At 44.8% G+C, this 109,782-nt stretch overlaps 4 protein-coding genes and 3 long non-coding RNA genes across 22 annotated transcripts; 5 read left to right on the top strand and 2 right to left on the bottom strand.

The window, feature by feature from the left end:
- Positions 1 to 5,713: 5,713 nt before the first annotated feature.
- Positions 5,714 to 27,271, bottom strand: LOC124092094 (arylsulfatase D). 2 transcript variants are annotated; one of them, XM_046443408.2, is made up of 10 exons: positions 26,938 to 27,271; positions 23,818 to 23,967; positions 20,556 to 20,677; positions 19,162 to 19,281; positions 18,143 to 18,566; positions 16,707 to 16,843; positions 15,700 to 15,834; positions 11,954 to 12,116; positions 10,240 to 10,361; positions 5,714 to 8,556 (listed from the first exon to the last, which is right to left on the bottom strand). In XM_046443408.2, the coding sequence occupies exons 1-10, from the start codon at positions 27,042 to 27,044 to the stop codon at positions 8,177 to 8,179; spliced, it is 1,860 nt and encodes a 619-aa protein (XP_046299364.1). In that variant the 5' UTR covers positions 27,045 to 27,271; the 3' UTR covers positions 5,714 to 8,176. The 2 variants fall into 2 exon arrangements, with proteins under 2 accessions (XP_046299364.1, XP_046299365.1); XM_046443409.2 differs by lacking the exon at positions 5,714 to 8,556 and adding an exon at positions 8,563 to 9,219 and having other exon boundaries at positions 26,938 to 27,268.
- A 9,264-nt stretch (positions 27,272 to 36,535) lies between these two features.
- LOC124092093 (uncharacterized) lies at positions 36,536 to 41,809 on the top strand. The gene is made up of 2 exons (XR_009226706.1): positions 36,536 to 36,925; positions 40,607 to 41,809. It is a non-coding gene; the product is annotated as an uncharacterized LOC124092093 (long non-coding RNA).
- Positions 41,810 to 44,810: 3,001 nt separating this feature from the next.
- On the top strand, positions 44,811 to 64,693 carry LOC124092090 (zinc finger protein 14-like). Of its 12 annotated transcripts, none has more exons than XM_046443401.2 (6): positions 44,949 to 45,247; positions 47,701 to 47,816; positions 54,416 to 54,858; positions 60,665 to 60,791; positions 60,973 to 61,033; positions 61,602 to 64,693. In XM_046443401.2, the coding sequence occupies exons 1-6, from the start codon at positions 44,961 to 44,963 to the stop codon at positions 63,181 to 63,183; spliced, it is 2,616 nt and encodes an 871-aa protein (XP_046299357.2). In that variant the 5' UTR covers positions 44,949 to 44,960; the 3' UTR covers positions 63,184 to 64,693. The 12 variants fall into 12 exon arrangements, with proteins under 12 accessions (XP_058435044.1, XP_046299357.2, XP_046299356.2 ...); XM_058579057.1 differs by having other exon boundaries at positions 45,124 to 45,247; positions 45,584 to 47,816; XM_058579058.1 differs by having other exon boundaries at positions 45,136 to 45,247; positions 45,669 to 47,816.
- On the bottom strand, positions 62,001 to 72,078 carry LOC131424151 (uncharacterized). The gene is made up of 2 exons (XR_009226705.1): positions 71,950 to 72,078; positions 62,001 to 70,356 (listed from the first exon to the last, which is right to left on the bottom strand). It is a non-coding gene; the product is annotated as an uncharacterized LOC131424151 (long non-coding RNA).
- LOC131424150 (igE-binding protein-like) lies at positions 71,093 to 84,055 on the top strand. Of its 3 annotated transcripts, none has more exons than XM_058579064.1 (3): positions 71,093 to 72,245; positions 74,835 to 74,916; positions 76,949 to 84,055. In XM_058579064.1, the coding sequence occupies exons 1-2, from the start codon at positions 71,371 to 71,373 to the stop codon at positions 74,863 to 74,865; spliced, it is 906 nt and encodes a 301-aa protein (XP_058435047.1). In that variant the 5' UTR covers positions 71,093 to 71,370; the 3' UTR covers positions 74,866 to 74,916; positions 76,949 to 84,055. The 3 variants fall into 3 exon arrangements, with proteins under 3 accessions (XP_058435047.1, XP_058435045.1, XP_058435046.1); XM_058579063.1 differs by having other exon boundaries at positions 72,132 to 72,245; XM_058579062.1 differs by lacking the exon at positions 74,835 to 74,916.
- A 48-nt stretch (positions 84,056 to 84,103) lies between these two features.
- On the top strand, positions 84,104 to 95,791 carry LOC124092089 (uncharacterized). 2 transcript variants are annotated; one of them, XR_006851517.2, is made up of 3 exons: positions 84,107 to 87,939; positions 88,554 to 88,675; positions 91,524 to 95,791. It is a non-coding gene; the product is annotated as an uncharacterized LOC124092089 (long non-coding RNA). The 2 variants fall into 2 exon arrangements; XR_009226707.1 differs by having other exon boundaries at positions 84,104 to 88,675.
- A 1,663-nt stretch (positions 95,792 to 97,454) lies between these two features.
- Positions 97,455 to 108,038, top strand: LOC124092088 (zinc finger protein 14-like). Its single transcript, XM_046443397.2, has 4 exons — positions 97,455 to 97,614; positions 105,062 to 105,188; positions 105,367 to 105,427; positions 105,993 to 108,038. The coding sequence occupies exons 1-4, from the start codon at positions 97,612 to 97,614 to the stop codon at positions 107,905 to 107,907; spliced, it is 2,106 nt and encodes a 701-aa protein (XP_046299353.1). The 5' UTR covers positions 97,455 to 97,611; the 3' UTR covers positions 107,908 to 108,038.
- The last annotated feature ends 1,744 nt before the right edge of the window (positions 108,039 to 109,782 follow it).

The raw sequence follows: 109,782 nt of genomic DNA, 5'->3' as shown, positions 1-109,782 counted from the left end.
TTTGAAAACACTTGAAAGAATCCCAAAACATCTGCATAAGGAACACAAAATAGGGCTGGGGTGTAGCTCAGTGGTACATGAGCTTTGGGACCTGAGTTCCTAGGTTTGCTCCCCGGCACCCCAAAAAGAAAAAAATATAAAAGGTATAAAATAATGTTATTGCCTGAAAACAAATGTCACCATTTGAGATGGTGGAGAGGGGTAAAGTTTGAAAACTATGGCCCCGTGCACAGTGATGCACTGCCGCAGTCTGGCTGGGCACAATTCAGGAGCCACTTGTCAAAAGAAATGAACTTTATTTTTAGAACACACACTGCACCACACAGCTCTTCAGGAAGTCCTCAGAGCCCAACTGCCACCACCGGCTTCCCACAAGCCTCTCAACCTCCCCCACTCCTCCTGCTCTTGAGGCCAATTGGCTGGGTCACGTGGGCAGAGCCAAAAAAGTCCCCCAATGAGCAGCTCCATAATCTGAAAGGGCGGGGAAACAGCCCAATGAGCATCACAGCAGAGGAGCCAATCAGCTGGCAGCTGGAAGTTTGCTGGGACCCCTTCAGCTGTGACTCTCAACAATGCACACCTGTCATACCAGTGGCTCTGGAGGCTGAGGCAGGAGGATCTCAAGTTGGAGGCCAGCCCCAGCAACTTAATGAGGCCCTGAGCAACTTAGCAAGACCTTGTCTCTAAATTAAAAAATAAATAAATAAAAAGGGCTGGGAATGTGGCTCTGTGATTAAGCGCCCCCTGGATTTAATTCTCAGCACCACAAAGTTGGGGAAACGGAGGCAGCTTGATCTTAAAACTGAATCCCTCAAGCTAGAAGTTGAAAGGACTGACATTTGCCCTGGGGCATCGTGGGTACAAATCACAAAGCATCCCTCCCAAATCTCCCGAGTCACTCTCCCCAAAGGGAACCAATCTCCTGCACTCTAACATCATTGACTGATCTTGCCCTACTCTGGAATTTCATGAAAATGGAGGAATTCCATGCCTAGCTTTATATGGCAAAAAATTTTTTTTATTATGGTGCCATATTCTAATGTACGAATCTCCCACATTTTATTAATCCTTTCTGGTTTGTTTTTCTGGAGTATTTTCCTATGTTGCACCTGTTAACTATACATCTTAATGGGATTCAGCAAGATGTTTTCATACATGCATATGCACGGCACGTGCTAACCCAAAACATGCAGTACTTCTCTTTCTGTGCCTGGCTTATTTCACAGAATATGATGTCCTCCACTTTCACCATGTGGCTGCAAATGATGGGGTCTCCCTCTTTTTTATAGCTGCATAATATTCCATGGTATATATGTACCCCATCTTCTTTGACCGTTCACCCATTGATTGGCATCTAACTACATGTGCTTTCTCTCATTGATGAGTACTTGTTTAGGACACTTATAAATGATGCTACCATGAAATCCTTGTCTGTTGTCAGAGTGGCTTCTGATTCCTTCAGAATGCCCACCGCATCCCAAATGGTAGATCTTTAAAATAATAGTAATCTCCTTCAATAGCTACTGCTAAAGTGGTCAAAGCAATTTGCACTCCACCAGCAACATTGTGACATTGAGGGCATTCCACGTCCCCTCTAGGTACTGGACCTCATCCATTCTTGCAGCGTAAGCTATTCTAGAGGATAGGTAGTTGTGCCTCATTCAGATTTAAATTTGCATTTGTCTCTGTTGAATGCTCCCCTTATTTCTCTGTGGCTGGTCTGGTTTCTAATCCCTTTATAGCCTTTCTTTATGTACAGTATATACTAGTCCTTTGTTGGTTATGTGCAGAGGGAATACCTCTTCCCAATCTGGGGCTTGTCTTTCTCTCTCTCTCTCTCTCTCTCTCGATGGTGTCTTTGATGAATTTGAAATATTGGCCCTTCATCTTGCGGACTCTGCATCACTAGATTCAACCGATGGATGGAAGATATTTAATTAGAAAATTATATCTATATTGAAAATATGCAGATTTTTGTCATTATTGTTAAACGATGCAAAATAGTAACTATTTAGAGAGATTTTCCTCTGTATTAGGTATTATAAGTCATCTAGAGACATATACTGTGTGAAGTTTAATGTGTGGAGCTTCTATGCAAATGTAATAACCTTTTATATAAAAGATTGAGCACCTGCAGATTTTATCTTTGGGTTCTTGGAATGGATCCTCCATGAATAGTGTTATGGTATAGTCATGAGATGTCCCTCAAAGCTCATAAATGAGACACTGCAAGAATGTTCAGAGGTGAAATGATGGGATAGTGAGAGCTATAATCCAATCAGTGGATTAATCCACTTGAATGGACTGACTGGATGGTACTGTAGCAGGTGGGGTGTGGCTGGAGGAGGGGGTCCCTGGGCTGTGCCTTTGGGGTTTCTATCCTGTCCCTGGTGAGCAGAGCTCTCTCTGCTCCCTGGTGCCCTGTCCTGAGCTGCTCTCCTCCTCCAGGCCCTTCCGCCATTTTGTTCTGCCTCCCCTTGGGCCAGAGCCATGGAGTCGGCCAACCACGGACTGAACCTCAGAAACCATGAGCCACAAATCAACTTCTCCTCTAAATTTGTTCTTGTCAGGTCTTTTGATCACATCAGAAAAATTTTAAAAACTACATAATAAGGTCTAATTTTATAGACCTTTGAGATGATAATTGATATGCTCATTCATTTCTACTTTGATTTATTTCTATTTTTATGGAAGAAATTAAACAAAATACAGAAAAGTTTAAAGAAGGAAAAAAGAATACCATTCTGCACTGCCCTTAAACTCAACAATGGCTAGCATTTTATGTTAGCTTGACACGTTTCTTTGTTATATATTTTTTTTGTTGAGCCATTTCAAAATAACTTGTGATTCTTCAGCTCTGAAGATTTTCAACCTGCAACTCCTAGGAATTAGGAGATCCTTCTGCATAACTGCTTCACTGTTACCTCACCTAAAAAATTAAATATAATTATTCCTCTCTCCTATTCCATATTTAAGCTCTCCAGATGTCTGCTAAGCCTTGCTCTTCAATGCACATCACCAACGCAGACAGTGACTCAAGTCTGCCGGGAAGTCCAAGGTGACAGTGTCACCTGGCTCAGTGTCTGGTGAGGGCTGTTGTCTACGTTCAACAAGGGAATTTGTTGTTGCATCTACCAGAGGGGAGGAACAGAAGGGCCAAGAGAAACCAAACTCCCTCCCAGAAAAATCTTTTCAAATTGCATTCACCCACTCATAATGGGGGAGCCTCAGGACCTCAACACTGCCCCAAAGTCCACACTCTGAACACTTTTATTGTGGATTCTATTACCAGCACCTGACATTGGGGGACACATTCAGACCCTAGGAGTCTACAGGGGACTGATGTTGAATGTCACACTTGGCAGGTAAGAGCTAATGGCCTCAATGGGTTGAAGCTGAGATGTGGCTCAATATCCTATACTGCCCAGGAAGGACCCCACCACTGAATGATCCAGTCAAATGGTGACATATTGTCATTGTTGAAAAAAATGGCTGTAGGATTCAGTTAAATTTTTTATTTTCTGTTTCCTTGCTCTGTGCTCCTGAATGCATGCCACTACCATGCTGTTTTGATTACTGCCGCTTTGTTGTGTATTTTTTTTTAATATTTTTTTCTTGTTGTTGGACCCAAGACTTTTATTTCATTTTTTTTTTAATTTTTATGTGGTGCTGAGGACCAAACCTAGTGTCTCCATGTGCTGAGCCCCAACCCCAGCCCCAATGTTGTGTATTTTTTTTTTAGAATTAGTAATAATTCTTTATTTTTTTAAATTTTTTATTTATTGTTTTTTTAGTTTTCGGCGGACACAACATCTTTGTTTGTATGTGGTGCTGAGGATCGAACCCGGGCTGCACGCATGCCAGGCGAGCGCGCTACCACTTGAGCCACATCCCCAGCCCCAATGTTGTGTATTTTTAAGTCGGTACATAGAACGCCTCCTACTTCATTCTTTTTGCTCAAAACACCTTTGCCTCTTTTGGGATTTTTTTTTTTTTTGACTCCTAGGAATTTTAGGATTGTTTTCTCTAGTTCATCAGTTCTTTGATAAAAATTGCATTGCATTTGTACCTGGCTTGGGGTAGTATGGGCATTTTAACAATATTGAGTCTTCCTATCCATGAACATGGGATGCCTTTTTCTGTGTATGACTCTGTCTCCAGTTTCTTTCCTCAATGTTTTATAATTTTTCATTACAGAGATCTTTCACTGCTTTAAGAAATCTTTGTTCCTGTGTTTAAGGAAGTTATTTTGCTTTTCTTTTGTTTTGGTATTTTGATGGAGAAAGGTTGATCAGTGAGTATCAACTTATTGTTAATTAGTAGTAACTTTGTGATGTACTATTGCACCTGAGCATGACTGTTAATAACAATAATGTCTGGCACATTTGGAAAAGTGAGAAGGAATTTGCATGTTTTTATCATAAAGAAATGATAGACATATAGAAATATAGTTGTTTACCCAGATTTAAACATTATGCAACGTACTCATGTAGTGAAACATCTCCTGGTACCCCATAAATATGTATAATTTTTATGTTTGTACATATTAGCTAAAATACATTTAAATTGTGATTTTTTTCATGAGATTGAGTTTTGAAAATTCCTGAATAATTTTTTGTAAAATGCCCCTGATTTGGGATTCATTTCATTGCTGATCCCAGAACTGAGGAAGAGGAGGGATCGTGCTCCCCTTCATGATGGGCTCCCTTGGAAAGTAGCTGATTTTATAATGTGTACCAGATTATAACCTATAAAAAAGTCCAGAGATATAGATCAATAGCTGCCCAATGGAGTCAAAATGACTCAAGGCTTTCCCTTCAGGTGTGGACTCAACAACTGCCTGGCATCCTGCAGTTACCCTTCTACCTTCCTCCTGCTGGAATGTGTATGAGATGTGTCATACTGTGGCAGTCATCTTGAGACCATGAAGCCAACTTTACCTGTTAAAAATGGTAGAGCCCATATTATCTAGGAAAGAACATACTCTTCTCTCATTTAAGACATTCTTGTTCCCAGTCTCCTCTAGTCCTCTCTAATCATTTAAGCAGTGAGTTCGTGACTGCCATCTAGGATTTCCAAGAGGAGAATTTGTTAATTCATTTTCTCTCCATGAATAAATGGCAAAAATCTGGTAAGTTACTCAAAGTCAGGGGGTGTACGTAGGAGAAGAATTTTGAACGTGGACTACAGGAACAAATGAAACCACCCAGGGAGAATCTATCAGAATTTCAGAGTCCTGAGAAATGGCCTTGTATCCTCTGTACCCATTGTTTCTGCCTCCTCTTGGGCCAGAGCCATGGAGTTGGCCAACCATGGACTGAACCTTGGACACCATGATCCCCAAATACACTTTTCCTCCTCTAAGTTATTCTTGTTGAGACTTGTGGTCACCATGTGGTAAGATCTGACTACAACAGCATCAATTTGAATGTTTTCCAGTTTGATGGAGTGGTTTTATCCAAAACCAACCTAAATCAGGTAAAAGATGAGGGAGCTCTTGCAGCCCATGCTCCATGACAGTTGCTATTTTGTCACTTTAATTTGTGTTGGGACTTCCCTGTTACTCTAGATGTTCTCCCGGATGGATTCTGAAGCCTGAACTCTATGCACCGCCTCCCTTGGCTCACATTCCCTGTGGCTGCAGGTTAAATCCAGCCAGCAAAGAACTTGGCTTAACTTTCCATCACTGTGACAAAAAAACTGGCGAGACCAATTGAGAGGAAGAAAGGTTTATTTTGGCTCCTGGTGTCCGAGTTTTGGTCCATGGTTGGCCGACTCCATGGCTCTGGCCCAAGGGGAACAGAACAAAATGGCAGAATGGCCTGGAAGAGGAGAGCAGCTCAGGACAGGGCAGCCAGGAAGCCAGGGGTTGGAGAGAGAAGGGGTCAGGCACAAGAATAATGTGTTCTTCAGTTCTTTGTTGCTGTGACAAAATACCTGAGCCAAGCAACTTAGATTTATTTTGGTTCACAGTTTCACAGATCTCTGTCCATAGTTGGCTGGCTCAGGGCTCTGGGTCTGAAGTAAGGCAGACCATTATGGTGGAAGGGTGTGGAGGAGGAACTCAGCTTAGGACAGGGCAGGAGGAAGGAGAGATGGGGGAAGAAAAGCCAGGGACAGGATATAGTCCCCAAGGCCACACCCCCAAGGAAGCATTTCCTCCAAGTAGGCTCCATGTCCTACCATCTCCCAGTCACCCGTTCAGCCCTCAATGGACTAACCCACTGATGAGCTCAGAGCTCTCGAGATCCAATCACCTCCCCAAAGCCTACCTCTGCACTCTTGCCCTGGGGACCACACTTTCAACACAAGAGACTTTGAAGGACATTCTGGATCTAAACCACAACAAAACCCTCTACCTATAATTCATTTCCCTCCAAGGACTTTAAGAGCCAGGGCAGGTAGGGTCAGCTGCCTGGTTAGCAGAACCCTCCGCCCTTGTCTGGGACCCTCGCCCAGGGAGACACTCTGCCCCCCTGATCTCTGGATGACAGAAGCTTCCATGGCTGGGTATCACAGTGGCTCCTTGGTTGGGTCCAATTTCAAGTTGGTGGCTAGAGACAGAACAGGAATGCATGTCCTGTGCTTGAGATGAGTGGCAGGAAGACCCTCGCCAAAGAAGTTCTTTGTTCAAGACCAGCAATGGGACAGCTGGGAACAGGTGCAGGGAGATCTGACCATAGCTGCCCGCCCAGAAGTAACTGGCCTCAGCAAGACCCACATTTACATGCTAAGAGATATGTTAGAGGGGGCCCTTATAGGATGTTAGGCCATGTGCAAATTGGAATAGGCTCACTGAGAGAGGGCTATTCAGCCAGTGTCAGTTTCTAGTCCCCAAACCTATATGTGCTGATTGCCCCTTGATTTCCTTGCTATGTGGATCAATGCAAGAAATAATGCTTACTCTGTGTTAGCTGGGTTGCATTTCTGTGCTGCAGGACCTCACAAACCTCCCTGCCTCCCTGTTCCCTCGAATACTGCTCTCACTTGGTCCCTGGTACGAAAGCTCTGGATTTTTAATTTATTTTTTAAACTCAGGGGTGCTTAACCACTGAGCCACACCCCCAGCCCCCTTTTTAAAAAAATTTGAGACAGGAGTCTTGCTAAGTTGCCGAGGCTGGCCTCCAACTGGTGATCCTCCTGCCTCAGCCTCCAGAGCCAGTGGGATTACAGGTGTGTGCCACCGCGACCTTAAATAATTGAAGCATGCAAGGTGCCTTTCTTTGATCTATCTGAAGGCTCTAGGGCTTTGTCCAAGGTGGAAACCATACATCCAGAGGCCTTCTGCTCTTTTGATGATCATTTGCTAATAACAGGTACTGGTATTTGCGTGTGCTTCCCAGCAGGATGAGATAAAGGGTGTTTCTTCTGGCAGTTTTAGTGATACATCAAAAACCTCGGCCCACTCAAGGAAGCTGTTCTCATTTATATGCCGCAGAGACTTACTCTTGCTTCACGAGAGCCAGGTATTTCTCAATTTCCGGTTCTCTCTACAGAGAGCTGAAAGCCAAAAGTTGTGGGTTCTGTGATAATTATCCTTCACAGGGACAGACTCAGAGGAGAGGAGGCCTCTTAGTTCTGGCTCTATCCTATTGCCTGGATTGGGTATGGGAGGGCCAGGGCTGCAGCAACCCTCCTGACACCAGGGGGCCCACTCTCCCATAGTTAGGGCAGTACAGCAGGAAGTTGGGATGAACTTGTGTCCCTCTGGGCCTCCCATTTCCTGGGAGACATTATCCTGCAATCTTGTTGAAAGTTTTCTTATTCTCTGGGACTTTTGTGGATAGCCTGGAGGCAATTTCTAAGTCACACAGCAAGGGTACCAAGACAGTGACCCCAAGAGGTGGCCATGAGGGTCAATCCTCGGCGATCACTGATTCCCAAGCACAGAACAGGATCTTTACTCGGCCAACCTAAGTGGACTGGGTGCAGACCCGTTTGCTTGGCCTGTGGTCAGGCTAGGTGTTCCCAATGCAGCTCTGTGGTGATTGGCAGCTGAGGGGACAGGAAGTCAGCCCCTGTGAGACCCCAGGGTCAGGAGAGGGGTGGTCCCTGGAATCCTCTCAGAGCAAGATGGCTCAGTGACCCACTCCCGGCTGCCGCAGGGTCCTCAAGGGGGGAACGGGGGAGGGGTCTCCTTGGAGACGCTGTCCCCTGGTGGCCCTGGGACACCTTCTCATGGCGCTGGCTCTTGGGAGGAGCTGTCCCCGTCGTCGCTGCTGCAGGAGCAGAAGGGGAAGGTGCCGCAGCAGGGCTGCAGCCACGGCTTCCACAGGACGTTGCCCAGGGTCAGCTGCTGCGGGACAGGACGCAGGGTCCCCCGGTGCCGCGCCACGGCCTCGCCCACGCGCTGGACCACGGCGTGGAACAGCGGCTCCGAGTCGGGGGACAGTGGCCGGGCCTCGGAAGGGTCGCTGGAGAGGTCGAAGAGCAGGGGCGGGCTGTGCTGGGTGACGCCGTCCCCGGAGCAGGGGCACAGATGCTGGTTCCCGCAGGCGCCCGAGCCCGCGGGCTGGAACCTCGGTGTCGTGTAGTGGACCTTCCAGAGCCTCCCACCTGTGGGCATAGCGGCGACAGCGGCGCGGCTCAGGGTGGCCCTGCGCCCCACGTCCCTGTCCAGGTCGCCGGTGTCTATGGGCGTGCGCCCCGGCAGACAGGGTAGGCGGCAGAGGGACTCGGGGATGGACAGATGGTCGGACACAGGGTTGGGATCCGCGCAGGACAGGTGATATATGTATAGACATGGTGGGGGGGGGGGGTTGACAGACAGATATATATATATATAAAATCTCTGTGCATTTATCAGTCATCTAGGTCCGGCTGTCTGTCCACCAATAATCTATCATCTATTTTTTCTATTCTGTCTATTTACCTTCCTAACTTCTGTTAATTATCTATCTATCTATCTATCTGTCTATCTATCTATCCATCCATCCATCCATCCATCCATATCCATCATCTACCTACCTATCTGTCCAGCTATTCATTATCTGTGAGTCTGTGTACCTGTCAATCATCTCTGCCAGCACCCGACCATTCTATCTATCTATATGTCTGACTCTCTGCACCCATCTGTCAATCATCACCACCCGTCTGCGCATCTGTGTATCTCTGTTTGATGGTCAATCATCTCTCCTTGTCCATCACCTAGCAATCTTTCCACGGAGCATCTGTGTATCTGTGCTTCTATCAATCATCCTGATGGGAGTCTGGATGTCCCTGTGAACGCAGGTTTTCAGATGAGATTAGCATGTACATCAAAATAACTAGACAAAAGCAGGGGACCCCCCTAGATCAGCTGTGCATATACCTATTCTTTAGATCCATCTCTATGTCTATCCATCCACATAGCATCTGTCTATCTACCTATCCATCTACCCATCCACTCATCTATTCATCATCTATCTATCTATGTATCTATCTATGTATCTATCTATCTATTCTCCTGCTCATCTATCCATCCAACCATCCATCTATCCACCCACCCATCCAACATCCATTTATCCATCCATCCATTATTATCTATCTATCTATCCATCCATTCACCATCTATCTATCCACCCTTCCATCTATCCATCCATTCATCTATCCATCCATCCACCCATCATCTATCTATTCACCCTCCTGCCCATCCATCCATCCACCAATCCACCATCCATCTATCCATCCACCCTCCCATCCATCCATCCATCCACAATACATCTATCCACCCACTCACCATCATCTATCTACCCGTCCATCCATCCATCTATCCATCCAACCATCCATCATCTAGCTAGCTAGTGATCCACCCATCTATCCACCAATCCATCATCCATCTATCCATCCATCCATCATCCATCCATCCATCCATCCACCCACTCATCCATCCATCTATCCTTCCACCCACTCATCCATCCATCTATCCTTCCACCCACTAATCCATCCATCTATTCATCCATTCCCCCATCCATCCATGTATCCATGTATCCATCCATCCATCCATCCATCTACCATCCATCATCCATCCATCCATGTACCCATCTACCCATCCACTCATCATCTATCTATGTATTCCAGCTATCTATCTATCTATTATCTATCTATCTATCTATCTATCTATCTATCTATCTATCTATCTTCCTGCCCACATATCCACCCATCCATCCATCCATCCATCCATCTATCCATCTTCCTCCCTCCTCCGGCTGCATCTCCCAGCGCCCCCTGGCGCCCGGCAGCAGGACCTGCGGTACTCACTCTCCCTGTGGTGCCAGCGGGCCGCGTGCAGGAACTGTCCACAGTAGTGGAAGAGGAACTCGTGCTCAGAGTGCTCCACATCTCCTCGCAGCAGCGGTACCAGGCTGCGGCCGTCAATCACCCTGATTGATGCAGAGAGCAAGGGCGGGGTCAGACCAAGGATGCTCAGGAGCAGTGACGGCCAGTGGGGGGATGCGAGCCCGGGGCTAGAAGGGCCCCAGATGAGTGCGTCACGGAGACTCCTCAACCGAGTGGCGCTGGGTATTCTAACAAGAGGCCTGTGGTATTCTAAGACACAACGCCATCTCGTAGGCAGCACCCCCTAACCATTATGCACACCCGCCCGCACCCTGCCATGACCCTGGATATGCATGTAGAGTCTCCTGAGTCCAGCCAGACAGCCAGGAAGTCCTGCTTTGTGATTTTAAAAAAATCTGAATATTGAATGTAGAAATGCAAGTGTTTTCCTCAAAAAAATATTTTAAGCCTATTAATTTATTTTTGCAGTGCTGGGGGTGGAACCCAGGTGCTCACCCCTGAGCTCAAGGTCCCCAGCCCTGTTTTTTTATTTTTAGTTGGAGTTGTCCCTCAGGGTCCCAGGGAGGCTCGGTGCCAGGACCCCTGTGGATACCCAAACCCAAGGGTGCCTACATCTGTTCCATGAGGAGACAGGATGTCCTCCTAGGACCCACGGATCTCCTCCTGCATGGAATTGCTGTAGTTTAGGGAATGAGACCAGAAAAATATCTGTCTGTGTTCAGTATGACTCAGTTCTTAAAATACTTCCCATGTGGACTTGGTGGAATTGTCAACACAGAACCCCAAGACACAGAGCACTGGGTGTATAATCATGTGGCTGGGAAGGTATTTGGTGGATGAGAGCAACCACCAACATCATTTGAGTTTAGGTTGAGCTGCTAACCCACAATAACATTGGTGGGCATTGTCTAAGTAGTTGAAGGCCTTCAAGGCAAAGAACAGGTCTACTGGAGAAGATGGGATTTTTTTGGTCTCAAGACTGGCATAGAAATAATGTCCAGGGGTGCAGTCTGCTCCCTGAGGGCAAGGCTTTTGGATTTACTACTGGCTATCACACGCCCGTGAGCCAGCTCTTTAAAATAAATGTCTTCAGTAGACAGATTGACAGAGGATAGATAGATAGGTGACAGATGTAGACAATGAATCGATAACAAATGTTAGATACAGAGATGGAAGATGGAGGGATGTTGATAGACAGCAGATAAAAACATGATGGATAGGTAGTTAGATGATGGATAGATAAATGATAGGTTGATGATAGATAGATAGATGGCAGATAGATAATCTCCACGGAGACATATTTTTATACACACACATACCCTAGTGACCAATCTGTCTTCAGAGACCTCATGATCCCCTGATATATAATACGAAAATTCTTCCACGGAGTGAGAAGTTGGGGGGACCCTAGACCTTCCATTAAATAGGAGAACTAGTCACTGTAAATGTAGTTGAGAGCAAATCAGCACCAGCATACTGATTTTCCCCTCCCTCCCTTCCTCCCTAGTGCTGAGCATGGAGCCCAGGGTCTCTCAGTGCCAGGGAACTTTGCCGGTGCTCACCACTGAGCTGCACCCCAGTTGTCATAGAGCATTCCTTAGTGGCATTTCCAGCCCTGAACTGAGAGCGAGGGGGGCTCATAGGAGGGAGGGAAGACGACCTTGTGAACACGGACCTGTCCTGGGGCACCTGGCCGCCCCCCAGCTGGACCACGGTGGGGAACACGTCCATCAGGCTGGTGGGCTCCTGGATCACACGGCCAGCGGGCAGCACACCAGGCCACCGGAAGATCCCAGGGACTCGGATGCCCCCTTCCCAGCCACCCATGCCTTTGCCACCTGCCAGGAGATGACATCAATCATGGTTGGGCCTCTGCAGGGACCGTCCTACCCTAAAGAGGTGTGTGGCTGAGGACGTTAGGGGTGGGGACCCAGCAGGCAGGCATAAGGCAGGGCGCCATCTTCCTCCTTTTCCATCTCTACATCCACCTCCTTCTTCTCCATCTCTTCCTTTACTATCCCCTCCTCTTCCTCCTCCTCCTCCCTCTCCTTCTCCTCTTCCTCCATCTCCTCCTCCTCCTCCCTCTCCTCCTGCTCTTCCTACGCCTCCATGTCCTCCTAGTCCTCCATCTCCACGTCCTCCTCCACCATCTCCTAGTCCTTCTCTTCCCTCTCCTCCTCCTCCTCCTTACCTCTTCTCCTCCTCCTCCTCTTCATCATCATTACTTATCCTCCTCCTCCTCTCTCCTCCTCCTCCTCATCAACATCATCATCTCTCTTCTGTCTCCTCCTCCTCCTCCTCCTCCTCCACCATCTCCTCCTCCTTGTCCTCCCTATCCTCCTCCTACTAGTCATCATCTGTCCTTCTCCTCCTCATCTCTCCTCCTCCTCCTATTCCTCATCATCAGCTCTTCTCCTCCCCCTCATGTTTCCTCCTCTTCCTCTTCCTCATCATCATCATCTCTCCTCCTCCACTTCCTCCTCCTCCATCTCCTCCTACTCCTCCACCTTTTTGTCCTCATTTTCCATCTCATCCTCCGTCTCCTCCCTTTCATTCTCCATCTCATCTCTCCTCCTCCTCGTCATCTCTCCTTCTCCTCCTTCTCCACGTCCTCCTCCTTTATCTTCTTCTGCTCCTCCTCCCTCTCCTTTTCCTCCTCCTCCTCCTCATCAACATCATTATCTCTCCTCCATCTCTTCCTCCTCCTCCTTCATCTCCTCCTGTTCCCCCTACTCCTTCCTCTCTTCTTCCTCCTAATCCCTCTACTCCTCCTACTTCTCCTCCTCCATCTCCTCCTACTTCTCCTCCTCCATCTCCTCCTTTTCCTCCTCCATTTCCTCCTCCTCCTCCTTCTCATCCTCCTCCATCTCCTCTTCGTCCATCCCCTCCTCCTTCTTCTTCTCCCTCTCCTTCTCTTCCTCCTCCTCATCTCTCCTCTTCATTTTTTACTTATCATCATCTGTCCTACATCTCCTTCTCTTCCTCTTTCTCCTCCTCCTTCTTCTCATCCTCTTCCTCCTCCTCCCCCTTCTTTCTTCTCTCCTTCTCCTCCTCCTCCATCTACTCCTTCTCCATTCCTTCCTCCTTCTCCTCCCTCTCCTTTTCCTCATCTCTCCTCCTCCTCCCCCTCATCATCATCATCATCATCATCTCTCTTCCTCCTCCTCCTTCTCCTTTTATTCCTCCTTCCCCTCCTCTTCATCCATTTCCTCCTCATCCATCTCCTCCTTCTCCTCTATCTCTTTCTATTCCTCCTCCATCTCCTCCTCCTCCACCTTGTGTCCCTCTCCTCCATCTCCTCCTCCTACCTTTCCTCCTAGTTCTCATCTCTCCTCCTCTTCATCTCTCCTCCTCCTCCTCCTCATCATCATCATCATTCTCCTCTTCCCCCTACTTCTTTACCTCCTCCTCCCCCTCCCTCTTTTCCTCCTCCACCTCATTTTCCTCCATCTCCTCCTCCTCTTCTTCGCTCTCCTCCTCCTCCTCCTCATCATCATCATTATCTCTCCTTCATCTCTTCCTCCTCCTCCTCTTCCCCCTTCTCCCTTATCTCCTCCTCCTTCTCCTGCTCCTTCTCATCCTCCTTTTCCTAATCTCACTCCTCCTCCTCCATCACTTCATTCTCTTTCTCCTCCTCTTCCTCCTCCTCCTTCTTGTCCTCCCTCTCCTCATCATTCTTTTCCTCCTCCTCCTCCTTCTGCATCTCCTCCTCCTTCTTCTTCTCCTCCTACTGCTCCTTCTCTTCCTCCTTCTCATTTCTCTCCTCCTCTTCCTTCTCCTCCTCCATCTCCTCTTCCTTTTTCTCTTCCATCTTCTATTTCTCCTCCTCCTCCTCCTCCTCCTTATCCTCTTCCTCCTTCTCCTCCTCCTTTCTCATTTCCCTCCTTCTCCTCCTCTTCCTCCTCCATCTCCTCCTTCTTCTCCTCTGTCTCCTCTTCCTTTTCCTCCCCTCCTCCTACTCCTCCTCCATCTTCTCTTCCTCCTCCTCCGCCTCTTTCTTCTTCTCCTCCTTCTCCTCTTACTCCTCCTGCTCCCCGTTGTCCTCCTCCTCCTCCTTCTGTCCATTGTCCTCCTGCTCCTCCTCCTTCTCCTTCATCTCCTTCTTCTCCCCCATCTCCTTGTTCTTCTTCTCCCTCTCCTCTTCCTCCTTCTCATCTCTCCTTCTCCTCCTCTTCATCATCATTATCTCTCCTTTTCCTCCTCCTCCGCCTTCTCCTCCTTCTCCTTCTCCTCCTTTTCCTCCATCTCCTCCTCCTCTATCTCCTCCCCCTCCTCCTCCCCTCCTCCTCCTCCTCTCTCCTCTTCCTCCTCATCAACATCATATCTCTTTTCCATCTCCTCCTCTTCCTTCTTGTCTTCCTCTTCCTCCTCCTCTTCCTTCTTTCTCTCCTCCTCCTCCTCTTTCATATCCTCCTCCTCCTCCATCTCCTCATTTTTCTCTCTGTCTTCTTCTTCTCCTCCTCCTCCTCCATCTCATCCTCCTCCTTTTCCTCCAACTCATCCTCTTCCTCCATCTCCTCCTGCTTTTTCTACTCCTGCTTATATCGTCCTCCTCCTCATCTCTCTCTCCTCCTCCTCCATATCCTCCTCCTCCAGCTCCTCTTTCTCCTCTATTTTCTTTTTTTTCTCCTCCCTTTCCTCCTCCATCTCTTCCTCCTGCTCTATCTCCTCCTTCTCCTCCTCCATCCCCTCCTCCTTTTCTCCCTCTCCTCTTCCTCCTCCTCTTCATCATCATCATCTCTCCTCATCCTCCTCCTTCTTCTCCTTTTCCTCCTCTCCCTCCTTCTCCTCCTCCTTCATCTCTTCCTCCTCCATCTCCTCCTCCTTCTTCTCCCTCTCCTCCTCCTCCTCCTCATCCCTCCTCCTCCTCCTCATCATCATCATCTCTCCTCCACCTCCTCCTCCTCCTCCTCTTCCATCTCCTCATCCTCCTCCTGCTCGTTCTTCTTCTCCCACTGCTCATCTCCTCCTCCTCCTCCTCCTCCTCCTCCTCCTCCTCCTCCTCCTTCTCCTCCTCCTGCTCATCTCTATCCTCCTCCTCCTCCATCTCCTCCTTTTCCTCCTCCTCCTCCTCCTCCTCCTCTTGCTCCTTCTTCATGTCCTCCTCCTTTTTTTATATCCTCCTCCTCCTTCTCCTCCTTCTTCTCCTCCTTTTCCTCCTTCTCCTTCTTTTCCTCTTCCTCATCTCTCCTCCTCCTCCTTCTCCTCCTTCTTTTCCTCCTTGTACTTCTCCTCCTCCTCCTTTTTCTCCTCCTCCCACTCTCCTCCATCTCCTCCTTCTCCTCCTCCATCTCCTCCTCCTCCTCCTCTTCTTCATCATCATCCTTCCTCCCCCCACTTTGTAGTCTCCTTGCTCTGGCATCTCAGATGCGGGCTCCTTTGGCTCCCTGTCCCCGTCCCTTCCTGTGGCCAGCCCCTCACCTTTATAGATCCCGTTGTACCCCCCCAGCTGCTGGTGTTCTTCTGTGGCCTCCAGTAACCCTCCATGATCAGAGGCAAAATAGGTGAGCGTGGAGTTCTTCAGACCGTTCTCGTCAAGGGCGTGGAGGACTTTACCTGTGGAGAAGGTGGAAGGTGTCAGAGGGAGCGTCCACACTGGGTCTCAGCTGGTGGCATGCACTTCCCATTCTGTGGGCAAGCCACCTCATTCTGGACAGTCACAGAAAGAGCCCCCTGCCCAGAGCTCACAGGGGCATGTGTGATCACGGTGCTGAGACTGTTTTGCCCAGGTCTGCTTAGCACCGTGTCACCTCGAAAACCAGGAGAGACTTGCAAAGAAATATCCAGGATGTCGCCCGGAGGCGTGGTTTCGACGTGCGGTGCCTGTGGGGGTCAAGTGCCCTAATAAAAGTGTGAGAGGGTGGCTCGGGGCAGGGAAAAGCAATGACAGATTCCGGCCCACGTGGAAGGAACCACAACCAATAGCAGTCAAATATATGATGGCCATGATCAGCAGAGCAGGGGACACCTGCAAACCCAGCAGTAGCTCCCTGCACCATGGAGACCAGCGGTCCTTCCTACCACTGAAGGCACAGAGGCCAATTCACGAGGGATGTGAGCTGCTGTCCTCCTTGGGGACATCTGCCTCTCACGTAGCTCAGATGTCAGAATGTTTGTGCGAGGACGTGTCACCTGACCTGCGGGGGCTTCCACGTCTCCAAGAAATCCTCACAGATGGAAGGGTCTGCAAGTTCTTGCTTCTCTCTAGCCCTGAAAGCAGAGCCCCTTTTCTCCACGATGCTGAAAGCTAACGTTGTCTCTCTGCTTCCTGTAACCACTAAGGGTGACGCTGAATGACAGCTTCTCACAAAACTGATTGCCAACAAAATGATTGGTTTCGTGCAAAATTAGACTATCACTGGGAATAAGTGAACAAACAAGGGACAGGATTTGGGGTGTACTCTCCCCCATTCTTGATCTTGACTTACCTACAAACCAGTCCATCTCCTCCACGTTGTCTCCATATAAACCATGGCGGCTTCTCCCAAGGAAGGCTTTCGAGGTCACCAGAGGAGTGTGGACGTGCATCAGGGACACAAAGAGGAGAAAGGGCCTGTCCTTGTTTCTGAAAGAAGAAAACCACTTGAATTATGGATGGGAGATGATGGCCTCCACAGTGGACCTTGAATCTGATGCGTCCATGACCTGGGGTCACCTGCTGGGATTTCACTGTGAGGGGTCCCCCAAAAATTCAGGGGTGAGACCATGCAAGAAAGTTCACAGGTAAAAAGATTAGATTATAAGAGGTGTAACCTAATCAGTGGATTAATCCACTTGCATGGACTAACTAGGTGGTGACTGCAGCAGGTGGGGTGTGGCTGGAGGAGGGGGTCCCTGGGCTGTGCCTTTGGGGTCTCTGTCCTGTCCCTGGTGAGCAGAGCTCTCTCTGCTCCCTGGTGCCCTGTCCTGAGCTGCTCTCCTCCTCCAGGCCCTGCCGCCATTTTGTTCTGCCTCCCTTTGGGCCAGAGCCATGGAGTCGGCCAACTACGGACTGAACCTCGGACACCATGAGCCCCAAATAAACTCTTTCTTGTCTATTGTTCTTGTTGGGTGTTTTGGTCACAGTGGCAATTTTGTCTGAGTAAAACAGCATCCATGGTCAGTATAGTACAGGAAGAAGTTTTGAGAGGGAGGGATGGGACACCTCTCCACCCACCTCGTATTAGAGAACATTGCCACATTTACTCCATTATATTATTAGGTGCTGCTAATTCTGACTTTCCCTGATTTATAAATTAAATATCTTCACAGGTATGTATGCATATGGAAATAGCTATATATTATAATATATGTATGAATATTGATTTATAACATATATATGAATGGTTGGGTACTCTCCGGGGTTTCAGGCATTCCCTAGGCCTTGGAAGGAGTCCGCGGTGCATGACCACTACTCTGATACTTTCCAATGCAACCCCAGTAACTCAATACAGAGACGTGAGTGTGGAAACCAATTCATAGGAAGAGGTCAGACCTTTCCTTTTTCTTCTTTTTTTTAGCACCAGAGATGGAACCCAGGGGTGCTTCAACACTGAGTCCCATCCCCAGTCCTTTTGATATTTTATTTACAGAGTCTCACTGAGTCTCTTAGGGCCCCACCAAGTTGCTGGGGCTACCCTCCAACTTGCCATCCTCCTGCCTCAGCCTCCCAAGCTGCTAGGATGACAGACGTGGGCAAAGTGACTCCATAAAGAAATCCTGCAGCATATACACTGTGGAATACTATGTATCCATGAAGAAGGATAGCTTCCTTTCATTTGTGAATGAAGTGTGAGGTTGGACCTTTCCAATACACCTGTTGCTATTGGACCCCAGAGTAGCTCATGGCTCAGAACCTGCCCCCCCCCATCGTGAGGGTCCCCACCTTTGGATGTAGGCCGTGGCTTCCTGCAGCATCCGTCGGGTGGTGCTCCCCACATCCATGGGCTGCTCGGTGACCTGGTGGTTCCGCATGAGCACGCAGTTCCAGCGACGCACGAACCCACAGCTGGAGAACCACGTGATGAAGAAGAGGAAGACGAGGCTGGCCGCGCCCCCAACTACCGTCCAGGGAACCGAGAGGAGGCCGCTGAGCTTGGCGGCGGCAAGCGTCAGGACGCCCAGAGCCAGGACGCGGGTGTAGCGGCTGAACCGGGCAGCCACGCTGACCCACAGGTCGGGGGGCCTGTCGGGGTCGCAGTCGTTGATCAGGGTGAAGGGCAGGCCGTAGAAGTAGTCAAAGCCGTGGTTCAGCGGGTGGTGGCAGTGGTCCCCGCGGGATGCGCAGCTCACTCCCTGGTGCCACTTTCCTGCAGGTGGGGGTGGGTGGTCAGCCGCACCAAGGGCGCATGCGTTGCCTGGTACAAAAATCCCCGGGGCCATTTCGATGCGGTCAAGGGAAAGAAAACCTCCAAAAGAGCAGATCCTGAATCAGCGGAGGCCATGAGTGACCTCAGCCAGGATTTGCTTTTGGTTTTGGTACCAGGGATTGAACTGAGAGCCCCATCCCCAGCCCTTTTTGTGTTTTCTTTAGAGACAGGGTCTCGCTGAGTTGCTCAGGCCCTCGCTAAATGGCTGAGGTGGGCCTCCAACTTGCGGTCCTCCTGCCTCAGCCTCCCAAGCTACTGGAATTACAGGCGGCGGAGCCAGGCTCTGAAGAACTTTCTGATTCCTTGAGGCTGAAGAAGATAGACAGGTCCAGAGAAGGAAAGAGGACAAAGAATATATCAAAGAACCTTGACCGTCTGCAATGAGGAGAACTTCTGAACTGGAAACCATCCGAGAGCGCCAGAGCCGGGCCAGGTACCGACTCGAGAGGCGGAGCAGGATGAAAGTGTTTTTTTTCCTCTGGAGGAAATTGGTCCCTCCGCAATTGGATGGGAGGGGAATCAGGCGTCCGCATACCTACGAGGCCGGTGGCATAGCCTTGCTGCTTTAGGATTTTTGCAAAAGTGGTTTCGTTGGCAGGAAGCCCGCCAGAGGCCGCGTTCCAGTAGAGGACCCGGTACTTATCGTTGTCCATTCCTGTGGAACCGACAGCAGAGCAAGGTTCACGTTCCCTTTGCCAGGAACAGGTCTTAGCAAAGGGATTCTGGGCACCAGGGGACAGTGGGCAAGGATCTGGCTGTCAGCACTCGGGGAAGGTCGGAGGTGGTGCTCTGGGTATGAGTGGGTGCAGATCAGAGAGGTTGTTAAATGTGCTATGGTGCACAGCATGACCCCACCACAGAGCACCATCCGCCCCAATGTCAGCTGCATAAGTTGGACACACCTTGCCTATCATGAGAACCGACCCAGTATCTATCTATCTATCTATCTATCTATCTATCTATCTATCTATCATTACCTATCATCCAGGTATCATTATGTCGCATCTATCCCCTTTCTATCCACACATCATTTATCTGTCACCTGTATGTGCATTATGTGTCTGTCACCTCTATATACCTCTATCACCCATCATTAGCTATCACCTGTTCCTCTATTATCTATTGACAGGATTGCTATCAATTGAGCATCATTGATACGTATTCCTTCATTGATGGTATCACCATCATCATCTATGGAGCATTGTCTATCACCTGTCAATCACCATATATCTGCTTCTCATCCACCAATGATGGTGGTCAACCCATCCCAGAAGGCTCCCTCCGTACAGCCTACCAAGGGCACCTACCTGGCAATTTGATGAGACAACAGCCGGTACATGGAAAATATCGGAAGGAAAAGAACCTTTCTCCTGCACCAGACATGCAGACATTTGTGTTGGGTGTTTTTTCCCTGAGTAATTTTTTTTTCTCTGAGTATCAGCACGATTCCCATAGAACCTGCATCGTGCTGCATGTCCCAGGTCAGCTAGGGACAATTTAGACCTCAGGAAGAGGTGTGTGACTCCCATTTGATTAACCCAGGGGTACCTAACCACTGAGCCCTGTCTGCAGCCCTATTTTGCATTTTATTTAGAGACAGGGTCTCACTGAGTTGCTTAGGGCCTCCTTTTGGCTGAGGCTGGCTTTGAACTCGTGATCCTCCTACCTCAGCCTCCCAACCGCTGGGATGACAGGCGTGTGCTACTGTGCCTGGCTTTGTGCATGGGTTTTAACAGCCACTGGGGGCTGAGGGTCCTGAGGGGGTGAGGGCATAGGATACCCTGTTCTGAGCACACACTGCAGGAAGGTGACAGGAGGGCACATTAGCCTTCACGTTACCAGTCTCTCGGAGATCGCTACCCAGATAGAGCAGCGATGGGGTCCAGGCTGCAGCCTGGAGCTGCTGTCCATGGTCCCTGGGACACCCACCTGATCGGAGGGCATATCTCCCGGTGAGAAAGGCAGCTCTGCTCGGGGTGCAGAGCGGGGCGGCCGCCAGGTGCTGGGTGAGTCTCACACCCTCCTCCGCCAGCCGGTCGATATTGGGGGTCCTGAGCAAATCAGATGAATGTCATTTGGGAAAGGGACGGGAACACACTGTGCTCCAGAAGAGGCCAGCATGGAACTTCCCGGGGAGGCATGGCACCTGTCTTAGTGCGCCCACTTCTCTGAGTTTGCAAAGGACAGATGAGGCTCACCCTGGGCGGTTCCTCCTACAGCCCTCCCCCACCTCAGCTGTTGCCAAAGCAACAAAGGGCCCCCAGATTTTGAATTTTGACTTTGGCCTGGGGGGGGGCTGGCACACAGACACCTTGCTGATTTCACTTTCGGGGGGTGATGAATGACAGATGTTGAACAGTGATTATAAACACAGGCTGCGTGAGAAGCTTTTGTCCAGCCAGGAATGAGGTGGGTTCTGAGTCCGCTGGAGGCAGTTTGGGCTCAGCCAGGACCTTGGGTGGGTTCGGGGTATGAAATGCACATCTGCGTGGTGACATTCTCCTCTTAGGGTGGGTTATGGGAGACCTCTGGTCACAATAACTCTGTGGTTACATCACAGGGCTTCTTAGAGGAAGATGGACTCCAACAAAATTACGTTTGAAGGAAGAGATGACCGATGTCACACACAAGGGCAAAGTTTTTGGCTTTTTCTTTTTTTTTGGGGGGGGTATGCAACCCAGGGGCTTGTGTGCTTTGAATATCCCATCAGCATTCCCGAAGGGTTCTCCCTGAGTTTCCTACCAGCTTTCTCAGGTGCAAAATTCAAAGAGAAGATGAAACACTTCACCTAAGAGCTTTTGCAGTCAGATGTGCAAAAATTGATTGAGAATCTCACTATAGATACGAATCCCAAAGGCAGTGACCCAGCCCCTAGAGCTCACTGAATTCCCCCGTGTACTGGCAGATGACAGGTGCTTGTCTCTCCCCTTCTACCTTGGAGGAGGCTGCATCTGGTGGGAGCGAAGCTATAGAAGCTCAGACCTTGTTCTTCATGCACCCAAAGCTGACCACCTAGTGGCCCCCCATAAGGACAGTTTTGTTCCCCTGAGGACAACTGGCAAAGTGCAGAGACACTGGGGGTGTCCCACTTTGGGATGTGGTGCTATTGGTGAGCAGCAGGTGGAGACCAGAAATGTTGTTCAACATCCTACAATGAACAGGATGGGCCCATCACAGAGAGTGATCTGGGCCAGTGTACCAGTAGGACCAAGGTAAAGAACCTTGTCAGTCCTTCCATCCATCCAGCCATCCAGCCACCCATGCACCCAAACAGCCAACCATCCATCCACCCATCCATCCATCCATCCTTCCACCCATCCACCCACCCATTCATCCACCATTCAACCATCCACCCATCTACCCATTTGCCCATCCAACCACCCATCTGCCCACCCATCCAACCACCCATCCATCCATCCATCCACCCACCCAGCCACCCATTCATCCATCCATCCATCCATCCATCCATCCATCCAGGCAACCATCTATCCATCCACCCATCCAGCCATCCATCCATCCATACATACATATATACATACATACATACATACATACATCCATACATACATACATACATACATACATACAGGCAACCATCTATCCATCCATCCATCCAGGCAACCATCCATCCATCCATCCATCCATACATCCAGGCAACCATCTATCCATCCATCCATCTATCCACCCATCCATCCATCCATCTATGCATCCATCCATCTATCCACCCATCCATCCATCCATCTATCCATCCATCCATCCATCTATCCACCCACCCACCCATCCATCCACCCATCCATCTATCCATCTATCCACCCACCCACCCATCCATCCACCCATCCATCTATCCACCCATCCATCCATCCATCTATCCACCCACCCACCCACCCATCCACCCATCCACCCATCTATCCATCCATCCATCCATCCAGGCAACCATCCACCCACCCATCTATCCATCCACCCACTCACCCACCCATCCACCCACCCACCCACCCATCCACCCATCCACCCACCCATCCACCCATCCATCCATCTATCCATGCACCATGGGTGGACAGGCAGATATACAAATGGATGATGCCTGGATGAAAACATGGACAGATGGGTGGGTGGAGGGATGGCTCGTTCATGGATGGATACATAAGATGCATGCTGATGGATTTGGGGTAAAATTCTAGTGATTTGCTAACCCTGAGAATAAAGGGCTCAGAACGGATTACAATTTTACAAGCCTGTGTGTAATCCTCTATACAGTTTAGCCAAAATAAGAAAATAACCCACACTCTCTACGATCCTCTGGCCTCCAAAGACCCCCATTCAGACCTTCTCCTTGACCCCCCATTTTTGCCCTAGTCTCCAGTCATACTGGGGATCAGGGTTTCTGTGAACACAGAATATGTGAGTATGTTTTGGACTCACTGCTTTCAAATCCTTTGGGTCTGAACCCAGCGGTGGCATTGCTGGGTCATAGTGTGATTCAGTCTTAAGCTTTTGAGGGGTCACCATATTGTTCTGCCAAGGGCCACCTGGAGCCCAGGAGCTGGAGAGGCAGGAGGAGGCTCCCTGGAGCCTGTGGAGGGAGCTGGACACTATTTTAAGAGGCAGGTCCTGTCCACACCTTGACCCCAGAACCTGTGAGTGGGACCTTGTATGGAAACAGGGTCTCTGCAGAGATCATTAGTGCAGGGTCCTGAGATGGGCTCCTCCTGGGTCAGGTGGCCCTCATGCCATGGCCATGTCCTCACGAGAGACAGAGGAGGGGACACACACCCAGAGGAGGAGCCACATGGAGAGACTGCAGTGAGGGGCCACCAGCCCAGGGCCACCTGGAGCCCAGGAGCTGGACAGGCAGGAGGAGCCCCCTGGAGGCTGTGGAGGGAGCTCAGGCTGGGACCCTGGTCCAGCTTCTGCCCTCCAGGGCTGGGGTGGGGGGGTGGTTCCTGGATTACTTTTAAGTCTCTTTGTCTTTGGTTATTTAATACAGCAGCCCCAGGAAAACCCTCACAAACTCAGCCCGGCCTCAAGTTGTTTGAGAGGGCTAAGACCCTGTTTTTACTCTTGGAAAAGAATCATGTGTGGTGCTGAGTTCTGGAGCACTAAGAAATTTCATTTGCCCTGGTCGATTTTAAGTGGATTATTCCCCTAAACTGCACACACACAGCACCACCCCACCACCCAAACCGCACTCTACCTCAGTGTACGGTTCCCATAGCAACCAACATCCCCGATGCCCAGATCATCTGCCAAGATCAGCAGGATGTTTGGCTTGGAGGCGTTCGGTGATTTCGGCTCACAGGTCTGCAGAAGCCAACATACAAGGAGGAGAAGCAGCGTGGAGTCCCTGCAGAGGAAAACAAAAGGCAGAAAATAAATGTACAGGATTTGGCATGCAAAGTATACACCATGCACATGTTGATGTCAGGGGTCTGGGGAGGGCTTGAACCGCACACTTATGATGCCAACTGAGCCCCAAGAGAATTATCCAGCTGTGGGAAGCCTCTGGTTTTGCATGGGGTCCAACAGCCCAAAGCGAACCAGGGTGGAGTCACTACTGCTAATGGCCACACAATCAAGATGACACTGAGAGGCCCATTTCCTCCCTGCACCCAAACTGGAGATTCTCAGCAAGCAATCAGAACCTGAGCCCTCATAATAAGAAGGTTCCCTCCACTTCAACCCCATGAAAACAGAGCAGAGGTCCCCTCTTTATCCTCCGGGGACACATTCCAGAACTCTCAGAGGAGGTAGAAAGTTCAGCTAGTACCTAACCCTATATAGACTATACTTTTCCAGTATATATAGATGCCTGTCATAACGTATGATTTATAATCTAGGCACAGCAAAGGATTAACAGGGCAAATCATAACCAAATAAAACAGTTTTAACAATGTGCTGTGACAAATGCCTGATTTACAAGTTTTGCACTTTCCGTTTTTTCCCACTTATTTTTGGACATCCGAGAACTGAATCCTGGGAGATTTCTGACCACTAAATTAAGGAACAGTTACTGAGTGCATTTGTGGTGACCTTTTGTCGCTACCAACACACCGGGGTGACCCTGGAAACACCCTTTCTTATTGTGCAAGTCATGGTCTCTTTGAGTTTGTTTTGTCACTAAATGGGTCCTCTGTGTTAAGGTCATTTGAGCTCAACTCTCAGTAAAGCGCGGACGAACTTGTCGAGAGTTGGGGTTCAGAGCCCAGGGCCTGCCGTTTGGGGTCCTCGGAGTGTCAGGAGGCGGCTGATGCTTGGCAGGCTCCTTAGCCCACAGTGCGCGGAGCCAAGGCTGCGCTAAGCGGCAGGCAGGGCACTGGGAGGACCGGACCAGCAGGGACACTAGGATTTTAAACCACAGATGGGGGATTCACAGCAACCCCAGAGACCAGGGCAGCAGGCAGAGAGTCCCTGAGCGTCTGAACAGGGGGCCAGGAGCCCCACCGCCCCAGCGGCTACTAGGAGCGTCACTGGCGGGTCCTGGGCTCCACCCGCCCCAGGACCCAGAAGGACTGGGTTGTCCCTGACGCGCTGGGGGTGGGGCAACCGGGGAGGGCAGGAGGGCAGAGTCAATGTGACGTCACAGTGTGTGTGTGGGGGGAGGGTAGCCTGAGGAAAGGGGCGGGGTCTGCGTAGATCTTGTGCGCCATCGGAGTGGGGGATCGCAGGCCAGTCTAACTGCTGGAGGGATGGGTATGCGAGGGCGCAGTGGGCGGACTGAAGGATCCAGAGCAGGACCCGCGAGTCCTAGTGGTGGGAGGGGGACCCAGCTGTGGCGGGGGCGGGGATGGAGGAGTCAAGGGTCCGCACCCTGCGGTTTTTAGTGGACGGTGGGAGGGGAGGTCATAAGTCCGTGCACGGCTGCGCTGGGGCGGGATGGGGAACTTGGGAGCCAGGAGCAGGACGGGGTGTGTCCTAGAGTGGGGGGGTGGTGAGTGGGCGTGCTGGGGGTGGGACAGGGACGAGCCTGAGTGTTGAGCACCGCGGAGCTGGGGCTGCGAGGGGGACGCGCCCTGGAGCTGGACTGCGCCTTCCTAGAGGGACCCAGGGTGGAGGGCGGTGCAAGGGCGTGCTCTAACATGCGCAGTGGACTGCAGGGGGCGGCGCAGGGGGCGTGTCCCAGAGGGGGCGTGCTGGGGGTGGGGCAAGGGGCGAGCCTCAGTGTGGGCGGGCAACGCAGAGCTGAGGCTGGGAGGGTTCGCGCCCAGGAGCCCACCAGGGCCTGTCTAGGGGGACACTAGGCCTTAAGGTGGGATGGCGCAAGGGGCGTGCCCTAGGATGGGGGGGAGGGCTGGACGTGCTGGGGGCGGGACCCGGGCGGGCCTTCGTATTGGGCACCGCCAAGCTGTCCCAGGGTGGACACAGGGGCCCAGGAGCGAATTGGGGAGTGACTTAGGAGGGAAAGGGGCGGCGCAGGGGTCCAGTGGCGGCCCTGGAGTTGGAGGGACCGTCGGTGCTGGGGGAGGGGAGAGAGGCCCGGCAGCGGGACAGCAGTGGCTTAGACTGTTCCTGGGGACTCCCCAGCAGCATCAGGGAGGGGGCGCGGGGCGTCCGGGGGGACTCAAGACAGGCCCCGAGTCGGGACCGTGTGGTTTTCTGGGAGTGACGGGGCGAGACGGCCTTATGGGGAGGGGACCGGACAGGAGTCTCAGCCTGGGTCAAGACCGTGTTGGGGGAGGAGCAGGATTGTGTCTTAGAGTGTGTGAAAGGCCATGGCTGGGGGTGGGGACCAGGGCGGGACACGGAGGGCTTCGAATTTATTGGGAAGACAGGGGCATCGGGCTGCGTGTCTTAAAAAATGTGTGTGGGGTGTGTCACAGCCGTGTCAGCGTGGGGCAGGGGAAGTGCCTTATAGAGACTGTGGGACCGTGGCCACCATGGGGAGGGGTCCCGGCTCCGAATGGGAGGGGCAGAGCGGGTCTTAGTGGGGGGACACTCCAGCGCATCTGTGTCGACCTGGTGTGGGGGGACAGAGGCCGTGAGGGGGCAGGGACCGGGTCTTGGAGGGGTTCGGAGGCCCGAGGGTCTCAGCGTGGGGAGGCGAGTCTCCGAGGCCCTGGGGTGGGGCGTCGCAGGCGCAGTTTCCGCAGCTCCACCCGGGGCCCCCCTCCTGCTCGGCCTGGACCCCCTCCTCCTGCTCGGCCCCCCACTCCCTCTGCGCCCCACCCCAGCGCTGCTCTCCGGGCTGCGCAGAGAATGCGCCCGGGGCTGGGTTTCGGTGACCCGCCATTTCCGGGCACCTCCGCTTCGTTCCCAGGGTCTCGCGCTTGTCCCCTCCCCAGGCCTGAGTGGCTCTGCATCAAGGAGTCCCGCGCACCTGGCGGTGGCCGAGGCGCGTCCCCTGGGCCTGCGAGCACTCTTCTGCGTGGATCCCATGGCTGAGTGCTGGCGCCGGGGCAGGACCTTGACCCCAGACCTGGGCATGATCCCGCCCACGCTGGCGTCTCCGCCCACCGGGCTGCTGGGCGCGCTCCTGGACCCCCACGGCTCACTTCATCCGATTAACCTCCCGACTCGGCCTGGGGAGTGGCGCCTGAAAACTGGTTCTCCGGGTCCGCACCGCCAGGTGAAGCTGGGGCTTCTGGAGCTGCTTAATCTGGATGGAGCCCGAGCAGGGTGACCGCCCCATGCAGGCAGGGCAGTTTAGGGAACCCTCCTCTTTTTTTATTCCTTCCAAGGGTCTTGGGACAGCCCCACCCCCCTCATAGAATTGGTGCGAATTCAGCTCCACCAGGCTCCGGTTTGGAATCTCCAGGGTGCTGGACTCTTGCTCCTTTGTGCACGCAGGCAGGGCCTGGGGTGAAGCCAGAATTAAACCGGCAGTCAGTATAGACAGGAAATGGAGTGAGGCCAATTTTGATGAGTCTGGCAAGTTGGAGACTGTTCCTTGAGGGATTGAAATGTTAGTTCCTTCAGAGCCCTTCCTCCACCCTTATGGAGCACCTGCCCTTGAGCCAATCTGCTGCTAAGATAGCTTGTCCCAGGAATTGCCCCTCCCTACAGGGAGCTCCAAGGTTTTTGATTAATTGTCCTTGGCTGCTCCACCCTGCCCTTCCCCCTTCAGCTCATCTGGTTCCCACCTTTTGACCAGCTCAGGAGCATCCCTGGGCCTAGTCAGGTTCCTAGGAAGGAGGAAGATGAGGGGAAGAGGGCCCCAGAACCAAGGAAGCCTAGGACACATAAAAAGGGCAGAACACCTTGCTTCCTGGGATACCAGGACACCAGCTATGGCCCCTTCTCCCTCCCAGGAGAAGTCTGTGTTCCCCCTTTTTAAATAAACCCTGCTTCATATGCTTGCTTCGGCGTGCTCCTCTAATGTTCAAACGTCAACATGTGGGAAGGCAGAACTCCTCACCAGTAACCATGGTATCATTTGGAGGTCCTACGAGCTCTTAATGCTTAAGTGCAGTTAGTGCAGCTGCTGTTAGGTTGGTGGTGGCGGCTTAGTGGCGACTTAGAACAAAGCAGCCCTCAAGAACATCAATCAGATGCTGGCGGAAATGCCTGTCAATCAGCAGGACCCCCTGGCCAATCCTGGAGTTCAGCCAACTCCCCTGACCAACTCCAAAGGGGCAAGGGACCCTAAAAACACCTTTTCCTGTCCCAAGCCCTTCTCTTCCTGCTGTAAGCCCCATAAAAGTCCAGTCCAGTCGAGCTTCCACGCGGTTTCTCCTCAGACCCTTCCCCTGTCCCCTCCGTGGGTTTAATTGAGTTCTGCCCGGGAGTGATACCTCAATAAAGTCTGTTCAGTGGCCCTTTTAAATCTGCATCCTTTGGTCGCTGCCTGCCTACCCTGATCTGACAGCTGCCACTCTTCAAGACTGGGGTGGAGGGCTTCCCCGCCTAGGCAGCTCCCAATCACCTGTTCAGTACAGAGCAGGCATGTTGGGTTCTGCTGAAGCTACTTCCCAGTTCTTTTTTTTTTTTAATTAAATTTCTCTCTCTCTTTTTTTTTTCTGGGGTTTTTCACAATCTGGAGTTGGTGAAGGGGTTCCCGTAATCCACTGTCTGACAGGATCACAGTGTGGGGGATGCTGTGGCAGGGTCACACCATCTAGAAACCAGAACCAAGGGGAATGTTAAGTGTTTTGTTTATGATCCTCATGATATGGAGAACAGGGTACCCCTCCATCAATAATAAAAGTACATGTTGCCTGAGAATGCAGGAAAATCCCCAGAATGAGGCCAAGGACACAATTGAGACAGGCCCCAAGGTGTGTTTCAGTATCTCTCAGGATACAAACCATAGTGTTTATTCCTTAAGAAATTCACAGAGAAAAAAATCACAAATCAGGGTTCCTGAGAAAAGCCTAACTGACTAGAAATGTTTATCCCATGGTTAACAATGTACACTGGTCTCCCCCCTGCCCTTTCTAAAGGCACAACTCATGCAACAGCCTAGTTACAGAAAAACAATTCCTGCGCCAAGTGTACAAGGACCACCATGTATAGCTTGCTTAATTAAAGGAAGATTATAGTATTCCCCTCCAGAACAAGAGGCTAATCAAAATACATCCCCCCCCCCAGTAACACACCCTCCTTTGCCTCACACAGGAATTCATGATGAAATTGAGAAACACATAGTTAGTGTTAATGGCAATTGGGTTGAGGAGCAGAGCCTGCCCTTTAGTTAAAAGATTAGAAAAACACAAGACTCGGTGTGCTTTGACCAAGGATCAAGAAAATTCTTTAAGAAAGCAATTAAATAGGTCATATGAAAAAAGGAAATTACTTTGGAAATTAAAAATAGAATAATGAAAAATTAATATAGATATATTTTAGAGTCACTTCGGAATAATAGGCTTTCACTATTTTAAGTGTGTTTTACTATAGGGGCTGGGGACGTGGCTCAAGCGGTAGGTAGTGCGTTCACCTGGCATGCCTGTGGCCCGGTTCGATCCTCAGCACCACATACAAACAAAGATGTTATGTCCGCCGAAAACTAAAAAAAAAAAAATTAAATATTAAAATTCTCTCTCTCTCCCCCCCTCTCTTAAAAAAAACTGTTTTACTGAAACTTTAGATTAAAAGTAAGAAAGTTACTAATAATTATAGATGTGCTTTAAAGTTAAAGGTTAATGAAATAATTATAGGTATGATTTAAAGTTAAAAGTTAACAATAGACCAGGAGACGTGTAGTCGAGCTGTGAACTATAGTGTTAAGGGCCAGGCTATATGAGCAATGACCAAAAGACTCCGTTTTACCCTGAGACTCCATATCATGGAAGAAAGGCTTCTCCCGTGGGAAAGCCCCGCCTCTCTACCCATTAATGGTTTCCTACAGAGCACACTTGGCAACACAAAACAGCAATTCTTACACAATGTAAAATTGTTCTCTTTGCTTTCCATTTTTCTTGGGCAATTTCCCTTGTCAGAGATTGATTGCCTAGACCTTAGTAACCATTCTATAACTTTTGACCCACTTCCCTTCTGCTGGCTTGCTGCTCTGCCAACCTGGAAAGTCCTGCGGGAAATACCAATGTACCCACTGCATTGTCTCCTAAATTAAATGCCCTGTGCAGCTTCTGGACCTGCTTGCTTACAGCTATATCCACCCAGATTGTTGTTGTTGTTGTTGTTGTTGTTATTGTTTGTATTTACATATCCTAAAATGCTCAGGCTTGGGCCTGTTCCTTGCAGAGACAGTTATGGGTCTGTAAGGGTAAAAGAAATTGAAGTTAAAGCGTAAAAGTTAAAGGGTCAAAGACCGGGTGTTGTAAACTTTCTAAGCTGCAAGGTCTGAGTTAAAATGTAAAGGATTAGGTATTGTTAGGTTTCTATGCTACCTGCAAAACCTGAAATTTCTGTAGCTGTTAAGACAATGCTTGGAACTGCCCAGTAAATATTTCCCCTGACTATTTGGTTGTTTAATAAGGGCTCCGTGTGGTCGCACATAGGCATTGCAGGGCCTGGAACAATCAGTTTAAATGTAACCCCCTCCTTAGGAATGACCTATCACTCCAGCCTGACCTGTTCCCACCAATGAATGAACCAATCATGTTTAGGAGTTGTTGTTCAATTTTCCCGCGCCTCATGATGATTTGTTCTGATGTATACAAAGCCCTCCGCCCTCCCCAAAAAGTGTACTTAAGCAGTGCTCAGCCCCTGCTCAGGGCTCTGGGCTGTTTTCCCTTCTTGAGTGGGCACGGAGCCCCAGCATGCTGGTTCAATAAATCCCCTTCTGCCAATTGCATGAGTGGTCACTTGGTGATCTCTTTCTCCGACGTTTCGCGGGACCCTTACAGGTCATGCAGGGAGCTGTCCCTGGCTGGCCGGCTAAATTCTGTCAATCTGGACAGAACTGGGACTTGGTGTGTTTTCTGAGTGACTTGCCCCACAACAGTATGCACCTGATGATTAAGGGGAAAATGTAAAAGCTTACTCATGATTGGCAAAGGTTACAGGAAAATATTTTAAACCATGTCCTCAATATATCTTAGGTAATCAATATGTCAGAAAGATTGTGACTCTTGGAAAGTATGTACACCAAATAATTTTCGGGCTTTGAGGTTATTTATTAACTACCTGGAAAGATATCTGCAAAAAAAGATATAAAAATAAAGGTCCCCCTAAGGGCAGCAGATTCCTTTTGAAGGCTGCTCAGAACTTGCAAGTTGCTGTCCTTCAGGACCACATAAAAATTAATAAATAAAGTTATTGTGTCCAACTACACCTAATTTTTTTTTCTAAAAATTAAAAAGTAGGGACAGAGTAATACTGAGACAATCTCGGTGAATGTGTTTGTCTCTCTGTGCACCATGTCGCCCCTTGACATGTCTTGACAACATTTCAATATCTTGCTGAACCTCACTCCTCAACCTGGGCCCAGGGATGTTTTGTGTCACTGATGAGGCCTCTTTGGTCCAGGTCCCAGAGACACCCTCATGAATAAAAGCAAATCATTGGCCTCAGCCCACAGGCGAAGGGAGACTGTCGCAAGTCTCCACAGAGTTTCCTAAAATGTGAGGATGAAGAGGAGCAAGGAAGAGGTACATGTGCTTGAAAAAGAGTCAAGAGGTTTACCCAGAACGTGACTTGTTCATTGGACACGGGTTAGCAAGGCAGTGAGATTTGAGGGTGGGGCTAATTAAACATACTTAAGCCATTTAAATGTTTATATCATTCTTCATGTGGGAGGAGAAACATGTTCTTCAGAAATAGATCTGAAGTGGAATTTGGGAACAAGTGGTTAAATGTTTAGTCACAGCATTCAGCAGAAATCCTGGGGCAGGAAACACAGAAAACAGGAAGTGTTTGCAGCCCATTCACAAATGCACCCTGTGGCTGGGCAGGGACAGGAGGAATGAAGAGGCAGTGCTTTGATGGACAGCTGAAGCTGGAGAATGAACTGAACTCCCAGAGTGCAAGTTCACAGTAAGGATGTGACTCCTATTTCCTACTTGGATTCTGAATTATTTTCTTTCTGTTTTATTGTTTTCTACATTTAATTTGCTATGAGTGATGATTGATTCAAGACTCACATTATAATCTTACTGCTTTCTGCTTGCTAAATGACCTTCCACAAATCTTCATGATTTCATTTAAATACTTGGGAATTATTTCCCAATACTTGATACTGTTTTATACAAAAATGTACAATGAACTTTTGAAAAGATTGTTATTGATTCTAATTAGTTACATATGACAGCAGAATGCATTTTGTCACATTCTACATGGGTGGATTATACCTCCTCATTCTTCTGGTTGCACGTGATATAGAGTTACACTGCTCATGAAGTCAGAGGGTACAGAGGGTAATGACGTCTGATTTATTTTACTTTCAATCCTACCTCCATAACCCCTCCCCTTTTTTCACTTCCCTCTGTGTAATCCAAAATTCCTCTATTCTTCCCAAGAACCTCACCCTTTTTGTGAATTAGATCTGCATTATCTGGGAAAACACTAGGCCTTTGAGTTCTTGGGACTGGCTTATTTCCCTTAGTGTAATATTCTCCATTCTCCAGCAAATGTCATCATTTTGTTCTTCTTTTAGGCTGAGTAGTATTCCATTCTGTATATATACCAAAATTTCTTTAACCATTCATCTGTTGAAGGTCACAGAGATTGGTCCTTTGTTACAAAATGTCATTGAGTCTGACAAACCATCCTCTACCTCAGAGCAAAGCCTGACCCAGGAAGGAGCGTGACCCTTGTCCTTGGAATGACCCACAGAGCACTCCTAGGCACATACCCACCCTGCTGAGTTGTTTATGTACAAATAACAGGAGAGATCTGCTGGACCACGTGTCCCTGACTCAGTCAGGCTAGGTGAGGACCCATAGCAACCCCCTACAACCACCAATCAGCATGAGACAGGGAAAATACCTGGGATGCCAGATGACCCCCCAGTAGTTTATAGAGCTTGATAACATGTTGGGAAACCATGTAGTTCAACACACACTCCCCTTGTGGCTTAAACCAATCAGTTCAAAGGAATCCCCCTCTTGTACTAACTGATAGACCCAACCTGATCTTTTCTTAAAATTTGGAGCCATCTCGCCACAAAGCCATGAAAAGCTAATTTCGGCTTTACTATAAATTACTGCAAATTCTGAACCTGCTTGGAATGCCTGCCCATGCCTTGAACTCACCCATGCCTGGCTCTCTGACCAGAGAGCAGCCCTCTCTGAAACTTTAGTGACACCTCATAAATATTGGCCTTCTGCCGGGGTCCTGCCCTAGCGGGGTCCAGGGAGTCCTGAAGGATGAGGGGCGTCGGCGAAAAGATGATACCGGAGTCGTTCTGTTCAAGCAATCTCCAGAGAGAGAGCTCTAATGCAGCTTTCTCTGGGTCATCTTTTATTGCAAATTTTCTCATCATTATAGATTCAGATACGCCATTGATTATACAATTTAAAACCTTGCAAGACATGACATTTCCTTAACCATGATTGGGGGTACAAAAAATGTAATATTAATTTACATTTTTTCAGGATATGACCTTTAGTTATGTAATTATTAAAAGTACAGAATCATTAATAAAATGCATCACTAATTTACATTTTTCAGATTTTCCCAAGATTTACTATTTTCCCCAAGATATGCTATTATTAACTAATGCCAAACTACGTAACCAGACTCTAAGTCTCCTAACCTATCATTAACGTAAAGTACACTTGTACTTTATTTCTAATCTAAAATTCCCATCTAAAAAAGTCCCCTTAAATCTTATATTTAAAACATCCTAAAATTTATAAATCATTCTTAAAATACATCATAAACCTATACAACTAAAAACTTAAGAATTTCTAAACTGAAGAATCTAAATAAAATAATATTTCTAACATTATTCTAAAACTGTGTCTTATAAAGCTGTTTTAATTAATTCCTAAATTTATTCTCATAAAACTGGTTGAGCTGCTTTCTCAAAGAGTTTCTTTGTTTCTCAGTCAAGGTGCACTAGTTCTCATATCTTTATAATCTTTCTCAATAGAAAGTAAGTCCTAAACATCAGTCCACTTTCCACCAATATTAACTATGCTCATCATGAATCCCTATGTAAAGTAAAAAGGGTTTATAAAAAGAGAAGAATATATCTTTTTATGTTATAACTTTCCTAAGTGTATAATATAACTTTCCTCAATCAAAAATGAGACTACATATGGTGGGCTTTGAAAAACAAGCATAATAATTAGGTTTTCTAAGAGCTTGGGTTCTAGTTGATATAATCGATGTGGTGCCTAAAATTCTCATGACCTTTCAGAGGATGATTGTTGTCCAATATCACATTTGTCCTCAATGTACTGAGATAGAAGAACAGCCTTCTACTTTGTCCTTGATATGCTGAGGGGTATTAGAACAGCCTCCAAGGCATGAACTACCTGTTATGTTCTAGCCATCTGAAATTTAATTTGTTTAGCATTTAACATACTCATGCCTCCTGTCAGAAACATAAGCATGAAAATGCAAAGTCCCAATTACATAAAAAAGGGTCTCATGGTTTCGGTTTCCCACCAACCATTGTGGCTCTGCCAGCATTCATCCTCACTGTGACCCTGTCAAGACAGTGAGTGGGGGATCGCCTTCACCAGCCTTCCCAGGCCAGATAACGACCCTTTCTGAGGCTCTAATGGTCCTCATAAATTCTGTTGTTGGGGCCAGCAAAAAATGTAAACTACCATTAGTGTGAAGCTCCTCAGAGTTCTGTTATCTGTAACCCCCTTTGTGTAACTTTCTGGGCTATAAGGCTGGGCTGCAGGAAAGCTGGGGTGGCTGTCTTGTTCCCGCCATTTTGGGAGGGAGAGGCAGCCAGGCCAGTCAAAATAATAAGCTTGGTTTAATTTGATTTGAATTGGAGTCAGCGGTCTTTTCTTGCGTCCTGGTCTAACACTAACCCAACTTGTTCCCACCAGTGAATGGGCTAATCATGTTTTAGAGTTGTTTTATGATTTTCCCACAGTGTATGATGATTTGCTAAGAGATGCTATGATGTATGGGAAGTCCCTGCCTTCCCCAGAGTGTAGAAAACTGCTGCCAACCCTCAGCTCGGGGCCTCTCAGCGTCACCAGTTGCTTGGTGCACATGGAGGACAGAGCTACCTCACAATAAACGCTTCCTTGCTGCTTTGATCCATCTTGGTCTCTGGCGGTCTTTTGGGGGTCCCAAATTTGAGCATAACAGGTCTAGGGAAGATTATTGTAATAAACTTCAACTGGGCTTGAATTTTGTTAAATCTTTGTGAATTCTATAATTGTTTTGTAAAAGTAAAATAAATTTTTATAAATATATTTTAAATTTCGAAAAAAGAAAAAGAGAACAGTACACCACAAATTGACAGAAGGATTCAGTTTATTCTCCACACTTGGAGAGAAATTGACAAGTTCCCTAAAATCCACATCACTTTGTGAAGAAAACCAAAACTGTGGGCTGGGGATGTGGCTCAAGCGGTACCACGCTCGCCTGGCATGCGTGCAGCCCGGGTTCGATCCTCAGCACCACATACAAACAAAGATGTTGTGTCCGCCGAGAAATAAAAAATAAATATTAAAAATTCTCTCTCTCTCTCTCTCTCTCTCTCTCTCTCTCTCTCTCTCTCTTTAAAAAAAAAGAAAACCAAAACTATGACCCACTCTTTCAAATACATGACAAAACTCTGTGGTTCCGCACACTGACATCAATTCTTACTGAAAACTACAGTGAACAAACCACAAAGTTCTAGCCTGAGAATGGATTCTTAGAAACCAATTTGAAGATGGAACAATGCACACAATTGTGAACAATTCATTATAGTAAACGGATTAAGAACTTCAATGAGGATAGAAGTGTTTTCTAAAATGATTCCAGAAAACTCAAAAGTTGTCCTGCAAAATGATGAAGCTGGAGCCCCAGCCCCAGTCACACACCAAACATACAGTCATCCATGGTTAACAAATATATGAAGAAAAGTTCAACATCTCTAGCAATTAGAGAAATGCAAGTTCAAACTACCCTGGCATTCCATCTCACTCCATCAGGAGGGCAATTCTCAGCAATACAAGTAACATTAAATATTGGCGAGGATGTGGGAATATGTTGTCTTTAGAATTTTTTTTTTTTAATAATTCCAGAGACCCTAAATAAATGTAATGAGTTATTAAGATGATTAGTGGGATATGTTGTTGAGTCCTCTCCCGTGGGGAAAGTGCTTTTGTGGACGTTTTTTAGATTGTTTGTATGAATCTATATATTTTAAAATATTAGATAAAGACTTTTTGGGTTAATGTACTAGAAGTCAGCGCTTGGAGAGTGAGAAAACAGGGAAGGAAAATGTTGTGATGAGACTCAATACAAGGATTCTTTCCCCGTAGAGAAGTAAGTTTTATTTTTCTGTTTTCTGTTTTTTTTTTTTTTTTTTTGTGAACACTCAGTTTATACTGAACCCCTACTGGGTCCGAGGGCCGAATCCAGACTGCCTTAAAATCTGATAGTAACTCTGGTGTCTGCCATTAAAGCTCACTTTTAAAGTCCCACGTGCTGCCAGGGAAAGTACAAAGGCAGGAGGACACAAGCTGCAGGCACAGGTCGCCCGTGGGATCCCGCCAAGGCCGGGGAATACAGACAAACCAAATGGAATGCCACAGCCTAGGGCAGCCCTAGGGCAGCGGGCTCCAAGCTGTTTCCATCACCATGGTAACCGCCCAAGCCTGGCCTCACAGCGGGCTTCCTGGTCCCGCCTCCTGCATTTCAACAGGCTTCTCATTGGTCCTTCCAACTGTCACTCAGACAGGACTTCTGGTCCCACCTTCCAGCCACTAACCTGTACTTCCTGTTTCAGACCTGCTACCCAGATAAATGCCCAGAACCTGCATTTTTAAGAACACCCACCTGTAAGTGCTAAGGAAAGATCTTTTTCAGGCAAAATCTAATTCCACATTTTCGTTCCTTGCAGCCCTAAGCCGGACTTGCTCTCAAGGCCAAATAACTTGATTTCTTACCCCTCAGCAGCGTCCCTTGGGAGCCTTCCTTTTCCTCCCTATGGTTATGTTGCTAAATGTTGCTATCTCACATTTGGCTTTTAATTTTGAAAGTTATGGGGATGCATTTGCTTATCGCAGAAAGAAACCCGGCAATGTTTCTGGGAAGACCCCAAAATCCTCATTCTTTTCCTGACTGTGTAATTACAAGAAATAAGTAAATGTATACACAAGGATCATCAGCCACATCACGGGACATCACATGCAAGCATGCACTCCTAGTTAAGAATAAATTGAAATGGATCCAAAATATCTTAAGATCCACGTGGTTACATAAAGTTAATCAATTATATTGTATTAATTACAGGTGATGTATATTGTATTAATTATCTACAGAAATATCAAGGACTTTAACTGTGTTTTCATTGATATGTCTTTCCTTTTTTATATATATTTTTGAAAGTTGTTGATGGACCTTTACTTTTTAAATTTATTTGTATGTAGTGTCGAGAATCGAAGCCAGTGCCTCATGCATGCCTGGCAAGCATGCTACCACCGAGCCACAACTCCAGCCCTCATTGATATTTCCTTTTATCAAGGTACAAAGATTCTAAGGTTTTCAGAAATTATTTCAAAGTATAACCAGGAAAAATTCTAAAAGGAATTTCAACAGAGGAGAAGCAACATTGGAGGTCCTAAGAAGAAAGAAATCATCTTTGGGTAAACCAAGATCTTTATATTCTAGATTTTAATGATAAAAATATTTTCCTAAATAGAAATATTTTTATATTATTAATTAGATAATAGAGAAATGTAAAAAAAGATTTTTATGTACTGGGCTGACTAAAAATTTTAACTGATTGATTCAAGGATATTTCAGGCCATTTCCCTGATTTTACTATCTATGCTGATAGTGAGCTAATATTTTGGTTCATATTTTGACATGATAAAGACCTATTAAAATGTTAAGTTTAACTCCTTTAAGCAAGGACTTTATTGCCTAGTGATTCTTATTGTTTAAAGCAAGGATTAATTTTGGTGAATAAATTCATATCCTTGATTAAACACTAAATATATTAAACTGCTGACTTAGATTCCAATTTTTACAATTCTCCTTGGAGACTAAGTTTGATTGATTCAGAGACTGTTCATTCTTGCATATTTTGTTTGTTGAATAATTTTGAGATATGGGAATTTTTTTAGGATGGAGGTTCTCCAAATTAAAGTTGTATGTTAGTTTTGAGCAATCAAAGTTGCAAACCTTGTTGAAAATTCATTGACATTATAGAAGTTCTCTGACTGGACCTATTATTTATAAAACTATGGTAGGATTTATATACTGCTTAATCATATTTTTGAAAAGACAATTGAGAGACATCTATTTAAAGGATAATATTCTGAGACAAAGATATTGTGAGACCTTCTCTCAGAAAGACATTGAGGATTCCTTTTAAATTGTTAGGATGGATCAACTAGTATATATTGAGAAATTACAATAATCAACACAAGGTAAATCTGATCATGTAAATACTTTACTACTATCTATAACTTAAACTGATGATACTATGGCTTATGCCAAGTCTTTACTCAGTTTTATTAAATTAAGAAAAGGGGGAATACAGTACCCCAGAGGCACACACTAGATCTTACAAAATATTTATTTTTTCCCCTTAATTGTAATATTGAGAATCTCAGGGGATATAGCTCAGTTGGTAGGGTGCTTTTCTCACATGCACAAGGCCCTGAGTTCAATCCCCAGCACCACCACCAAAAAAAGAAAAAAAAAAATTGAGACTTCTGCTGAATTTACTGAATCATGTTCACTGCTGCTGAACATGATTCAGTAAATTAAATCAGATTTGAAAAGATAGAATTTAAACCTGTCATCATGAAAATGACTGAAACACCTGACACAGGAAGGTAAACCTTCCAGCTGCAGAGTTTACAACCATGCAGCTTCATGAGCTTGTCAGGTAAGTAAAAATTATGAAGAGACTTCTATGGACCCATTTCTCAGATCTATTTTTTAAAATTTATTTTTTAGTTGTAGATGGAAACAATCCCTTTATTTGTTTATTTTTTTATGTGGTGCCGAGGATAAAACCCAGGGCCTCGCACGTGCTAGGCAAGCGCTCCACCACTGAGCCACAACCCCAGCCCTCAGATCCATTTTTAATGTACATTGTGGTGTGGACTGGAAAGTCCACCAATGAAACTAGATTAATCATACTGACTGTAGTGGTCAGTTATATGTTGATCCTATGTTAAACAGGTTGTCTGGGATTATATTTGAGGAAAACACAGTATATGAGAAACCTAAACCAGAGAATCATGCTGACCCTTTGAAATTAAGACTACGTATCTGGACAATTGTCCAAATAGAAAGCTTGTTGAAATAGAATTTTTCTATACAGGCCAGTTGTTTACATAAGGTATCCACCAATGCATGGTTGCCCTGATCATTCTACAATAGAAACTGACACCTTTCCTAAGTATTATTCCTGAGTATTCCTAAGTATTATGCAAATGTCTGGCCAGTACAACACAAGAGGTCTAGAAATAGTGGATGCATTTTAGGCTGGTCTCCTAGAATGGACAAGAGCAGTTACAGGAGGATTCTGGCACCTGGAGGTTGATTGGTAATACCCTAACCCTCAGTGAGATGGCACCCAAAAGGATGTTTGGATGTTTGTCTTCTGCCTTCAGAATATGTACATCACTGACCGACGTAATAGACTCCTTAAATATGAGAGTTAAGAGGAAGGATGATGAATATCCTGTAGCCTGTATGAATGCAACTCACCTTATGGCATCACTAGGTATTGCCGGCTGGTATTTCAGAGCTACACTCTGCTGAAGTTCATGTTCGGGTCTGAAACAGGTGCATGCCAATGAACCAGACCTAGGCCAGCTCCAGTCTCATGATCTTTGAAGTGACTACTAATAATATTTAATTATTCCTTGCTTGTGTGATACAGTCTTTATGTCTCTGTTTCAAACTTACAACATATGGATTTTCTTAATGCTTGACTTAAATTACTTTCAAGATCTTTCATAGTCAGATAAATGCTGATGGAAAAATTAGAACAGAGTTAAAATGCTCTAAAAAGCCACTGTAATAAATATTGTGACTGAGCCCTCTGCTCCATGGAAAGGCTGAAACACCATGCCAAATGAACATGTCCATGTTACCATTGCCAAGTGCAAGGCTTCCCAATAAAATCAAGAAAAGATGAAGAATCTTCTGATGAGTGTTTGGCAGAATAATAATAATAATAACCTGGAACTTCCAAGTTGGTTATGTCCCTGAGATAGTATGTTTTCTACTAATGCCTTTTGTGTTTCAATAGCAGATCATGATGACCTCGGACCAAGAATCCAGTGATGGAAGGATTTAATTTCCCAATTGCCTTCAAATATTAAGGAAGGGCTGGGGATGTGGCTCAATCGGTAGCGCACTTGCCTGGCATTTGTGAAGCCCGGGTTCCATCCTCAGCACCACATACAAACAAAGATGTGTGTCCACCGAAAACTAAAACATAAATATTAAAAAATTCTCTCTCTCTCTCTCTCTCTCTCTCTCTCTCTCTCCAGGAGCCATCACAGAACCCAAAGAAAAAGGTCTCAGTGTCTCTTGTGTGGTTATTTCGTGCAGCTCAGTTCCCCTGGAGTGACCCTGAGTGTTTTCGTGTGAGGAAGCGGCAGCCAGTGATGCAGACAGGGTCCCTGTCCAGCTTTCTGATTCTTCGAGCTGTCTGTAGTGCGAGCCTCACCCAGACCAAGGCGGCCCCCCTTCACTTTGAAACCATCCAAAACAGGGGGCTGGCAGGACACTTCTCCTTACTTTTCTGGCCAGGGGTGGGCAGGAGAGTTTCAAATTTCAAATCCCCCTCCCAGGGAGCACTTGGGAGGCTGTTGGCCTGGCCCTTCTGCCGGAGGAAGAGCCCACTCCAACCCCAAGCCCTTCGTGGCTATCCTGACCAAGGGGACCTGGTCTCTAGCAGGGCTTCCCCATCCCTCTGTGGTCTCCCCTTCCTGATCAGGGTCTTGATGGAAGCCAGAGCCCCAACCTGCATTCACTCAGGCAGCCAGGAGGGAGATCTGGGGCAACGTTGGGACTAGTTTGCTCATTACGTTTCCTGATCTAGGTCTCAGGTGCTGATGAAAAGTGGGCCTGGGGGTTAGTCATGCTGGGATTGTCACTCTCTTGAAAGTGCCTCTGTGTAGAGCCCTCCATCACCTTTGCAACCCAGGGAGCCTGGGACACTGTCCCCAGTCACAGACCTTCATGTCCCCTCCCCCTTGCAAGAACAGCCTCCAGAACCCAGCCTCTTCATGGGCAGAAGATGTGGCGTGTCTGTCATCTTGTCATTGCCTCCCCTCCCATTGTCCTCGTGGCACCCCACTCTTCTGTGCAGACACCAGGCCCTTCTTCAGGCCCCAAAGTAGCTTGTGATTGAAGTTGACCCTGGAATGTTCATTTTGGTCAGAATGTGAAAGATGCTTCCATATCCACTCTCCACGGAGGCCCTGAGGGCAGGAGGATCATGAGGTCAGAGCCAGGCTCAGCAAAGACAGGTGCCAAGCTACTCAGGGAGACCCTGTCTCTAAATAGAAGACAAAATAGGGCTGGGAGGGGGCTCAGTGGTTGAGTGCCCCTGGGTTCAATCCCTGGTACCCCAGCTCTCCAAAAAACGGCCCCCTGTTCCTGCTGATGAGAAGAACCATGGCCTCTGAGACAGAATATCACATGCTTCTCCTTTACTAATAAAGCAATAAAACATTTTTTCCCCCAAAGCTGTGTCCTGATTATTGGATTGGCACTGGGGACAAGGATGGAGTCTTCAGTAACTCCTTAACCTCATGTATTTTGGAAAAGAATGCACATGAATTCATCAAGGTGGGCCCCATTTTACAGGATTATTCTCTTAACCTTCTGTTCCCACCATTCTTCTGTGTGTCCCCTAGAAGACTGAGAGACACAGGTACAGAAAAAGCACAGCTTTCGCTGAGAGTCTTTCAGGATGGAACACCTGGGGGGGCAGGCAAGTTGCAGTCAGCATTTTATCCTCTGGTTCACAAGTTCCCCGCTTCCCACCCCAGTTCCTTGTTAGCAAAGTTCTATGGGGTGTACCAGCTTCCAGATCTTCACCTGGGTTTCCCACTGGGCTGTTTAAAGAAGTATGCTGCTGGGCAGACTGGCACATGCCTGAAATCCCAGTGGCTTGGGTGGTTAATGCAGGAAAATTGCAAGTTTGAAGCCAGCCTCTGCAGCTTAGTGAGGCCCTAAGCAAGTTACCCAGACCCTGTGTAAAAGTAAAAAAGAGCTAGAAATTTGGCTCAGTGTTTAGGCAGCCCTCAGTTAAATCCCTGGTATCAGAAACCCCACATATTTGTTTATAAAGCAATACACCATTAGTTGTCCCCACCTCCCTTTGTCCTTTTGTGCCAGGAAAGTCTTGTTGGATTGAGTGCATCTTGGACATAGATCCTTTTTTACTTTCCTACATCAACACTGTTTCTTTCTCTCTTGGTCAGGGTGACCCCTCCCCTACCTCCTGTGTGTCCAGGGTGGTTCAGGTGCATGGACTCGGGATCTGCCACATCCACAGTCTGGGGCTGTCGGAGTAACTCTCCATTTTGCTCTACTTGCCCTCAGGCTGCCTTTCTTATGTCTCAACTCTACATTTAAGGCAACATACTATATTCTGAATATAGATCAGTGGACTTTTTATTTCTCACACCAAGTACATCTCATCAGAATAAGCGACACATTCATACTAACAACTCCAGCTAAATAGAAAACCCTTATCCTACCTAGCTCTCCATCCTTCCACATACAGTTGTAAGTCCTTTTCTACATTCCATTTTTGTATGTTTATTCTTATGCATGTCATATCTCTAAAATTACAAACTAAATAGTGTCTGGCTGGAAAAGTTATTGCATCAGGAAATTCTAAATTCTAAGTCTTTTGAGGAAGTTAAAAGGAGACCAGTGATCTAATTAAGAATTTTGTTCATTATTTTTATTATTTATTTATTTATGGTGCTGGTGATTGAACTCAGTGGCACTTGGCCACTGCACCACATTACCCAGCCATGTTTGGTATTTTATTTAGAGTCAAGCTCTCATCGAGTTGCTTAGCACCTCATTTTTACTGATGCTAGATTTGAACGAGCAATCCTCCTGTCTCAGCCTCCTGAGCCTCTGGGATTACAGGCATGAACAACCATGCTTGGCCTAACCCTCTTATTTGTCAATTTCTTCACTTGATTGATAGTAGGTTGGAGTCACCATCTGGAGTTATTCTCTCAGGTCCATTACAGTTATGCTCACACCCACCTTCTTTGAACCACAATAAAAGGGATGCTCAGAGGCAAAGTGCCCCTGCCCTCAATTCAGTCTCTACCATGGGGGACAATAAAAGCACCTGGAATTCAATTCTCAGCCCTGGGCAACTATGTGCCCACTTTTCCACACCGGTGGGAATATGACTTCTTACACAATAGCCCCCCTTGGCCATGGGCAATATTGTTAGGTAGAATGAACTTGGGCCAGTGAGCAGGATGTGAAAGACTTCACAAAGCCCAACTTAAAAGCAGAGAATAAAATTTTACTTAATTTCCAAGAGGGGGGTAGACATGACAGGCAGTATTGGCCCCAAGTTGCAATTTTTTATGGTTTATATGCAGGGTTAATGGGCAAGCTGAGCAGGGTTTTCGTTTCTTTCTGGTTTGACTATCAGTTGAAACCCAGGAAGCTGAGAGCGCTGGGTCAGCTTCTGGGGGAATGTTGTTTTGTCTGGTTTGTGGCTTTTTTTGAAAACCTTGACATGGCAAGAATACACTGGAGGGGGCCTTCCTGCTGACAAAGTGAGGTCAGTCTGTGCAATAGAGTGACATGTGTCAAGGGGGCAAGTGAGCGTGAGCTCACAGACATGTTATAAGACCACAGAGGCCTGAAGCTTAAATCCTACAGATAATACTAAATCCTAGATACAATTTCCCCTGTGCATACAGCCTATAATTATCCTTCTATAAAACCTCAAAGTCCTTGTCAGCACCTGAAGACAGGGTAAGGATAGGGTTTCCTTGTCATCCTGGTGTAGCTGCACTGGTCAAAGTTTCTTTCCTGCTTTGCATCATGACCTTTTCTGTTTGATTTTGGGGCAAACACCTGACCAGACCTGTGGGATCACCAGAGTCAGGTCTCTGCATAAGACTTCCTAACAGTCAAAGTAGAACATCTACACTAAGCACAAGGCACCCATTTTATTTCCACCACACATTGCTGCCCTAGAGGATTGCCTTCCTTCCTCCCCCACCCTCTCTGCTAGGGATGGAACCCTGAGCATCAGAGCCAACCCCAATTGCTTCCTTTCATAGCTCAGGCTGCCTCCTCAAAGCAACAGAGGCCAGGAGGTGAAGAGAATTACTAAAATAGTTTTCAAATTGTTCTCATTTTTAGATATTATGTATGGGTCATACATATGATATCTTTAAATAGTGTTTCAAAAATTGGGAGACTGTGTCTTTCTAAGTCGCTTGAGGTCGCATCAGCTGAAAAAAAAAATATGTTATATAGTTCTTTCTTTTTCTTTGAGGTACTGGGGAATAAACCCAGTGGGGCTTGACCTGGACCTCTGAGCTACATCCCACCGTTTTCATTTTATTTTAAGAGAAGATCTCACTGACCTTGGGCTCCTCCAGCCTCAGCCTCCCCGAAAAGCTGTGCTTTGTTTTTGTGTTGAGGTTAAACCCAGGGCCTCGCCATGCTCAGAAAGCACTCTATGGCTGAAGCCTAGCTCAGCGCCAGATGTCACCTCTGTACCACAGGCAAAGCCAAGGCTTCCCACCTGGATTAGTTCCCAGCACAGCCAGGAAGCTCCTCCTGAAAAGGGCTGGGGCCAAGAACCTGTCACTCTACCCAATTACAGCCAGTGATTGGATGATGTTAGCTGTCAGTCACGATGCAGAGGTGGGCCTGGAGGTCATCCATCCGGGATGCTGGGGGAACTGCCCAATCAGTGCGCAGAGGAAGGGGGAGGGCGGGCTTCCCCAATCTCGCGGGCTTTTCTGCCTTCCTTACTGGGCTACTCCTTGTCAGGGCCGGGTTCTCTGCTCCAGGGACCCAAGGACTCTGTGCAGCCTGTGTTCCCCGCCCCCCCCCCCCCCCATCTCGGGTACCCGGAGGTTCCTCGAGAGGACGCCGGGTCACCACGGAAGCCAAAAATGGTGAGTTTGCGACCTGGGCTGAAGGTACGCATCACCATCTGCCTTGGGGCCCGGCTCGCGGGTGAGCTGCGGAGCGCAGCGGAGTCCCCCTGGCGGGTGGCCCTGGCCCCTGTACCCTGGTCCCCTGGGGTGAGCTGGGTTTTGGGTTTTTGAGATTAGCTGCGGAGCGCGGCTGAGTCCCCGCTGGAGGGTGGCCCTGGGCCCTGTCCCCTGGTTCCCTGGGTTTGGAAGGGCGGCTCAGGTCCCTGGTGTCCCCTTTGCTCCCTACTGGTGGCCCACACCCACTCTTCCCAACGTGGAGGAAGCAGGGCCACAAATGCACCTTCCTTCTCCCAGGGGAGCTCCTCCGGAGGCTGCTGCAGGTCCTCCAAATTGCAGGCGCCTCCTGCCTTCTAAACCCCACCTTCCCTCCACCTCACAGCTCGGCCAGACGTTCGTTCTTCCCACTCGGTCCAAATGGACAAATGGACACCGTCTGCTAATTGTCACTTCTCATCTAGTGAAATATTGGAAAGAATCTTCCTCCCTCCCTCTCTCCTTTCCTCCCTCCCTCCTTTTCTCCCTCCCTCCCTCCCTCCTTTCCTCCCTCCCTCCCCAGCCATAACTTGTGATCCTCCTGCTTCAACCTCCCACAGATCTGGAATGACAGTCCTGTGCCACTGTCCCTGGCAAGAAGAACACTTTTGAAAGCATTTGGTTTTTATTTGTGAATATTATACTTGAGGGGAAAGAATAATCACTTAACACTTCCTTGTGTTTGGTCAAAATAACTGCTTTAAAGGGAGTAAGGAGGTTGTTTATAGATCCCAGGGATATGGAGTCCTGGGCTTCATCAATAGAGTATAACTGCTCCCTTTTCTGATAGTCCATGATGTAGAGTCACCCCAGTCGTGTAGTCACGTAAGCACACAGCGTAATACTGATGTAGGGACAAAGGAGGCAAGGCACTGAAGATAGCCAGAAACAGTTTTATCTGGCTGCAGCCAGTCTCAGAGGGCACAGCTTTTGCTGTAATCAATAAGTCAATCCCCTGAACCCTGGGTTCAGGTGGTTTCAGAATCTTATACCCAGCATGTAAGGGGAGGGGCTCAGAAGTTCACATTGTAATACTGAGACCCTCAAATAACTCTCAGACCACACAGTCTCATTCCAGTTAAGCCTTTATTGCTGGCTGGTGACAGACACTCTGCTCTCGAAAGAATGAGATGGACAGAGTGGTGCCCCTGCCTTCAGGTGGCTCCATATTTAAGCACAAATACCATAAAAGGGACGTTTGGGGGTTCAGGCAATGCAAGCAAGGCTGAAAGTTTCAGTCAGTTAGTCTCCAGTTGGCACCATAGATAATGCTGGGTTCTTGGGGGCTTTTCGTGAAAAAAAGAATACAAAGTGCCCCAGGCATGACTTTTTTGTGTGTCATGGCTGAGTTCACAAAATGGAGTCACCATAGTCAAGTTGTCACATCACACACATAAAAACAGCTTTTTCTTTCTCTATTCTAGCCTGGATCTCCCTGTTTGAGAAGCCAGATTTAAAGAGAAGAGTTTCTGTAGCTAGGTTAATGGGGTTCATTAGGAACCATAAAGAAAATGGAGTATAATCTGAGCCTGGGAAAATCATAAAAACACCTGAGAAATTGAAATATTAGTGTCCCATGATCTTGGGCAGGTCCTAATAAGTGTTAATGAAGTAGCTCCCAGTAAAACTGGGAGATGCTAATCAAATCACCCTAGGCTGTTCCTGCCCTGGTTTCTGCTCCTGCCCCACCAGTCCACCAGTTTCCCACCCTTTGTCCTTCCACCTGCAGCCCCCATCACATGCACAATAAAGAGAAATAAAGGACAGGAATGTGGGAGGACAAAAGGCAACCTTTGGTATAAAAGGGAGAAGACCTCCCTTTTCCAAGGATTTCTCCTTTGGAGACCCCTTCTTCCTGGGGGGTGGGGGCGAATCTTTTCTGCTCTCCCTCAATTAAGCCTTCCACTTTCCACTCTCCACGTGCTTCTCTGGTGTTATACTTCAGCATTTGGGGAAGCAAGGACCTGTCACAGTAAACATGGGTAACACTGTAGATCCTGACCTGAACCTTGGGCTCCCCCTGCCTGAGGCTCCCCAAGTAACTTCTTTTGTTAATTGTTAGTTGTTTCTGTGGTGGAGTTCACACCCAGGGCATCATTCATACTGGGAAAGCAGTCTCCCCGAGCCATAGTTCAATCCCATCCTTACTAAGTTCCAAGCAAAGGCTTCTAACTTGGAATTTTTTCTAGCCCAGCAAAGCCTTGTCACCTGAAAAGAACTGTCACTCTAGGCAATTTTAGCTAGTGATTGGATAACCTTAGCTGTGAGTCACAAGGCAGAGATGTTCCTGGAGGTGGCCCATTAGGGATGCTGGGGTGGAACTGTCCTCACCAACTCTGTTCCTCCCTTTCCGGGCCCCATGTGCTCTGCTCAAAAAGCCTAGGTGATTCTGAGCAGCCAGTGTCCCCGAGATCTCTGGTGTCTGGAGGTTCCTCGAGAGAATACCAGGTCCCCAAGGAAGACAGAAATGGCAAGTTTGTGACGAGGGCTGAAGGTACGTGGTCAGCACCTGCCTTGGGGTCCCCACAATTGGGTGAGCTGCAGAGCCTGGTGGAGTCACCTCTGGAGGTTGCCCTTGGTCTCTGTCCCCTGGTCCTGGGGGTTGGGCTGGATGGTAGATCCTTAAAGTCACCTCGCTGGCAGCTGACCCTAAGCCTCTGTCCACTAGTCCCTTGGGGTGAGCTGGGTGTTGGGTGCCCTAGGTTGGTGCAGAGGGTGCAGTCTAGTCCTTCATGGTGGATGGCCCTGGGCTTCTGCTCTCTGGGCTGGAGTGGTGGGCTGGTCCCTGAGGTCAGCTGCAGAGCATGAGGCCCAGTTCCCACTGGCAGGTGACCTTGGGCCCTGTCCCTGTCCCTTGGCTTCCATTTTTGAATGGGTGGCTCAGGTCCCTGGCCTCCCCTCCTCTCCCTGCCTGTGGCCTGCACCCACTCTTCCAAATGTGTAGGAAGCAGGATTGCAAATCCACTTTCCTTCCTCCAGTTTACTTTCTCCATAGGCTGCTGTAGGTCCTTCATTTGCAGTTGTCTCCTGCGTTCTAAAATGCCATCTTCCTCTTCTCTTCCCATCATTCTCAAATATCTGGTCTTCCTCCTGTGTTTCAAATGGACACAGTCTATTAATTTTCACTTTCTCTCTAGTGAAGTATGGCAAGGAATATATTGTTTTGGGATTGAGGATCAAAACTAGAGAAGCTTTATCAGTGAAATCCTCAGGCACAGCCCTTCCCTTATTTTTTTTTTTTTTTTCAATCTTGGTCTACATCCCAGCCCTTTTTTTGTTTGTTAGTTTTTGCAGAAGTTATTTATTTGTTTTACTTGGTTTTCATTCCTTGTACATAGCAGTAAAAACATTTTGACACATCATACATAAACAGAGTTTAACTTCTCCTTTTTGTGGTTGTACACAATGGTCATTTAGTCATATATGCACATAGGATAATGATGCTTGATTTATTATACTGTCCTTCATCCCCAGCCCTTTTAAATTTTATTTTCAGACAGGATCTGGCTATGTTGTCTAGCCTCACCTGGAACATGTGATCCTCCTGCCTCAGCTTCTCAATTCTGTTGGAATTAAAGGCTCTGGCCACCATACCTGAAGAATATAGTTTATTTTGACCCAAATATTAATGACCATCCTCAGGAACATGAGGATGTTCATTTAACTTATCCTGAATGATGTATGTGTTCCACTCTGGAAGAGATTACTTTTTTTTTTTTTTTTTTTTTAATACCAAGGATTGAACCCAGGGGTAATTAACTAGTGAGCCATATCCACAGCCCTTTTTATATTTTATTTTGAGGCCTGATCGTCCTTAGGGCCTCACTAAGTTACTGAGGCTGGCTTTGAATTTAGCAGTCCTCCTGACTCAGTTTCTCAACCTGCTGGTTTTGTAGTTGTGCTCCAGTGTGCATAGCTGAGAAGAACATTTGTAAAGAAAGTTATGTAAGAATACATTAACCAATTGCATTGGTAGGATCATCAGATGGGTGGCTACAGTAAAAAAAAAAAAGGTGAAATTTCTTCTGTAGGTCTGTTATTACATTGTTAGCTTTGGAAGATGGTGCTTATATGTCAAATAAGGTTGGTAATATATACTGAGAAGTTTATTTGTTCTGAGAATTTTGAACTAATACAGAAATTGAGGTAATTGGCTATTAAAGGGCTTAAGATAGCCCAAGATAATTTTTGCCATTCATCCAGGACCCTGTCTTACTGCCCTCATGGTGGTTTAGTTCCCCAAAGTCAAGGTGTCTGAATTTTCATTGATATAGAGCAAGTTCATAGAGAATTTCAGTTCATACCTGCAAAAATTCTGTGTTTCTCCTTTTATCTTTCTTAGGAATAAGCACCATATCCGATTTTCTCAGGCAAGTTTCCTTTGGACACCTCACAGAGTCCTATGTTCTCAATCACTAGTGTTTCCTGGGCCTGCCACAATGTGCCCACAGGTATCCTGTGTCCCGCATGGTTCAAGGAATTTTAGGCACTCGGTCAGCTCCTCTTAGAGGACAGCCTAATGTGTGAGGTACAGCCTTTTGGGGGATCAGCTGGAAGTCTTGGGGCTAAGGAATGTCCTGGAACAAGCCTCATCTAGACAACTAACTTCTTGGGACCTTGTTTTCCCCAAGCCCTGTTCCCATTCCTTGGAGACAGGTGTGCAGTCAGCCTGTGGATGCTGGTGGTGAGAGGCCATGTCACCAGTGATTCCTGACCCTTGCATTCTCTCACAGTGTAAAAGAGCAAAAACTCTCCCAGAGCCTAAGGACCAGCCACCCCAATGCAGTGCTGAGCAAACCCGAAAAGCCTCATAAGCTGGAGTCATGGTCCAGGTCTTGTGGGAGAGTGATCATAGAGTGCTTCAGTGGGTATGACCAGGTGTGAGGATGTCCCAGCTGGCAGGGACCTTCTGTACTTCTGAGCCTATTAGGTTTGCTTCCTCAGCACCAGCCATTTTGTGTTTATCACTTTGAAATGATCTGCTTATTATCTGAAGCCCAAGTTTATTTATTAAAAACCAAATATGGTGAAATATTATGAAAAAGAGAATACAGAGGGGATTTTAAAAAGTCTACTTACATTTTCATTTGTTAAATATCCTAATTTGCAGCAACATTCACAGGTGCCCCAGATGCTGAGGCAGGAGGGTTTAAAGTTTGAGGACATCTTTACCAACTTAGGGAGACCCTATGCAACTTGATGAGACTTCAAAGATTGGGGATGTGGTTCAGTGGTCAACTGCCTCTGGGTTCAATCACAAGTATTAAAAAAAAATATGCCTCATCTTTGTGCCACCACGTTTGCAGCTAGACTATTAGCTTATGAAATTTAGCAGTTACATAAATACTGTGTTCATACTCAGTGTGATCTCTACAAGATTTTCACTGATCTTAGATATGGTCCACTATTTCCATTTTTAGGAGTAGTTTCTGTTAAGTTCACCAAGAAGCACAGCACTCCTGGCCCTGGATTTCACAAAATTTACTAAAATGCTCAGGGTTTTTTCAGAGAGTGTAGATCTTGGGGAAGTTCAGTCTCCTTAATCTCTTTGCTAAGAAAGCATATTGTCTTTCTATTGATTTCATTGTATTTAATGCCTCACATTTTGCACTTTTTCCATTATAATCATTTTTTGTCATTCATGAGATGTATTTTAGTATAGTTTCTGTGTGTGTGTGTGTGTGTGTGTGTGTATTTGTGCCCTGGTTCGGATTGAACATAGGGCCTCATGCATGCTTGGCAAATGCTCTACTGTTGGGCAACTCCCCAGCCCAAGAAAATGGACTATTATTGATGTATTTACTTATGTATTAACTGGTGGGATTTAAGCCACGGACTTGCTCATGCTTGTTATCCTTCAAAAACATGTTTTAAGTTTGTGAAAGCATTTTCTTGGAGGGTAGGTGTTTCCCTAAGGATTAATCCCAGAGCCACTTGACCACTGAGCACATCCCCAGTGTTTTTTTGTTTTTATTTTTTATCTATTTTTAATTTTGTTTTAGTAATAAATGGACAGAATACCTTAATTTTATTGATTTATTTGTGGATCTAAGTTTTGAATCAAGTGTCTCACACATGCTAGTCAAATGCCCTGTCACTGAGTGACAGTCTCTTTCCCCCGTTTTCATTCTTGATTAAGAGCAAGTCTCACTGTATTGCTGATACTTTTGTACATGACTGAGGCTGGCTTCAGTGTTGTCATCTTCTGGCTAGTAAAATTTGAAGTGCACGCCACCACACCAGGAGTTATAGTGACTTTTAAAGACAAGTCACCCATTTCTCTCAAAGTGGAAACAGTATTGAAAACCAGTTTCCTTGCTTTTCTTCATAGTTATGAGATTTGTATATATAACTCTTCCTCTTTCCTTTATGCCGCAGTCCAGCTGCAACAAAATAACCGTGGGGTGACGAACAACTTGTGTAGGTTGATACAGCAGGAGTGGGAGCTGTTTATTGTAGGACTGGAGGGGTATATATACATTACACACAGCTTATCTTAATTAACATAAACTAGATACAGCAGTCAACCAATAAGGAATCTCCACACTTAATGGCTCACTGGCATTACTTCATAAACCACTCCCCCTGGCAAAATGCTAGGCGCCATTTTTTTTTTTTTTAAAGAGAGAGAGAATTTTTTTAATATTTATTTTTCAGTTTTTGGCAGACACAACATCCTTGTTTGTATGTGGTGCTGAGAATTGAACCCGGGCCGCACACATGCCAGGCGAGCGCGCTACCACTTGAGCCACATCCCCAGCCCAGGCGCCATCTTGACTTGTTTACAGACCCTAACATTTCCCCCTTTCATTTAATTTAAATAACAACCATAGTGGTTTTTACAGAAACACCATAAATAGTCTGCTACAAGCAGAAGGGGAGGATAGAAAATGCCACAATACCAAGCCAATTGATGGCTCCATGCAAGAAGCCCTTGGAAAAATTATACCAGCAATGACACCGTTAACAAAGATACTGAGTTACAATTTGTTGTAGATTACAGTTTGTTGTCTCAATCCAGGTAAAGCAGTGTCTCAATAGATTAACTCACAGTCCAGGTAAATCACAGTCCAGGTAAGTTCTGCGGGCAGAGAGCTTGATCCGAAGTCTCTTCCGGTTCTCAGTAACACTGGAAATTTTTCCACGTGTGTAGATTGATACAGCAGGAGTGGAAGCTGTTTATTGCAGGACAGGAGCAGTATTTATACATTCCACACAGCTTATCTAATTAGCATAAACTAGATACATCAGTCAACCAATAAGGAATCTCCACACTTAATGGCTCCCTGGTGTTACTGCACAAACCACTCCCTCTGGCATTTTGCCAGGCACCATTCAGACTTGTTTACAGACTAACATTTCCCCCTTTTGTTTGATTTAAATAACGACCATAGTGGTTTTTACAGAAACACCATAAATAATCTGCTACAAGCAGAAGGGGAGGATACAAAATGTCACAATACCAAGCCAATTGATGGCTCCATGCAAGAAGCCCTTGGAAAAATTATACCAGCAATGACACCGTTAGCAAAGATGCCGAGTTACAATTTGTTGTAGATTACAGTTTGTTGTCTCAGTCCAGGTAAAGCAGTGTCTCAATAGATTAACTCACAGTCCAGGTAAATCACAGTCCAGGTAAGTTCTGCAGGCAGCTAGCTTAAATCATAGTTCAGGTAAGTTCTGCAGGCAGCTAGCTTGATCCGAAGTCTCATCCGGTTCTCAGCAACACTGGAAATTCTTCCACCTTCGTCTTCACTGGCACTGGGACGAAGGCAGGAACTCCGGATGGCTAAAGAAAATCCTGTAGTATTCCAGCAGGCACTAAGAAAACAACCTTCTGAACAATTTAGTACATTATCTCAAGGTTTTTTACATTTGAAATAAGCCTTAATAGTGCTCATTACACATTAGCTTCCAGGTGTGGGAGAACCATTCTAGTTACTGGCCTTGGAAATGATCAAACTTCAGGGACCCGGGCCTCTTCTGGCTGCAGTGTCCCAGGCAGTCCCAGATGGCCCTGGGGAGTGTTCTGGACTCAAACTGCCACTGGGCACAGGGAGCAAGAGCCTGCGAGACTGTGTCTCTGGTGAGGTTTGGATTTGGGCTCTCACAGTGGTGTCCCGCTCCCCGGGTGGGGAAGAGCCGGCTGCCGCCACTTGGAAAGTCCTTGCTGCGCCATGACTGGCTTGCGCATGTGGCGGCATAACGAAAAGTATTCAGTAATAGCCTTTTGTTGCAACCTTTTTCCTGATAATCCTTCTTCTGAACTTTCTTTTTCTTTCTGATTAGAGTTCCTGGGCTTCCATGAACACATGCCCTAACTATTCTTGGTTCCACTGGGGTGTTTCCTTCCCTTAGCAATTTACTTAATATCCCTTCCATATTTTCATCACAAAGGCGATACAATACACTGAGACAAAACAAGACACAAACCTGCTGTATTAATCCTCTCCATCTTCTTAAAATGGTCATTCTTTCTTTCGCCCTGTCTTCTTAGGGATGAGCAGATTTGCTTCTGTCGTATCTTTCTATGGATGGGCAGCTTTTTTTTTTTTTTTTCCATCACTTACCCCTGAGTGTCCTGGGGCTCCCCGTACAGGCCACCATCTGCCGCAGTCCAGCTGGAGCAAAATAACCAGGGGGTGACGAACAACTTGTGTAGGCTGATACAGCAGGAGTGGGAGCCTTTTATTGTAGGACCGGAAGGGTATATATACATTACACACAGCTTATCTTAATTAACATAAACTAGATATAGCAATCAACCAATAAGGAATCTCCACACTTAATGGCTCGCTGGCATTACTTCATAAACCACTCCCCCTGGCAAAATGCCAGGCACCATCTTGACTTGTTTACAGACCCTAACACCTTTACTCTTGCATTATTATGGAAAAGGTATTCAGTATGTAATATTGTTTCTTTTGTATATATTTGTGAATCTTCCATGGTGTGGTAGTTGGTTCACTTTTTTATTAAATTTATTTTTCAGAGTGATTATAGTCTTATATAGTACATTAGTCGGGGTTCTCCATTGGAACAGAATTAACAAGAAGAATGAATACAAAAAGGGGATTTATTGGATTGTCCTAGGTGACCAGAAGCTGGAGAGTCCTCCATGGCCGTCTGCTGGCTGGGGAGCTGGAGAAGTAGTAGCTGTGCAGCCCACGATGCTGAAACCTCTGAACAAGAGGGATCAATGGTGCTACCCTAGTGTGAGATCCAATGCTTCTGGAAACTCCCTGGAGAATCACTGGCAGATCAGCTTTGGAAGAGTGAAGAAGGGAAAGTCTGATATCCTCAGGCAGTCACAGCATCAGTGGAAAGCCCATCTGTGTAGAATCCAGCTTGCATCTGCAGCTGCTCCATGTAGTTGCAACTTTTATTTCATGCAAACCACCATCCTATTTGATGATGTTACCCACACATATGGAGGTTTTCCAGTTTGCTATCCCACATGTCAATCACTCCTAGACACAGCCTCATGGCCAAACCCAAAAGTCCATCAATCATCAGTCTCTCTTAATCCCATCAAGGTGAAAATTCACATGAACCATCACATAGTATAATACACCCCTTCTCTCTAGCTCATAGTCTCAACTCTTTTCAACATCTTGGACTTGGCATGCAATTCTTTTTAATTATTTTTGGTTCAGTTAAGTAATGTTTGTGGAGGTATTTTGCATTTATGATCATGAGAGTAATTCATAGCTTCCTCATTTTATCAAGTTAATTTTTTTTTAAAAAAAGAGAGGTGAGAGAGAGAGAATTTTTTAATATTTATTTATTTTTTAGTTTTCGGCAGACACAACATCTTTGTTTGTATGTGGAGCTGAGGATCGATCCTGGGCCTCACGCATGCCAGGCGAGCGCGCTACCGCTTGAGCCACACCCCCAGCCCCTATCAAGTTAATTTTGATAATAATGTAACATATGCCTCCAAAGAAATTAGAAGGTGTTTTCTCTGCTTCTGCATTCTCAAAAGAAATGTAGAAAATTGGTGGCAGTTCTGGAGTGTCTGGTAGCAGCCTGTAGGATGTCTAAAAGTCCTACATTTCACTTTTTTGATGGTAATGAGTTATTGAGTCAGTTTCTTCTCTAGGCACAGGCTCATATGTTTTGTGTATTTGTCCTTCTGTGTATGTTGTAGGAGATGGTCTCTCTGAAATTATTGGGCCACTTCCTCTAAGTTATCAGATTTGTGTCAAGTGCATGTTCATGATATTGTGGAAGAGCCCATGGATGGTAATGGTGGGTCTTTTCATTCTAATGGATAGTTTCTGTGTCCTCAGTTTTCTTAATTGTTTATGTTATTGTATTTTTCATAGCTTTGTTTTAATTTATTTACTTTTATGTGCTGACAAGGAATGAACCCAGTGTGTAACTGGTGCTAGGCAAGCTCTCTACACTGAGCCATAACCTCACTCCTGTCCTCTGTTTCCTTAGCCACACATTAGTTTGTCAGTGATGCTGATGTTCATGCAGAACTTGGTTTTGCTGACTGCTGATTTTTTTCAAATATTTTTTTTCTTAATTTTTAAAAATTGTTCATAGATCTTTATTTATTTATATGTGGTGCTGAGAATTGAACCCAGTACCGCACACATGCAGGGAGAGTGTGCTACAGCTGAGCTCCAGCACCAGCCCCTGCTGATTTCTTGATTGTTGTTTCACCAACACCCCCTCTTACCTGCCTGTGCTTAATTTACCCTTACCTTGCTCTTTTTTCTTTGCTTTCCTTAAGTATTGGGTCAATGATTGCTTTTATCTCTTCTTTTCTAAAATATGCTTTGGATAGTGTAGATACCCCCAGTGCTCCATCTCTGCTGTTTTCCATGTTGGACTTTTTTATTTCATTTTTCTCAACATGATCAAATTTACCCTTGAGTAACCTCGTCTTCCTATGTCTGTTTAGAGCCCTGTGTTGCATCTCCCATTGCTTAGAGGTTTTCCAGCTGCTTCTGATCTGATTTCTGCTTTAACTCTCATGTTCTTTGAGCCTACTTGGGATTTCACTGGCATTGCACACTTGTTGAGGTGAAGGTTATGGCTCAGAATGTGGCCTTTTCTGGGGAGTCGTACTATGATCCTGAGAAGGCTGTGTGTTTCACTGTTGACTAATGGCCAGGGATCACAGACCCAACAGAGTTGTGGTGATGTCTCCCAATGTAGCCATGTATTCTTCACTGTCCTGGGAAGTTTTGTATGTCTCTGCCTGGTGTATTTTGACTTTGTTTCAGCTGCATGCATACTAGTAATTCAAGACAGTTACTTGAAAGTTTATCCTAGAGCCGCCACAGTGGCACATCCCTTTAATCCAAGCAGCTCAGGACTCTTAGGCAGGAGGATCAGAATTTCAAAGGTAGGCTCAACAAGTTAGGCACTGAGCCACTTAGAGAAATTCTCTCTCAAAATAGAAATAATTAAAAATAAAATAGGGCAGTGAATGTGGCTTATTTGTTATGCACCCTTTGGTTCAATCCTTGGTACAAAATATAAATAAACAAAAAAATAAATGAATAGAAAAAAATTAATCCCAGGGATTCTGGAGTCTTATCTTACTCAGGCATGGTCAATCTCACGTCTGGTATTTTCCATTCATGAGTTAAGTTTTCCTGTTTCTCAGTATTCTTTGTACATTTTTAAAAAGTGAATGAAATTCGTTTCTTGGGGATGGGGTTGTGGCTCAGTGGTAGAGTGCTTGCCTAGCATGCATGAGGCACTGGGTTTGATTCTCAACACCACATACAACTGAAAAAAATTCCATCAACAACTAAAAAAAATTAAAAACAGAAAATATGTTTTTCCTTTTCTCCTTTACTATGGTTCCTGTTTGTTGAAGGCTTCGTGCCTTTGCTTAGAGACTAGGTGTCTGAGCTATTTTTAGTGAATTATTTTGTGTTCAGCTCCTTTGAAAGATTTCCCTGAATGCTAGGGTCATCTGAAGGAATGGAAACTTTAGGGGTTTCGAAGCTGACAGGCTGTGGATTTGCAGACTGACACCCACCAGCTGTGCTCTCTGACATTTCACCATGAGGGCTGGCCACAGCTGCAGGTACCTGTAATGCAGTAGCAGAAGCAGCCAACAAAGTAGCAGAGAAAGAACAATCACTCTTCAGGTTGAGCATAGTAAAAGTCCCAAATGTGTATGAGTCTTCAGGCCATTGGCAAGCTTGTTCCCATATAAGAAATAAAAAATTCACTCTCCAATATATTGCCCCAATTTCCTTTTTAATGTCCTCAGAACTTGTTTATGTATAAAAGTAAAAGCCCAGCTGTGCTCAGGCCTCAGGCTTTAGGAATTTTTTTGGGGGGAGGGGTCTATGGTGTCACAATCAATTATTGCTGCCAGATCTCAGTATCCCTTGGCCTCATTTCTCCCTACACCCGAAACTATAAAAGAACAGTAGAAACAGGAAACCTCACTTGTCTGTTTTTTTGTGAGTAGTTGTGCTGGGGCCTGTGCTTTAACACACAGTGGTGCTATTAAAACTCTGCTGTGCCTTTGCTCTGCAGATCCCCACCTAGAGAGCAACCAGTGCTGAGCATGTGGGTCATGATCCTCTTTTTAATGTTTCCTCCTGGTTTGTGTGAACTTCCTTCTTTTCTCAGAATATCTCAGTGGTTTTATTTGGGGGAGCATACTGTGGAGTGAACCCTCAGGTGCTTCACCACTAAATCAAATGCCCAGAACCTTCCCCCTTAACTTTTATTTTTGTTAACTTTCATTCAGGATTTTGCCAACTTGCTTAGGGCCTAACTAAGTTGCTAAGGCTGGCACTGAACTTGTAAGCCTTCTGCCTCAGGTTTCTGAACCTGGGTATATTTGAGACCTGATTTCTGAAAGAAACTCTCTGAAACTTTCTTTGTCAAATTTTAGGTGATGGTTGAGTGGGTAGACAATAGTTTGCTTTCTTGCTATTTGCAGGCTGTTTGTTTACTTAAATCCTTTTGAGGAATTTCTGCTGATTTTTTACAGTGATTACTTCTGATGTAGAAGAGTGAGATTTGGTTTTAGGCATTAATATATTTCCACGGTTGAGCTGGGGTTGTGGCTCAGTGGTAGAACACTCACCTAGTACATGTGAGGCCATGGGTTCAATCCTCAGTACCACATTAAAAAATAAATAAATGAATAAGTAAAGGTATTGAATTCAATTACAATTAAAAAACAAAATATTTTAAAGAAGATAATTCCATGGTGATTTTAGTATGAGTTGCCCAAAACTGAAGAAGATGTGCTGTGTGCAGTCTGGAGTCATAGAGGGTCAGGCTGAAGGGATCATGAAGGTCAAACCATGGTTGCTGCACTGCACTCTTCCATATGACTGCTTCACGGAGCTGGTGGGAAACTTTCAGGGCTTTGGGGCATGATGGCATTGTTGTTCTGATGGTTTGGCTTGTGTTTCCAATTCTGTTCTATCTCATGGCTGTACTGAGATGATTCCAGGCTCACTCTTGTGTCATTTTGCTATGAGTGTTGAATTGTTTTTCTTCTAATCATTAGGGAATTGTATAACATGTTCTTCTACAAAACTAAATTTCCACAGGTGCAATGGTGCACGATTGTATTCCTAGCAGCCTTGGAGGATGCGGCAGAAGAATCATAAATTTAAATGCTACCCTCAGCCTCTCACAAGGCCCTGAGGAAGTTTTTGAGTACTGTGTCAAAATGGCATATATGCTGGAGATGTGTCTCAGTCATTAAGTGCCCTATGGTCAGTCCCTGCTTATTTATTTTCTAAATGTTTCTGACCACAAATAAATAAATACAGTGAAATTTTTTTGTCAGTTCATTAATAGTGTGTCACATTTGAATGTATAATAAATGGATTTTTGACTATGGGATTAGTGCCTTTGGCCACCTAGATTCGAGTTTGCCTAGATCATCATTGTGATCTGTATCCAAGACACCTGCTCTCACTCATCTTTCCATGCTGTTGAAGGCCAGCCCACTGAAGCCTTCCTCATGGTCTGTTGCTCACCTCTGCTGATACTGTGCTGCTCAGGAGATCACATGTTTTAAGTCCTTGAGAATGGTTTTGTGTCAGTGGCAGGGGCACCTTCTGGTAGGTGATCTTTTTGGCTGTTCCATCACGGGGCAAACATCATAGTACTGTTATGATTGTACATGAAGTGGCGTGTTTCACACCCAAACTGTGTTAGATACGTGAGGATTCTGGGTTGCAACCCTGCTTCTTTACACACCCTGTAAATGCTTCTGTCGTAGGTTTGTTTGCACCACCATCATTACAGGCAGGAGGAAATTCTTTCACAACAGACACCAGTGCACATGTGGCCCACTCTTGACCAAAGTGTCCTTGAGTGGAACATGGCTATGTGGAACATGACCTTACGGTAGTGAAGTGATTGCTTTTCAGTAGGTTATTGACAATTCTTGTACATTCATTGTTGCTATGAGGTTTAGAAATTCGTGTCTGCTTTTCATTAAGAAAACTGGTTTGAGACTTACAAAACTTTGCAAGGTTGTTGTTTGGACAAGGTGACATCTTTGGGTCATTGAGTTATATGTAAGACATGTTCCATCTTTCAACTTACCTAATTCTGCTTTGACAGTAACCTTGAGAAATCATCAAATTTTTGTGTTTATTAATCATTGTGCATGTTTACTATTTTATTAATTTTTTAATGGAGAAATGTACCTGCAAACATCTAGTTGTTCTCTTCTTGTAATCCCACAACATGAACTCAATCCCTAGTTCACAAATTCTGGCAACCTGAGTGTCAAGTTGTCTAAATGTTGTCTGTAGTGGAAGCTTCTTTGTGATCAATGCTCAGAAGTCATGGGTGGGGACTGTTCTAGGCATTTCCTTAAAGAAGGAACAATAGACTTTCAGAAAGAATCAAGAGATCAGTGAACGCAGTGTTGTCTATATTAACTGTGTAGGCACACTGACCCACTGTGGTTGGTAGAATCTCTCTCAATTGCTCAGTTCTGTGATTGCAACAATGTCCTACTCGTCAGCTTTCTTTCCTAAGGGTAAGTACTCTCGAGGGTGCTAATATTAGCTCTCAACTTCCGAGAAGGTTGTTAGGACATGTAATAGAGGTGTAACCAACAAAGTGACCCAGGATCCTGTGTTACTTCCTGTGAACTCTCCAATGGAAGGGAGAAAATAACTAAATTGCTTGCCTTCTGAGTGGCCCAATTCTACTGTTGAAATGTTTGTGAAGAATTGAGTGCAGAAAAGTTTTGTTGGACCAAATCATGGAATTAATCAGAAATTCAGAGAATCATGTGAACATCAAGCATGTTGAGTACATATTTCTTCTGCTGTCAATCTCTCCTGACCTCCAGTAAACATTTGTGGGATATTTTAGATCTCAGTGACCTTTGAGGATGTGGCTGTGAACTTCACCCAGGAGGAGTGGGCATTGCTGGATCCTTCCCAGAGGAACCTTTACAGAGATGTGATGCTGGAAGTCCTCAGAAACCTGGCTTCTATAGGTAATAATGATTTTTTTTAAATTAATCTAATAGAGAACTCATGTTTATTTTGGTCATTTATATAGAACATGAAAAGGGAATCCATTGTTGAATTATTGCAGCATAAAAGGCACCTACAAGTTTGGCAAAGCATTTCTGTCTCCTAAAAATTCATAAAGATTGTTCTGGTTTCTCATTTTAGAAAACAAATGGTATGAAAAAAACATTGAAGATGAGATCAAAAATTCTGAGATCATTCTAAGGTAATTGTACTCACAAGAGGAGTTCTTGAGGGAATGTGAGAAAGTCATATAATTTTTAAAACAGACCAACCCAAGAAGTATTCATAATTTGAAATGTATTTATTCTTATAAAATTTTTTTTTACTAGAAATGTATACTTAACTGTAACAGATATTCAGTCTTTTCCAAGTACTTGGCATGCCAAAAGTATATGAAATTGCATGTGAATATCACTATTTGGATAAATACCATAGGGAAGCTGCATTGCAAAGGATTATTTCCTTTGGATATCTTGATTTTCAGGCAATTTGAACACATCAGGAAGCCTAGCCTTTACCTGATGTTGGTAGTAATGTAAGCCTAGGACCCATAAATAAGTATAAAATCATGAATGAATCAAGCATTGATAATGTTCTGGTCATTCTTGAAAGAAGCCATGTGGTAAACTTAAACAGCCAAGAAGGTAGTGTGGGGAAACTTTCAATGAAATTCCAGTTCTTAAATGGACAAAGAAAAATTTTAATAGAGTAAGTCCATGTGGTTGTTATATGTGTGCCAAGGACTTCATATGTGCTTCATTCCTTCATAGGCACATCACATCTCACTCTGAACACAAATGCTACAAGCCTGATGAATGTGAAGAGAAGCCATGTGAATTTAAACAGCACAGGCAATCCCTGGTTTCTGTCAAAAGTGTTCACACACAAATGTTAATACAAACTGGAGATGGACCCTATGAAAGTACAGTATGTGGGAAAGTCTCCAGTTGTTCCAGTGACATCCAAAGGCATGAAGATACTCATACTGGGTGGCAACCCTATGAATATCAACAATGTGGTGAAGCCTCATCTTCTCCCACAGGTGTTCAAAGACACATGAGAACACACAGTGGAGGTAAACCTTTTCAATGTGAGGTATGTGGGAAAGCCTTTCATTTCTCCTCTTCAGTTAGAAGACATGAAAGAATTCATTCTGGAGAGAAACTCTATCACTGTAAACAAGGTGGTCAAACCTTTATTTCACACACAAGTCTTCAAAGGCACAGGATCACACACACGGGGAATGCACATTTTAAACGTAAGGTATGTGGGAAAGACTTTGCTTATCCCAGTTTACTTAGAATACATCAGAGAACCCATACTGGAGAGAAGCCCTATGAATGTAAGCAGTGTGGGAAAGCCTTTGCTAGATCCAGTGAACTTCGCATACATGAAAGAACTCATACTGGAGAGAAGCCCTATAAGTGTAAGCAGTGTGGAAAAGCCTTTGTTACATCCAGTCACCTTCACTCACATGAAATAACTCATACTGGAGAAAAGCCCTATGAATGTAAGCAGTGTGGCAAACCCTTTGCTAGATCCACTGACCTTCAGATTCATGGAAGAACACATACTGGAGAGAAGCCCTATGAGTGTAAGCAGTGTGGCAAAGCCTTCAGTCATTTCTCTGGCCTTCACTCACATAAAAAAATTCATACTGGAGAGAAGCCTTATGCATGTGATCAGTGTGGCAAAGCCTTTGCTAGGTCCAATACCCTTCACAGACATGAAAGAACACATACTGGGGAGAAGCCCTATGAATGTAAGTATTGTGGAAAAGCCTTTGCTAGTTCTAGTTACCTTCCCAAACATGAAAAATCTCATACTGGAGAAAAGCCCTATGAATGTGAGCAGTGTGGCAAAGCCTTTTCTACATCCAGTTACCTTCAGATTCATGGAAGAACACATACTGGGGAGAAGCCCTATGAATGTAAGCAGTGTGGAAAAGCCTTTGCTAGATCCACTTCCCTTCAGATTCATGGAAGAATGCATACTGGAGAGAAGCCCTATGAGTGTAAGCAGTGTGGAAAAGCCTTCACTTATTTCTCTGGCCTTCATGCACATAAAACATTTCATATTACAGAGAAGCCTTATGCATGTAAGCAGTGTGGCAAAGCCTTCACTCGTTCCTCTGACCTTCACTTACATAAAAAAATTCATACTGGAGAGAAGCTTTATGCATGTAAGCAGTGTGGCAAAGCCTTTGCTAGTTCCAGTGAACTTCAAACACATGGAAGAACACATATCGGAGAGAAGCTCTATGGTTGTAAACAATGTGGAAAAGCCTTTGTTACATCTGCTCAGCTTCACTTACATGAAGCAACCCATAGTGCAGAGAAATCAGACTCATGAAAACAACTGGCAAAGTCTTCTGTTAATAAGGTTTCACTCATTAACATGTAGTAAGTTTTCTGAAGAAAAATTCTTTGAATGTGGTAAATCAATATTTCTTGTCCATTTCAAAGAGAAGAAAGTGCTCACATGTTTGAATATCTATCTATCTGTCATCTATCTATCTATCTGTCTGTCTGTCTGTCTATCAATAGTACTGGGGATTTAGTCTGGTGGTCATCTATCACAGAGCCATGGTGAAGGCGATCTCCCACTCACTGTCTTGACAGGGTCACAGTGAGGATGAATGCTGGCAAAGCCGCACTGGTTGGTGGGAAACAGAAAGCATGAGACCCTTTTTTGTATAATTGGGACTTTTCATTTTCATGCTTATGTTTCTGACAGGAGGCATGAGTATGTTAAATGCTAAACAAATTAAATTTCAGATGGCTAGAACATAACAGGTAGTTCATGCCTTGGAGGCTGTTCTACTACCCCTCAGCATATCAAGGACAAAGTAGAAGGCTGTTCTTCTATCTCAGTACACTGAGGACAAATGTGATATTGGACAACAATCATCCTCTGAAAAGTCACGAGAATTTTAGGCACCACATCGATTATATCAACTAGAACCCAAGCTCTTAGAAAACCTAATTATTATGCTTGTTTTTCAAAGCCCACCATATGTAGTCTCATTTTTGATTGAGGAAAGTTATATTATACACTTAGGAAAGTTAAAACATATAAAGGTATATTCTCTTTTTATAAACCCTTTTTTACTTTACATAGGGATTTATGATGAACATAGTTAATATTGGCGGAAAGTGCACTGATGTTTAGAACTTACTTTCTATTGAGAACGATTATAAAGATATGAGAACTAGTGCACCTTGACTGAGAAACAAAGAAACTCTTTGAGAAAGCAGCTCAACCAGGTTTATGAGAATAAATTTAGGAAGTAATTAAAGTAGCCTTATAAGATATATTTTTAGAATAATGTTAGAAATATTATCCTATTTAGACTTTGGGGTTTAGAAATTCTGAATTTTTTGTTGTATGGGTTTCTGATATATTTTAAGAATGATTTATAAACTTTAGGATATTTTAAGTATAAGATTTAAGGGGACTTTTTTAGATGAGAATTTTAGATTCGAAATAAAGTAAAGGTGTACTTTAAATTTAAAGGTTAATGATAGGTTCAGAGACTTAGAATCTGGTTTCGTAGTTTGGCATTAGTCAATAAGAAAATAGTAAATCTTGGGAAAATCTGAAAAATGTAAATTAGTGATGCATTTTATTAATGATTCTGTACTTTTAATAATTAAATAACTAAAGGTCATATCCTGGAAAAATGGAAATTAATGTTACATTTTTTGTATCCCTAATCATGGTTAAGGAAATGTCATGTCTTGGCAAAAGTTTTAGATTGTATAATCAATGGCGTATCTGAATCTATAATGATGAGAAAATTTGCAATAAAAGATGACCCGAGAAAGCTGCATTAGCTCTCTCTCTCTGGAGATTTCTCCAACGGAACGACTCCTGTCTCATCTTTTCGCCGACACCACTCATCCTTCAGGACCCCCTGGACCCCGCGAGGGCAGGACAAGAACAGGATCAAGTCATCCTTTTCTCTACATGCCCTCACTAGTGCAGTTCTTTCATCCTCACTGTGTCATGCAACTATTGATTTCTTTGACTTTTCTCACAACGATGCTGCCCACTGCTTTTTCTCAAAAATTGATTATTACTTCATGACTTCTCAATTTATTCTTTTGTTTGTTTCTAAAGTTTGGTTACACATTGTGTATGTGGGTTGAGGCCTGTGCACTCCAGCATTCTGTGCAGATTGGCTAAATATCTCTTTTTTCCTCCTTTGCTCCCTTCTTTCCTTCAGATTTCACCCAGGAGTGCTCCACCACTGAGCTTCCCCCTAGCCCTTTTATTGTTACTTTTTGAGATGGGGTGACGCTGGCCTCAAACATGTGGTCACCCTGCCCCAGCCTCCTAGCAGCTAGGACCATAGAGATGTGTCCTTTTGTGCTCTGTGACTGGCCTCTTCCTTTTCCTTGGTGCCTTATTGTCCTGTTGATGACTCTGGGACCACCACTCTGTCACCCGTGTTTCTTCTAAGTCTCATGTGTTGTGTTGTATGTAGGCACATTAAAGGGCATTATAAAAGTTGTAATTTTTATGTATTCTTTGGAGAGGCATCTTCTCAAAATATACTTTGCCCTGTACTTAATTAATTGAGTGGCTTTCTGTTTCTTTTCTTTCCCTGGTGCCAGGGACCCAATCTTGCCTTGTGCCTGCTAGACAGGTGCTTTAGCACTGAGGACTCCTCTAGCTCAGGTGGTGAGTTTGCTGCTGCTGTGTGCGTGGTCCCTGCGTGGACCCCACTGAGGACCACTTTGGTAGATGCAGCTCTGCAGGTTTTTCCCATGTTTTCACCTGGTCCCTTTCTTAAACATCTTGTACAGCAGGGAATTTCAACCACTGAGATCCACCTTAGATTTTCTCCCCATGACTAATACTTAGGTGAAATATGCCAGAAAACCCAGGCTGGTCTTGTCTCTGTGTTCAGGGTACCTCAGTAGCCCTGGGAACATCGTCTGATGCTTTTCTTCATACACAGCATGTGATCAAAACTAGGTAAGGAGGGACCCAGTCGGATGTCCTAATGTATTGGTGCCCCCTTCTGCACCTAAGAATCTTAAATAAACTTCTCCAGAGATCCTCACCATAATATTCTTTAAAACAAATATCAGGAAAAGGTTTTGCAAAGATATCAATATATGTTAGAATGAAGATGTGATGATGTTACTTTGTTTTTGGTAAAGCTTGGAAGATCTCCGAATAATCTCAAAAATGACTAAAAATTCACTTTCTTTGAACAACCAAAAAAAAAATTTATGTAGACTCCTACAAAAATAAAATAAAATAAACCTCCACCCCCTCCCACTGGGTGTAAAGATAATGAAATTCCAACATCAAGGTCCAGAAAATTTTAGGTGATACCCCTCTGAACCCTGCCGCTAATAAGTCAGCTCCCTGAATCTTCCTCAGGTGTCCAGCCTCATCTGCCCCACGTCACTAATAGAGCCTCCATTGGCAAAAGATTTCACATGGTACCCAGGAATTTTTCTTTTAACATTAACAGCAGGGTCTCTGATGGGATTCAGGAGCACTGGTTTCAAGGTTCCTAGACACTTTAGAGCTTCCTTTCCCAGCAGTCATGACCCAGACAAAATCCACAGTGGGTGCAGCACCGGGAGGTGGTCACCCTTCATGAAGACAATACCCTTCTTGACACTACAGCCAATAAATTTCCAGGAGTCTTGCTTGCCAGTGCTTGCCCTGTGGTGCAGGGGATCCTGCATATTGGTATGAACTTCTGGGTGTTCTTGCTGTGCTCTGCTGGGGTCATTGTGCCCAAGAGGCCTGGACACTGCTGGTCCTGGGGTCTATTAATGACTGTGGAGCAGGAGGCACTTGCATGGATGCCCATTTACTCCTGGGTCTGATGAACTTCCTGGGCCATGACCACCCATTTGTGCCTGGATCTTCTCTTCACTGTTGCCTTCTTCCCTGCACTGCCTGAGCTCAGAGTCCCCTCAGTTCTCCACACTCATGTTCCTCTTTCATGATGGCCTTGGTGGCCACCAGGGAACATACTCCCTCTCAGCCTCATGGGCTCCCATCAGACCCCTCTCTGCACAGGGTCACCATGGTGTACACTGCAGGTTTGGCATCTCCCCCTGCTGTGGAGTCTTGGTACACTGGGCCCAGGGTCAACCTGTGTGTGCTGCAGGGTGGGCATCTCCTCCTGTTCCCTGGAACCCTGGTACACTCTGCCCCTACCCTGGGTACCCTGCAGGGAGGACAGAGGGCCTCCAGCAGAGAACCTGGGTTTTAATCTGCTGTGATAGTGTGATTTAAGGACAGGTCAATGACCTCCATTGACCTGTCCTGTGCCCACCCTAGGGAAGACTCTGCAGGGCACCCTGGATGTATTATGCTCCCTGGAACATACCCCCAGAAAGAACTGTGTTTGTGTCATCTGTGAATGGTCCTAGGTCCTAGGATGAATGTCACTTGGGAAAGGGACAGGAACACACTGTGCTCCAGAAGAGGCCAGCATGGAACTTCCCGGGGAGGCATGGCACCTGTCTTAGTGCGCCCAGTTCTCTGAGTTCGCAAAGGACAGATGAGGCTCACCCTGGGCGGTTCCTCCTACAGCCCTCCCCCACCTCAGCTGTTGCCAAAGCAACAAAGGGCCCCCAGATTTTGAATTTTGACTTTGGCTTGGGGGGGGGGCTGGCACACAGACACCTTGCTGATTTCACTTTCGGGGAGTGATGAATGACAGATGTTGAACAGTGATTATAAACACAGGCTGCGTGAGAAGCTTTTGTCCAGCCAGGAATGAGGTGGGTTCTGAGCCCACTGGAGGCAGTCTGGGCTCAGCCAGGACCTTGGGTGGGTTGTGGGTGTGAAATGCACACCTGCTTGGTGACATTCTCCACTTAGAGTGGGTTATGGGGACTTCTTGTCACAATAACTCTGTGGTTACATCACAGGTCTTCTTAGGAATATGGATCCCAACAAAATTACGTTTGAAGGAAGAGATGACCGATGTCACACACAAAGGCAAAGTTTTTGGCTTTTTCTTATTTTTTTTTTTGAGGGGGGTTATGCAACCCAGGGGGCTCGTATGCTTTGAATATCCCATCAGCATTCACAAAGGGTGCACCCTGAGTGTCCTACCACTTTCTCAGGTGCAAAATTCAAAGAGAAGATGAAACACTTCACCTAAGAGCTTTTGCAGTCAGATGTGCAAAAATTGATTGAGAATCTCACTATAGATATGAAACCCAAAGGCAGTGACCCAGCCCCTAGAGCTCAAGGAATTTCCCCATGGACTGGCAGATGACAGGTGCTAGTCTCTTCCCTTCTACCTTGGAGGAGGCTGCATCTGGTGGGAGAAAAGCTATAGAAGGTCAGACCTTGTTCTTCATGCACCCAAAGCTGACCACCTAGTGGCCCCCCATAAGGACAGTTATGTTCCCCTGAGGACAACTGGCAAAGTACAGAGACACTGGGGGTGTCCCACTTTGGGATGTGGTGCTATTGGTGAGCAGCAGGTGGAGACCAGAAATGTTGTTCAACATCCTACAATGAACAGGATGGGCCCATCACAGAGAGTGATCTGGGCCAGTGTACCAGTAGGACCAAGGCTAAAGAACCCAGCCTTAGCATGAGAATCTGTCAGTCCTCCAATTCATCCAGCCAGCCAGCCACCCATCCAGCCAACCATCCATCTGCCCATCCATCCATCCATCCATCCACTCACCCACCCACCCATTCATCCACCATTCAACCATCTACCCATCCATCCATCCATCCATCCATCCACTCACCCACCCACCCATTCATCCACCATTCAACCATCCACCCATCCATCCATCCATCCATTTATCTATTCATCCATTCACTCATCCAGCCATCTGCCCATCCACCCATCCATCCATCCATGCATCCATCTATCCATCCATCTATCCGTCTATCCGATGGGAGCATCCATCCATCCTTCCATCCACCCACACACACACCCAACATCCATCCATCCATCCGTTCATCCATTTACCCATCCACCCATCCATCCATCCAGGCAACCAACTATCCATCCATCCATCCATGCATCCATCCACACATCCATGCATCCATCCATCCACCCACCCACCCATCAATCCACCCATGTATCCATCCATCTCTCCAGGCAACCATCTATCCACCCACCCATCCATCCATCCACCCATCCTACCATCCACCCATCCATCCATCTATCCATGCACCATGGGTGGACAGGCAGATAGACAAATGGATGATGCCTGGATGAAAACATGGACAGATGGGTGGGTGGAGGGATGGCTCGCTCATGGATGGATACATAAGATGCATGCTGATGGATTTGGGGAAAAATTCTAGTGATTTGCTAACCCTGAGAATAAAGGGCTCAGAACGGATTACAATTTTACAAGCCTGTGTGTAATCCTCTATACAGTTTAGCCAAAATAAGAAAATACCCCACTCTCTAAGATCCTCTGGCCTCCAAAGACCCCCTTCAGAATTTCTCTTTGGCCCCCAGTTTGGCCCTGGCTCCCCCACACCCCAGTAAGACATGATTTTTGCCCTAGTCTCCAGTCATACTGGGGATCAGGGTTTCTGTGAACACAGAATATGTGAGTATGTTTTGGACTCACTGCTTTCAAATCCTTTGGGTCTGAACCCAGCGGTGGCATTGCTGGGTCATAGTGTGATTCAGTCTTAAGCTTTTGAGGGGTCACCATATTGTTCTGCCAAGGGCCACCTGGAGCCCAGGAGCTGGAGAGGCAGGAGGAGGCTCCCTGGAGCCTGTGGAGGGAGCTGGACACTATTGTAAGAGGCGGGTCCTGTCCACACCTTGACCCCAGAACCTGTGAGTGGGACCTTGTATGGAAACAGGGTCTCTGCAGAGGTCGTTAGTGAAGGGTCTGAGATGGGCTCCTCCTGGGTCAGGTGGCCCTCATGCCATGGCCATGTCCTCACGAGAGACAGAGGAGGGGACACAGACACAGAGGAGGAGCCCCGTGGAGACGGAGGCAGAGACTGCAGTGAGGGGCCACCCGCCCAGGGCCACCTGGAGCCCAGGAGCTGGACAGGCAGGAGGAGCCCCCTGGAGGCTGTGGAGGGAGCTCAGGCTGGGACCCTGGTCCAGCTTCTGCCCTCCAGGGCTGGGGTGGGGGGGTGGTTCCTGGATTACTTTTAAGTCTCTTTGTCTTTGGTTATTTAATACAGCAGCCCCAGGAAAACCCTCACAAACTCAGCCCGGCCTCAAGTTGTTTGAGAGGGCTAAGACCCTGTTTTTACTCTTGGAAAAGAATCATGTGTGGTGCTGAGTTCTGGAGCACTAAGAAATTTCATTTGCCCTGGTCGATTTTAAGTGGATTATTCCCCTAAACTGCACACACACAGCACCACCCCACCACCCAAACCGCACTCTACCTCAGTGTACGGTTCCCATAGCAACCAACATCCCCGATGCCCAGATCATCTGCCAAGATCAGCAGGATGTTTGGCTTGGAGGCGTTCGGTGATTTCGGCTCACAGGTCTGCAGAAGCCAACATACAAGGAGGAGAAGCAGCGTGGAGTCCCTGCAGAGGAAAACAAAAGGCAGAAAATAAATGTACAGGATTTGGGATGCAAAGTATACACCATGCACATGTAGATGTCAGGGGTCTGGGGAGGGCTTGAACCACACTCCTATGATGCCAACTGAGCCCCAAGAGAATTATCCAGCTGTGGGAAGCTTCTGGTTTTGCATGGGGTCCAACAGCCCAAAGCGAACCAGGGTGGAGTGACTACTGCTAATGGCCACACAATCAAGATGACACTGAGAGGCCCATTTCCTCCCTGCACCCAAACTGGAGATTCTCAGCAAGCAATCAGAACCTGAGCCCTCATAATAAGAAGGTTCCCTCCACTTCAACCCCATGAAAACAGAGCAGAGGTCCCCTCTTTATCCTCCGGGGACACATTCCAAAACTCTCAGAGGTGGTAGAAAGTTCAACTAGTACCTAACCCTATATAGACTACACTTGTGTAGTACATATAGATGCCTGTCATAACGTATGATTTATAATCTAGGCACAGCAAAGGATTAACAGGGCAAATCATAACCAAATAAAACAGTTGTAACAATGTGCTATGACAAATGCCTGACTTACAAGTTTTTCACTTTGTTTTTTCTCACTTATTTTTGGACATCCGAGAACTGAATCCTGGGAGATTTCTGACCACTAAATTAAGGAACAATCACTGAGTGCATTTGTGGTGATTGTTTTTTGTCGCTACCAACACACGGGGGTTACCCTGGAAATACCCTTTCTTGTTGTGCAAGTCATGGTCTCTTTGAGTTTGTTTTGTAACTAGATGGGTCCTCTGTGTTAAGGTTATTTGAGCTCAACTCTCAGTAAAGCGCGGCCCAACTTGGAGAGAGTTGGGGTTAGAGTCCGGGGCCTGCCGTGTGGGGTCCTTGGTGGGTCAGGAGGTGGCTGATGCTTGCCAGGCGCCTTGGCCCACAGTGCGCGGAGCCAAGGCTGTGCTAAGGAGCAGGCAGGACACTGGGAGGACCGGACCAGCAGGGACACTAGGATTTTAAACCACAGATGGGGGATTCACAGCAACCCCAGAGACCAGGGCAGCCGGCAGAGAAGAGAGTCCCTGAGCGTCTGAACAGGGGGCCAGGAGCCCCACCGCTCCAGGGGCTACTAGGAGCGTCACTGGCGGGTCCTGGGCTCCACCCGCCCCAGGACCCAGAGGGAATCCGAATGGGAGGGGCAGAGCGGGTCTTAGTGGGGGGACACTCCAGCGCATCTGTGTCGACCTGGTGTGGGGGGACAGAGGCTGTGAGGGGGCAGGGACCGGGTCTTGGAGGGGTTCGGAGGCCCGAGGGTCTCAGCGTGGGGAGGCGAGTCTCCGAGGCCCTGGGGTGGGGCGTCGCAGGCGCAGTGTCCGCAGCTCCACCCGGGGCCCCCCTCCTGCTCGGCCTGGACCCCCTCCTCCTGCTCGGCCCCCCACTCCCTCTGCGCCCCACCCCAGCGCTGCTCTCCGGGCTGCGCAGAGAATGCGCCCGGGGCTGGGTTTCGGTGACCCGCCATTTCCGGGCACCTCCGCTTCGTTCCCAGGGTCTCGCGCTTGTCCCCTCCCCAGGCCTGAGTGGCTCTGCATCAAGGAGTCCCGCGCACCTGGCGGTGGCCGAGGCACGTCCCCTGGGCCTGCGAGCACTCTTCTGCGTGGATCCCATGGCTGAGTGCTGGCGCCGGGGCAGGACCTTGACCCCAGACCTGGGCATGATCCCGCCCACGCTGGCGTCTCCGCCCACCTGGCTGCTGGGCGCGCTCCTGGACCCCCACGGCTCACTTCATCCGATTAACCTCCCGACTCCTGGGGAATGGCGCCTGAAAACTGGTTCTCCGGGTCCCCACCGCCAGGTGAAGCTGGGGCTTCTGGAGCTGCTTAATCTGGATGGAGCCCGAGCAGGGTGACTGCCCCATGCAGCCAGGGCGGCCTATGGGACCCCCTTTTTAAAAATTCCTTCCAGAGGTCTTCGGACAGCCCCACCCCCCTCATAGAATTGGTGCGAATTCAGCTCCACCAGGCTCCGTGTTTGGAATCTCCAGGGTGCTGGACTCTTGCTCCTTTGTGTAAGCAGGCAGGGCCTGGGGTGAAGGCAGAATTAAACCGGCAGTCAGTATAGACAGGAAATGGAGCTCAGGCTTGGGGCTGTTCCTTGCAGAGACAGTTATGGGTCCTGTGGGGAGCTGTCCTTGGCTGGCCAGCTAAATTCTGTCAATTTGGACACAACTGGGACTTGGTGTGCTTTCTGAGTGACCTGCCCCACAACAGAGTGCCTAATGATTAAGGTCAAAATGTAGAAGCTTACTCATGATTGGCAAAGGTTACAGGAAAATATTTTAAACCATGTCCTCAATATATTGAAAGACCCTCCGACTCCCTGTCCAAGGAAAAGCACACGAGACACTGGCTGCAAAAGCAAGAGGCGATTTATTGATACACAGGCGCCTGCGGGTGCTCAGCAAGACCTCAGCCGGAGCTTCGGTGAACTGGCACACCGGGCTTTGGGGCACAGATCTTTTATAGGGTAAAGGAGCAGGTTTCGCGCGCGGTAAGCAACAGGTTTCTTATTGGTCTTTTTGAACCTAGCATATAGGTTACCTAAAAGGCAAGGTTGTTTTTCACTGTATGTTCCTGGAAAAACCACATAAAAACCACTTGTTTTTCACTGTATGTTTCCGTTTGCTCAACCGTGCCGGTTCTTTCCCAACCATCCTGTTCTTTCCTAATCGGTTACACTTAACTGATTATCTGAAAAACACATCTGACGCCTGTGCAGGTGCAAAAGCAAGCCCTGATGATTTTGTAACTGGGCCTAAAGTTATTGGGCTGGGGTCTCTCAATATCTTAGGTAATCAATATGTCAGAAAAGATTGTGACTCTTGAAAAGTATGTACATCTGGTGCAGCCAATTTGGAAAGCAGTATGGAGATTTCTTGGAAAGCTGGGAATGGAGCCACCATTTGACCCAGCTATTCCCATTCTTGGTCTATTCCCTAAAGACCTAAAAAGAGCATGCTACAGGGACACTGCTACATAGATGTTCATAGCAGCACAGTTCACAATAGCAAGACTGTGGAACCAACCTAGATGCCCTTCAATAGACAAATGGATAAAAAAAATGTGGCATTTATACACAATGGAGTATTACTCTGCATTAAAAAATGACAAAATCATAGAATTTACAGGGAAATGGATGGCATTAGAGCAGATTATGCTAAGTGAAGCTAGCCAATCCCTAAAAAACAAATGCCAAATGTCTTCTTTGATATAAGGAGAGTAACTAAGATCAGAGTAGGGACGAAGAGCAGGAAAAGAAGATTAACATTTAACAGGGATGAGAGGTGGGAGGGAAAGGGAGAGAGAAGGGAAATTGCATGGTAATGGAAGGAGACCCTCAGGGTTATACAGTGGAGGGGGTAGAGAGAGGGGAGGGGAGGAGAGGGGAGAGGTGGGGAGGGGGGAGGGTGGAGGATGGGAAAGGCATCGGAGCACAACAGACACTAGTATGGCAATATGTAAATCAATGGATATGTAACTGATGTGATTCTGCAATCTGTGTATGGGGTGAAGGTGGGAGTTCATAAACCACTTGAATCAAAGTGTGGAATATGATATGTCAAGAAATTTGTAATGTTTTGAACAACCCACAATTAAAAATTAAAAAAAAAAAGAAAAGTATGTACATCAAATAATTTTTGGGCTTTGAGGTTATTTATTAACTACCTGGAAAGATATCTGCAAAAAAAAAGATATAAAAATAAAGGTCCCCCTAAGGGCAGCATATTCCTTTTGAAGGCTGCTCAGAACTTGCAAGTTGATGTCCTTCAGGACCACATAAAAATTAATAAATAAAGTTATTGTGTCCAACTACACCTAATTTTTTTTTCTAAAAATTAAAAAGTAGGGACAGAGTAATACTGAGACAATCTCGGTGAATGTGTTTGTCTCTCTGTGCACCATGTCGCCCCTTGACATGTCTTGACAACATTTCAATATCTTGCTGAACCTCACTCCTCAACCTGGGCCCAGGGATGTTTTGTGTCACTGATGAGGCCTCTTTGGTCCAGGTCCCAGAGACACCCTCATGAATAAAAGCAAATCATTGGCCTCAGCCCACAGGCGAAGGGAGACTGTCGCAAGTCTCCACAGAGTTTCCTAAAATGTGAGGATGAAGAGGAGCAAGGAAGAGGTACATGTGCTTGAAAAAGAGTCAAGAGGTTTACCCAGAACGTGACTTGTTCATTGGACACGGGTTAGCAAGGCAGTGAGATTTGAGGGTGGGGCTAATTAAACATACTTAAGCCATTTAAATGTTTATATCATTCTTCATGTGGGAGGAGAAACATGTTCTTCAGAAATAGATCTGAAGTGGAATTTGGGAACAAGTGGTTAAATGTTTAGTCACAGCATTCAGCAGAAATCCTGGGGCAGGAAACACAGAAAACAGGAAGTGTTTGCAGCCCATTCACAAATGCACCCTGTGGCTGGGCAGGGACAGGAGGAATGAAGAGGCAGTGCTTTGATGGACAGCTGAAGCTGGAGAATGAACTGAACTCCCAGAGTGCAAGTTCACAGTAAGGATGTGACTCCTATTTCCTACTTGGATTCTGAATTATTTTCTTTCTGTTTTATTGTTTTCTACATTTAATTTGCTATGAGTGATGATTAATTCAAGACTCACATTATAATCTTACTGGTTTCTGCTTGCTAAATGACCTTCAACAAATCTTCATGATTTCATTTAAATACTTGGGAATTATTTCCCAAGTACTTGATACTGTTTTATACAAAAATGTACAATGAACTTTTGAAAAGATTTTTATTGATTCTAATTAGTTACATATGACAGCAGAATGCATTTTGTCACATTCTACATGGGTGGATTATACCTCCTCATTCTTCTGGTTGCACGTGATATAGAGTTACACTGCTCATGAAGTCAGAGGGTACAGAGGGTAATGACGTCTGATTTATTTTACTTTCAATCCTACCTCCATAACCCCTCCCCTTTTTTCACTTCCCTCTGTGTAATCCAAAATTCCTCTATTCTTCCCAAGAACCTCACCCTTTTTGTGAATTAGATCTGCATTATCTGGGAAAACACTAGGCCTTTGAGTTCTTGGGACTGGCTTATTTCCCTTAGTGTAATATTCTCCATTTTCCGGCAAATGCCATCATTTTGTTCTTCTTTTAGGTTGAGTAGTATTCCATTCTGTATATATACCAAAATTTCTTTAACCATTCATCTGTTGAAGGTCACAGAGATCAGTCCTTTGTTACAAAATGTCATTGAGTCTGACAAACCATCCTCTACCTCAGAGCAAAGCCTGACCCAGGAAGGAGCGTGACCCTTGTCCTTGGAAAGACCCACAGAGCACTCCTAGGCTCATACTCACCCTGCTGAGTTGTTTATGTACAAATAACAGGAGAGATATGCTGGACCAGGTGTCCCTGATTCAGTCAGGCTAGGTGAGGACCCATAGCAACCCCCTACAACCACCAATCAGAATGAGAGAGGGAAAATACCTGGAATTAGAGAAATGCAAGTTAAAACTACCCTGACATTCCATCTCACTCCAGTCAGAAGGGCAATTCACAGGAATACAAGTAACATTAAATATTGGCGAGGATGTGGGAAAAATGCTCACTCATCCATTGCTGGTGGGACTGCAGATTGTTATAACCACTCTGGAAAGCTGTATGGAGATTCCTCAGAAAACGTGAAATGGAACCACCATTTGACCCAGCTATCCCACTCGTTGATTTATACCCAAAGACTTAAAATCAGCACACTATAGTGACTCAGCCACAAAAATGTTTATAGCAGCTCAATTCACAATAGCTCAAATATGCAATCAGCCTAGGTGTGTTATGCTCAAGTTTGGGAACCCCCAAAGACCACGAGAGACCAAGATTGATGTAAGCAGCAAAGAGGTGTTTATTGCCAGCTATCTCGGTCCTCCATGCACACAGCAACTGGTGATGCTGAGAGGCCCCAAGCCCAGGGTTTGCAGCAGTTTTATACACTCTTTGGGGAAGGCAGGGACTTCACATACATCATAGCATCTCTTAGCAAATCATCACACACTGCAGGAAAATCATAAAACAACTCTAAAACATGATTAGCACATTCACTGGCAGGAACAAGTTGGGTAGGGGTGATTGGTTGCTACAAGAGGGGGATTCGTTTGAACTGATTGGTTTAAGCCATGAGGGGAGTATGTGCTGAACTACATGATTTCCTGTTGAGAGCCACAGCTGAAGGGGCCCGAGCAAACTTCCAGCTGCCAGCTGATTGGCTCCTCTGCAGTGATGCTCATTGGGCTGTTTCCCCGCCCTTTCAGACTATGGAGCTGCTCACTGGTGGACTCTTTTTGCTCCACCCACATGACCCACGTGTGACGTGTGTGTTCTAAAAATAAAATTTGTTTCTGCTTGATAAGTGGCTCATGAATTGTGCCTAGACAGACTGTGGCATTTGGTGGCCCACACGGGAACGACTGAGGGTTAGTGATAAGGTAAACTGCTCACCCCTGAGGGCAGGGGTGAGAGGATGGGTAGCCATTTGAAGATTTTTCTTTCATTTTGTTTCGCTTTTGTTTTAAGTTGCCTGAACCTGGAGATGGGTGAGACGGAAGAAAAACCACTCACATCTGAGGAAAAACTATTTGTGTCTGAGGAACACATAGGGAGAAAGGATGGATGGACATTTCAGGAGGATACAAAGGGTGATATAATGATTTTTTGTTGTTCCATTTTTGTTTCATTCTGTTTTGGTTTTGTTTGGCGTTTTCTTGTTGAGTTGTATTATAGTAGAAATATGGGATCAGAAATTAGTAAAAAACAAACTGAAAGAGTGTTAAGTAAATTGTTAGAGGAAGGAGGCATCCCAGTAAAATCAAGAGCAGTCAGGGCATAGGTTGATACAATACAAAAATGTAGCCCATGGCTTTTTAAGGAGGAGTTGTTAAATATATCACAATGGAACCATCATGGTGAAGATTTAAAAAGAATAGAAAAGAAAAGCCCAGGAACTCTTCCAGTTGACACATTGCCATAGTGGACATTCGTATCTTGTTTGCTTAGTCCAAAGAATTCAGTTCAGACAATGGTAGAGGAAGGAGAAGACATATTGATTCAAGTAAAAGAGAAGGTCTCTCAAGTTATTCAGACAGAGGAAAAAATTCAAGTAAAAGAGAAGGTCTCTCTAGCTAGTCAGACAGAGGAAGCAAGTTTAGAGCAGAAAAAGCCATCAGGGGAAAAGTTACAACAGGAGACTGCTACTAACACCTTTCTATCACCAAAGGGCGTAAGTGTCCAACCAACAGCGCCACCTCCATATGCTGGGAGGCCACCAACCCCCATAGTTGATAGATGGGATCTTGATACAGGACCTCAAATATTAGCATGCCCTGTATTTGAGCAGGCAAGAGGGCAGCGAATTCACCATGCTTTAGATTTCAAAACAGTAAAGCAGCTAAAAGAGGCTGTAACAACCTATGGTCCTCAAGCACCCTTCACTGTAAGCATGGTCGAATCCATTACCAACTTGAACATGTCGCCAGCAGATTGGACTAGTATGTGTAAAGCTGTGCTAAATGGAGGACTTTACCTGTTATGGAAGGTTGCCAATGAGGAATTTTGCAAGGAGACGGCTAGGCAAAATGCAGTAGCCAGTTATCCTCAGAGAAATCTAGGTATGTTGTTAGGAAAGGAACCTTATGAGGATCAGCAGCAACAAACTGCATATGATCCTGCCATATACTTACAAATTGCTGTAGATGTGGTTAGAGCATGGAAGACTTTACAAGGACATGGAGGTTTACAAGGTCAATTATCTAAGGTAATACAAGGAGCTAATGAACCTTATGCTGAATTTGTAGATAGGCTTATTCAAACAGCTACCAGAGTTTTGGGGAATACAGAACAAGCAATGCCATCAATAAATCAACTGGCTTATGAGCAAGCAAATCGTTGGTGCAGAGAAGTCATTAGACAATGGAAAAATGAAGATTTAAACACATATATTTAATTATGTAGAGACATTAATGAATAAGGGCAAGTCTTAGCAGTTGCAGTACAACAGGCTTTAGATGCCATGCCAAAAACATGCTACAATTGTGAACAAACAGGACATTTTACAAGGAATTGCCCCATAGGAGGAGGGTTTAACAAAACTAGGTATCAAAGGAGTAGAATATCGGGTATTTGCCCACGATGCTGTAGAGGGAGATATTGGGCTAATGAATGCCATTCTCAAACCACCATAGAGGGTACTCCATTATTAAAAAAAATGAACAAGGACCAGGTGTCTATCCACGAAATCAAGGAGAAAGGCATCAGACTCCATTGTCAAAAAACGGACAGGTGGGCCCAATGCTCTGGGTCCCATGACCACAAATATACGGGGCACTGGAGGAACCCAGCAACACCATCAGGGTAGTGCCCAGGACACATTATCCATTAGATCCCTCACTAGACAAACCAGAGGAATCACAGGATTGGACATCTGCGTCTCCACCAGAACAGTACTAACTCCAGAGATGGGAGTTCAAATCATTCCCACAGGGGTAAAAGGACCTCTTCCCAAAGGAACAGTAGGCTTATTATTGGGGCGCAGTTCTTCTATTCTAAAAGGACTTATGATAAGTCCTGGGGTAATTGATCCTGATTATGAAGGTGAAATAAAAATTATAGCCAGTTCTCCTAAGGGTATATCACCAGGAGATAGAATAGCACAGTTATTAAGAATACCCAGCCTACATGATAAATTTTCCAGTTGTAATGTAGAAAGAGGTTCCAGGGGATTAGGTTTCATAGGTGTAGATTGGGCTATGCTTTCTTTAAATTTAGATTCTCACCCCATGCTAAAACTAAATATTCAAGGACATGAATTTAATGGGCTACTGGATATAGGTGCAGACCTTAGCATCATCTCTCATCAAGAATGGACAAAACATCAGCAATTACAACAAGCCACTCAAATGCTTTGAGGCCTAGGAGTGGTGACTAATCCCCATAGAAGTGCAATGGTATTAGATTGGAAGGATCCTGAAGGATGTGAAGGAACTATACAGCCATATGTATTGGATCATCTTCCCGTAAATTTATGGGGACGAGATGTCCTAGATCAATTAGGACTAACATTAACAAATGACATCAATTCAAATGCATCCACTATTATGGCTAGACAAAGTTTTAGGAAAGGAAAAAGATTAGGAGAACAAGAACAAAGTATAGCAGCACCAATACAAATAGATCAAGGAACAGACAGACATGGGTTGGATTTTCAAAAAGGGCCACTGAGACAATAAAAATTACTTGGAAATCAGAAAGACCAGTGTGGGTTCCTCAGTGGCCCCTGACTAAAAAAAAGATACAAGCAGCCTATGACCTGGTCAAACAACAATTAGTGGAGGGACATATACAACCTTCTGTATCTCCCCATAAAACTCCCATTTTTGTCATCAAAAAGAAATCTGGTAAATGGAGATTATTGCAAGATTTAAGAGCCATTAATAATGAGATGATTATTATGGGACCTGGTCAATCGGGGATTCCCCAATTGTCTGCTTTGCCAAAAACCTGGTATGTTTTAGTTATAGATATTAAAGGTTGTTTTTTTTTTTTCAATTCCAATTCATCCTGAGGATAGTCCACGTTTTGCATTTACTATCACTGCACTGAATCATGAAGGTCCTGATCAGAGATATGAATGGAAAGTACTCCCTCAAGGGATGGCTAACAGCCCAACTATGTGTCAAATTTATGTTAACAAAGTAATCTAGCCACTTAGAAATCAAAATCCTGAACTACAAATATTTCACTATATGGATGATGTATTATTAGCACACAAAGATAAAAACACATTGCTAGAATGTTATGCCACACTTACAAACTTATTAAAAAATTATAATCTAGAGATAGCAATAGATAAAGTACAATTAAATTTTCCAATTAATTATTTAGTTCTATTATCCTCAACCATGGTCCGTCCACCAAAAATTAAAATACGAGTAGATCAACTCAAATCACTTAACGACTTTCAAAAGTTATTAGGAGACATAAATTGGATAAGGCCTTATCTAGGCATACCAACAGGAGAGTTGGGACCTTTATTTGACATTCTAAAAGGTCCATCAGATCCAAATTCACCCTGAATGTTAATGCCTGAAGCAAGAAAGGCATTAAAAATCATTGAAACATATATGGAAAATATGCATTTGGATAGAATTGATATAAGTTTGCCTTTATTATTTATTGTACTACCAACAAAAAATATTCCTACAGGAGTATTTTGGCAAGAAGGTCCATTATTATGGATACATTTATCTTATTCTCCTAACACTATTCTTACTAGGTATCCTGAGGCTGTAGGACAATTAATACTCAAAGGAATAAAAGCAGCAAAGGGAGTGTTTGCAATTTCTTTCAATAAAATTATTACTCCATATACTGTGGATCAAATTGATGAGTTAGCTAATGAGTTAAATACTTGGGCAATAATCATATGCAAATCTAATGTTTCATTTGATAACCACTTACCATCTAATCCTTTGTTGTCTTGTTGGTCATTGCATCCTGTAATTTTTCCAAAAATGACAAGAAAAACACCTATCATGAATGCTCCAAATATATTCACTGATGGGTCAAATAATGGTACAGCAGCAGTAGTTACACCTGATCAAACTTTTACATTTTTAGTACCCAAACAATCAGCTCAAAAGGTAGAGCTTAATGTAGTATTACAAGCTTTTGTGATGTTTAAAGATTCTGTATTTAATTTATTTTCCGATAGTCAGTATATAGTTAATGCTATACTATCCCTTGAAGATGCTGGTAGGATTTCCCCTTCCTCTACTGTTTTCTCTTTGCTTTCCACTATACAAAGTCTAATCTGGGACAGAAAAGATCCATTCTTTATAGGACATATCAGGGCACATACAGGATTGCCTGGAGCCCTTAGTTTGGGCAGTGATTTAGAAGATAAAACATACATTTTTTTTCTATGCTAGAAGAAGCTACAAATTTTCACAAATCCTTCCATGTCAATGCACATACTTTAAAAAGTCATTTTAAAATAAGTAAGGAACAAGCTAGACAAATAATAAAACAATGTCAAAATTGTGTGACATGTTTACCACAAGTTAATCTTGGAGTCAATCCTAGAGGACTTATACTTACATATCTGGCAGATGGACGTCACACACTTGCCAGAATTTGGAAAATTAAAATATTTGCATGTTACAGTTGATACTTCTTCTGGATTTTTGATAGGCTACCTTCATGCCAGAGAAAAAACTAAAGATAGTATAGCTCATTGCTTACAAAATTTTGCCACTGTGGGCATTCCAAAACAGTTAAAAACAGATAATTCCTCTGGTTATTCTTCTACCTCTTTTAAACAATTTTACTCATCATTTGGCATTACTCATATAAGAGGAATCCCATACAATCCACAGGGACAAGGCATAGTTGAAAGAGCTCATCAAACTATTAAAATGTACTTATTAAAGCAAAAAGAGGGAATTGGGAAGGGGTATATATTCCCCAAAGATAAACTTAAAATAACCCTTTTTACTCTAAACTTTTAAAATTTGGATTCATCAGGGCTTAGTGCTATGGAAAGGCATATGTGTCCAAAAATGTACATAAGCCCAAGGTACTTTGGAAGGGTATTCTAACAGACAATTGAAAGGTCCTGACCCAGTAATTGTCTGGAGTCGGGGGTCTGTTTGTGTGTTTTCACAGGGAGAACAGCAGCAGATTTGGATTCCAGAGAGATTAACTAAAGCGATTTCTACAGACCAAAAATAAGATGATTTGGCTCAAATCCATAATAGCTGATATCCAGAACTCCAGTTTAGCTACCCTTACAACTGCGACAGAACCAGGATGCTTTTTTCAATATCTATTTTATTATTGCCCTTTTCCACATCATGAAGTTCTATTTTGTTTTTTGAGCTCATACAGACCTAGGTTAATGTTTTGCTGATCAGTTCTATTTTTTGACTACAGAGTTTTTAAACATTGCAATGGAGATTTCACCTGTAAAAATTTATAAGGCCTTTACTATTATGTTATATGTTGTATGTATTATATTATGTGTGCACATTTGTGTTTTGTGTTGTATGTTTGTATGTACGTATGTCCATATATCATATATGATGAGCGCTTATGAAAAAATGGATCCATATATGTTTTTTTCTTATTCACATGATTTAAATGGTTTAATTTAAATTGGGTAAACAGCTGTTGAGGATTGTTTTAATATGTGAACAAAAAAGGAGGTTAACAGATCTGTTTGTTTACTTTCACCTTTCCTTTTCATTATATTTAATAATTCTGTTCAGGATAATGTAAATTGTTCAGAAAATTGTTTTCTTTTAGTGCCTGCTGGAATGTTCCATAATTTTTTCTTTAGCCATTATTGCCAGAATTCCTATCTTCATCCCAGTGCTGGTGAAGACAAAGATAATACCAATCTACAGCTTCTGCAATAGCTATCACTGAACTGCTTGCAGAACTTGCCTGGACTATGTATCACTTGTATGCATTGTGAACTATCTGTTGGTGCAGCGACTTGTGGTAGTGTTGGGGTATTTTTGCTGATGGTGTCATCGGTGGTACAATTTTTCCAAAAGGAGCCGTCAATTGGCTTGGTGTATCCTCCTCCCTTCTGCTTGTGATGGTCGTTCAGCTACAATTTGGGGGCCAACAGAGATGAGGCAAAGAACCACCCCACCCCCCGCTGGTACAAAGGCCTATCCACAGGTGTGGCTGTATGCTGGACCAGTAGTCAATGACAGGTAAATCCAATTGCAATGGGCCAACCTAAGACAGGAGGCTGATGCCTTGAGGTCAGCTCATCCAATTATGAGTAAGGACCGTATGTAGTATTGGACAACCTAAGGCAGGCATGGTACCTAAGCCATATGCCTGTTGTTTAAACAGAGAGGAGGACATGTTGAGAGCCACAGCTGAAGGGGCCTCAGCAAACTTCCATCTGATTGGCTCACCATGGCCCCAACAAACTTCCAGCTGCTAGCTGTTTGGCTCCTCTGCAGTGATGCTCATTGGGCTGTTTCCCCACCCTTTCAGACCACGGACCTGCTCATTGGGGAACTCTTTTGGCTCCATCCACACGACCCAACCAATCGGCCTCAAGAGCAGGAGGAGTGGGGGGGTTGAGAGGCTTGTGGGGAAACCAGTGGTGGCAGTTGGGCTCTGAGGGAATTCCTGAAGAGCTCGTGTGGTGCAGAGTGTGTATTCTAAAAATAAAGTTCATTTCTGCTGATAAGTGGCTCGTGAATTTTGCCCAGCCAGACTGTGGCAGTTTCCCAACACCATCAACTACTGGGAGGGTCATCTGGCATCCCAGGTATTTTCCCTGTCTCATGCTGATTGGTGGTTGGTAGGGGTCCCCACCTAGCCTGATTGAATCAGGGACACCTGGTGCAGCAGATCTCTCCTGTTATTTGCAGATAAACAACTCAGCAGGATGGATTTGTGCCTAGGAGTTCTCTGTGGGTCTTTCCAAAGACAAGGGTCATGCCCCCTTCCTTGGACAGGCTTTGCTCTGAGGTAGAGGCTGGTTCCTCAGGTGCCCTTCAGCAGATGAATGGATAAAGAAAATGTGACACACACACATACACACACAAGCACACACATGGAGTGTGGGGAGAAAAAAATAAAAGTCTATTGAATTAGACAAAGAGAAATTATGGGAAGGGAGAGGGAGGGTATAGGAAAGTGAGTAGACTGGATGGGACACATTCCTATGTTCATATATGACTACAGACCAGGGTAACTCCACATAATGTACAACCAAAAGACTGGGATCTTAATCAGAATAAGTTACTCTCCATGTATGTATAATGTGTCAAAATATACTCTAGTGTCATGGAACACACAGAAATGCAAATACTGAAATTACTAGAATTATCAGGGCAAAAACAAGAGGGAATTTTGGTGATCTTGAGAGAGGAAAGATGTCTTAGAATTATACTGAAGGTACAATCAGGAAAAACTTTTAAATTTTTTTTTTTATTTTTTATTTTATTTTCTTGGTATGGAGGATTGAACCTATGGGCACTTAACCACTGATCCACATACCCAGCTCTTCTTTATATTTTATTTAGAGACAAAGATGCTTCAGGCCTCCCTAAGTTGCCAAGGCTGGTTTTAAACTCACAATCCTTCTGCGCCAGCCTCCTGAGCCACTGGAATTACAGGCATGAACCACTACACCAGCAAGAACAGAAAATTTGATAAAGAGTACCTCATCAAATTTATAAGAATTTTCTCTTCAAACACCATAAAGAATGTGAAAACAGTCTCTAGATTTAAGCATTCCAAAATCTATGCATACATCAATATATCATTATTTTACTAATGTTTTAAGTTATAATTATACAAATAATTCTAATGTGAAAATATTTTTAGAAAGAAGCTGCTGAACAGGAGACACTATTTCACATTATATATTTGATTAGTTTCTTTCTAGTGTGTAGATTATAGCGAACTCTAGTGAGTTCATAATTAAATCATGGTTGGCCAATTAAAAAATGAGTTCAGAATTGTGAAACCCTGAATATGGCTGCTGGTTTGATGGTGTTCCCTGAGGATGAAGTTCAAAATGGCAATTGTCAACCTTCAGTCCCGAACATCTGGATGATCCTACAGTAAGGCCACCCCTATCCTGGATCAGAACAGGGTTCCTGTAGTGGTATTTTAACTCACCTGTTTTTCCAAAGGTTATTGATATGCTCTGTGCAAATACCCCCACCTCTGAAATCTGGGGGATCTTAGAGTATGTCTCCACTTGCTGCTCAGGTGACACAATCTGAGGCTAACATGGACCCTAAGAACTCTGCAGCCATGTGTTCCTGCAAGAGCCCGGAAGGGGGAGCCCTTCCCACTCACTTCACCCTTCTCCTGCAGGATTTTTTAATTGGAGGAGGAATGATGGGGTCTGACTCTTATTTATGCTTTCACTGCAAGTGAGGATACAGAACCACTCCAAAGCTGTAAAGGATAGAGTTAGCGTCATGTTCAACTCTAGCATTAACTAATCATAAAAAAATAAAAGCCTCCCCCCCAAACCAGCATATTAGGAGTGAAAGCATTGTCAGGAGGAGAGTAGACATCTCTTTCCATAATCTTCCTGGAATCCCAGAAGACACTGGCCAGTATTCCTGGCTCCTCAGAGCTGGAGATGCTGATTGGATCTCGGTGGGCCCCAGCTTCACCTGCTGCTGAGGAAGTGGGTGCACCTGGCCTTGTGTGAGGAGCCTCTTCCACTGACAGGGCTTTGGCCCGCAGGCCAGGAGACTGTATGGGAGGCTGGGTCTCCATGAGGCCTCCCTCAGAACCGTGTGCCAGTCCCCTCATTCCCGCTGCCCAGTGTGATCCAGCTATTATCACACAAAAGTGCACACATGTGAGCCTGCCATGTACAAAAGTGTCCCAAGCATCACAAGGAACAAGTGAAAGAGGCCACAAAATCAGTGAGCTTGGAGAATCAGGAAGCCGGAGACTGAAGCCATCCAGGTCATTCTAACATAGCCCAAGACAGAGGAGAGCCCCGGAAGGGCCTAGTCTTTAGCACAGTTCTCCTTTATAGTTCGGGACTCAAGTGACCGCCCACCAGCAAACCCTGTGCTGTCCTTATCCAGGGCCACACAGCCACAGGTACTGTTTGCTCCTCTTCTGTCCTCCTCTAGTGTTTTCCTTAATGATCTAGAAACCCAGATGACGAGGATGCTGATCCCAGAGCACAGACTCTAGGTGGCAGAATTTCCTTCTGCTGGGGATCATCTTTGTTTTGACCCAGATCAACTGTGTTCCCATCTGCCGTTTATACTTTTCCCTACACCCATGCCCACTGCACCTCATCTTCTCAGGTAGACACACGTAGAGGATCACAGCATTGTCCCCTTCACACAGGAGGAAACTAAGCCTCTTGTGAGACCCACTCATCACAGGGGCCATTTGTGGGAATCACTCTGAATGACCCACACCTTCCAGTCCTGAAGCAAGAAGCTCCAATCAATCACTCGGGCATTGCTACAGCTCAAGAAGTAAAAGGCATGTCTTCAGATGTAGATGAGTCACCAATGGGGTTGAGCGACACTCACCTGTTCTATTGTAATCCTACCCCTTTGCCCTGTTTGGGATAAAATGTTCCTTGGAAACTCCCTTTGTGTGTTCCCTTCTCTTGCTGTGCCTTTGGATGTGGCCTCCCTAGATGTCAGTCAACCTGCTGGCAGCAGACAACAGAAAGCTAGACTCAGCCCCCTGAAACCTGACCCCTTGCCTCATTTGAATGGCTTCTCCTCAATAAAAGGGTTCAGCATGTGTGTGTGTGTGTGTGTGTGTGTGTGTGTGTGTGTGTGTGTTCTCTCTCTCTCTCTCTCTTTCCATGGACCCCTGAGGTCTGAGCTGCCATCACAACACCCAAAGGAAAAGGTATCTCTGTCTCTGTCTCTTGTGTGATTATTTCATGCAGCTCAGTTCGCCTGGAGTGACCCTGAGTGTTTTAGTCATGAGGAATGCGACAATTGGTTGCCCATATGGTGACTCCAGGGTGAGTTTTAAAAATTCAGTTCATTTGGAATTTCTCTCCAGAAGTTAAGAGCGCTTAGGATTGTAGAGTATTGTGGACTGAATTGTAGAAAGTAAGTAAATTAGACAGAAGAAAAATCTGTGAGGTTAAACTTTTTACTATCTGGGAATATTTTGTCTTTAGAAATTTTTTTTTTTTATAATTCTAGAGACTCTAAATAAATGTAATGAGTTATTAAGATGATTAGTGGGATATGTTGTTGAGTCCTCTCCCATGGGGAAAGTGCTTTTGTGGACTTTTTTAGATTGTTTGTATGAATCTTTATGTTTTAAAATATTAGATAAAGACTTTTTGGGTTAATGTACTAGAAGTCAGCGCTTGGAGAGTGAGAAAACAGGGAAGGAAAATGTTGTGATGAGACTCAATACAAGGATTCTTTCCCCGTAGAGAAGTAAGTTTTATTTTTCTCTTGTTTTTGTGAACTCTCGCTTTATACTCCTATGGGTCCGATGGCTGCAACTTGGCCGCTGCTCCCTGTGGTGTCTGTAACTGGACTCACCCCCAGCACTGCTTATGACCCTTAAGCGACCTGGCCTGGGTGCCTAATGCAGACTGCCTTAAAATCTGATAGTAACTCTGGTGTCTGCCATTAAAGCTCACTTTTAAAGTCCCACGTGCTGCCAGGGAAAGTACAAAGGCAGGAGGACACAAGCTGCAGGCACAGGTCGCCCGTGGGATCCCGCCAAGGCCGGGGAATACAGACAAACCAAATGGAATGCCACAGCCTAGGGCAGCCCTAGGGCAGCGGGCTCCAAGCTGTTTCCATCACCATGGTAACCGCCCAAGCCTGGCCGCAGAGCGGGCTTCCTGGTCCCGCCTCCTGCATTTCAACGGGCTTCCCATTGGTCCTTCCAACTGTCACTCAGACAGGACTTCTGGTTCCGCCTTCCAGCCACTAACCTGTACTTCCTGTTTCAGACCTGCTACCCAGATAAATGCCCAGAACCTGCATTTTTAGGAACACCCACCTGTAAGTGCCAACAAAGTTCTTTTTCAGGCAAAATCTAATCCCACAGTTTCCTTCGTTCCTTGCAGCCCTAAGCCGGACTTGCTCTCAAGGCCAAATAACTTGATTTCTTACCCCTCAGCAGCTTCCCTTGGGACCCTTCCTTTTCCTTTCTATGGTTATGTTGCAATGATTCTGGGATGACCCCAAAATCCTTATTCTTGTTCCTGACTGTATAATTACAAGAAATAAGTAAATGTATACACAAGGATCATCAGCCACATCACGTGACTTCACAGGCAAGCGTTCACTCCTAGTTAAAAACAAATCGAAATGGATCCAACATATCTTAAGAACCACGTGGTTACATAAAGTTAAACAATTATATTGTATTAATTACAGGTTATGTATACTGTATTAATTATCTACAGAAAAATCCAAGGACTTTAACTATATTTTCATCGATATTTCTTTCCTTTTTTTTAAAATATATTTTTTAAAATTGTTGATGGACCTTTACTTTTTAAATTTATTTGTATTTAGTGTTGAGAATCGAACCCAGTGCCTCATGCATGCCTGGCAAGCGTGCTACCACCGGGCCCCAACTCCAGCCCTCATTGATATTTCTTTTTATCAAGGTACAAAGATTCTAAGGTTTTCAGAAATTAGTTCAAAGTATAACCAGGAAAAATTCTAAAAGGAATTTCAACAGAGGAGAAGCACACATTGGAGGTCCTAAGAAGAAAGAAATCATCTTTGGGTAAACCAAGATCTTTATATTCTAGATTTTAATGATAAAAATATTTTCCTAAATAGAAATATTTTTTATATTATTAATTAGACAGATAATAGAGAAATGTAAAAAAAAAAGATTTATATGTACTGGACTGACTAACAATTTTAACTGATTAATTCAAGGATATTTCAGGCCATTTCCCTGATTTTACTATCTATGCTGATAGTGAGCTAATATTTTGGTTCATATTTTGACATGATAAAGACCTATTAAAATGTTAAGTTTAACTCCTTTAAGCAAGGTCTTTATTGCCTAGTGATTCTTATTGTTTGAGGCAAGGATTAATTTTGGTGAATAAATTCACATCCTTGATTAAACAAACTAAATATATTAAAGTGCTGTCTTAGATTCCAATTTTTACAATTCTCCTTGGAGACTAAGTTTGATTGATTCAGAGACTGTTCATTCTTGCATATTTTGTTTGTTGAATAATTTTGAGATATGGGAATTTTTTTAGGATGGAGGTTCTCCAAATTAAAGTTGTATGTTAGTTTTGAGCAATCAAAGTTGCAAACCTTGTTGAAAATTCATTGACATTATAGAAGTTCTCTGACTGGACCTATTATTTATAAAACTATGGTAGGATTTATATACTGCTTAATCATATTTTTGAAAAGACAATTGAGAGACATCTATTTAAAGGATAATATTCTGAGACAAAGATATTGTGAGACCTTCTCTCAGAAAGACATTGAGGATTCCTTTTAAATTGTTAGGATGGATCAACTAGTATATATTGAGAAATTACAATAATCAACACAAGGTAAATCTGATCATGTAAATACTTTACTACAATCTATAACTTAAACTGATGATACTATGGCTTATGCCAAGTCTTTACTCAGTTTTATTAAATTAAGAAAAGGGGGAATACAGTACCCCAGAGGCACACACTAGATCTTACAAAATATTTTTTTTTCCTTAATTGTAATATTGAGAATCTCAGGGGATATAGCTCAGTTGGTAGGGTGCTTTTCTCACATGCACAAGGCCCTGAGTTCAATCCCCAGCACCACCACCAAAAAAAGAAAAAAAAAAATTGAGACTTCTGCTGAATTTACTGAATCATGTTCACTGCTGCTGAACATGATTCAGTAAATTAAATCAGATTTGAAAAGATAGAATTTAAACCTGCCATCATGAAAAAGACTGAAAAACCTGACACAGGAAGGTAAACCTTCCAACTGCAGAGTTTACAACCATGAAGCTTCATGAGCTTGCCAGATAAGTAAAAATTATGAAGAGACTTCTATGGACCCATTTCTCAGATCTATTTTTTAAAATTTATTTTTTAGTTGTAGATGGAAACAATCCCTTTATTTTTTTATGTGGTGCCGAGGATGAAACCCAGGGCCTCGCACGTGCTAGGCGAGCGCTCCACCACTGAGCCACAACCCCAGCCCTCAGATCCATTTTTAATGTACATTGTGGTGTGGACTGGAAAGTCCACCAATGAAACTAGATTAATCATGCTGACTGTAGTGGTCAGTTATATGTTGATCCTATGGTAAACAGGTTGTCTGGGATTATATTTGAGGAAAACACAGTATATGAGAAACCTAAACCAGACAATCATGCTGACCCTTTGAAATTAAGACTACGTATCTGGACAATTGTCCAAATAGAAAGCTTGTTGAAATAGAATTTTTCTATACAGGCCAGTTGTTTACATAAGGTATCCACCAATGCATGGTTGCCCTGATCATTCTACAATAGAAACTGACACCTTTCCTAAGTATTATTCCTGAGTATTCCTAAGTATTATGCAAATGTCTGGCCAGTACAACACAAGAGGTCTAGAAATAGTGGATGCATTTTAGGCTGGTCTCCTAGAATGGACAAGAGCAGTTACAGGAGGATTCTGGCACCTGGAGGTTGATTGGTAATACCCTAACCCTCAGTGAGATGGCACCCAAAAGGATGTTTGGATGTTTGTCTTCTGCCTTCAGAGTATGTACATCACTGACCGACGTAATAGACTCCTTAAATATGAGAGTTAAGAGGAAGGATGATGAATATCCTGTAGCCTGTATGAATGCAACTCACCTTATGGCATCACTAGGTATTGCCGGCTGGTATTTCAGAGCTACACTCTGCTGAAGTTCATGTTCGGGTCTGAAACAGGTGCATGCCAATGAACCAGACCTAGGCCAGCTCCTGGTCTCATGATCGTTGAAGTGACTGCTTTAAGTATTATTCCTTACTTCTGTGATACAGTCTTTATGGCTCTGTTTCAAACTTACAACATGTGGATTTTCTTAATGTTTGACTTAAATTACTTTCAAGATCTTTCATAGTCAGATAAATGCTGATGCAAAACTTAGAACTGAGTTAAAATGCTCTAAAAAGCCACTGTAATAAATATTGTGACTGAGCCCTCTGCTCCATGGAAAGGCTGAAACACCATGCCAAATGAACATGTCCATGTTACCATTGCCAAGTGCAAGGCTTCCCAATAAAATCAAGAAAAGATGAAGAATCTTCTGATGAGTGTTTGGCAGAATAATAATATTAATAACCTGGATCTTCCAAGTTGGTTATGTCCCTGAGATAGTATGTTTTCTACTAATGCCTTTTGTGTTTCAAGAGTAGATCATGATGACCTCGGACCAAGAATCCAGTGATGGAAGGATATAACTTCCCAATTGCCTTCAAATATTAAGGAAGGGCTGGGGATGTTGCTCAAGTGGTAGCGCACTTGCCTGGCATGTGTGCGGCCCGGGTTCCATCCTCAGCACCACATACAAACAAAGATGTTGTGTCCACCGAAAACTAAAAAATAAATATTAAAAAATTCTCTCTCTCTCTCCAGGAGCCATCACAGAACCCAAAGAAAAAGGTCTCAGTGTCTCTTGTGTGGTTATTTCGTGCAGCTCAGTTCCCCTGGAGTGACCCTGAGTGTTTTTGTGTGAGGAAGTGGCAGCCAGTGATGCAGACAGGGTCCCTGTCCAGCTTTCTGATTCTTCGAGCTGTCTCTAGTGTGAGCCTCACCCAGACCATGGCGGCCCCCCTTCACTTTGAAACCATCCAAAACAGGGGGCTGGCAGGACACTTCTCCTTACTTTTCTGACCAGGGGTGGGCAGGAGAGTTTCAAATTTCAAATCCCCCTCCCAGGGAGCACTTGGGAGGCTGTTGGCCTGGCCCTTCTGCCGGAGGAAGAGCCCACTCCAACCCCAAGCCCTTCGTGGCTATCCTGACCAAGGGGACCTGGTCTCTAGCAGGGCTTCCCCATCCCTCTGTGGTCTCCCCTTCCTGATCAGGGTCTTGTTGGAAGCCAGAGCCCCAACCTGCATTCACTCAGGCAGCCAGGAGGGAGATCTGGGGCAACGTTGGGACTAGTTTGCTCATTACATTTCCTGATCTGGGTCTCAGGTGCTGATGAAAAGTGGGCCTGGGGGTTAGTCATGCTGGGATTGTCACTCTCTTGAAAGTGCCTCTGTGTAGAGCCCTCCATCACCTTTGCAACCCAGGGAGCCTGGGACACTGTCCCCAGTCACAGACCTTCATGTCCCGTCCCCCTTGCAAGAACAGCCTCCAGAACCCAGCCTCTTCATGGGCAGAAGATGTGGCGTGTCTGTCATCTTGTCATTGCCTCCCCTCCCATTGTCCTCGTGGCACCCCACTCTTCTGTGCAGACACCAGGCCCTTCTTCAGGCCCCAAAGTAGCTTGTGATTGAAGTTGACCCTGGAATGTTCATTTTGGTCAGAATGTGAAAGATGCTTCCATATCCACTCTCCACGGAGGCCCTGAGGGCAGGAGGATCATGAGGTCAGAGCCAGCCTCAGCAAAGACAGGTGCCAAGCTACTCAGGGAGACCCTGTCTCTAAATAGAAGACAAAATAGGGCTGGGAGGGGGCTCAGTGGTTGAGTGCCCCTGAGTTCAATCCCTGGTACCCCACCTCTCCAAAAAACGGCCCCTTGTTCCTGCTGATGAGAAGAACCATGGCCTCTGAGACAGAAGCTCCCCTGCTTCTTTTTTTACTAACAAAGCAATACAACATTGTTTTTTCCCCCAAAGCTGTGTCCTGATTATTGGATTGGCACTGGGGACAAGAATGGAGTTTTCAGTAACTCCTTAACCTCATGTTTCCATCCCCCACAGCTGTTATCTGTCACTAAATATTTGTGTTTGAAACATTTTGCCTAATTTTAGTAGATGCTGTAGCACAGCCTCCTCCTCCTCTGTTTGCTGGTGCAGATTCACATCCTTTGTTTTCAAACTCTATCCATTACCATGCAAGCAGGGACTCCTGTGGATAGCATAGAATTGGACATTGTTTTTATTTTTTCTTATGACCTCTACCTTTGTATAAGATTGCTTAGTCAATTCACATATAATGTCACTGTTGATGTCGTTATATTTATATCTGCCTTTTTACATTCTATTTTCTTATGTCTTTTTTGAGGGGGTGGGGACTGGGGATTGAAAGCAGGGGCACTCAACCACTGAGCCACATCCCCAGCCGTATTTTGTATTTTATTTAGAGAAAGGATCTCATCAAATTGCTTATGACCTCATCATGGCTGAGGCTGGCTTTGAACTCATGGTCCTCCTGCCTCAGCCTCACAAGCTGCTGGGATTTGAAGTGTGCACCACCATGGCTGACCCTTACATCTTCTTTATTCCTCTATCCCTCTTCATTGTGTGTGTGTTTTACTGAAGATTGAGCCCAGGGGTGCTGTAACACTGAACTACATCTCCATTGCAGGTTTTATTTTGAGACGGAGTGAAGCTAAATTGCTGAGGCTGCTCTAGCTAGTTACTGATTTATTTATTTTTCTTTGTTTGGTTTGTTTAGCTCTTTGTTAATGAAGACTTCTGAATTTTTTTTTTCCAGAAAATTAACTCATTATAGAGCTGGGACCTCCTGAGAAACTGAGGCAGTGAAAAGATCCCCTTGAACCCTTGATTCTTGCAATCGCATCAGAAAGTTTTCAGACACATCATCCTGTAACAGACATGAACTTCTTGAAGGGGAACGGGACATTCTCAAGGATGAGAGTGGGTCCTCTCAGAGAGCAGAGGGACACTGTGCCTCTTCTGCGCTCCAGTTTTATTGGAGTCCCTGGGAAGTTTCCAGAGAGTCCTGCCCAGGTGCACCTTTTGACTTTTGACAGCAGGGTGACATCATATTTTCAAATCTGGACTGTCATGGTAACTCTATGTCACCTTGGCCCATGATGAGCCAAATTGGATACTTATCCAAAGAATTATCCTTTCTTCCAAAATTTGGTCTGTGAAAAGAGTCACAAAATCTGTCCCTGCCTAGTAACTTGGGTTCCTCTTAGGGGGTTTCCTGCCTGCATTTCTCATGCAGATCACAGGTAGTTTGCTGAGGAATGTGACATCTTCTGTCCACTTAGGCCAGGCAGAGTTGAAGTAAATTGCTTTTTGGAAAAGAATGCACATGCAGGTCAGCACGGTGGGCCCCATTTTACAGGATTATTCTCTTAACCTTCTGTTCCCACCATTCTAGTGTGTGTCCTCTAAAAGACTAAGAGACACAGGTACAGAAAAAAGCACGGCTTTCGCTGAGAGTCTTTCAAGATGGAACACCTGGGGGAGCAGGCAAGTTGCAGTCAGCATTTTATCCTCTGGTTCACAAGGTCCCCGCTTCCCACCCCAGTTCCTTGTTGGCAAAGTACTATGGGGTGTACCAACTTCCAGATCTTCACCTGGGCTTCCCACTGGGCGGTTTAAAGAAGTATGCTCCTGGGCAGACTGGCACATGTCTGAAATCCCAGTGGCTGGGGTGGTTAATGCAGGAAAATTGCAAGTTTGAAGCCAGCCTACCAGCTTAGTAAGGCCCTAAGCAACTTAGCCAGACCCTGTGTAAAAGTAAAAAAGAGCTAGAAATTTGGCTCAGTGGTTAGGCAGCCCTCAGTTAAATCCCTGGTATCAGAAACCCCACATAGGGCTGGGGAGGTGGCTCAAGCCGTAGCGCGCTTGCCTGGCATGCGTGCGGCCCGGGTTCGATCCTCAACACCACATACAGACAAAGATGTTGTGTCAGCCAATAACTAAAAAATAAATATTAAAAAATTCTCTCTCTCTCACTCTCAAAAAAAAAAAAAAAAGAAACCCCACATATTTGTATATAAAGCAATACACCATTAGTTGTCCCCACCTCCCTTTGTCCTTTTGTGCCAGGAAAGTCTTGTTGGATTGAGTGCATCTTGGACATAGACCGTTTTTACTTTTCTACATCAACACTGTTTCTTTCTCTCTTGGTCAGGGTGACCCCTCCCCTACCTCCTGTGTGTCCAGGGTGGTTCAGGTGCATGGACTCGGGATCTGCCACATCCACAGTCTGGGGCTGTACGAGTATCCATTTTGCTCTACTTGCCCTCAGGCTGCCTTTCTTATGTCTCAACTCTACATTTAAGGCAACATACTATATTCTGAATATAGATCAGTGGACTTTTTATTTCTCACACCAAGTACATCTCATCAGAATAAGCGACACATTCATACTAACAACTCCAGCTAAATAGAAAACCCTTATCCTACCTAGCTCTCCATCCTTCCACATACAGTTGTAAGTCCTTTGCTACATTCCATTTTTGTATGTTTATTCTTATACATGTCATATCTCTAAAATTACAAACTAAATAGTGTCTGGCTGGAAAAGTTATTGCATCAGGAAATTCTAAATTCTAAGTCTTTTGAGGAAGTTAAAAGGAGACCAGTGATCTAATTAAGAATTTTGTTCATTATTTTTATTATTTATTTATTTATGGTGCTGGTGATTGAACTCAGTGGCACTTGGCCACTGCACCACATACCCAGCCATGTTTGGTATTTTATTTAGAGTCAAGCTCTCATCGAGTTGCTTAGCACCTCATTTTTACTGATGCTAGATTTGAACGAGCAATCCTCCTGTCTCAGCCTCCTGAGCCTCTGGGATTACAGGCATGAACAACCATGCTTGGCCTAACCCTCTTATTTGTCAATTTCTTCACTTGATTGATAGTAGGTTGGAGTCACCATCTGGAGTTATTCTCTCAGGCCCATTACAGTTATGCTCACACCCACCTTCTTTGAACCACAATAAAAGGGATGCTCAGAGGCAAAGTGCCCCTGCCCTCAATTCAGTCTCTACCATGGGGGACAATAAAAGCACCTGGAATTCAATTCTCAGCCCTGGGCAGCTATGTGCCCACTTTTCCACACCGGTGGGAATACGACTTCTTACACAATAGCCCCCCTTGGCCATGGGCAATATTGTTAGGTAGAATGAACTTGGGCCAGTGAGCAGGATGTGAAAGACTTCACAAAGCCCAACTTGAAAGCAGAGACTAAAATTTTACTTAATTTCTAAGAGGAGGGTAGACATGACAGGCAGTATTGACCCCAAGTTGCAATTTTTTATGGTTTATATGCAGGGTTAATGGGCAAGCTGAGCAGGGTTTTCGTTTCTTTCTGGTTTGACTATCAGTTGAAACCCAGGAAGCTGAGAGTACTGGGTCAGCTTCTGGGGGAATGTTGTTTTGTCTGGTTTGTGGCTTTTTTTGAAAACCTTGACATGGCAAGAATACACTGAAGGGGGCCTTCCTGCTGACAAAGTGAGGTCAATCTGTGCAATAGAGTGACATGTGTCAAGGGGGCAAGTGAGCGTGAGCTCACAGACATGTTATAAGACCACAGAGGCCTGAAGCTTAAATCCTACAGATAATACTAAATCCTAGATACAATTTCCCCTGTGCATACAGCCTATAATTATCCTTCTATAAAACCTCAAAGTCCTTGTCAGCACCTGAAGACAGGGTAAGGGCAGGGTTTCCTTGTCTTCCTGGTGTAGCTGCACTGGTCAAAGTTTCTTTCCTGCTTTGCATCATGACCTTTTCTGTTTGATTTTGGGGCAAACACCTGACCAGACCTGGATCCCCAGAGTCAGGTCTCTGCATAAGACTTCCTAACAGTCAAAGTAGAACATTCTCACTAAGCACAAGGCACCCATTTTATTTCCACCACACATTGCTGCCCTAGAGGATTGCCTTCCTTCCTCCCTGAGGACCCTCTCTGCTGGGGATGGAACCCTGAGCATCAGAGCCAACCCCAATTGCTTCCTTTCATAGCTCAGGCTGCCTCCTCAAAGCAACAGAGGCCAGGAGGTCATGAGAATTACTAAAATAGTTTTCAAATTGTTCTCATTTTTAGATATTATGTATGGGTCATACATATGATATCTTTAAATAGTGTTTCAAAACTGTGGAGACTGTGTCTTTCTAAGTCGCTTGAGGTCTCATCAGCTGAAAAAAATATATGTTATATAGTTCTTTGTTTTTCTTTGAGGTACTGGGGAATAAACCCAGTGGGGCTTGACCTGGACCTCTGAGCTACAACCCCACCTTTTTCATTTTATTTTAAGAGAAGGTCTCACTGACCTTGGGCTCCTCCAGCCTCAGCCTCCCCGAAAAGCTGTGCTTTGTTTTTGTGTTGAGGTTAAACCCAGGGCCTCGCCATGCTCGGAAAGCACTCTATGGCTGAAGCCTAGCTCAGCGCCAGATGTCACCTCTGTACCACAGGCAAAGCCAAGGCTTCCCACCTGGATTAGTTCCCAGCACAGTCCGGAAGGTCCTCCTGAAAAGGGCTGGGGCCAAGAATCTGTCACTCTACCCAATTACAGCCAGTGATTGGATGATGTTGGCTGTCAGTCACGATGCAGAGGCGGGCCTGGAGGTCATCCATCCCGGATGCTGGGGGAACTGCCCAATCAGTGCGCAGAGGAAGGGGGAGGGCGGGCTTTTCTTCCTTACTTATTGGGCTACTCCTTCTCAGGGTCGGGTTCTCTGCTCCAGAGACCCAAGTCTGTGTGCAGCCTGTGTTCCCCGCCCCCCCATCTCGGGTACCCGGAGGTTCCTCGAGAGGACGCCGGGTCACCACGGAAGCCAAAAATGGTGAGTTTGCGACCTGGGCTGAAGGTACGCATCACCATCTGCCTTGGGGCCCGGCTCGCGGGTGAGCTGCGGAGCGCAGCGGAGTCCCCGCTGGCGGGTGGCCCTGGCCCCTGTCCCCTGGTCTCCTGGGGTGAGCTGGGTTTTGGGTTTTTGAGATTAGCTGCGGAGCGCGGCTGAGTCCCCGCTGGAGGGTGGCCCTGGGCCCTATTCCCTGGTTCCCTGGGTTTGGAAGGGCGGCTCAGGTCCCTGGTGTCCCCTTTGCTCCCTACTGGTGGCCCACACCCACTCTTCCCAACGTGGAGGAAGCAGGGCCACAAATGCACCTTCCTTCTCCCAGGGGAGCTCCTCCGGAGGCTGCTGCAGGTCCTCCAAATTGCAGGCGCCTCCTGCCTTCTAAAACCCTCCTTCCCTCCACCTCACTGCTCGGCCAGACGTTCATTCTTCCCACTCGGTTCAAATGGACACCTTCTGCTAATTTTCATTATCACTTAGTGAAATATTGGAAAGAATCTTCCTTCCTTCCTCCCTCCATTCATCCCTCCCTCCCCAGCCTTAACTTGTGATCCTCCTGCTTCAGCCTCCCACATATCTGGAATGACAGGCCTGTGCCACTGTCCCTGGCAAGAAGGACACATTTGAAAGCATTTGTTTTCTTTTTCTTTTTTTTTTTTTCTTAAAGAGTGAGGTGAGAGAGAGGCACAGAGAGAATTTTTATTTATTTTTTTGTTTTTGGCAGACACAGCATCTTTGTTTGTATGTGGTGCTGAGGATCGAACCCTGGACGCTCGCGAGCCAGGCGAGCACACTACCGCTTGAGCCACATCCCCAGCCACAGCATTTGTTTTCTATTTGTGAATATTATACTTGAGGGGAAAGAATAATCACTTAACACTTCCTTGTGTTTGGTCAAAATAACTGCTTTAAAGGGAATAAGGAGGTTGTTTATAGATCCCAGGGATATGGAATCCTGGGCTTCATCAATAGAGTATAACTGCTCCCTTTTCTGATAGTCCATGATGTAGAGTCACCCCAGTCATGTAGTCATGTAAGCACACAGGGTAATACTGATGTAGGGAAAAAGGAGGCAAGGCATTGGAGATAGCCAGAAACAGTTTTATCTGGCTGCAGCCAGTCTCAGAGGGCACAGCTTTTGCTGTAATCAATCAATCAATCAATCCCCTGAACCCTGAGTTCAGGTGGTTTTAGGATTTTATACTCATCATGTAAGAGGAGGGGCTCAGAAGTTCACATTGTAAAACTGAGACTCTCAAATAACTCTCAGACCACACAGTCTCATTCCAGTTAAGCCTTTATTGCTGGCTCTTGGCAGACACTCTGCTCTCAAAAGAATGAGATGATCAGAGTGGTGCCCCTGCCTGCACTTGGCTCCATATTTAAGCACAAAAACCACAAAAGGGACATTTGGGGTTCAGGCAAAGCAAGCAAGGCTGAAAGTTGCAGTCAGTCAGTCTCCAGTTGGCACCATAGATCATTCTGTGTTCTTGGGGGATTTTCATGAATACAAACTGCCCTAGTCATGACCTTTTTGTGTGTCCTGGCTAAGTTCACAAAATGGAGTCGCCATAGTCAAGTTGTTACATCACACACATAAAAACAGCTTTTTCTTTCTCTGTTCTGACCAAGTTAAGCCTTCAAGGACAGCACCTGAGAAGGGGAGAGCTTCTTCTCCCCTTTCTTTCCTCCCCCACCAGCTGTTTCCATGAAGCCTAGTTGGTAAGTTCTCTGTGAAGCCCAGCTCAAGGCCAGAGGCCTTGTTTGCACATTTCTACAAACTACTATACTGGATGCAAGTGTGTAAAAAACTAGTAAGGGGAGTTCGAGTCCAGCACTTGCAGTGCTAATTTCTTTCAGACTAGTGGCCCAGAAAATAGGGCAACACAAAAATAGGAAGTTTGTCTACACTGAACTTTTTTGTGGACACTGTTTTGTTGACAGTCCTAAAATTAGCCATGGTGAAGATTTCTGGAGAAACCCAGTTAAAATTTTCTATGAAAAAAAGGGTATGCCACTACAATAATGTCTGATTCATTTACTGTCCTTCATCCCCAGCTTTTTTCAATATGTTTTTCACAAAGGATCTGGGTATTTTTCCCAGCCTGGCCTGAAAGTTGTGATCCTCCTGCCTCAGCTTCCAAAGCTGTTGAGATTAAAGGCACTGACCACCCCAGCTACAGAAAATAGTTCATTTTAACCCAAATATTAATGACTATACTAAGGTACATGGATTCAAGTTACCCTGAATGATGTGTGTGTCCCTCCCTGGAAGAGATTACATAATTACATCAATTCTTTCTTTCTTTCTTTCTTCTTTATTTTCTTCTTTCTTTCTTTTTTTCTTTTCTAACATACCAGGGATTAAATTCGGGGACACTTAAACACTGAGCTACACCCCCAGCCCTTTTTATATTGTATTTTCACATATGATCTCACTAAGTTCCTTATGGTCTCACTAAGTTGCTGAGGCTGCCTTTAAATTTAGCAATCCTCCTACCTTAGCCTCTCAAGCTGCTGGGATTACAGTTGTGTGCCACTGTGTCTGGCCTACATGAACTTTTATTAAAAAAACACTATGTATCACTGCATTAACCAATTGGATTGTTAGGAACATCAGATTATTGGGGTACAGAAAAAAATAAAGAAAATTTCTTCTGTATGTCTGTTATTGCATTCTGTGCTTTGGTAGATTTTGGAGATGTCTGGTAAGGTTAGTGATATATTCTGAGAATATTTGAGATTGTGGTCTGATACAGAAATTAAGATGATTGGCTATTGAAGGGCTTAAGATAGCCCAAGATAATTTTTGTTCTCCATACAGAACCCTGCCTTTCTACCCTCATGGTGGTCTCGTTAGCTAAAATCAAGTACTCTGAAGGTTCTTTGATGTAGATGCGACTGTATAGAGAACTTGAGTTCACAGCTGTAAAAATCTTGTGCTTCTCCTTTTACCTTCCTTAGGTGTAGACACCATGTCAGATTTCTTGGGGAGAGTTTCCCTTTGGACACTTCACAGGGTCCCATGTCCTCAGCCACTATCCTCTCCTGGAGCTGCCACAAAGTGCCCACAGGTGCCCTGTGCCCTGCAGGGTGAACAGAACTTCAGGCCCTGGGCCAGCTCCTCCTAGGGGACAGCCTGAGGTGTGGGGTGCAGCCTCAAGGGGAAGTGGCTGGGGGTTTTGGGCTGAGGAATCTCCTGGAACAGGCCTCATCTAGACAGCTACTTTGGTCCCTGGGACAGTGATCCTGGATGCTTTCAGGGAGCAAGACCAGGAGGGAGTATGTTCCTGCTGTCAGGGACCTTCCCTGCCCCTTGAGCCTGACACATATGTGCTCCCTCAGCACCAAAGCTTTCTGTGCATCACTTTGAAATGATGTGCTCACTTATCTCAGGCCCAGGTTTATTTATTCAGAGCCAAATGGGATGGACTGTTATTAAATATGCAAGAGAGAAGTGGATTTTAAAAAGTCTAGTTACATTTCCATTGTTACAAATCCCAACTTACAGCCAGGTACCATGGTGCTCACCTGTGATCCTTCTTGCTCCAGAGGTTGAGACAGGAGTGTTGCAAATTTGAGGACAGCCTAAGCAACTTATCTAGGCCTTAAGCAACCTGGTGAGAATGCATCTCAAAATAAAATATACAAAAGACTGGATGACTGGGGATGTGGCTCAATAGTAAAATGTCTCTGGGTTTAATCTTGGGGTACCACCCCCCCCCCAAAAAAAAAAGAAAGAAAAATAAAAAGAAAAAGAAAAGTCCTAATTAGCTAATTTACCTTTTGCTACCCCTGAGTATGTATAGAAAGTCTGTAAGATTCAATCTTGTCTTTTCCATGATTTCAAATTGAAATCCAACCCTAGATTCCAAAATACCATGTAAGATATGGAGAAACTCTGTCTGGCATTATTGCTGCAGAATTTGAGTCCAATTAAAAAAAAATAGTGGTGGATAAATTTATGAATGTGATTTCATGAAAACTAGTATGTGTCCTTCACAAGGTGATGAATTTGACAAAGGATGACAGTTTTTCACTGTTTTTTTTTTTTTTAATATTTATTTATTTATTTATTTATTTTTTAGTTCTCGGCAGACACAACGTCTTTGTTTGTATGTGGTCCTGAGGATCGAACCCGGGCCGCACGCATGCCAGGCGAGCGCGCTACCGCTTGAGCCACATCCCCAGCCCAGTTTTTCACTGTTGTCTGGACTTCGCAGGTTCATGTTAACTTGTGGTTTTTTGGTATCAGGAATAGAGTCCAGAGGTGCTGAACCACCAGCCCCTTTTAGATTCTTTGTTTTGAGACAGAGTCTTGCTACATTGCCTCGGCACTCAGACTCGTGAACCACTGGGTTACAGGTGTGCACCATCACTCCTGTCTTCATTGTAAATTTTAAGGACAATTTTAGCAATACCTGAAATACCCAATTATGATCATTTAATCCCTGAATATCAGTGAAATAGTAAATGACACTTGTTTTCTGGAAAGGAGCCATATGTCTCTCTAAATAAGGGTGCTGATCCCTTCAAGAGCACTCCCACTATGTCACCTGATTCCTGTTCCCTCCTAAGTGCCTCCTCCTAGGGGTACCCCTTTGGGAGCTGGCCTTTTAGCTTATGAAATTTGGGTGGAACATAAATGCTCTGTACAATATTTTGTGTGATCTTAGATATAGTGTACTATTTCCAATTTTTTGAAAAGTAATTTTTGTTGTTGCTGTAGTTGGACAAAATACCTATTTATTTATTTTTATGTGGTGCTGAATATCAAACCTAGAGCCTCTCATGTGCTAGGCAAGCACTCTACTGCTGAGCCAGAATCCCAACAATACTATTTCCTTTTTTAGATGTAGTTTTGTTTTTTTTTAAGTTTACCCCCAAAATACAGTAAACCATGCCCTAAATTTCACAGAATTTCCTGAAATTCTCAGTGCTTTCTCAGAGAGTGTTGATCATGGGAACATTCAATCTCCTTTGTGAGAAAGTGTGTTGTCTTTCCATTGATTTTGTTGTATTTTATGCCTCTAATTGTGTACCTTTTATATTATAATAATTTTTATTTCTCATTACATGTATTTTTTTTCGTGTGTGTGTGTGTGTGTGTGTGTGTGGAGGACTGCTGGAGATTGATCTGAGGGAAAGCAGAATACATGCTTGGCAAGTTCTCTAGTACTGAGGTACTCTCCAGTCCAAGAGAATTAGTATTGTAGACTGTGGTTTATTTATTTGCTTACTTTTGAGTGGTGGGGATTGATGCCATGGACTTGTTCATGCTTAGTTATCCTCCAGAAATGAATTTCAATTTGTGAGCAGCATTCTAAAGGTGGGCAGGTTTTTTACTGGGGAATAAACCTACAGGCACTTGACCACTGAGCACATTCTCAGCCCTTCTTCTTATGTATTTATTATTTCTTTTTATTTTCTTTTTTTTATATTTGTATAGTTGTAGATGGACAGAATATATTTATTTCATTTGTTTATTTTTCTGTGTTGCTGAAATCATATCCGTACCTCAAACATGCTAGCAAGTGCTCTGCCACTCAAGTACAATCCCAAACCCCCTTTTAATTTTTGATGAAGACCAGTCTCTAAATTTCTGAGTATCTGGCTAAGTTGCTGAGACTGGCCTCCAACTTGCCATTTGCCTGCCTCGACCTCTCTTGACCTCCCTAGTGGCTAAATTACAGGTGCACACCACCACCCCAGCAGTCGGAATGACTTTTAAAAAAAATACTTATTTTTAATTTGTAGTTGGACACAATACCTTTATTTTAGTTATTCATTTGTATGTGTTGCTGAGGATTGAACCCAGGGTATTGCATGTGCGATTCGAGTGCTCTACCGCTGAGCCCCAACCCCAGCCCCTGGGGTATGTTTTCAGTTTTTGAGTGTAGTTATGTGTCAGTGGCAGGGACATTTTCTTTTTGCCTGTTCCATCACTGTGAAGACATCATAGCATGCTTACAGATGTGAATGGTGGCCTGTTTCACACCCAGACTGTGTGGGATAGTTCAGGAATCTGGGCTACAAACTTGTTGCTTTACCACACTCTGGAAGAGCTTCTGCCTTAGGTTTGTTTGCAACACCATTGCTACAGGCACGATGAATCTCTTTCACAACAGACAACCATTGTATATGTGGCCCAACGTTGATTAAAATGTCCTTGAGCAGAACATTGGTATGTGTCTCATGACTATACATTATGGTAGTGAACTGGCTGCTGTTAAGAAGAGTTTGACAGTCATTGGACATTCATTGTTCCCATGAGACTTAGAAAAGTCGTGCCTGCTGGTTATTAAGAAGATTGTTTTGAGAGTTATAAAACTTTGTAAGGCTGTTGTTTGGACAAGGTAATATTTTTGGGTCATTGAGTTATTTCTAAGACATGTGCCATCTTTCACTTCCCCCATTCTGATTTGACAATAACCAGAGGAAATTATAAAATTGTTGTGTTTATTAATAAATAAATTAAATTAATCAGATAGAGACTCATGTTTGTTTTGGTCATTTAATAGTAAGCTAGTTGACTACATTTGTTCTGGAGTAAAGCACCTGCGAACTTCTAGTTGTTCTCAGTGTAATCACACAGGATGAGCTCAATCTCCAGCTAATGCATTGTGACAACCTGTGTGAAAGGTTGTCTAAATGTTGTCTGTGAAGGAATCTCCTTAGTGACCCCATGCCCAGAGGTTGTGGGTGGGGGCTGGTTCTAGACATTTCTTTAAGTATGGAACAATAGACATTCAGAGGAAACAAGACATTAGTAAATACCCTGTTGCGTATATTAACCTTGTTGGTACAGTGAGCCATTGTAGTTGTCAGAATCTCTCTCAAATGCTTAGTTTCATGATTCCTGCAATTTCCTACTCATCACCTTTCTTTTCTAAAGATAAGCACTATCAGAATTGCTTATATTAGCTCTGTTCCACACAGGATGTTTCTAGGACATGTAATAGAGGTGGAACCAATAAATAAGTAAGGAGTAATCTGGGAGCCTGTCTTACTTCCTGTGAACTCACAAAGAAAGGGTATAAATCACTATGATGTTTTCCTTCTTTTTTAAAAATTATTTTTTGAGAGAGAGAGTGAGAGAGAGAGAATATTTTTAATATTTATTTTTTAATTCTCGGCGGACACAACATCTTTGTTTGTATGTGGTGCTAAGGATCGAACCCGGGCCACACGCATGCCAAGCGAGCACACTACCGCTTGAGCCACATACTCAGCCCAAGATGTTTGCCTTCTGAGTAGCCAATTTCTAGTGTTGGAATGGCTGTAAGAAGTTGAGTGCAGTAAATATTTGATGGACCAAATCGTGGAATTAATCAAGAGGCCAGGGAATCATGTGAACATCATGCATGTTGAGGATAGATTTCTCATGCTGTCAATCTCTCCTGGCCTCCACTATACATTTGGTGGGATATTTTAGATCTCAGTGACCTTTGAGGATGTGGCTGTGAACTTCACCCAGGAGGAGTGGGCTTTGCTGGATCCTTCCCAGAAGAATATTTACAGAGATGTGATGCTGGAAGTCCTCAGAAACCTGGCTTCTATAGGTAATAATGATGTTTCTAAAATTAATCAAATTGAGAACTCATGTTTATTTTGGTCATTTATATAGAAGGTGAAAAGGGAATCAATTGGTGAATAATTGCAGCATAAATGTCACCTAGGATTTGGCAAAGCATTTCTAGCTCCTAAATACTCATAAAGATTGTTCTGTTCTCATTTTAGGAAACAAATGGGAAGACAAGATCACTGAAGTTCAGATTGAAAACTCTGGGAGCAATGTAAGGTAACTGTACTCACAAGAGGAGTCCATGAGGGGGTCTGAGAACTGTCATTTAATTTTTAAAGTAAACCAACCAACGAAGTATGCATAATTTGAGAAGTATTTATTCTTATAGTGTTTTTTACTAGAAATATATTCTTAGCTGTAACAGATATTCAGGCTTTTCAAAGATTTGACATGCAAAAAGTACTATGAAATTGCATATGTGAATATCACTATTTGGATAATAGCCATAGAGAATATGTGATGTAAAGGATTTTTTCCTTTCAATCTCTTTATTTTTAGGCAAGTTGAACAAGTCAGAAAACCTAGCCTTTACCTGATGTTGGTAGTAATGTAAAGATCTATAAATAAATAGAAAATTGTGAATGAATCAAGCATTGATTATGTGCTGGTCACTTCTTCTTCAAAGAAGTCATATGGTAAACTTCACAGGCACAAAATAGTGTGGAGAAACCTTCAAATCGATTCCAATTCTTAACTGAAGAAAGAAAATTTTTAATAGAGTAAATCCATGTGAGTTCATTTTGTGTGCAAAAGACTTCATATGTCCTTCATTCCTTCATAGGCAGATCACATCTCACTCTGGACACAGATACTACAAGCATGAGAAATATGATGAGAAGCCATTTGAATTGAAACAATATAGGAAATCTCTGGTTTCTCTCAAAAGTGTTCACACACAAATGTTAATACAAACTGGAGATGGACCTTATGAAAGTACAGTATGTGGGAAAGTCATCAGTTGTTCCAATGACATTGAAAGACATGAAGAAACTCATACTGGGGGGCGACCCGGTGAATGTCAACAATGTGGTGAAGCCTCTTCTTATCCCTCCAGTGTTCAAACACACATGATAACACACAGTGGAGATAAACATTTTCAATGGGACATATGTGGGAAAGCCATTCATTTCTCCTCTTTATTTAGAAGACATGAAGGAACTCATTCTGGAGAGAAACTCCATGAATGTAAACAAGGTGATCAGACCTGTATTTCACACACAAGTCTTCAAAGGCACAGGATCACACACACAGGGAATGCACATTTCAAATGTAAGATATGTGGAAAAGACTTTGATTATTCCAGTTTACTTAGAATACATCAGAGAATGCATACTGGGGAGAAGCCCTATGTATGTAAACAGTGTGGCAAAGCCTTTTCTAGATCCAGTTACCTTCACTCACGTGAAAAAACTCATACTGGAGTGAAGTCCTATGAATGTAAGCAGTGTGGGAAAGCCTTTTCTAGATGCAGTTACCTTCAGATTCATGGAAGAATGCATACTGGTGAGAAGCCCTATGAATGTAAGCAGTGTGGGAAAGCCTTCACTCAGTCCTCTAACCTTTACTCACATGAAAAAACTCATACGGGTGAGAAGCCCTATGATTGTAAGCAGTGTGGCAAAGCCTTTGCTACATTCCATTACCTTCGCAGACATGGAAGAACACATACTGGAGAGAAGCCGTATGAATGTAAGCAGTGTGGCAAAGCCTTTGCTAGATCCAGTTCCCTTCAGTCACATAAAAAAACTCATACTGAGGAGAAGCCCTATAAATGTAAGCACTGTGGCAAAGCCTTTGCTAGGTCTGGTGACCTTTACAAACATGGAATAATACATACTGGAGAGAAGCCCTATGCATGTAAGCAGTGTGGCAAAGCCTTTTCTAGATCCAGTTACCTTCACTCACATGAAAAAACTCATACTGGAGAGAAGTCTTATGAATGGAAGCAGTGTGGCAAAGCCTTTGCTACATCCCATCAGCTTCATAAACATGAAATAATACATACCAGAGAAAAGCCCTATGAATGTCAACAATGTGGAAAAGCCTTTGCTACTGCCTCCTACCTTCAGATACATGAACGAACTCATACTGGAGAGAAGCCATATGAATGTCAGCAGTGTGGGAAAGCCTTCACTCAGTCCTCTCACCTTCACTCACATGAAAAAACTCATACTGGGGAGAAGCCCTATGAATGTAAGCAGTGTGGCAAAGCCTTTCCTAGGTCCAATAGCCTTCACAGGCATGAAAGAACACATACTGGGGAGAAGACCTATGAATGTAAGCAGTGTGGCAAAGCCTTTACTAGATCCAGTGAGCTTCACTCACATGAAAAAACTCATGCTGGAGAAAAGCCCTATGAATGTAAGCAGTGTGGCAAAGCCTTTGCTACATCCCATTACCTTCGCAGACATGGAAGAACACATACTGGAGAGAAGCCCTATGAGTGTAAGCAGTGTGGAAAAGCCTTCACTCATTTCTCTGGCCTTCACTCACATAAAAGAATTCATACTGGGGTGAAGCCTTATGCATGTAAGCAGTGTGGCAAAGCCTTCACTCGTTCCTTTGACCTTCACTTACATAAAAGAATTCATACTGGAGAGAGGCCTTATGCATGTAAGCAGTGTGGCAAAGCCTTTGCTACATCCAGTAACCTTCACAAACATAAAAGAACACATACGTGGGGAGAAGCCCTGTGAATGTAAGCAGTGTGGCAATTTCTTTGCTAGTTCCAGTTACCTTCCCAAACTTGAAAAAACTCATACTGAAGGAAAGCCCAATGAGTGTGAGCAATGTGGCAAAGCCTTTGCTAGTTCCAGTGTCCTTCAAAGACATGGAAGAACACATATTGGAGAGAAGCTCTATGGTTGTAAACAATGTGGAAAAGCCTTTGTTACATCTGCTCAGCTTCACTTACATGAAGGAACCCCTAGTGCAAAGAAATCATACTCAGGAAAACAATTGGCAAAGTCTTCCATTAATAATGTTTCACTCTTTAACATGTAGTAAGTTTTCTGTAGAAAAATTCTTCGAATGTGATATGTGGTAAATCAATATTTCTTGTCAAATTCAAAGAGAAGAAAGTGCTCACATGTCCAAATGTATCTACCTACCTACCTACCTACCTACCTGCCTACCTACTTACCTACCTACCTACCTACCTATAAATAGTACTGGGGATTTAGTTTGGGGGTCATCTATCACTGAGCCACAAAGTTTTTCCTTTGTATTTTGAGATAGGGACTTGCAGAGTTCCTTAAGGCCTTGCTTAGGTGCTGAGTTTGCCTTCACATTTGTGATCCTTCTGCCTCCAAAACCGAGTCTCTGGGATTAAAGGCAAACGCTACTAGATCCAACTGAATAAAGCATCAAATTTAAGAATTTGGAAAATCATTCCATTTTTCCTGTTGCCTTCAAAGTCATTTCACTCACACTGGAAAACAAACCCTCAGAATGAGGAAGATTGGGTACATTCTGTCAGCTTCCCATCCCAGCCCTGCTATCCTTCTCATATATGACAATACAGAGAGAAGCCCTGAGAATGTGATTAATGTGGGAAGTCTTCTAAATTTCCCAGTTTTTTATAAGGTCTGGGAATACTCTTCTTGAAAGATTCATGCCAAAATGAATAAATCAATGCAAGTAAGTGTTCAAGTGTTTCCGTTTTGTTCACTTGTATGAAAGGACTCATACTGTATTAAATCCTGTGGAAAAGCCATGTGGGGCAGTATGCAGCTTTCATGGTTTCCTTCAAAGACATAAAGGGATTCACATCAGGGAAAACCCTTCTGTTCTTTAAACAATGTGATGACACTTTCACTTTTCCATGTTCTTTTTGAATATCATGGAAGAACTCACTCTGGAGAAAAGCCTTGTATATAAAAATGTGGTGAGACCTTCAGTTGTTTCAGATCCATTTAGACTTACATAGACTGGAGAAATTTTATTTTTAATTTCTTTTACTTTTTTTTTTTTTGGTACCAGGGATTCAACCCAGAGACACTTAACCACTGAGCCATATCCTAGTTCTTTTTATTTTTTTTTTCAAATATTTAGACATGCTGTCACTGAATTGCTTAGGTCCTCACTATGTTGCTGAGGTTGACTTTGAACTTGTGATCCCCTGCCTCAGCCTGCTTTTTCAGTGGAATTGCAGTCATGGAACCCCTTCAGCAAGAATCCTCTTTTTCTGAGAAAACCAGTGTAGGCGTGAAAAAAGGGTGTGTGCCTTCATTTCTTTCTATTCAGAGGTAAGGAGAATGCACCCTGAAGTGGATGTAGGAATTGTGTCAGCATGAAGATGTGAAAGCAACATGTTTCTCCCAGTTAAATATCTCTTCTTGTTAGATTTAATTTTTCTCTCTATTTGTTGATCTGTAGTCAACTCTCCCATATGATGACATAATCTTATATTTACTGTGTGTGTGTGTGTGTGTGCGCACGCACGCGCAAATTCTACTGTGTAGTGTGATTTTGTACATAGAAGTATGTTATAGAATAGTACACAAGATTTGTAGTTAAAATGTATTAACCTGTATTTGCAGTTTTTAAATTTTTTTTTAGAGTTTTCATCT

The sequence above is a fragment of the Marmota monax genome, unplaced genomic scaffold, assembly GCF_021218885.2.
Source record: "Marmota monax isolate L192 unplaced genomic scaffold, Marmota_monax_Labrador192_F-V1.1 WCK01_AAM20220418_F8-fsc00168, whole genome shotgun sequence".
Lineage (NCBI taxonomy): Eukaryota > Metazoa > Chordata > Mammalia > Rodentia > Sciuridae > Marmota > Marmota monax.
The sequence above is the reverse complement of the archived record's forward strand: the minus strand, read 5'-3'. Positions and strand labels throughout refer to the sequence as shown.

Coding starts and splice junctions, on each gene's coding strand:
- LOC124092094 (XM_046443408.2), bottom strand. CDS start 27,044: ATGCCCAGGTCTGGGGTCAAGGTCCTGCCCCGGCGCCAGCACTCAGCC. Junction 20,678..23,817: donor TATGGGAACCGTACACTGAG/GTAGAGTGCGGT, acceptor TGATTTGCTCAG/GACCCCCAATATCGACCGGC. Junction 12,117..15,699: donor GTACAACGGGATCTATAAAG/GTGAGGGGCTGG, acceptor ATCTCCTGGCAG/GTGGCAAAGGCATGGGTGGC.
- LOC124092090 (XM_046443401.2), top strand. CDS start 44,961: ATGATGTTAGCTGTCAGTCACGATGCAGAGGTGGGCCTGGAGGTCATC. Junction 47,817..54,415: donor GTTTGTGACGAGGGCTGAAG/GTACGTGGTCAG, acceptor GGATTGTCCTAG/GTGACCAGAAGCTGGAGAGT. Junction 54,859..60,664: donor TCTCTCTTAATCCCATCAAG/GTGAAAATTCAC, acceptor GGGATATTTTAG/ATCTCAGTGACCTTTGAGGA.
- LOC131424150 (XM_058579062.1), top strand. CDS start 71,371: ATGGGGGATTCACAGCAACCCCAGAGACCAGGGCAGCCGGCAGAGAAG. Junction 72,246..76,948: donor CTGGATGGAGCCCGAGCAGG/GTGACTGCCCCA, acceptor TTTTGTTTTAAG/TTGCCTGAACCTGGAGATGG.
- LOC124092088 (XM_046443397.2), top strand. Junction 105,189..105,366: donor CAGAAACCTGGCTTCTATAG/GTAATAATGATG, acceptor TTCTCATTTTAG/GAAACAAATGGGAAGACAAG. Junction 105,428..105,992: donor AACTCTGGGAGCAATGTAAG/GTAACTGTACTC, acceptor ATTCCTTCATAG/GCAGATCACATCTCACTCTG.